Below are 141328 nucleotides of genomic sequence, written 5' to 3' on the forward strand. Positions count from 1 at the left end.
GCTCACAGTGGTCCAAGGGGCTGCTCAGGGAGTTTGTGTGTTCGCTCAGACACATGAAAAATTAGAGGGAACATTGCATGGGATATTATTTCAGTTGCCTAAAAATACACTCACGGTTGCTTTCTTAGGTTCAAATCAAATCAGCCAGTCACATGAGACAGCCCTTCAGTGCATTTGTTCACTGCAACTTTCAGCTACAAACCAGTTTCCAAAAATGTGAATCAAAATAAAACGTAAGAGTTTGTGTGAGTGTTGAACTAAAAAGATAAAACTTGATGTTTTAATGATTTTTAAGGGGAAAATGTGCTCAGTATGAATTTATTGACACGTCACACTTAAGAAAAGCCGGGAAATCGGGTCAGGTCGGGTCATCAACTGGTGTTTATCGCCTCCACTATAAAAATCCCAGTTCTCCCTCCAACAGTTACTCCCTGGCAATAACTTCAGCCTCTTCATTTCACTTCCTAGGGCTGCCTCACCCAGCCCTTCCCCTTTATTATCCTTTGGACTCACACAACCTCAATTCTCCCTTTCTTTCTGTAGCTGGGTTTTAACTAGTGTTTATGAATGCAGCGGGGAGCTGTGTTCAGTGACAAAGGTTTTCAGAATTAGTTGTGTATGGCCTTCTTTCCTCGCTGAAGAGATCGATACCAGGAGATTAAAATGGCCTCATATTACTAAAACAGAAAAGATAACCTACTTACCTTTTTATTTATGGACACATACACTTTGCTGTTTTGAATATGGACCTTCAAAAGAGAAAATAAAAACATTTAAACAACAGCAAATGTGCTCATAAGCTTTATCTCAGTCTGTCCTTCTGGTTCATACTTTGTGGCAAGGTAGACAGTCGATACCGGGGTATTCCTCCAGATCGCCTGTGTGGACATTGAAACAGGAGCCGTGCCACGGGCAGCGCACTCTGTTCCCTGAAATAAAACCTGAACACACAAAGATGCGCACAAGAAAAAATACAAGATGAAGACAAATTATTAAAACATAAGAAACACATATGACGCTCAGACCAGTCTGATACCTTACAGTGTGCACAGACAAGGTGAATTTCCTTTAATGACACATTTCTGCCCACACAAGTGCCCAGACTTGACTCAAGACTGAAATACATCTATGTGATGTCACAGAAATTCCTCTTCAGACTTCCTGTCTTCATACCTTTGCTAAGTGGAGCGCCGTAGTGTGTACACTGGTTCCCAATGGCGCTGTATTTACCCCCGCTGCGCGTCAGCAGCACACCGTGATGTCCGACTTCAACTTCCATCATCCTGAGATAACACACACACACACACACGCACGCACGCACGCACACGCACACACACACACACACACACACACAGGTTTTTAATTTTTAGAATAAGATAAATTTCGTTGTTTGTACATCTAAGCTTGTTTAACACTTCGACTTGGTCTTTTCCTCCAGCCGTGGAAGCATCATGTCTGCAGGGATGGCTTTATCTGGACTGAAAAAAATATTTTTTAAGTAAAATGCACCTGAAATGTATAAAATCAAAGGTTTATGTATTAAAATTATTCATCATTAATGGGTATAAACTGAATGCACACCTATCAAGTAAGTTAGTTGACCAGATTGGATTAAATGTAATGTTTTAGATTGAACTTATACAACAAAATTATGCACAAAAATTTACACGTAATCAAATTACACAAAGTTACCATTTTGGGCATAAATATTTTTTGAATACTTTTTTATTTAAAAAAAAAATAGTGCCTGATGAAAACTGTACTCTGTGGGCCATCAACCTTTTTCTGATTCTGAAGTGTGGTGTGCCAGAAAAAGTCTGAAAACCAGAGCTTCAGTTCAGCCAGAGGGCATGGACACAGAGACAAGGTGGTCGTGTTATCCTCCTTATAAACTGTAATCACTTTGTTGATGCCGTACCTCTCCCCGCTCCCAGCAGAGGCTGTATTTTTGATAAAACTGCAACCTTGGGGAGTTTTTGACAATCAATGACAAGGCCTCCTGGTAGTATTTTTACTAAAACTGATGTGAGGCTGGTATTCACTGTCTGATCTACAGTTTTGACCAGATGGCTCAGACATATATTGTATTCAAAATTCACTCCGGAGCTTTCATCTACTGGGACCCCCACTGTCATTTAGACCCCACAGAGTGTCTAAATAATCTAAATAAAGGGGTTTTTTGGTCAAAAGCGTTTTACACTGTGAGGTACATACAGCTCAGCCCCAAGGAAAATTCTCCTTTCTGTCAAAGAAAAGAAGGTTAACTACACATTAATCCCTGAGATGTCTTAATTTAAGAAAAAGAGAGGCCAAGAAATGTTGCTTTAGCAAAGAAAGAAATCTGTCAGCAAGACTCTTTGAGCTTAAATTGTAAGAAATAAATGTGGAAAATAACAGAAAAAAGTCTAATTTCTCAGACTGACCAGTAATAATAGAAAAAAGGGTTTATTCACAGAAATTAACCATTTTTGTGAGGACAAAAAACAACAACAAAAACGAAATAGATTGGACTCTTTGCCGGGCCGTTTCTGGTCCCTGTCCCTTTTGTTTGACATCCCTGCTATAAACCATTCAAGTGTTTTAGATGTCACACTGAGACCAGTTTAAAATTTATAGCAATAACTGTTTATGTGGTTAAAACACACAGGCGTATGTTTGCAGGTTCCCCATCCCCTCCTTACTGTCCATCCTGCAGTTCTGACTCCAGACAAACCACCTCTGTCAGCTCCTCTGATGGGTTCTCTGAATCAGAGTCCGTGAGCTCTCCGCGGGCTGCCCAAACACATTATAAATAAATAAATGAGTCATCAAATGAATGATCATCAGTTTACTTTCAGACACCACTCTGCTGAGGCTACTCACGCGGCTTGGTCGACATCTCTGTGATTCAGCTGTAAGAGCTCGCAGACACCCAGGCGAACCCCAGGGACATTAAAGGTTATTCAGACGCTCAGGTGGAAACTATTTGAGTCCCGCGTCACTTTGCTTTCCTCTCAGCAGCTGAACAATGGGAGTCCATTTCCAAGGGAACCAGTCCATCCCCAACCTGCATCCCAGTTGGTCCAGTGAAAAGTAGATGATTTGGCTCTAATCACCCTGGAAAGTGTCTTCGGTGAGGCAGTGAGCGGAGAGTTTGGGCACTGTGGCGGCTCATGTTCAGCCGCCGTATTGTCGCAGAGAAAGGAGACCCTGCTCTTTTGTTTTTTTACAACAGCAGCACAGAGAAAGGCTGACGAGGCTGAACGCTGAATGGAGGGGCGACAAAGCAACACTTACTCAACCACAGGTGGTTATAATTCACTCTAAAGCAGAAACACTGAAGTCAGGCACTGTGGTCACATTCACACACGAGGCTGCACATCTATCAGATTTTAGCCCATATGTGCCACAAGGAATTTCATTAAGAACATCCGGTGCAAACATCAAGTTTGTCATCAACTCGGCTTTCACAAAACGTTTCCTTTTTTAACATTGTTGGGATCACAGTTGTTGGAAAACTTTATAAAAGTAGCATTCATGGCAGTGCTGTTGGATTAGATTGATGCAGAAGCACAAAATAAATCATCACCCTACAAGATTTATAAACCACGTAGGGGTGTATAGTTAGGGTCACGTAATAATGAACCATCCATAACCTTTCTGCTATAGTCTCAGGCTGCTGGGAGACTTCCACTAAATCCCTCTAATCAGGTCTACAAGTGGCCTTTTTTGTGTGTGCGCAGTGATAACAAAAGACAACAGAAAGGCCAAGCATAGTTCATTAACTTAGGGTGAAGAGTGTGGAGCTGAGCTGTGTACGTGTGTGTACATATGTGTGTGGGGCTAGTAGAGCTGCTGAACTGTTCAGCAGACCTAACAGTACTGCTGAAAAGATGTCATACAGATGAAGCAAAAGTGAGTTATGAAAACCAGGGTTGTTTTCCTTGCGAGGCAATCGTACCATTATGTGTCCACGGCCCTTTACTATCAGCTATGAGTTTATCACTTGGTGTGCGTGGAGCAATGTGCGTTAGAGGGCAGAGACTATAAACAATCTATGATATATAACAGTGACCTCAGCGGCTTGTGTCTCATGCTCTCTTTTCATAAAGCGTGTTTCCACTGAGGTATGCACTGGACATGCGTGAGGTGAACTCCGCTCGACTATTGTTATGGATTTGAAATCAACACTTCTGCTCACTGGAGGCTCTGCCGGCTCTTTCAAACTGCTCAATGCAGTCATTAGAGTCCTGCCAACACCGCAGCCGGCACGGAGGAAAGCCTGGAAATGGAGGAATGTCAGCACGTCGTTAGCTCACAGCTGTCTGACAGGAGCGGGGGCTGTTTTATGGTTCGTAGAGGCGCGCAGCAGTCAGGGTAGTGTGGACGTTTGTTTTCTCCTCGTGTGATATTCACTCTTCCTGTGGGCTCTCTCGCCCTGCAGCTTTTACCGTCACCCTCAGATGATGGAGGACCTGATCTCCTTTTGCTCCCTGCACTCCCACAGCCTTGTAGCTGTATCCACAGGTGATGCCCACACGAACACACACACACACGCAAATGTGTATACATTGCATTTGAAAAAATAACTTGATAGCAGTTTAATACTTTAGCATTGTTTAAATACATGAGCCTGCACACATATTTCTACCTCTCCTCCAGGGTATTTTATCCACGACTTCCTAGACATGGCCTTGAACCAGCCCTTCAAACAGTCCTGGGATCTACTCCTCCACCACTCTTTGGTAATGACCTTTGTGTGTCTAATGCTTGGGTGTGTTTTTGCTGACATAGTGTGAAAACATGAACCAACATACACTTTTTGCAAAGGGAACACATCAGTTTATTTTACACAAAACCAGGGAATAATAGATCAATCTATCTCAGTTAATAAGATACTTCTCCCTTGTCCTTACAAATCTAAGTGAAAATTATGACCTCATAAGAGATCAGAATGAGCTGTTTTTTGTTTTGTTTTTTACATTTTTTAATTTGGAGGTAGAGTGGTACAGCTATTCACAGGATAGGATTTGATAGGATTTTGGACCGGACCCTGCGGAGTCGAGATGCTGGTGGTGGTGAAGATGAAAACTGAGTTCAGTGAAGTGAAGATGAGAGATGAGAGTCTGAAAAGAGATCACAGATTTAAACCACACAGAGTGGAGACTGATCGCCTCAAAGAAGCCAGGAATGTAATGATGTCAGTTTTGAGACTGACAGCGTGGGAAAGTGGTAGTAATGAAATGAACAGACTAGCAGCCGAAAAGCCAGGAAATCAGGCAGATGAGTGATTACAGATCTTCCTTATTGAACTTTCACATAAGCTTAATTTCTGTCATCCATTTAAAATATGGGATCTGAGTACTGTTTCATCTCCTGACTGTGTAATCTAAGAACACAAGCACATAGTTGAGTCAGTCTGGTGATAGCACTCATCCCATATCCGGGTGATAACGACAAGGTCAGAGAGTGAAACCTCAGTCGTGCTGCTCTATGCTGTGATTTTACTGTCAGCGCATACAGCAGACCTGCTTTCAGGCAGCACATGGTGTGTCATGGTGGGTTTGCTCCTGACTGTGCTGCTAAGTATCTCTATGCAGGTTCTATTTTATCCAAAGACACAATGAGGTATTTATGTTTACGTGGCGAACAGTTAATCCTGCACAACCCTTTCTGATCAAAGTTCAAGGTTCAAGTTTTATATGTTTGCGTCCAGTTTTCTCATAATGTGGGTCACCACATTCCTGAGGTTACCCAACAGTATATTCTCCTTCATCAAGTTTGGCTTGTTTTTAATTTATCCAGATACTTAGTTCATTAAATTCATGCAAAAAAATCTCACAGAATGTTTAGTTACATAACTCTTTTACCAAACTTTATTTATAGCAATTTATTAACATTTTAAACTCTCTTCTATTGCATTCTGTTATTTCCTGCAGTATTATTTTCAATAGTGGGAGGGCAGCAGCGTCGCCTCACAGCATACATCAATAACAGCCAATATAAAACTGATAATTATGAGATCAATCAGCAGAGCCATCAGCTGGTGTGTGCTGGCACAGATCAGCTGATCTCAGGGGACTGGTGGAGCTTGACAACCTGAAATTCATCCTCCAAATACTAATGATAGTGTGTAAAAATTCATTCATAAATATTCATAATTATTAAAGGCTATAAAGCCTTTAATAATTGTGGTCCAGCAGGTTTCTATATATCACTTACTGACATTCATTTCTGGGTGGTCTGAAATGAGCTAATTCACATTTTCCATGATTAAAACTTGTGATTTTTGCATGATTAACGTGTTAAAGTGTTGTATTGCTGTCTCTTTGCATGTGCTGTTTGAACTTTTCTCTCAGGTGATCTCATGCTTCGGTTTGGCTGTGACGTCCCGCCTCTATCTGGGTTTTGCAGTGGTGTCTCTGCTGGTAGAGATCAACTCTGTTTTCCTTCATCTCAGACAGCTCCTCCTCCTCTCAGGACGGAGGAACAAGCCAGGCACTGAACTCACCGCCCCTCAGCCCTCTCTCGCCTACAGCATCACCAGCTGGCTCAACCTGGGAACGTAGGTGGTTCAGGAATTCTTTTTAGCAGGAAGAAATTATCTTTTATATGCGAGGTGGGAAAAGATCATAAAGCACCTTTTTAAAAGCATTTTGAAGCATTTTTGAATATGTTACATCAAATAAATGTTAATATTATACAAACATAGCCTGAGTAAAGCTTCATTCATTTTTTTTAATGATGGCTTCATTTATTAAGGAGGGGAAAAAGCTGTCCAAACTGCCGTGGCCCTGTGTGAAAAACTAATTCTCCCCAAAACCTAATAATTGGTTGTGTAACCAGAATTTTTGAACTTAAAGTTGTGAGGCCTCCAGGAAACCATCTGCGCTCTACTTTTGTTTATCTGCCTGAGACTGTTGTCCAATAATCACAGATGTGCCAGTTTTATCCCAGCTGCTCCCCCATCAATATCTCAGATACTGAGCAAGATACTGAATACTAAGCTTTCACTGTCTGGGCCTTGCATGGTGACTTTAGTGTAGACTTTGATAACTTGATTTTTGGTATCTGTCAGCTTGTTTCTTCTGTTTCATCTGCAGGTTTCTGGTGTTTCGTGGCTGCACGCTGGGCTGGATGAGCCGCTGGCTGGCCCGTCACAGTGAACACATTCCTCGTTATGTCCTGATGATGGGGGTCGCCGGCCTGAGTCTCATCTCCACCATGAACGTGGCGATGTTTTATAAAATGTTTAAAGCGGATATCCTCAAAAAAATGCGCAATACCACTGAGAACCACTAGGGGGAAGCAGAGCTGTGTTACTCCTGCACAAGTGACTTGAATCCGTTTTCTACCTCATCACGTGGTTAACGCTGCACTTGCAGTTCATTTTCTATGCAACGGACTAAGCAAATATGTTTTGTTTACAGGCGTAACACAAAATAAAATAAAATGTGGATGCATAAAATAAAGTGTTTGGTGATACTATTTAGTCATGAAATCCCTCTCATTTCAGTTTATAACCATTTGCAAAGCATCTGTAAATGAAAAAGAAACGTGTGAATAAAAACAGCAGATAACTGTAGCTTGATTTCTTTATTTATAATTAAAATTAACTTCAGTGCTCTTCTGACATCATTTTTAAATATATGTAACTTCTAAGATTCAGTTCAACATGTGACTCCAAAACTTATCTCTTTAAGCTTTAATTTTATATTTATTGTGATTTTCCTCCTGTAATTTTAAAGTGAACTGCAGTGGCAGGAGTTATAGGAATAGAAGGAGGGGGAAAAGAGGTTAACATGCAATAAAACCCCAAACCAGACCAGTTTACAGTGAACTACATCATGATTCTCTTCTGCTGGAACATGGTAACCAGAGTGGGAGGTTTGCAGCTTGTGTTGGGCTGGATTTCTTCTCGCATGCGTGGCAGGTAAATCTTCTCCGTCCTGGACTCCCTCTCATAATAACGACACACCTTTAGATGCTCTGAGATGGGTGGCACATCCTGGAAGCACCACGTATCCACCGGAGAGAACAAGGTACTGAACTGCCAGACCTGCAGTGATAAACAGCGATGGAGATGCAACTGAATATAAGGTCCTGATTGCAAAGGGGGAGAGATACAGTATCTCACATTTTTTTCACATTAAATCTTTCAGTGCTTTGATTGTCCAGAATGGTTACTATTACAGTAGTTTAAAAAAAATGAGGTCATTTGCAGGCCTCTGCTTTTTCAAACTGGGAAACCATTCAATCTGTCATTTTTATTTATTCTGAAGTTGCTTCAATTATATTTAGATAAGGGTGTTCTTTAGGGTGAAGTCAATATTTCTAATATATCCTGCTCCAAGTGGTCAGAGCATGAATTATGTGATTCATAATAAGGAAAAAAAGACTCATGATTACAAAGATGTTAAATTGCATTCATTCAGTGACATGATGACATTCAGCTACATGATGACAACAAGATCAATAATCATCTGATTTCTTGTGCCTCCCACCCAAAGCCAAACTTGCACTCTTATTTCATATCTTCCTTCTTTTATGCTGTATTCTTGCCTTTATTTCTAATATTTACTTCTAATCTTAATTGCCCCTTGGGGATAAATAAAGTCTTTCTGATTCTGATAAACATGAAATATCTCGCATCATGTCTACTGTGAGTCCTGTTAGCATGGCTCCAAGCTTACCCTCTGCTTCACCCTCCACTTGGCTCCTCCATGCGAGTAGGTCTTCCTCTCCCAGCGGAGGGTGACCATCCCTCTCTCCTGCAGCTGAGAGGAGCACACCTGCCTCATGAGGTGGGACACCATAGCCAGCTGGGACAGGGAAAAGCTGTCCAGGAAACTGGCCACGTGGCACAGCACTTCGTAGGGAAGCGAGCTCAGCGAGTCATCCGCTCCTCCCGCTCGACTGCCTCTCTTCCTCCAAGCAAAGCTGGTGGAGGCATCTGTGCTCCTGGATGTCTGGGAAGTGTCACCCAGGCAAACAGAGGTGGTGGGAATCAGGCTGAAGCAGCCTAGATCCTCGCTGAAAGTACAGACGAAAAAGAGTCGTCTTTGAAAGAGTATTGGATTTTTATTTGCAGAGGATTAAAATGCTTTGACTCTGATCTGAGTTATAGATTGTTAAAATAAAAGTTATGGTAGCTTTAAGGTTAATTTATGCATCATATTTGTTATTTTCATGACAGTGTGATGTTAAAAGTGTGACTTGTGATGAAATACAAAATTGACTGAAGTTATGAAGCGTTGTACAGTTTGATGCTTTCAATTTTACAGCCCAAAACCAAAATCAGGGACACCTTGCAAGCAATGAAATATCAGAGTGAAGCATTAAGAGCTAAACTCACAGTTAGTGTATTTGTGTGCTTGTACAAGCTACAAACATCCAAAAGGAGAAAATTTTACTCAAAGAGGCCAAAACATGACAGCTGTGCTCTGTATCTGCAGGATACGTGAACAGGTAACTATGTGCAAAATGTTTAACTTGTCAGTTTGATAGTGTGTTTCTGCTGCCCTCAAGTGGTTACAAACAGTTGTTGCAGATTTACACGAATCACTTTGACATAAAGAACCATGTAAAAAAAAAAAAAACTACACGCGCCACGATTCAGCGGCTCGTAGAAGCACCTTTAGCAGCAATAACATAAAGTAATCATTTTCTGTAAGACTTTATCAGACTTTGACATCACTGTGCAGGAATCTTTGCCCACTCTTGTTTACAATGTTGTGTCATGGAGGTTTGTGGGCACTCGGTTATGCACAGCTCTCTGAAGTTCCCACCACAGCATTTGAAACAGTTTCTGGATGGGGTCATTGCAATAGTACTTTCTTTCCCCCATCCTGTTGTAGATCTGCTGCTGTGCTTGAGATCATTGCCCTGTTGCATGACCCAGGCTCACATTTGACTCTTGAATACTTTGGTATGGTTTTGTTTGTTCAAGTCAGTGGCTGCAGTGTACTCAGGTCATTTGGCTGCAAAATAAGCACAAACCATCACTCCTCCACCACCGTGCTTTAAAGTTAGTTTGAGGTGTTTGTGCTCACATGTTGCTTGGTTTCTGCCAAACCTCCATTGTGGTCTCATCTGTACAAAGGACGTTGTATTTAGTAAATGTACTTCAGATTATTGCAGTTACTCTCTGCCCAGCACGAAAGTTTACACAGGAGTCTATGCACTCCTGTGTAAACTTTCTTTATCACATGACTGTATAAAGAGCTTTTTTCTTTCCTACACAACTCTGAATTGATTTTTTAATTGTTTATAAAGCTCAAAAAGTGAATTAGAAATTTAACTGGGACACAGTGCAGTTAAAATGTGTCGTGTGTGCGGAAAAAGTGTACCCTGTACCCCTCTAACACGCTTCAGCACACAGTTAAATTTGTTTACATTTAGATGAACTGTGTGATTTCTCTCACTTGTAGTTGATGGTGGCTTCGTGGGTGGAGGGCTGAAATCTCTTCTGGCTGTAGCTGCATCCCAAGTAAGCGAGCGGGCATCTCTGCTCGAACCATCCGTTTACACACATCTGGATATCACTGTGGACGTTCCTGCACATGACAGAACATTTTTTATTAGAAATAGATCACTTTGATCTCACAGTAATGCCAGACAGATGGGGTTTAGAGCATCATTCTGAGTCAGTGACTGCTTTGTATATTTCTTGTTCAGGTCTTAATCTCTTTAAACGATGCAAAACCTAAATATTTAAGAAAAAACAACTCACTTATAATGTTTGCCATATTCTCTGCGCTGGAAGGTGTGTCCACAGAGGAAGGTGAAGGCGGAGCTGGCCTTGTGATGTCGGCTGGTGACGCTCTCCACCTGCAGCTGAAGGTGCAGCTCAAGCGGTTTGACAGCCGTCAGGTCGGCCAGAGAAGTGTTTCTCCGGAAAGGAGCCGACAGAAAGCTGTAGGTCTGCGTGCCTTCGTCTGTTAACAGACCGTCTGTGCACACGCTTTCTGCAATGAGGTGACCCCTCTGCTCCTCCTCCAAGGAGCACAGCAGAGAGGCCTGAGCAGCCAATCAAACAACAGAACGATATTTCATCGGTGAGCTGCGTAGCTATGACTGGTGTTCATTAAACAACAATGAAAGCAAAAATGACTCTCATTTATTAAATATAAGACAAATATGACATAAAACATCATCAGTAAACAGTAACACTTGTTTATTTACTCCGTGCTTTGAGAAAACATGAATATCTTTTCTCTGCACATTTTGTTCCATTGGCTTGTGATGCTCCAGGATTTAAAATACAGTCTAAGAAGGTACAAGAAAGATATATTCCTACTCAAGTACATGAAAGAAGTTTTTTCACTCACGCTGTCGGCTAATAAAATGTAAAAAGAAAACAAAAACCCTAAAAAAAAAACAACAACAACAACAAAAACAGTTCTTTCTGATATTGTCCTGCAGCAAAGCCACACGCTCCTCTTAGATAACCAACTTAAGTGGTTTATTTTATAATTTTTGCATGTGTCCCAGCACTAAAACCTACTGAAGAAAGTAAAAATGAAAATAGACATGCATTTTTGTAAATGACCTGAAAGAACTTCAGTAAAATCCAAGCCCATCTATCTATCTCTTTCAGACGTCCTTCATGCGTACACCCCATCGACTGGCCTACACTCAGCTTCAGCTGCTCTGCTGACTTCTTCTCGCTTCAGACTTATTACCATTCACCTTCATCAGCTAGACTTGGTTTTCGTCAGGGTGTCAGCTATAACCATCATGCTTTATATGTTTTACAGTCATATTATTCCTGGCTTTTAAATCTCTTTTAATATCATTCTTGTTGCATTTTGTTGTAAGGTGACCTTACAATTCAGGACAATGATTCAGCACTATGAGGTTGCTGAATCATTTATAAAGTTTAATTACTCTGACATACATGTCTTTGGACTGTGGATGGGAGCCCAGAAAGAACTAATGCACATGGAAAGTCTTAAAATCATTATGAGTAATGCAAAAGGAGGTATTGAGTCTGTGGAAATCCTTTACTGGACTTGTCTACAGAGCATTTCAGCCATTCTGAATTCATGGGTCACCTCTCTAACAAAACTACAAAATGCACAGTATTAGCGCGAAACAGAATGCAACATATATTCCTCTGGGGTCAATAGAGACTGAAAACTAAAACTAAAAGCAAGTAAGCAATCAAGCAAAACATATCATTTGTCATTTCATTTATTATATCATAATCATTTAAAAATGTATATTTCTCATAATTAAGGCATTTAATACCACTGAATTGCAACATCGCTACATGAACAATAAGCAGCTGTCTGCTGATAGGTCTGAATGAATGAATGAATCAGTGCTGTGTTCACTGCTTGTTTCTGCTGTACCTTAATTACTTTTTCAAAGCCTTTGCAAATCTAAAATGACATTTTTACAAAAAGTCTACAAGGAGGTTCAATTTCTTTGCCTCACCTGAACTTCCTCCCACACTGGCATCGCCTCTAGCGCCACCCCCAGGTCACTGGTATCCACAGCTTTGCTCTCTCTTTTGTAGAAACCTGGGTTGCGGATGCGGCTCTGCTTGGCAGAAAAGCTGGTCGGGACTTTGAAAGTGCGCACAATGATGATCTTCATTGGCTCCAGGCGTTCATATGTAAACTTCTCCTTCTTGTTCAGAGTGCTGGTCAGCAGTTTGCAGGTGTTTGATGATGTTGCACCTCCACAGGTATCTGCTGTAGCTTCCTCCGTAACGGTCCTCAAGCCTTTCCCCCTCCCTTTAGCCAGTCCCCGTCCCCTTCCTGCCACAGCCGTCCCCTCGGCTTCCCTGCATCCACCCATCTCCATGCTGAACATTCGCTCCCAGGCGCTGTAATTTTCAAGATGATCAGCCTCTATTCCTGATGCCCTTGCAAGAGCCTCTCTCTCTTCCTGTGTAAGCCCCTGCTCATATTCGACCTGAACCTCTTCCTCCTCTTCATCCTCATCTTCTTCTTCTTCTTCTTCTTCTTCTTTGTCATCAGGGGTATTATCATTCAAATTGTACATGTTAAAAGAGGCCCAGGCGAGCTCACTGGCTAGTTTTGCAGCTGCCCTTTCTGCTGCCTCCTTCTCCAACATTGCCTTTTTCTTCCTCTCCTTTTCCTTCCTCCTCTCCTCCTCCATCCTCCTTTCCTCCCTCTCCTCCTCCTCCACACACTGGATCAGCTCTGGGAACAGTTTCTTCATCTTCATGGAGTGAAAGAGGCGGTCCTGGTCTTTCAGAGCCAAGGCCAGGTCCAGACACCTTCCCTGCGCTCTTTCTCTGAGCAGGTTTTCATGCAGCTCCATGTTTGGGAAGGAGTGGGCGTCATTGGCTGGCCAGCGGTTCCACTCCATGGAGCAGCACACCACACTGGCCGGGCACACCTGGAGGTGAGCTGCCCGTGAGGAGCGAGCCAATTGGATCGGGCAGCCGTACTCAGCGTTAATGCAGGGCACCCTCACATTAGGGCAGAGCAGCATGTGATCCTCTTCTTTGCACAGGTGGAAGAGAGCGCCACAGAGCAGACGGCAGGGGATGACCGCGCAGCACACAGAGGCCTCCACCCGAGCCCTGCAGCGCCGACTGTAGCAGGAATCACAGTGGATGTGGTGGCGCACCTTGGAGGCCCGAGAACGGTGACTCTGATTTGAATGAGAAAATAAACAGGAGGAGCCAGCCGTGCAAGAATGATGACTTACTCAAAAAGCAACACAAGACGGCTCGTTAAAGCTGAAATATGTAGAAGAATTAGGTGAAGAAGGAGTCAATGTCGCACGTTCTGTTTCTAACCTGACTTTCTTTCTGCACATCATGTTGGCTGCTACATTGACTGACTATCCCATCTTGAGCTACGAAGTGATATCATAGAAAAAATCTGCGTTGTTGCACAATCATACTTGACATGTTGGATGCCCAAGAACCATCACTCTGATTTGGAAAAATTAAGAGAAGACCAGATTGATATTTCAGGAGGTCTTACTAAACCAGCTTCTTTTGTCAATTTTTAAAAGTAGAAACAATAGATGTATAACAAGACAGCTTTAAAAGGGATTTTGGATTTCTGCAAACAACATATATGTTCAATGAAGAGATGACAAACATTACACACCTCATGTGACAAATGTAAAGCTGCTGAAGGAAAAACAACCAACAGCGTTTTGAAAATTTTTTTTGGATGTGACAGCTGCAAAAATGAAATCATACCATTTTTTCAGATCCTCTGGTGCCAGGTCTCTGAAGCTGCAGATCTGCCCTGCGAACAGAAAGGAAACTGTTAATCAGACTGAGCCCAGTGCATGTAAATGGACAATCAGAGGATATCAGCAGAATCCTGTGGCGTAAGATTCAAAGAGGGTTTGAGGTTTGAAAGGAGAGAAAGTCCTCGCACTCCTTCTGGTACTTTTAAAGACCAAGTGTTTCCATGTGTGTCTGTTATGTGTGTTATAAATAGAGCTGAGCACTGACTGAGAAATCTTATACGGATGGTCAGAGACATGGTTTGGGTTACTGGTCGTCTCAGACACTTACATCAGAAATCTGCCTACTTTCATTCTGCGCAGCAAAACGAGGCAGATGCTTGCTTAATATCCAAACGGTGTCCTCTAGTGGAGATTTAAGTGTTGTGAAAACACTGTCAAAGTGAATTTATTTTGCAGTTGTTGCAGCAGAGGCTGAGCTACTTGTTCTAATGTACTTGTACTAACAAACTTGTGCTCGGACACATAAACTCAGGGTGTGAATACGGAGATAGGAAGTTTGGCAGCTGTGGCTTGAATTTGCTGTTGCAATATTGAGAAGCTGAGTGGGGAGTTATTTCTCCTTGTGAACCTGCTTGTGCTGCTTGGCTAATTATAACCTACCAGTTCAAAGAGCACGGGGACAGAAAGCAACGTTATAAAACCAAAGAGAAAAAACAACTCGTCCGTGCTGTCCAACCGGTAAGATATTCGTTGAGAAGGTTTGACTCCATTGTGAATGTGCTGAAATTCTCTGAGATTACCTGGTTTCATCTCTAATTTGAAAGGATTCCAGTGAAACTCCTCGAACAAGTGATAAAAGTGAAATATTTCAGCTGGTCTAAGTTCTCGTCTGACTTGTACGTGTCGAGATTTACAGCCACACAGGCCATAGCTCATTCTGGGTGTCTTTAGAACTGCACCAGAGCCAAGTGACATTTGTTTTACGCTTAGTGCAAAAGCTGCTGCATCAGTGTAGAAATGCTGCCCAGAACTTCTTTGCCTCCTTGTTTTGCCTGTTCAGAGTCTACTTGTTACTGAACAGGAAAGCAAAAAAGTGGGAAACTGTTTTGACTTTCACGATATTTTTTTTTGCAGATGTTCCTTCAGTTTTTTAAAACCATGTCAGGTCAGGATGGCATGGTGGTGCAGTGGTTAGGACTGTTGCTTCACAGACAGTCGTTCTGGGTTTGAATCGAGAGGTTGCTCAAAGCCTCTCTGCTTTCTCTGTCTGTACCGATTTCTTGATAGATTCCAGTTACAACTTCCCCTCTGCAGCTCGGGATCGGACAAGAAGTTTAGAAAACATTTAGATTGTCAAATCGTGGCAAAGGGTAGTAATGTCTTTTGTTTGCACACCTCTGACACATCTTGGCAGCAACCAGACTGAGAAGCATGAACTCTCCAAAGGATTCTGTTGTGTGACTTTGGAGTTTTTCACCCTTTTATGCAGACAAATGCACAGAAACATATTTGTGGGTTTGGATGAGTGCGAGATGAACTAAGTAAAAAAAATTTAATGGCTTATGACAACATATGAGCTTCGGTTTTGTTCATTTTGCTTTGTTTACTTGTCTTTAACAATTTGGTATACTGTACGTGACCAGTGATGATGGATTGCATGTGGATTAAATGTGGCCTATATTATTCAGTGTTGGGATGATGTCACAGAAAGGTCATATCATGTCATATCATGCTTGACAGAAATGTCAATTATATACATTTTCTTTGTATTTTCTTCTTGCAGAGTTAGAAAACCAGCTGAAGTGCCGTTAATATGGTGAGTCAGACTTTTTCTGCTGTTGAATTAAAGATTGAAGCTCATAGAGCTTTAAAGGTCGAGTATGTAAGATTATTGGTTTTAAAGATTATTTAAACTTCACTCATTATTATAATGACTTATGTGTGGTATTAAGGACAGTGTTATTACTATTATACTATCAAGACTAGACAACCCCATTGCCTAGCTCTAATAAATCTATGTAATGTATTATTATGATATTATCATTGTTGTATCTTAAAGATAACGGAAATAATCATGCATGCATGTAATTTAAACTCCCCACCCTTCCAAGCTACCCCCTTTTGAATATAGTAACTATATAGTCTAACTGAGATAACCCCCATCACTCTTTTCATTGTTAAATTCTCTGATCCTCTGAGTTTAATATGATCAACAAACCACTTATACTGTAAGGAGGCTGCCCCCCGACTCCGATCAGGTCTGGGGGTGAATCAGAGCTCTGAAACTGGACTTGTAACAGTTGTAATTCCTGCATTATGCGCACCATAGAAAAGATTTTCACTTACAAACCATCACTCTTGACCTCAGTGACCTTTTGTGCCAGAGCTACCCTCTGGGTATAGTCTCTGACTGACTGTCTCTGTAGTAGTTTTACAATCGTTATTACTGTTATATTCCCTTTTTTCCCATCCTTACTGCATTTTTTTTGGACTGAAGAGAAATGAGGACCCTCACACTCAACACACACTCTCACATTCACACCACACCTATTCTCTTTACCTGCTCTGTCTTGTCTTGTTGGTTGTCACATATCTTTCTCTAAGTATCCTAATCCATGTGATGTCCTACTCCTTTTGTGGTATTCTTCAAAATAAGGTTTATTTTAAAAAAAAATTCAAATATTATTAAATTAACAGCAGATTATGAAACAACATTCATTCTGGGTTTTTTCCTCATCCAAATCAGAGTCGGCGTTCTCGGGCCTCCAGGATGCAGCAGCACATCCACTGTGATTCCTGCTACAGCCGGCGCTGCAGGGCTCGGGTGGAGGCCTCTGTGTGCTGTGTGGTCACCCCCTGCCGTCTGCACTGTGGCGCTCTCTTCCACCTGTGCAAAGAAGAGGATCACCTGCTGCTCTGCCCTAATGTCAGGGTGCCCTGCATCAATGCTGCGTACGGATGCCCTGTTCAGCTGCCTCGCTCCTCACGGGCATCCCACCTCCAGGTGTGCCCAGCCAGCGTGGTGTGCTGCACCATGGAGTGGCTCCGTTGGCCGACTGATGACACAAATCCACACAGCCACAAAGCCCTGCAGGACAACTTGGTGAAAGAAAGTGAGGGACAGGAGGAGGCTCTGGACCTTGCCATGGCCATAATCGATCAAAAAGATCTTTACAGCCGCCTAAAAATGAAGCCGCTCTATCCAGAGCTGACAGAGGAGGAAGAGGAGGAAATAAATGATGAGATGAAAGAGGAAACCGCAGTTGGTGGAGTAGTCAATGGTGTCGTAATTGAAGATACCAGTGAAGGTGGGTAATAGTGGTGCTTTTCAAAAGATGCTTTCCCTAACAAAATCTGCCTAAGAGTTACTGAAAACCTAAAACCCGTGAGAGATTAAAAATAAATTGAATTTTGTGAGATTAAAATCATGTTTCAGGTACTCTAAAATAGATTTATGATAAATAAATCCTCAACACTTCCATCAGCACAGGATATTTCTGGATTAAACTAAAACATCTTCAAATAAATTAAAACTGATATGTTTTTGAAACTCAGTAAAGTTCAGTTTCTCTCTTTGAAAAGTTTATTTCATTTATTTTTTCTCTCCAGGTCTTCCTAAAAACACCTCCTGTGAGCATAGTGGTGTTGAACAGACTGTACCAAACAGTGCTGTGCAAGGTTCAGGCATCAACAAAGATAAATATGACCTGTTCGAGATGATGTTCAGCATGGACAGAGGCGGCTGTGAAGCCGCTCAGGAAAATCTGAACAACCCCAAACAAAACCCAAACATTGGTGACAAGGGAAAAACTCAGAGTGGCAGAAATCCAAAAGGGACTGAGAGGCAGGACCACACAGACGCAGAGAAAGACAGCTCTGCAGCCAAAAACTGTCCCCCAGCGGACACCAGCAAGACCGGGATGGCCCCGTGGCAGGAGGGAGTGCTGGAACGTTTGGGGCAGGAACTCACACCACAGGAGTACAACATGTACGTGGTGCATCATGGTCGCATGCTGCTAGCCTTTGGACAAATCGAGGCCTGTACTCCGAGGGAGAAAGACTTTGTGTACGGCAGCTTGGAGCCTATTCCAGTCCAGACACTGCGCTCATTCAAGGTGATGAAACTACTTTTTTTTTTTTTTGTGAAACAGAAATTGGACAGAACAGGATGTTTAAGTGCCACTGTTGCCTTACTTTTAAAAAAAAAGAAAGAAATGCTACTACGTCTCTCATTTTTCATGTGCAAAATTCAAGGTTTTGAGGACCGATTTGCAGTTATAGCCACTAGGATGTCATTTCCATCCGTGTATGACCATTCAGACCAGTTATAAACAGTCCGAAATCTAAACTGGACTTTAAGAGCTCCTTTTACATCTGATTTTGGGTTTTAACTAAGAACAGGAAGTGGAAAATGAAAACGTTAAGAGTGAAGCACAAATAACAGCAGCTAAAAGCTCCAACCAAAGACAAATTGCACTCAACAATGTTAAAGTCCAAACAGACTTTGAAATCCAAACTTTATTACCAAGTATCCAACACTCAAAGCTGAGGTTTGCAGGAAAAAAGAAATATATATTATTTACTGAGGTTTCTTATTGCTATGGAAGCTTCTTTGTCCCACAAAAAATTGCGTTCAAAATTTCAAAAACTTCTAAATTTCAACTTACTCGCTTAAACTTCTGAGAAAAGAGGTCAAAATCAACAAAAGAACTTTAAATTACAGTCTCCATTTCTGATTTGTGTCATACTTTTTAAAGTGAGTAGCTGGACGGTGTTTGCAGACAACTCCATCCCTTCAATTCAAACTAATACCATAATAATACATTAGCGACCAAAGCAATTACAAATTTTTGCCAACTGGCTGGTAATTCACCAGTGATTGCCAGATGGTTGCAGACCAGTCTTCATTTTGATTGTGACAATTGTCACATGTTCAAATTGGCAGACATGCTAATGGTATATAATATATAATATAGTTAGTGGTTACATGTGTCCAAAACCCCACTAACAAAGTGAATCTTTCAAAACTTGGCTAATTGATTTTATATAATATTTGTGGGTGTGGCTTCAAAGCTAAGCATAGACTGGGGAGATAAATAAAACCCTTCTATTGGGCTGCAGCAACATAAGTTACTGTTTAACAAACTGATAATTGTTAACTGACTGAAACTGACAGAGTCAGTTTGATTTGGGAGTACTCACTATTAATTAATCGATAAGTAGCTGTAGCTAAAAGGTCCCATAAAACTACTGTTAAAATCATTAAACTAGAGCCTAAGATTTAACACTAAGTGACAAACTGCCTTATAAATACATGTTTTAGACCAGTGATATGACTCAATTTGCTTTAAAAAAAAGTTTCACTCTCCTGGTTTATTATACCTACAATGATCATATTTATGCTAGTATTAACTTTGATAATCGTTTGAGGGATACTTTTTATGTTTTTTACTTTAAATTAGTTTTATGGACAGGATCACATTATCCCCACTACTGCTGGGGTGGAAGCTAATGGGGCAACACATAAATAAGAAAAAAATATCATGTCAGTGTCCTGTAAATTGACTTAATAGCATTACCTGCCCTCTGTGATGTATTGTATCCTGTGACAGCCCTCCAGGGTTGACAGCATCACAGGGTTTTCTCTGCACCACAGTGAAAGATCCTGGTGTGTAGAAGAAACAGATGTTACTGATGTTGCTCAATTATAGCACAAACTTCATACTTCTAAAGTGCTTTATTTTAACTTACAGAAACACAAAATGAATATTGGATATTTGACATGTCTCTATGTGTTACATCTTTTAGTATCCCAAAGTTTCCCTCTTCTTCGTACTGAGGCGTCACACGTTTTGTCTCACTGAATATATGCTGAGCAGCTTATAAATGCAGCATTATGGTCCTTTAACCTGCTGGAAGCTTTAGTTTTTAGATAGAACGGACTGTAGAGGCACTGTCGCATAATATAAAGTAAGCAGAGATACAGCCATGAGTTGTTGACCCCCTCCAGTGTAGTGTGAGTCTAATAACTGAACTTTTTTATCAACAAACTAAAGTGGCTTACTGCATTTGATTCAAGTGCTCATAATTGGTGTTCAGTAGAAATTAATTCCACCCACTTCAAACTAGTCAGACTCTCACAACTGAAGCAGTAATCTGTGTCTATATGTGCAATCCTACCAATGAGATTAAAGCTGACATTTGAACTTTTAGTAGCCTTTTAAACAGAAAGAAAACAGTTATTCAGCCTCTGCTGTTGACCATTCTGGCTTTAAAATATCCACCAGCATCAGAAAGCACAAAAGGTTCTCTGTTCACTGTACTCACATGACATTTGTCTTCCTCACAGGTCCCTGACAGCTATCACTACAGGCGACGTGTTCATCTATACGACACGGCCACACGGGTTCAAAGTGAACCTCGCGGTGTGGACACATCGGACCTGGGAGTCAAAGAAGATGAGTGGTTCACTGATGAAGCGGCAGCCACCCTGCTGGGCTATGCAGAGGAAGAGGTCATGGGTCACAAGGTATAACATGCTCAAGCACACAAGCAGTTCAGGAAAAAAAGTGGAAGATCTGGAAACTTTTATATGGTTTATAATTAATCGGGTATTGCGGCTGACTGGTTACCCTCCCTGCAGATCAGCGAGTCGAAAGCATACGACGGGCTCTACATTGACGTGGGAACGCAGACATATTCGTTTCGCTCAGCCCCTTTCAAAGGGAAGACCACCCTGGCTGAGGTGATGGTGGACAGACCGCTGAAGCTTCACCTGCAGCTGCAAGCGGAGAGTGTGAACAGCAGACACAACAGAGCCAGCTGTGTCTTCACCTTTCTCTGCGGTCACACCTTCCACCGGCGAGAGTTCGCCACACATGTCAGGTGTCTGTGCAAAATCTGCCCTCAGCATTAAAGTAATAAGTGTTAAGCTCTCACTGGAAGCAACTGTGGATGAGTGCATTGTTGTCTTTTTTTTCTAGACACCACCTGCAAAAACAAAAAAATGTGTATGAATGGCCCTGGTTGTGTGTTATGAATGTATAAACTGCCATGTTCTTTTTCCAGGAATGTGCACTGTGACATCCACACATGTCTGAGCGGTTGGTTCAAGCAGCGGTGTCCACTCGCGTATCTGGGGTGCACCTACAGTCAGAGGAGGTTTCATCCCTCCACACATAAAGCTACCGTCACCTACAAGTGAGCACAACTCATATGAATCCACACAGATTCATTTTGTAATGAAAATAGTCTCTTAATGTCTTAAACATTGAGTACAGTGAGTGAAGCAAAGGGAAGATTTTATTGCATATGCTCCTCCTGTGTTCTAGTCTTTATTTTAGTTTTAACTCCACCCACTCTCCTTTTCCCCTCCCATACAGTAAGGAGCTGAGGAGTTTTAACTTGCGTCCAACATTCGAAGGATTAGTAGGTGACAATTCACCCACGAGCTCAGAAGGAAGAGGGGACTCTTTGATCTCTCTTCCCTACGAGGTGCTGTGCCACATGGCCAGTTTCCTGGACAGCCTGTCCCTCTTCCAGCTGGCTCTGGTGTCCCGCCTCATGAGGCAGGTGTGCTCCACTCTGCTGAAGGAGAGAGGGATGGTCACCCTCCGCTGGGAGAAGAAAACCTACTCACACGGGAGAACCAAGTGGAGAGCCAAGCCTGTGAGATATAGAAACAAAGCCAGCTAGTTCATCACATACTATGGCAATTATTCCGCCTTTGGTCTTCTCCTGACTCTGTTTTGGTTTCTCTTCAGGTGTGGGAGTTCAGTCATCTCTTCTCCTCAGTGGATTCGTGGCATATGGCTGACATCCCTCCTATATCTGCTCACCTGAAAGTCTGTCCCTACTACGAGGTCTCCCTGCACAGTAAGCCGGTTTCCCTCCCCAGCATGGACGAGAAACAGAGGTGCAGCCAGAAGAGTTCGAGCCTTGTCAACCATTTCACAGGAAACAGATGACAACAATTCCCCTGGTGCACCTGCCCCCAAAAAATGTATTTATGGCCAAGTTATTCTGCACAGATATCACGAGTGCCTTCTATAAACATTATGTTGCAAAACTCTACAGGAAAAAAATTTGCCTAAACTTAACAGAGGCTTTTGGCTTACTGGAAAATAATGTGTTCTAAGTATTATCATTAATCAAACTTTTAGCTGATGATATTTGTATTGTGTGGGATTCAGATGATTATAACAGAATAAAAACTGTTGGTGTTAAATAGAAAATAAGTTCATACTTTCATTTATAAATATACTATATGTGTATTAGAAGTGTTGATCAATCATATTTTAGTCGTTTTAAGCAAAACAGCTGAACTGGTTCAAGGCTTTTATGTTTTTATTCGTCAGAAAAGATATTAAAATGAACACCTTTGTGGTTTTTTACAAAGATTATATGCAGAACCGTAGGACCTAAAGATGGATAAACATGATGAGGTATACCACTGAGATATAAGAAAGAGTTGTTGAAGCTTGGTTAAGAGGAGAGACTGAGCAGCCAAAAGAAGAAGAGCATTGTGGTTCATCTTGGTCTGTGAAAATGAAAACGCACATAATAAATGCTTTCTTTGCAAAACTTCTTTAAATGTGTGACTGATTGTGTACTTAAATTTTATTTCAGTTTTTGTATAAGTAATATTCATATAACTGCTACCTCCTTTTAATTTCAGAGGCAAACACTGACTTAGCTAAAGCAACAATTACTGGTTACTTCTCTTTGTCAGACAAAACATCAACTGCCAAAGCAAATGCTGTTTTTCTATTTTAGATCATTTTGGCAGATTCAGAGTTACACAAAAGGAAAGTATTCTGAATCTGCACGAATGAGAAACTTTCCAGTAATTTTAAACACAATATATATATTTTCCATCTTTTTTTGGTCCAAGCTTTTAAAAGAGATAGAATTATTTTCATTCAGTTCGGGAAGTTGTCCACATCAAAGGAACAGATCAGAAAATAGGGACTTTTTAGGTTCTTTAGTTTCTTTCTTTACCAACACTCCACAAAACATATTACAAATTTTAATTTTAATTTCCTTGTCATTGAAAAAATAAGGTCTTACAAAAAACAAAAGTAAACCAGCCCATTCGGTATCTTGTAGAAGCTCCATACCAGCAATAACTTGAAGTAATCTTTTCCTGTATGACTTCATCCGTCTCTCAAATCATTTTTGAAGGAATGTTGACATCTGCTTTTACAGAGGTCCTCCCACCTGCTGATGATCAGTTAATCAGTTGCATTTGATTAGCACCTTTTTTGCTGTTCATATGATATTGTATTTACCTAATGTATCTAATTTTAAGGTAAATGCTAAGAACCATATTTATTTTCCAAAAAAGAATAAAAAGGGCATACTTTCTTTTTACCATAACTGTAAATTAAATAAGGTAAATTCATTAAATGAGTAAAATAAATATATTTTACTGGATATGTAAGACAATAAAAACAGAACATAGAAGAAAAAGCACAAATCTTTTACTTATATATAATCTAATACTGAAAATGCTGCTGATTTGAATTTTTTGTGAAACAGTTTTTTCCTATCCTTGTATGAAGCACGGGTTGCTGTCATATAAGCAAAATACACTTCTGACTGTTGTTCGTGTTACAGTAAAGATGAACTGTTGTGGGCTTATTGGTGAATTTTGAGGCATTTAGAGCGGGTTAGATTTCAGGAAGCTCCTCCTCCTCCTGGTGCTGCTCCGTGGCACCGATAACTTCACACTCCGTGGTGCTTTTGTTGTGAATACATCACCGCGCTGCACGTAGCCAATAACCAGAAGGTTACGAGGAGGTTGTTTCGACTCGGCCTGCAGTAGGATTCATTCATTCCCGGAGAGCGAATCGTGTCGTCCCGGAGCAGAAAACAAGCGAGCGCTTTTGCAGACTGATCGCTTTGCACGGGCCTTTTGTTTTCTGCGTTTCTGCTCCATCAAGGACGGGAAATAAAGAGCCAAATCTATACCGATATCCATGACAGACGCTTTGGAGAGGATATCGCTTCAGTATCACGGTAGGCCACAGCCAGCGATGGAGATAAATGAGAGACTGAGTAAACATGCAGAAATGAGAAAGCTCATAAAACTGATAATATTAAATAAGAGCAGGCTACTGTCAAATGACCCAAGAAGCAGATGCATAGAAATGCATTAAAAACCCTTAAATGATGTAGAAAAGCATTGTAGTATAACACCAGTTATGCTATATTGCATGAAGACAAATGCATAATTACTAATGGATATCATTGAGTGATATAATCTTATTTTAAGTGTTCGCTTGCAAGTATTACTCAGTGCCAGCATTGAAACTGCGACACTAATATAAACAGCTGTGGTAATAAATCTTGCAGCCAATCCAAAGACAAACCAGCCATCAACATCTGTGCACAGGTTCTGCAGGGGTTCAGCCATGGATGCCGGGAGGCTCGAGCAGCAGGTGGCCAGTGTGGAGAGAGGCATCACCTTCCTGAAGCAGGAGCACCTGGTCATGCTGACTGGCCTGCAGCTGGAGATCACACACCTGAAGAGGCGCTGTCATGGTCAGTGTACAGGTGAACTGCTCTTGCCATCTCATTATGTGCTTCCTTGTCTTATATTTGTCTGTCTGCCAGCCTGTTGTACTACTGCCTTTCTTGCCTGCAGAGCTGAGCTGTGAGCTGGACTCCAGGTTTCCCGACAGAAACACAGCAGGTGAGAAATTACAAACCCTTGCTGAGCAAGGGAAAAATGATATATGAGAGACGCTGAAACTTTATATCATAGCTGTAGAGATCTAAAAAAGAAAAGATGGGCAGAGGACAACTGAGAATTAACAGGGTTACACTGACAGGGCAATCTTGCTAATATTTATAAAATCTATATTCATTGTAAATTGTTACAAAGCAGAGCTACAAGTCGATAATAGATTTTAAATACCGTGATTAAAATCTTGTTTTTCAGTTATCAGCTGGATTAGCTGCTGTCATAGTTAAAAATGAGCCTAGGGAAATAAAAAGTTATGTCTTTAGATCCCAGTGTTGACTTATTTGTAGCAGTACATGATGATATTGGTTTGTTATTAGCACTTTGAGCTGCATATTTAAAATATATCACATAAAGTTAGCAAAATGACGTGAGATTATCAAGTTTTGCGACTCTTCTAAAAAAAAAATTAAAGATCCTAGCTCACTGAAATTTGGCCCCTTACTCTGTAGATATACCTCTTAGGTAGCACTCTGCTTCCAGTGTGTCTGCTACTATGTAGTACTGTATCATAATACTGACAAATTAGACTCATGTCTCTCTTGATTTGATTCTCAATTTGGTCAAAACAGCTACCCTTAATCTTTAATTTCATTTGGGAGAGGGAGACAAAGTAAAAAGTTTTCGAACTTGGTGAGTGGGGTGGGTGATAAGTGGTAGTTCTGCTGATGTAGCATGTTTTTAATGCATGGTGTTCCCCAGTCATGATTCTGACCTGATGTGTCGCCTTTGACAATGTAGACATTCCCACTGAAAACCCCAGTTTGGTTTTCAAATCATAGTCAAGACATCCAGCCTCATAATTCTGGCTGGATGTTTGACCACGCTTCTTGGCAGAATTGGTTTCCTGGCACAGACCCAGCTTTTCAGTGTAGTCCACAAATTTTCAATAGTGTTGAGGCTGGGACTTCAGAAGCTTAATGTTAGCCTGCTTTTCCAGATATCCAAATTCAGATTTGATGTGTTTGTAATCATCATCCTGTGGGAACACTCAATCATTCCATTATTCCATTCTAATGTACCGGTATCACAGCAAACAGCACCAGAGCATGATGCTACCACCACCATGCTTCACAGTTGCTCCACTGTTCTTAGGTTTGAAAGCCTCACCTTTACTCCTGCGAACACACCTCTAATCATTGTGGCGAAACAGCTCAATCTTTGTCTCGTCTGACCATAACAGTTTCCCCAGAAGGCTTTTGGCTCGTCTCTGTGGGCAGCTGCCAGTTTCACTCGACCTTGAAGATGTCGATTTTGGAGCAAGTGCTTCTTTCTTGGTTGAAATCCTCCCAGTCCTTGGTGATATAAAACTCACTTCACTGTGGACAGTGACGCTGGTATTCCAGCAGTTTCCAGTTCATGGGAGGCTTGAGCCTTGCTGGTTCCTGATTATTCTTGAACATCCTAACCAGTTTCCACTAAGTGTGGGTTCTCTGAAAAAGGTGTACTCACAGTTGGTTGAACTGATCTTGGAATGTGCAGATGTGTAGAACTGGCTCCAAGAGGCATTCCCGATGTGTAAATCTGTAGATCGATCTTAATCGAGTCCTTGGACTCAACTGAGGTGCTGAGTGCTGTCAAACAAATCCTTTTTATGTTGGCAAAGAGAAACTAAGAGTTACAGCTACTACACAGTGCTGGAAATGGTCCAGAATGCACAATAATGCATGCAGGTGGAGATCTGCCAAACTGAAGGTTTTGGAACTTTGTGATTGTACCCTGTACAGTAAGCTCTGATGCAAAATGTGATCTAAATAATAGAAGAGTAAAATGCTTAAATTTTTTAAAAATTTAATTATTGGGCCAGGTTTCATTGACTGATAAGCAAAAGTAGACAGAAAGCCACAGTGAAAAGAGAAATTCATGCAGAATAAGATAAGAATGAATGATTAAGCAGATGAAGCAACAGATATTAAGCACAGAAAAACAGACCAAAGTCTGGCACTAGAAGGTAAACAGTGAACCCCTCATAATTTGTAGTGTATCTCATAGCTTTAGTATCCACTGAACCTGCATTTCTGTGTGTTTGTGTTTTCATATACGCTTCACAGAGGAGGAGGCAGAGCTGGCGGCGCGTTGTGACGCTGCGGAGCGACTTCTACAGGACCAGCACTGCATGATGGTCGCTGCACGGGGGGAGCTGCGGGCCAGCCGGGCACGGGCATCGGCACTCGGGAGGAGCCTCAGAGAAGAAGAGCGACGTTTCTTAGAGGAGCTGAAACGTCGAAGCCACAAGATCACACTGCTGAGTCGTGAGCTTCAGCGGCAAAATGTCACGACCACGACCCTCTGTCACGAGCTGCACACTGCACGGTTAAAACTGTTCCAGCAGCAGCAGAGCAGTGGGTCTGCTCCTGAGGGAGAGGAGGAGGAGGCCAGAGGAAAGGAGCAGGAGGAGGAGGAAGAGGAGGAAGAGGAGGATGAAGATGATGAAAATGGTGAAGGGGAGAGCTCAGACTGGCTCCTGTCTCCACCTCCTCCTGTCTCTCCCAGCCAATCAGAGGTGAGGCAGAGGATGCGCATCAGCGTAAGAGAGGAGAGGGTCAGGGCTTGCGTCCCACAGGAGAGAGTGACATCACCACAGCAGCCACACCCCATGCCTGACCCCGCCCTCTTCCTGGTGCCACTTAGGTACCGCCTCCTCCGCATGCACCAGCCAGTCAGATCACAGGATGGAGAAGGGCTGGAGGACGAATGGGAGGATATTGATGACAGCAGGGTGCCCAGGAGGGTGGACATGGGAGCAGGGGAGGGAGAAACTGCTCTGTGATGAAGACAGGGAGGTGGAGTTGTCTTCCAACAGGTCTCAGCTAACGTCTGATGCAGTTATACTAGAAAAAGATCCAGATGAGAGCGATGTAACCTTGTGATTGTGTGTAGATTTTGGGAGGTTAGAGTTTAGTTGTGCAGGAGTGCGTGATCCAACCTACACATAGACGTTATTAGGTGAATTTGTCACATTGATGGTGCAGTATGTAGTCTAAAAGTGTGAAGAAACAGGGCAAAAAAAGCAAAGAAGATTAATGGCTTCATATGGATGCCTTTTGATTTAAACACTGTTGATCACAGCTTTTTTCCTATAATTAGTAGCCTTGCCTCTGGGTTCATGAACGCCGACACCGTGCCGATAAAGTGGCTGTCTGCTTTCTCACTGCACAAGCTGTACTGCAGGTTTGGAGAGTCACTCTGAAAGGCTTAGGGACATTTTGTAATCATTCGCACTTTATTAAATCCATGCAATGTGCCTGTTAATGGCCGAAAATTATGTGGTCATGTTTTTTGTTCTATAGTTGACTTCTTAGGCTGCCTCTAATAACATTAGCGAGTTCTCTGCCCTAGTCAAGTCTCCCACTAAGCTGTAATAATTTATTTTATATTCATTACATGTTTCCTTAGAAGATTCTTTAAGGACACAAAGGTAGGGGGAAAGTGCATCATCCAAATCTTTATTCCAGGTTTAGGTCATACATAAGTAGGCACAAGCAAGGCTGATAAAATAGATAGAAAGGTCAAACGCAAAGACAGAAAACACAAGGATCTTAAAATTGAGGTGAATAGCTCAATCTATTGTAATGATGACCTGGCATTAATCACTCTAGTGAAAGTGATTAAGTTATTGGATGTAGAAACAGCAAAAAATTGGCAAATGGGTTGGTCTTCAAATAGCACCCTTCTTCTCAGTTGAACATTCAAAACACTTCCTAGTACTACGTCTCATTCACCCAATCACACACACATTCATACAGTGTATGGTGCATTCATATTATGTATGCATAGGTACTTTGTGACATTCCAGTAGATGCATCAGAAGCAACTTGGAGGTCTAGTATCTTCCCTAAGGATTCTTTGGCATGGAGGAGTCAAGAATCGATCCAACAACCTTTTGAGTAGTAGATGACTCACCCCATATCCTCACAGATGTCCAAAATGGAAGCAAAACTAACCCGGGTGTAAAAATAAATTATAAAACAGTAACCCCACCCCACCCCCATATTTCATATTCATATTTGGGGCATATTTGGGCAACACGGTCGTTAGCATTGTTGCCGCACAGCAAGAAGGTCCTGAGTTCAATTCCACCATCAGGCTGGAGTCTCTCTGTGTGGAGTTTGCATGTTCTCCTCGTGTTTGCGTGAGTTCTCTCTGGGTACTCTGGCTTTCTCTCACAGTCCAAAGACATGCAGTTAGTGGGGATAGGTTAATTGGTCAATCTAAATTGCCCATAGGCGTGAATGCGGGAGTGAATGTGAGTGCGAATGGTCTTCTGTCTCTGTGGGGTTAGCCCTGCAACCTGTCCAGGGTGTACCCCGCCTCTCGACCTATGACAGCTGGGATAGGCTCCAGCGCCCTCCACAACCCTGAAAACGATAAACGGAAACGAATGGATGGATGGGAGAAATATTCAAACAGTTAATAGTTAATACACTATAATTTAGCAGGTATAAGGGTATTTTACGTTTTTATTAGTCAACAGTTAACTTCTCCTGCTGCACTGCTGTAATTGTGTTCTTTATAATTTGATTATAAGTGAAGTTATAAATAGTGGAATTTAAACTGAAGTAAGCTTTTATTTCAAATTACAGCACTGGGTGGCAGTACAGCCCAGTCTTCAGTGGGATTATTATAAGGGTAAGTCTTTGAGCCCTGCTATAGGTGTCATAGGGATATAATCTTACACATGAAGAGTCGCATCCGCATGTCCGCTGTAAAGACATTATCGTATTAGCTACCTTATTAGGTAGGAAGAACATAGGAAATGGTATTGTAGCTAGTAGCATTTTAAAAAATGTGCTCTATCATACACACAAACACCTACATAGTTGGATTTTCTGGGCTTGAAAAATTAAAGCAGAGAGAGCATTCAGAGTTCAGACAAGTCTGAGGAGGAAAACTGTTTAGACTCATAGTCCAGTTTTCAGAAATTAGTCCTTCATCTGATTCCGGAAAACTGGGACTCTACACCTTCATATACGCAAATTTTAACCTGCTAAAAGAAGGTGAAGGACACATAAGAGACCAAGACCGCTGAACCATGAACCATTACTTTCTAGTGAAGCTGGCACTTTAAATAAAATTAAATTTTGACACGAGTAATATACACATAAATATACACAGATATATATATAATGTATTAAAAAGAAAACAAAATATAAATAAGCTATAGCGAGAAATTAGGTTTACAAAAATCACTCATTAAAACCCAAACATGGTTCTGTCAGTTTGTCAGGCGCCACTTGTCTCCTAGCAAACGTCCCATTCTAGAACGTTCCCACAGTTGTCTTGGTGACTGTGCTCAGAATGCAAATGTACCGCTGCAGCGCTTCCATGGCAACCAGAGAGCTGCTTTCAGACTGATGCCTGAGTTTTCAGCGCACCTACTGGAGCCTCATTTCCAGCACTGAGTGTCTAAGGAGGTGTGTGCTGTGTCATGTTTACATCTCACACAATGTGAAAAGGCGCCAGCCCTCGTCCTAGTCCTCCCCCTCTTCCTCCTCCTTCTCCTGCTGATGCTATTTATACACATTGCACGTGCTCACACGTTCAAGATTGATAGAGAAACCATGGGCCGATCTGAATACAGGAAGTTGCATCATGAGCGGCAGAAAGGTTGCCCTCTTCTGGACTTGGACGGGTACTGTGTGTTTAAGCAGAGGGCCTGCCACAGCTCCTCTCCTCCCCTTGAAGGGCAGACACACACATAGTTTGTGTAATGTGGTTTCGCTGTAAGGACTGGGGAGCCTCCTGCTCTGGAGGAAAGCCTGAGGAAACTTACGTTTCTGATTCCATGAGCAGGAGAATCTGGAGAAGATGAAACAGACTGACAGACTCTCAGTCTTTCTACACTGGATGGTAGGGTTGTAGATTTGCTACACTAATCTGTAATGAACTGATGTGATTTTCTCTGTTTTGAGACATGTGCGCTCATTTTCTGCTGTGCTTGTGTTCTCATGAGGTCAGAATAAGGTATGCTACATGTTACATATAAAATCATAACTGTCCATTTCAGATCTTCTGCTGTTTTACTTTGGCGCTTTTGAAGCTTTTTAGAGGATATTTTTCTCCTTCTCATCTGTTCTCCTCCTCATTCCAGGATTTTTACACATCCAACATCACTGCTGAGTTCGTCTGATCAGAATTTGTCTCTGAGGTTTTCCAGGCCCTTCCACTGTAAGGTGACACCTCTGCAGGAACACTTCATGATTGTCCTGTCATCAGCTGTCGTCTAAGGCTCTAAGCTGCTTGCATTTACACATGACACACACACACACGCACGCTTGTGGCAGTGTCAAAACTTAGACTCAGTTACGGCTTAGCTGCTCACACCAGACTGAAAGTGTGTGCTTCTGAGTTTTGAGTAAGTAAATGGGTTTGCACCTGTAGCCATACCTCGCAGTGACGTCTACTAACCTCGGCCAGAAGTACGACTGTACATCACAGCTGCAAGCTGAGAAGTTAAAACATGATATTAAAATATAATTAGTTTGTTTGTGTGTTTGCTTTGGGTAACATAAGACAGCGTTATCAAATGTGCAGTCAGGAATTCGTACAGTGGGGGGAAACAGTTACCTGATCCAATCCTAAATTTGTAAGTTTGCTCCCTTGTAATGAAATCAACAGACTCTAGTTTTATGGTAGTTTCAATCTAATAGAGAGAGACAGAATATCAACCAAAAATCCAGAAGAAGGACATTATAAAAAAGTTGTAAATTGTTTTACATGTCATTGATCGAAATAGGTTTTTCATTCCCAAGCAAAACATGACTTTGTACTTGTGCTTGTTAGCAAGCACAGGCAAAAGACGTTTCTTGTAGGTGGTCACTAGGTTTGCACACATCCTAGAAGGGAATTTGACCCACTCCTCTTTACAGAAACTGTGAAAATTTTCAGGCTGCCCCCCTCAGATTTTCTACAGGGTGAGGTCTAGAAGTCTGGAGATCAGCTATGCTACTCCTTTACCTTGAAGCGCTTCTTCTTTAGCCCCTCCTTTGTTGCCATGGTGGCATGTTTTGGGTAGCTGTCATGGTGAAAGAGCCATTCTATGAGACACCTTCAGTGCTCTGGCTGAAAGAAGGAGGTTCTCATCCAAGATTTTACAGTACATGACCCTGTCCGATAGTGCCTCAATGCGGTGGAGTCTTCCTGCACTGTAGCTGAAAACAGACCGAAAGCATGATGTTTCCACCTCCATGCTTGACTGTGGGGTTTGGTGATCTTTGGGCATTTCTCATCCTTCAAACATGGTGGCTCAAGTTTAGTTTCATTTGGCCACAGCACTTTTTTCCCTAAGCCTTCTCTGAATCATTTACATGTTTTCTGTAAATGATAAAGAGGAGTGGGCAAACTAAAGATGGGTCTTCTTCAACAGAGGGACCTTGCAGGTGCTGCAATGTTTCAATCTATTGCAGTGTAGTGTTACCACCAGTTTTCTTGGTGGCTGCCTTGAGATCATTAACATGCTCCTCCCATGTAGTTGTGGGCTAATCTGCCACCTTTCTTATGACCATCCCAACCCCATGAGGTAAGCTCTTGCATGGGGCTCCATGTTGAGGAACTGGTGAGAAACTGGTTTTGTGGACAGGTGTGCTTTATACATATAATGGGCTGAGATCAGCCAGAGATTAAATAATTCATTCCACCAATGTAAAGATAGAAAACATAGCCCCAAGCATGTCAGGCTTATATAGAAAAGAAAACAATGTCTAATGTTTGTGTATGATTGTGTTGTTTTCTGATGAAATGAGGAATAATTAGGACCATTCATTATCTCTAAATAAAGTTCTTACTTTGTCAAAACTGTAGGGTCTTGTTGCTTGTGATTTCCTAGTTTGAATTATTTGTTTCCCTTTTATTGTTGTAACTGAACACAACACTGGCTCAAGTATGAAAGTATAAGTGGACTCTACTGGGGTTTGACACTAACATAGTTTTGTTTTTTTTTGGTCCTCTCTAGGTCACCTTCACAGTTTTTACTTCTTTTTAGCGCATAAAGGCACCATGGGAAACATCTTCCAGTGCTGCCAGACCCTCTCAAACTACTTTAAGTGTCAGGATACACCAGGCCCGGGTGAGGCAGAAAGATCTCCTCTGCTGTCCAGCGAAGAGAGTGAATGTGAGTCACCGAGTTTGATGGACAACTCGGAGGACGACGCGTTAACCGTCTCAACAAACAGTATAACAAACCTGGCCCTCGAACCAGAGAACTTTCTGTTTCCTGACATCATCCTAAGCAGCAGCATGGGAGGAGATGTGACTCTGGTGGAGCCAATGGTGTGTCTGCTCGTGTCTGAGGAGGATGAAGGAGGAGGCGAGGGGATGGGCGAGCAAAGAAGCGAAGAACGAGGGAGGAGCAATGAGATGCGAGGCAGAGGATACTCTGAGGTTGAGACTCAGACTGAAATAGAGACCCAGATTGGTATGGGGGTGCAGACTCAGACTGAGTCGCAAACAGAAGTTCAAACACAAACAGAAACACTCGAGTTCGGTAATAAGAGGGTGGTTAGGGGAGGAAGTATGATCATTAATAGTGAGACTAGAAAAGAGATGCATGATTGGGATCAACATGAAGGTGTGGAACAGCTGCTTTTGGAGGCACAAACATCGGAGAAGAAAAGCAGTGACATTTGGTGTGACGTTGAAGTTTCTGCTGACTTGAAGCTGCCAGGAAAGGTAGGAAGGCAGACAGCCAAAGACAAACTCGAAGTGACGGCCAACTTAACAAAGCTAACTTGGCAGACAGAAAGAAACACTGACCCAATCGAAGAGGAACATGCAGATTCTGCCCTGAGAGAGCCGACAACCTTACAGTGCAACAAAAAGCCAGACGAGCAAAAGACTGAATCCAAACACACCTCAGTGATGCAGGCTGGCCACAAGGTCAGCGGCACAAATGAAAACATTGCTGCAGTGGAGTCAGAGAAGATGACAAAATGCAGCAATAATGACACAGAAAATGTGGAGAACTTTGACCCCACTGAGGGTTGCGTGAACCTGAAACAACAGAGCAATCAGGACAATGGACAGGTGGAAGAGTTAGAGCAGACTGCAAATGAAAAGCAACATAATAATATCCACATAGAAACAAACAACCATGTGGTTCAGACAGCAGGTCATATTCAGAGTCAGGACAAGAAGTTAGAGGAAGCCATCAAGACTGATGAGCGACAGGCAGAAGGAGAAGAAGAAGGAGAGACTGAGATTGATCGAATGACCCTTTTTTTAGTTGACAGACTGTTTCTGGGAGCACCACATGTCCAAAGTGAGTGGAGTTTTTTTTTTTGTAGTCAGTATTACAGCTGGTTAAGCTAAGACTGTTTTAGAACTCATTTATTTAGTCTGAAATCTATCACAGTGAAAAACTTTGGACGATAACACCATATCTTCATTCATCTTCCTTTTCATTTTTTAGATTTTTTTCACTTCCTCGGACACATAATGTAATTACTTCTGCCAAGGAGGGTATATTTTTGGTAGCTCTTGTGTTCGTGTCATTGCTTCTGTCTGTAAAAACAATAACTTAAAAAGTTTTGAAAGATTTCTGGTCAAATTTTGTAGGGGTGTAGATCCTGCTCTTCAAGGACTTCAAGGTCAATTCACTAGCTGGGCCCACGTCCTCATTTTAGGTTTGACAGCGTTTTAGTAGGTAAAGGTGAATGCTTGGACATGAATTGAGCTGCGGTTTGGGGAAGGAGTGAAGAAGTTAAAGAATTGAGAACAAGGAGGGAGGGAGGGTGGGGCACGTAAACGAGAATGAACAGCTTGCAGAACTGGGGGAACCTATATAGATGACAACCAGAAGGAGCGTGTTTGGAGGCGTGGTCCTGCTCCTGAAATTCCGAGATATAATCTCCAAAAATTGACAAAAAGCTTTATAACTTAAAAACTCTGATTCTGATAAGTGTAGTGTTTGTTGGAATGTGGAAAAGCTGAAATATACTGTAATATAAAATTATATAATAAGCTCAACTTGTTCATGTCCAGTTATTCGCAAATCAGCATCTATTATCCATTACCCACTCCAACATAATGTTTGGGTAATCAGAGTAAACATCTGCCAGCTACCCTTATCTGATTTTTACTCCACTACAAACTTCTTAAAGTATGGATGCAATCCTCTGCCCTTAGAAGTAAATACTGCTCAGAGACTGAGCAGAGTGCTTCCTGTATGATCGAATTTCCTTGTTTTTTTTTTTCTTTTTGAATTTGTATTTTCCACCTGATTAACTCACATTAAAGTGTAACAGCGATTTGTTTTTCAGCCAGTTTCATCTCAATGGTCTATTTTTGTCTTTTCTCTTCTGTTTAACAGCACATCCAAATCCAGCTACAGCACCCACTGAAGATGATCTCCCAGAGCAGTCTGATGATGATAAAAGGAAAAAACTTAGTATCCAAGACATAGTTGATCTCCAAGAGACAAGTTTTACTGTCAGAATCCAGCCTCCAGGAACAGAAAGTTTTGAGCTGCAGGTTCTGTTGTTAGTCCCTGTTTTCTCAAAGATTCACTTCACTGTGTCTTCATTTCGCTTCAGCTCTCATGTTTCTCCTCCACCATCAGGTGTCAGGCCAGATGTTGGTTGTGGAGCTCCACCAGGTGCTTATGGATCATGAGATCACCTGCCACCGCACGTGCTTCTCCCTCCAGCTGGGTGGTGTCACGCTCGACAGCCTTAATGAGCTGCACTCTGTCCCGGGCATCCGTGATGGAGCGGTGATCAAGGTGGTGGAGGGTAACTGCCTCTTCCTGTTCTTACTGCATTAGTTTTGTCTTCATGTGATGATTCACCATTTGAGTCATTTCTCAAAATAGTATTAGAGTGAAAGAAAAACATGAGTACAAAGCATCCATACCTTCTTATACTGATGTTAAATTATTTAGCATTGCTATTTCTGCATTTCCACTTGATAATCTTATTTCATGAGCATCTTCATATGGAAAATGCTTCCATTTAATCCTGCACTCGTGCAAGATTGATTTGAATCCTTTGTGAGCATTGTTGCTCCTGTTGCAGAATCTTACTCGGTGCGTGATGCTCGTCTTCATCTCAGACATGTACGTTATCTTCTGAGGAGCCTCGACCCCACCGATGCGTACAACGGCGTGAACGGCAGCTCACTGTCTTACCTCAACTTCTACACCAGAGGAAACAATGGTAATGCCCCTCTGTCATACATTAGGATCAGCTTCCCTGTAACAAAGCGCCCAAACCTTTCACCTTCACGTTCAACCCTGCAGATGGTCAGAGCATGGGGAAGAGGCGAGCTTCTGAAAGGGAGTCTCTTGACTGTCGCCCTCCAGAATACGTCCTCCCCGGCTCTAAGGAGCGACCGCTGTGTCCACTTCAGCCAGTCAGAGAGGACTGGAAGGTGAGCTGTCAGTTTTTCTACAAGCAGTTAAGGCTGGTTAAATGTGCATTTAGTCGTGGTTAAACAACAGTGAAATGACAGCCTTTGCAGTGCCTGCGGGTCTTGACCCTCAGCAGTTGGAACCCACCTCCAGGAAACAGGAAGATGCACGGCGACTTAATATACCTGAATGTCCTGACTATGGAGGATAGAGAACTCAATATTACATCCTCTACACGGGGTTTCTTCCTCAACCAGTGAGTTTTACATGCTATGAAAAGGTTTTATCCATCCTGGCAAGATATTTTGTTCAGATGTTTCCAGTAGGTTTAATAGTTATAATTATAATAATAATTAAACTTTAGTCTTTTTCTCTTGAGTACTGTAGTTACTCAAGGGTATAAACTTGCCTTGACTTGGCGTGTGCTCTTCACTGACTTTTCCAGGTCGACTGCCTTCATCTTTAACCCCAAACCTGCAGTTCCCAAAACCCTTTGCCATTCTCTAGTGGAGCTGCTGAGTCAAGTCAGCCCTGCTTTCAGGAAAAACTTCACCACCCTGCAGAAGAAGAGGTGAGCCAACTGTTTGGAATTGATTTAGAACTTGTTTTAGCATGAAGCTTGACAGTAAAAATATTTTCCATCTGATGTGATCCAGAGTTCAGCAGCACCCTTATGAGCGCATTGCAGCACCTTTCCAGGTGTTCACCTGGACTGCGCCACACGGAGACCACACCCTTGACTGCGTGAGAGCGGAGGAGACGCACGCCAGCTACATGGGCCAGGATGAGCATACGGTAGTGGACGCAAGATCGAGGAGGCAACCTAAATGTGGAAATGCAGGACACGTAAAAATATAGGTTTGATTTTACATTTTAACTGATGGCGATGATGATGCTGATATTTAGGTTGTGTGTCATGATCTCAGAGTCGGGACTGGAACGAGGAGCTTCAGGGATGCAGGGAGCTCCCCGGGAGCTCCCTGCAGGAACGACTGCACAGAGAGAGGAGCATTTTCAAGGTGAGGATTCCCAACATCATCTTTCCAAGTCTGTCCTTCATTACTAATGAAGCAAACCTGTGATAATCAATTTAAAGCCCAGAAGCCATGACCTCTTATAACAGTCCTCTTATGTTTCCTCTATTCTTCTTCCTCCTCTGGGACCAAATTGTTTTATTGAAACATAAACTCATTAACCAGTATTTGAATCCCTCCTCGCAGACCAACAGTGACTTTGTGGCCGCTGCGACACGAGGTGCTACGGCTGTCATTGATGGCAACATCATGCCGATAAACCCAGGGGAGTCGCCTCATTTGCAAATTTTCATGTGGAACAACCTCTTCTTCAGCCAGGGGTTTGATGTGTCTGAGCACTACCGACCACTAGGGGGAAACACTGCTGCTCACGCTGCTGCCATCTGTGACCTAAGAGGAGCTCAGGTAAGAGATCCTGATGGTATGACTGGGGAGGTGTTTGGGAGGAAATTATCATTTCAACTTTCTAGTTTAAAAGTCTTTTTTATGTGTGTGACATTCAGAAATCTTTAAGGGTGTAGTTATAAGGATATTAATGGTCAAACTGGTCAAAAAATAATCTCCACGGCTGCAGGCATATGCATCAGTGGACATAGAGGGGCTACACACAATCGGCACAGCTGTGGTGGATTATCGCGGTGTCCGAGTTATTGCTCAGACGATCGTTCCTGGGATACTTGAGAAAAATCAGGAGGAGAGTATAGTGTACGGCTCCAATGACAATGGAAAGACAGTGTTTACTCATCCGAGGTAACATTCCTACATACTCATGCCAAAACAGTGAAATCTTATATTGTAGATCTTGATCGAAAAGCCGGACGTGCCCTTTTATTTTTTCACTATTACTGCAGCTGAGCAGGAGTGTGTTTTATGGCAGGTTTCTGGAGCTGCTGGATAAAACCAGTAAGCAGCTGAGAATCCAGCGTCACCAGGTTTTAGACCACAACAACAGACCGGTGGAGCTTTGCTCTGGCATCGAGACCATAGGCATCCTGGGTAATGATGGACGACCTTACATCTTGGACCTCCTGCGAACCTTCCCCCCAGATCTTAACTTCCAGTTCTCAGAGACAGAGGAGAGGAGGGAGGAGGTGCCAAAGGAGTGCCAGAGCTTTGGTTACCCATGTCTCCATTGTCACAGTCTGGCCAGCCTGAGACCTGAGCTGATTGAGGCCTTCATCCAGCACAGGTGAGGAAGACTTTCAGAGCTACTAGACCAGCAGGATGAGCCAATGTTAGAAAATGAGCTTTCTCATCTTCTTATCTTTTATTTTATGATGTAGGTATGAGCTTTTCATGAAGATGGTATCGCATGAGCTGAGCCAGCTGACTGAACAGGATGAAGTTACAGAGTGGAGTGAGAAGCCCGTCTGTGATTCAGATACTGGGGAGAGACCTGCAGCCAGTGCTGACATGGGTGAATAAGACCTTATACAGTAAATAAAGTGAATATGACATATGTACGGAGGTGTCATGCTGAGAAAGAGCATTGCAGATGTGATGTTTGATTTTAAACTGTTGATGGAGAAATCTACAGAAGGTCAGAAGAAGCTGGAATACATGCAATAATCTGCACACACTAAGGAATTTTTATCATAGGCCTGAATCACAGATGATAGAGCCACAAAATGAAAATGCAAATATTAAATGTTAACTGATGTGTGAGGGCAAAGAAAGCTGATTGTCTTCACGTTGGCTGATAATACTTTCATATTTGATTTTTGTAGAAATAAGGAGAAGAACTGCGATCCTGAAAGCTTGTAGAGCCGTCGGCTCAGTGAGTGACTCCTGCTTTGACATCCGCTTCAATCCTGATGTTTGCTCTCCAGGTACTGAACACCCTCGTGCTCACAAACAAATACTCAGAGTAATATATATATGTATATATATATATATATGTATATGTTGTCAGATTAAAGGTGAACTGTGTGTCTTTCCTGCAGGTGCTCGATTCCCTGCTGAGTGTTTAGAGGAGGTTCAGAGGCAAAGATGCCTGCTGTGGGAGGCAGCTGCTTTTCTCCTGTCTCATCAGATCCCAGCAATGGTCAGCTGTGTGTGGAGTGATAATGTTTAAGTTTATCATATGCATAAAGTGTAAGATGATGTGTGTGTCATTTCTGTTATAGTTGATGGACTGTCTTGACCACACGGCAGTGCCAATGGACGGCGCAAGTCTGACCTCAGCGCTTCATCAGCGGGGTGTGAACGTGCGATATCTGGGCACCATACTGAGGGAGCTCGGCAGGGTGGAGGAGAGAAGACGACTCGACCATATACAGGCATTTAATACAGCTATTAATAACCATACCACATAAATGATATTATTCAGCATATATGCATAAGGCGGGTCTGTTAGGCTGGTGCAGCGTGCATTTTATTCCACTGAATATACCGCATTGTATAAGAAACCTGTTACTAATCATTATTGTTGTTATTATTATAAGCTATGTTTATTTTGCAAGAAAATAGAGAAGCGTTAATCACATCAAGAAATCAAGAAACATCTCTAAAATCAAAAGTTTGAACCTTCATCAAGCCTTTAAATGTCTGTTCATATAGTGTGAATCAGCAGGAGCAGTCTTCTCAATATTAGCCTTCACGCGTGGATTGTGAAGACTGAGCTAGTCCTGCAGTTTGATCTCATGAAGGAGAACTTTTTCTCAAAGTCTTCTCTCCTCTTCCCTTACAGAGAATTTGTGTGAGTGAAATCATCCTCAGAAGTGCCAAACACATCTTCAGGACCTACCTGCAGGTGCTCAGATTAAGAAAACACATGTACTAATCACTACGCAACCTATCATTGTTTTTGATTTATCAGCAATTACCTTATTTTCTCCCAGGATGTGGAACCTGCAGCTTTCTCTGCAGCTGTCAGTCACTTCCTAAACTGCCTCCTGACCTCCTCCTCCTGCTTCCCCAACTCCTGCTCAGACGAGCTGCTCTCCCGTCGCAGGAGCCGCCGACGCCGGAGTCACGGGAGTCGAGCCGCATTGTTGAGTGACAGCGTGTGGGCTAGGCTGACGTCCGGCGAGCTGTGGGGCAGGATCAGGGCTGAGGCTCGAGATTATTACCACTACACATTTGACAGGTGTTTGCGTGCGTGTGTGTGTGTGTGCCTATGTGTTCCTGGATATGTGCAGCAAGACTTTTACACTGTCATCCTCTCTGTGTTCAGTGAAAGTATAGATGAAGTAATAGAAAAGCACAACCTTCAGAGGATCTCCCTGCTGAGAGAGATTGCCATCAAGACAGGCATCCAGGTCAGACATCTCTTCATAATACAGCAACCTATGAGCTTAAATTAAGTCTCCATCCCATAAATCTCCATACCGGCAATGCTACATGAAATCACAACATCTGTATCATAGAATACTCAACACACTGCTTTATTTGGTCAAGACATAACAGACGGGACAAAAATATGGAGAAAAAATACATAAAAATGCTGATCACTGACCATGAGTCAAGATTTCTACCCCTTTGCAGAAGCCGACGTGACATTATTGCTGGAGGTAATCTATTTTTTTTGCCACACTTCTGTTCTTTCAAGGTCAAAAACTTGAAAATAAACTGAGGCTGGAAAAAAGATAAGCTTATATTTCATTTTTACTGTCACACAGATCTGGATTCAATGTTATCCAAGAATATTTTTTTTTAAATTAGAGAATAGATTTTTTAATATCTGAAACATTGAAATTTCAATAACAATTAAATGACAAATACATTTAGATTGTATTAATAGCAATAAGTCGACAGATGATTCTTAGCCAACAAGGTTGATCAACAAAATGATCAGCCTTAGAAAAAAAGAGATAACATACTACCAAAGATTTAAATTCAAATAATGACCTAAATTATCACTGGACACTTTGCCAGGTACATCCTCAGCTTTCAGCGCTACCTTAATTTTTTGTGGCATACATTCAACAAGGTGTTGGAAACACTGCTCAGAGATTTTAATTTTGGGTGCACTGTGGACATAAAGGGATGGACATGGTCAGCAACAGTACTCAGGTAACCTGTGGTATTTAAATGATACTTAGTCGGTAGTAATGAGCTCAAAGTGCGCCAGGAAAATATCCCCAACAGCATTTCACCACCATCAGCCTGAACTGGTGTTAAAAGGCTAGATGGAGCCATGCTTTCATGTTGTTTACTTTAAATTCTGACCCTACCATCAAAATGTTGCAGCGGAAAACGAGATTCATGAGATCAGGCAACATGTTTGAATTATAGCATCCATATCCTATTCTATCCTTTTCCTATTAGCCTGAAGCAGTCTAGCCATTCTCCTCCGACCTCTGTCATCAGCAAAGCATTTTCACCAACTGAACTGCCGCTCACTGGATATTTTCTCTTTCTCGGACCAAGATCTGTAAACTCTAGAGTTGGTTGTGTAGGAAAATCCCAGCAGATCAGCACTTTCTGAAATACAACATTAACTATGTCATGTTAAAGGTCACTAAAATAACATTTTGCCCCCATTATGATGATCTTGCCCACGTCACAGGTTGCTGCCATGTGACTGGCTGATTAGATATTTGTCTTAACGAGCAGCTGAACAGGCATACCTAATGAAGTGGCCAGTGAATGTATTAATGAACAGTGTGGCAGTCTAGGATCTAAAGTTAAGCGACTTAAGAGGCCTATAGAGCTGTTTTTGCATTTATTACATTTATTTAACATTTATTAAATAGTTTTAATCATAACATTCATGGGTGAAAAGTGAATTTTTTTTTTACTTTAGTTTTTCTCTTAAATCCATAATTCTATTTCTTGTGGTTTTACACAAGAAATAGAATATTTGACATCAAGCTTCAGAGTTTTTGGTGGCTGAAGTTCACAATTTACTGTGCTTAGAGCAGAAAATCAGACCAAAAACTACAAAGTTATTAAGTCCAACTTTTAAAGTGTGTCTGCTTTCCTCCTCCATTCCCTTTCTCTGTGTTCAGGTGCAGCTGAGGGAATATGTGTTTGAGTCTCGACACAGGCCGGCATTTGGTGAGGAGGACATCGTCAACATGTTTCCCGTGGTCCGGCACCTCAAGCCTACGTCATCGCATGCCACGCGGCTTGTTCAGCAAGCCCAGCTGGCAGTGCAGCAGGGTGAGACATAAGCACAAATATAGACGTAAACAGCATAATATACAGTGTTCTTCTTCTTTTTCTTTTTCTTACAGTAAAATTAAATGTGGCCCTTGATGTAAAAGGAGTTTGAGATCCCTGCATTTATACATCCTGCAGCAGCAGGAGCTGCTTCCCTCCAAACATCAACACAAACTCTAAATGTCACTTACTAAAAATATCACACATCTGATAGGGGCACATGTTTGGCGTGGGAAGAAGCGTTAACGGTATGCTCGCACAATCAACAGGAAGTTTTAACGCTTTATTTGTTATTTGTTTGCATTTGCATTGCAAGAAAGAAAAATCACTGTTTTAAAAGTAACTTCCTAATATGCTCTGTGTGTGAGGAAGTTCTCACATGCAAATTGAAAGAGTATTTGTTCTTTGTTCCTGTTCATAGTGGCGACACTGACGCTATTTTAATGCCAGTGATACAAGACAAGATCCACACTTCTCATTCTGTAATAAAATACATTCTTAATCTAATATGGAGCTTCAGCAGCCAGTCAGTCACAAAAACCAAGCAAATGTCTTTTAATGTTGCACTCACCATAAGTTACCATGGTGATATAGCCAGGTAAAGAGACAGCCACTTTCATACGCCAACTTTAAGCTCTACATGGCTTGCGAAGCCCATCTGGCTTTATAGTGCAGGCCACAGAGCAAGGTAGGTGGATGCTGGACCTCATCACCTATATTGAAATCATCTCAAGAAGGCTAAGTCTTTCCAGCTTATATAAGAAGAGTAAGCAATCAATAACCTGTACAGTCATCTCATCAGTCTACATGTAGACATGTGTGGATGATTTTATGACACACTTAAAAATGTGCGTTTATACCAAGCATGTGCACATATTGAACATGACCGCATTTATGCTATATGTGCTGTATTGTGCCGCTCAGTTCCTTGTATTTAACACGATGTATGATGCACATTGTCAATACAGATCCTGATAATGGTTCTGCTCGAGGGCCAGTCCTCATATGAGGAGCAGATATTCATTTCTGTTTATTTGCTGTGCATTAATAGTATTTTGTGTTTGATTTTAGGGCTTCTCAAGGAATGCTACGACTTGATTAGTCAGGCCTTGACTCTATTCAGCAGTGTGTGTGGGGTCCTGCATGAGGACGTGTGCATGTGCCTGCGCCTCCTCGGACGGCTCAGCTACATCTTGGGAGAAAACGCAGATGTAAATATTCATTATGTTAATTTATACAATGAACCTGTACTTAACTTTCTGAATCAAGCAGACCATAGTAATGTACAGCAATGTTTCCTATAACGTGTCCATGCATTGCAGGCCCTCAGCCACCAGGAAAAGGCCGTAATGAGTTCTGAGAGACTCCATGGTATAGACCATCCACAGACCATACAAGATTATGTGAGTTTCGTCACTTTTTCATTGATTTACAGACAGTCTTGTTATGTTATTTGTGTTGTCTTCCACCCTAACGATCTCCAGTCCACACATCTTATTAAAATATATATAGTGATATTTTTCAGTGGCACAATCCCTGATTAGGATACCAAACATCACTATGACTAGAATGAATATAGCAGTTGTGGTGCTCTATTTACAGATCTGCAGTTAAAAAAAAAAAAAGGAATATAGTTTCATTAACATCAGCATCATCTTTGTTTTTGTTTTTCAAGTCTTGACCCTGTGATGTGGATAAAGACACTTATCATGTTTTTTAAAATCCATCTATAGAACCCAAGTTTGCTCAGATTGGCCTCACAGTTCTGCAGCTGTTACCAACTGGATCTGGGAATTATTTTTTCGATGTAGAATTAAAACAAAAACTAGCCAAGCGCTTAACCATATTTATTAAAATGTGTCTTTGATATATTATCATTTTATGCTTCAGACTTTTTTGACCCTCTACTGCTTTGCTGGAGGCCGCCACTTGACCTCTCTACAGCTGCTGTATCGCGCTCGGTACCTCACCCTGCTTGTTAGTGGAGATGATCATCCACAAGTAGCATTACTGGATGTAAGTGAGATCCCACTGGATTGATTTATTTATTGAACAGGTGACCACATACTTTAAAAGCAAAAAGGCCCAAAAAATAATCTTTAAAAAAAAGTATATTAGCGTGTTTGGTTTGGCAAAAATTTTATGTTGGATATCTTTCCTGATACCACTCTCCCCATGTATCCGGGCTTGTGACCGCCACTAGGAGCACACGGGCTTTGGTCCCCCTGTGGTTAGGTTAAGAAGAGAGGTGACGACCAAGAAAGAACACTACAGATGTGACATTTGTTTTGTGAGTGATGATGGAGAAGTATAGAGAAGGCCAGAATTAGCTTCACTGTGTCTGTGGCTCTAGAGAAAGCATATTATAGGGTGACAAGAGAGGAAGTGTGGTACTGCATGAGGAAGTCAAAAGTCACAGAGAAGTATGTGAGGGATGGGAAATCAAGACAGTGGTGAGGTGTACAGTAGAAGTGACACATGGGTTCAAAGTGGAGGCTACGTCGGGGATCGGCTCTGAGCTCCTTCTTGTTGACAGTAGTGATGGACAGACTGACAGATGACATCAGGCAGGAGTCTCAATGGACTATAATGTTTGCAGATGATATTGCAGATGATCTGTAGTGAGATTAGAGAGCAGGTGGAGGAAAGCCTGGAGAGGTGGAGGTATTTCCTGAAGAGATGAATGATGAAAGTTAATAGAAGCAAGACAGAATACATGTGTGTGAATGAGGGGAGGCAAAAAGGAAGGTAAAGACAGTGAAGGTAGATAAGTTTAAATACCTGAGGTCAACTTTCCAAAGGTAGGGACAGTACAGACTGAAGGGGAAGGTTTACAAAATGGTAGTGAGACCTGCTATGATGTACGGTATAGAGACGGCAAAAAGACGAGGTGGAGCTGGAGGTGGCAGAGATAAGGATGCTCAGGTTTCATTGGACGTAATCAGAAGCGACAGTATTAGATATGAGTACATCAGAGGGACAGCTGCGGTTGAGCAGTTTTTCTAATGTAAAAAAACCCCTCTTACCATCAAGATTTTTTTATTTGGACATTCAAAACAGTTGAGGAAGATAAGAACTTCGAAAAGCAGAAAACCTGTTGGTGTCTCAGTGTTCCCAGGCCAGCCAAGAGATGTAAACCCCACGTCTACCTCAGGGCCTCCTTTCAGTAGGACATGCTTGCCCAGGAGGCATCCTAATCAGATACCCGAACCACCTCAACTGACTCCTTTTGATATTTTAATGAGTGAAATATAAAGTAAAAGTCTGAGAATATGTAACACGTTATATAAGAACCACAATATTATGTGACACAGTGGTAGTCTATGTGATATTGCACTACATGATAATGTTTACTCTAAGTTCAACTTGATATACCTTTAAAGTTTTCAACGATCACTGCTGTGCCGTGTTGTCCTTGGCATAAATGAGGTGTAAACATAAACAAACAGACTAATTCATTCATAATTCGTGAACAACGATGACACTTTTCGAACATGTGAAACTGGTCAAAAGGTCAAAGTGGGTCATATCCATGAAATACTCAAGAATAAGAGCTCATTTGTGCGTTTGTGCCCCTGTTTTGCTCCTCTGTGTTAGAGCATGCTAGGTCTGGTACTTCATGGACTGATGGAGTATGAGCTGTCCCTGAAGTTCCTGCAGAATGCCTTAACTTTAACCTCAAAATACCACGATGTCACATCCCTGAAACACGCACACAGGTACGTGGCACACTTTGTCCTCACGCTCCTTTTTCTTGCATAAAAAACATAGATTCAGTTACAGAAAGTTTGAGAGACAACTGCTGTGATCTTCCTGTTCACATTTGAATTTTCTTTGCAAAAAAAATAGCCTTTCCATGTCTTTCTTCTGCACAGTCATCACCTGCTGGCCACTGTGTATGAGAGTAAAGGAGAGTTTCGATCAGCTCTGCACCACGAGAAAGAAGCTTATTCAATATATAAGAGCCAGGTGTGTTTTAGAATAAAGTGTTTTCTGGTGTTATGTCCATGCTTTCTGCTCTGAATTTTAACTGTTGCTGAACATGTGTAGGTTGGTGAGAACCATAACAACACTAAGGAAAGCTCGGAATACCTGAAGAGCCTCACTCAGCAGGCTGTGATCCTTCAGAAAGCCATCAACCAAATATACAGCAACACACCTGGTGCCTGTATTCCACCACCAAAGGTTTGCACAGTTTGGATGTTATGTGAACATACACAGATATGCAGTGCATGCATTTCTGGTTGTGACTGTCTGTTTTTCTCTAGTTTTCCACACCGAGCCTTCCCACAATACTCCAGCAGCTCAACCTGACATGTGGAATCATTCTCATCCCCCTCAGGTGATTACTGAAACAGACACAGGATCAAAAGTAGCCACTAATGTCCCAGTTTAACACTCCCTGATTAAAATTGTTCATGTAATTGTTCTTTTCCCTCTCATACTGTATATATGTTTTGCCTTTTCCTTTCTAGTGGAAAAGAAATTGACGAACTCCGGGCTGAGTTTAAAGGAAAAGTAAAAGTGAAAACGGAAGAGCTTGAAAATCAGTTGTTAAGTTCTGTGGAGTACAAACAACAATACTGACTTATGAACTAAAAACACAACCACAATGGGACACCTGCATGATCTGTGAAAGTGACCGTGGACAATGAGCAGCAATGGCGGATGAAAGCGAGGCAAAACAATGCCGTTATTAAGCAGGTCACCCAGGTGCACCTGTCTCCTGTTAAAAGAGGACTTTGCTCTGCTGTTGTCAGTAGACATAGATTATCAGTGCCATAATAAAGCTCTTGCCGAACTGTACGGCACTGTATGTGATGGCAAACACGTTCAACTCACTTCCTTTTTGTCGTGAAAGTAGATAAATAAAACCAAGAATTGTGCTGCTAGATGAATGGAAAAGCACAGTAAGTTTTACACTGTGTATACAGAGAAAAAAATATATAGCCACAGTGTTTAATATCTCAGATTGTGAAATGGCATGTCGTCTTCTTGCACTACCCTGAGTGTCCACTGGGTTTCACACTTGTGCCATGAGCATTTCTCAGAACAAAGTAGAGTAGATGAGTTCCCATTATGCAGAAGAAATAGATTTTTTTTAAGTAACTATTTTATAGGCTTATATTAAGTGTGTGTTTTGTATTGTGCGATAGGCCACAGCCCTGAAAGTCCAACATAAATGTAAAAAATATGTGTGAATCAAGTAACATTCGAGTGAGAACAGGTAGAAAGGCACTTTAATGAATACATTTTATTGTGTGAGACTGATTTACATGTGTACCACAATTTAGTTGTCATTAATATCATCTTATTTTTTTTATTCTTCTATTATATAATAACAGAAAGCTTAAAAATGAGAGGATTAGGCTTTGAAATTGCATTTCTACTTCATAAAAACAGCGACAGTTTTATATATTTTATATATTATTCCATCTGAAAACTATCCGAGTATTTCTGATATAGCTTCCTGTGAGTTGTTTAGTATAAATCAACATCTGTAGAGCCGAAGCATGGCGGTGTAATTTCATCTATTCAAATCAAAACATGGATGCAGCTGACAATAAAAATGACTTATAACGCCATGGTGAATATGGTTTTTTTTTTTCCTTTAATTTAGAAAAAAAATTAAAGCGTGATATTTAGAGCGTGATATCTGTACGCTGCGCGCCACCATTCATGTGAACGTGCGCGCTCCCGATATCCAACCGCGACCGTTAGCTGGGCCGGGCGAATGCGGTGGTACCAAGAGGAGAAAAATCTGACCGTCCGTGCCGGGTGATGCGAAAAGTCCCATTATCACATCAAAACCAGGGTATTCCGTCGCATGCTCGGGCCAGGAAAGAAGATATGAGAATGAGATTTGCCTAATGGTAAGTTATTAGTTGTAACAAATGTGTATTTTTGTTTTGGCACTTAGTGAGACTTGTTATTTTGACGACGAATTGCCTGCAGTGTCTGCGCTTTCCCGTTCCAACCTCAAAATGGCGGAGAGGCCGAGAGCTAAGCTAAGTGGCAAAAGTTCGCCCGCATAAGATCATCGACTCGGAGGTTGAACGTTGAGACAGTCTCACGGTGAGGTTATTCAACGCCCCCGAGTGTGACTGGGATTTTTAAAAGCAAGTGTCGCGACTCTCGGGCTATGCATGACTTGCATCGGTGCGCTTGTTGTGAACCCTCCCTGTAGATCGAGCTAACGTTAGCTACGCCTATTTATGGAAGTTCGGATAAGCTAACGTGGTGTGCTAGCCGGCTGAGCTAACCTGGGTGCTGTCATATTTCTCACGGTCAGCTGCAAAGGATCCGATGCGGCTGGAAAACGCCTAAATTAAGGTTCTTAATTTTAAAGTTGAAGCCTTTTGTGTTGTCTCGTATTGGGAATATTGGCAATAACATCCCAAACTTGGGGCTCATACCCTCTCCGCCTTCACATATATCGGGTAGCAGTTATTTTTTGTCAAACAAGCGGCTGGATGTTTTAGCTGTTCGTTGGTGTGGACAGACGCCCTTTGTATATTTTGTTATGTTGACGGTGTGGTGATCCAGGAATCCAGCGTGTGGTTATTAGCGGACTTGGTGCACTTGTCGTGCTAAGCTAACGCTAGCTGGAAAGGGCGTTGCTGAGGCTGTACTGCAACTTTGCCCTTGTGGCCACAGAGGCTTAGAAAGACGTCACCCTATCCAGATTTTAAAACTCGTCTATGATCTGTAATACATGAAGCAGTCTTGGGGCATTTGGTAGTTTTCCTCCATATTTAAACCTGCATTTTAGGAATTACATTCAGAGTGGAGTCTGATGGAAAAATACTATGCAGATTTAAATTGCTGTGCACAAAACTGTCTTCTAAGCCCAATTTTGCTAATTGAATCACTATTGATTTGTCTACCAGTTGCTATTGCATAACATGGAACGCGAAGGCCAGTGCTTGTTCAATAGACTGTCCATCTTTAAGCGTGAAATGATATTTTATATACTAAGGTAAAGGTTCAATTCAGTGCTACATTTATACATGCATTTCTGATTTGTTTATAATATGTTTGAGATGCCTGCATCTATTAATATGCAGTTTTTTTGTTTTTGTTGTTGTAGTTGTTTGGGTATTTTTTGGTACCATTTTTAAGATTGTTAAGTAGTTTGGGTTTTTTATGTCATGGGCTGTCACTGTTGGCAGCACTTTGGTCGTGAGAATAACTTTTAAGCTGAAGTTCTAGACTAATAGAATAAACTTAAAACTTAAATGACATAATTAAGAAAATCTTAAGTATCAGGGCTTGCAAGTGGAATAAAACGGATTGCTTTGTCATGATGTTTGGTTGGTAAGCAAACATTGCTATATGCTTTAGTCTGTGCAAGAAGGGACTTGTTTGGCCTGAAGGTCATCCATAAGGATGGGCATTGCTCAGCAGTTTGACACAAACAGAGCAAATACTAATGGGTTTGGTTGATTTTTGTCACCTTTTTGTTTCATTGGGTCTGCATGTAAACATTGTGAAATTATGTCTTATCTAAATAACAAAACAACATATGCCCCTCTGTCTAGTCATAAACTCAGTCGGGACACGTGTACCCACAGGCTGTAAATTTTTATCAAGGAGTTAAAAAGACATGATTAGTTCTGTTTCTAATCTCTGCCTGTAGGCTCTGTTATCATGGTGTATAACTAATAGCTTAAGTGAAGAACCCAAACCTTTCTGAAAGTCTTTGTTTGTTTGAAATTTGTTTAAAATAAAAAAAATGTGATGGTTTAAATTGGTTATAAACCATGCCAAGTCAGTTTTTAGGATCATGCTTTTGATTCAGCTTCTCTAGTGTATTTATTTTATTTTCCTGTTTTATAACGTGCAGAGTTTTTTTTGTTTTTGTTTTTTGTTTTTTTTCCCTGTCTATAATTTGAAGTTGGAAAAAAAGAGGCTTTGGTTGTCTTCCAAAGGAAAATTACCCAGGACAGAGAATTTAAAGTTTTATTATTCATTGTTATTATTTTTTGTAAATGGTGATTAATATACTTGGTTGTAAAATAGAATAGATTTTGGTGTGTGAAGTGACGAGAAATAACATAGAAATGCATAGACTTCTTTTAAGTAGGGTAGCTGAGACGTTGGCCTTAACTGTATGTGGACTAGTCTTGCTCACGTATGTAGTCTCCTTCTGCAAAGTCCCATTTTGAGCCCGGGTAAAATCTTGCCTTATCATTGTAAAGTAGTTTGGTTGATAAGAACATAGTGAATGTAGGAGTGCCTAGCAGGTTCAGTGAAATTATTCTCATGATTGCATCATTACAATTAGTAATGAATTTCTACACCGCTTAGATAGCAGTGCGTTTATACAGTGTTCATTTGACAAGTGGGGTAAGGTCTGGGTCACCTGTGCATGTTGCTTGTTAAACTAAACATAACGCGTATTTGAGTCAGGAAGAGCTGAGGCGTAGCTGACGTCACTGCCTGTTATTGTAGTCTTAATGGGGGCTTAGTCATCTTTCACCTTCACGGTTTGAGAGTATTTCATGGGTACATTTGTAGCTCTTGGTGAGAGGCGTGAAGAGGTTTGTGGATGATGATGAGCGGCGGGAGCAAGATGGGAGGACATCTCTGTCCTTTTCACTGACTGCTAAATTGAAAGTGTTCGGTATGCTGTGTACAGTCTACTGATCGCCTCATGGATAATGTGCCGATGACACCACGTTGGCTTGTTTGTCCATCTAAAGACGTTGGCATTGGTTTAATAATAAAGGTTTAGAGCAATTAAATCACATAGGGCAATATCATAGTATGATTATATTCTTTTTATGTAAATGCACAATCAATTGCTTGCAGAAATCACCAAGTATCATAGAAGTGTCATTTCTCAGATATTCTTTAAATCTTCCACAGTCAGTTGCTGGCTGCTGTGACCCATGGCTGCACACCTATGGACAGTCACAAGGTTGTTTAATTTGACTTTTCTTGTCAAAGGTTCCTTCTTTCTATAATTGTAAAAAAAATGAATCCTGCACTGTAGGAACTGTGTGTTTTGAAGACAGAAGAAAAGGGATGCTGTCTTTTCCCTTTGTTATTGTAAGCTCAGCCATGAAAAATCAAAATCTTAAATCAGAGTCCTGTGATTATAGGATTGCATAAATGCACTTAACTAATTATTGGGCTGGTTCTTTGAACGCAGACTTATTTGTTTAACCGTCTCACTGAAACAGTTTCAGTTTCATATCTAATCTGAATTGTTCTCTAGCTACTTCTGTGTATCAGACAGTATGAAAAATGGACCCGCTACCATGAAGTTACCCATTGGTCATTCTGTTGTACCTCGAACCAGATCTTGGGAAAAGTGAGGGAGAATAATAGATGGTATAAAAGATGGTCGTATCCACCCACTGTTTGGACTACACATTTTGAAGCTTCAGTGTTGGTGCTTTTTCAGCCACCTTATTGGGTTTCTTCAAGCCATAAGTTGGCATATTTGAATGAGACTATGAAGTTATTATCCAGTGCTACTGAAGTTGGTTAGCAAGCTGCATTCATAAACTTCATAAATTCACATGTAGAGGCTAGTTAGTGGTAGAAATAGAGGTGTGTCTTAAATAAATGTTGCATAAACATGTTTCTAATAGCTTAATGATTATGTGAATGTTTACAGATGATACAACACCCGGTTTCTAACTAGAAAATAAGCAGTTATGTTCATACACTAATAAGTGCGTATGGTTTTCCTTTTTTATTTGTTTATATCTTTGTGTAGAAAACTCATTAAAAGAATTTTTGTATTTTATTTAATTTTTTTTTTTTTTTCCATTTAGGAGAAGGGAAGGTTGCAAACAAATTGCCCCCGCATGAGTTCCTTTTGTCCTAACCTTGTAACTAAACACATTTGCCTCTCAGTGTAATAACTTAGAAGATTTAAAAAGGTGTTTGTGAATTTTAAACCGTTCTTCAATTTTTATTTATTTATTTGCAATAACTTTTGCCTGTGTGTTCTTTTAAAATATTTTCTCCTTAATGGTGATGTTTAGGAGTGTCGGGCAGGTGCAGAAGTAATTGTCTTGGTTCTGTAATAGATGGAGCATGGTATGTTTGGTCAAATCGCTGTTTTTACACCATGGTGAGAGATGAGATCAGCTAAAATCATTTGCTCTGTCCTGTCATCTCAGTCAGTCATCATGTTTGCAGGCAGGAGAGAGGAGCTCCTTCTAGGATATTACAGGCTAAATGTTTGCAGTGGTTGACTGCTTCCGTTTTAAGCAGATGCTCATCTGTAAAATATAAATATTATTATGAACAGTTTCCAGTGAGGCACCTTGCAGTTTTCATTTATCTTAAGGCAGTCTAAAGGGTGAGGTGGACGAGAACAATGCAGCAGACTGTGACATAAACAAGGGCAACGTGCTCTTATGGTCCTCTGTCGGTGTCTGGGGTTAATCCTTTTAGCGACCGTCCAGTCTCTTCTTTACATTGCACTGTCAGCTGTATGAAGGACTTGTGGTCTGTGTCACGACTTGAAGTCGTCTGGTCTAGGCCACTAAGGAGCTTAGTGCTATCGTGGCCCCAGGTGCCAGCAGCATTGAAGCTCACTAAGTATGTGTTCATGTTAACTTCAAAATCACAGAATAGTGAGGGGTTTTTTTGTTTTGTTTTTTTGTTTTTAAACACAAGATGCTGACTTACTCTTTTTTTCAGTGTGGTTATGTGGTTCCAAAATCCAGAGTAATGTTGTAAGCAAGAACAAAGAGAGATGGTGTACATGGTAAAGGCCAGTGTTAACCTGACACAGTAAACATGGCGGTTGGTCTAAAGTGATGCCGGTAAGATCAACAGAATCAGCTGCTAATTGTTTTAAAAATTAAACATGGAGTAGTTTACAGAAAGGCCTAAACTTCAATGGTCTTATATTTCTTGTGAATTTAAAGGCATTAAAAGAAAACGACAAGGGTCTGTTAGAGTCACTAGAGTCATGTTTTTGTTTTGTGGCTATTTATATATAGTCAGGGGTGCACATAAGTGGTCCGCAGGTGCGCATGCGCTGTCAAAATAAAAGACACGCACCAGATAAGAAGTTGCAACGTGTGTTTGCGTACATATAAAAGGCACTGTTTTTGTCTGCTAGAGTGGGATTTTCACGGCATATTCTGCACCACATCTCTGTGTGTTCATCATTTGTTTGAAGCCAGCTCACCTCCTGCAACCACTTTTCCGAGAATACGCGCTTCTTTTGCGGTTCGGACTCTTTCTGACATTTCTTTGGAGGTGGAGGAACACCAAAGTAATTGCTTAAAGGAGCTTGCTTCTTCGACAGCTTTAAGAGTTCTAAGCAAATGTCTGTCCTCTTCCAGAAAATCTTGTGTATGCAAACGCGCATTGCAACTTCTTATCTGGTGCGTCTTTTGACATCACATGCGCACCTGCGGACCACTTATGTGCACCCCTGTGTATATAGTATATCCTATACTGTGTCTCGCATTTTACATTATATTTGATTTTATTGTATTTTGAGTTTGTATGGCTGTTACCTTGGTCACGTCAAAGAGATTTGATTTCAGTGGGACTTCCATGTAAAATAAAGATAAATGAATACCAAAAATCATTTCTGTGGTTATCGGGACATAAAAACTGCATGTATTGAACCAGTTGTTTAAAAGACTAGTAAATCAAGTGGTCCAAAAGGAAAAAAAGTTATACAGTGGAACCCTGACTTACGAATACCCCGTTTCACGAAAAATTCAAGTTACGAAGGCACTGAACGGCAATATTTCTGCCCATGTTACGGCAAAATGCCCGAGTAATGAAATCTGCTGGCTCTGATTGGCTGAGCCTACAATGCCCACAATGCCTTCCAAATCATGTGACAACCCCTTGGCTTCCGTACTTGCGCTTCGCTGTTCCACTTGAACGACGTATTGTTGTTCTAGTTAGCAATTAGCCTATAGCCTATCGTTCAGCATCGCCTCACTCAAAACGCGCAATGGGTGCTTCGACTTACGAAAATTTTAGAGTTACGAAAGATCCTCGGGAACGGATTAATTTCGTAAGTCGGGGTTCCACTGTACTAAATTGCGCCTTTAAGATTAGCATTCTGCAAAAGTCAAATTGCATTTGTTACTGTGTGTGCGTTCCTCCTTTGTAGGTTAACGTCCACACGCCTGTGCAGAACACATTGCTTTGTATAATCAATCAGTCATGTTCTACATCAGACTACTGCAGAACAGCACTCATTCACACAGTTATCATCTATAATCGATCTTTTTTGTTGTTGTTGTTTTCAACTCCCCATCACAAAGAGGGAACAGTGCCATCGGAACATCTTAATAACAGGAAAAATTCGATTAATTTGATTAACAAACCAGTAGTGGTGCAACGGATCACGGTTGATCCGTAATCCGAACCGATCCCACTCCACGGTTCAGCACGCACGTGATTCGACGATTCGAAAAAGAAGAAAAAAGTATGTGTATGGTGATCAGTCTGTCAAGCGATAGCTATGGTCAGCGCTAGCGGTCCAAGTGGAGGAGCAGAGGAGTGTGCGGTATTTAAGCAGCCCTTTGCTGCCCAATCCGACCGGGCTAAAGCTATTACAAAAGCTATTGGGGTGTTTAGCTGCAGACGGGAGGCCATATTCTGTTGTGCAAAACAAGGGGTTTAAACTAGTCAACGCGTTAGTTGATGCATTGACGCCGTGCAGCCCCACACACGGGGCGATCCGCGGTAACTAGTTAACGGAGATTTGCCGTGTTAATGCAGTTATGGCATTAACGTAATTTTAACGAGATTTACGCTGACAGCACTAGTTTAAACTATGATGAACGTGCTTGAGCCACGCTATGATATCCCGTCGCGCATCCACTTCAGTGACAAGATCGCTCCAAGCATGTATGAGCAGGAAAAGTTTAAAGTTATGGCTGAGCTGTCCCAGGCATCTTCTGTTGCCCTAACTACAAATGGGTGGACCTCCAGGACAACGGAAAGCTACGTGACCGTGACCGCTCATTAAATCACAGCATGGAATGAGTCTTGAGTTGAATGTTTTTAATAGGCAAAAAGTACTTAAATAAGTAAATGGCGAGTTAAATTTTTGTCGTCTTTTTTTTTTTTCCGCTGATCCGAAAATTGATCCGATCCGTGATGAAAAAAATGTGATCCAATCCGAACCGTGAGACTTTTGATCCGTTGCACCACTACAAATCAGTAACGGCAGCAGGATTTAAACATTTATCTGCTCACATTCCTATTCTGGAATCACAAATAAAATCTGATTAAAAAAAAATAAATACTGGAAAGTTTGTTGGCTCCAAAATATGGTGTTGAAAAGTTTCATATTCTTTTACCACTGACTTTACTGTTGGAGAATTCTTCTAGATTGTAATTCATGTGTCCCATGTTTCTGTATGTCTGAATACTGCATATATGTATGTTTAATCCACTGCTCTTCTCCCTCTCCTCTCTTCATCAGGTGATGGGCTCATCTGTTCAGTGAGACAGATTTGGACCTTTGTGAGAACTTGTGGAACCTGATCCTGACATTTGGGTGACGGCAGTATCTCCAGATCATCTTGCTCTGCCCGGCACCTTTACTTTCCCCACCTTTGCACCTCTGGAGGAGAAACTTCTCTGAGGGATCGGGCACCTCACCACCACACACTTACGAGCCAGACTTCCCCCTCCCCTCCCACATCACCTCATCCTCACCTCCCTGAGAGGGAGTGAACAGCAGCCACCATGGTGCTGTCACAGAGACAAAGAGATGAACTGTGAGTGCCCTGATGTAAATATGTGGGAATGCAGCCTTCTTAAACATACAAACAAGAATGGACATGTAAACTGACAGGACTTGAGGCGGGGGAGGGGGGCACTTTCTATAAATGAGCCTTTTTTTGTAAATTTTGTATTTTCTAGTCCTGATACAAAACACTGCCTTACAAGAACGTATTATAGAAAGTGTAAAGAGATGTGAGCTTTATGGTGCTTCACTTGTTAGCTGCTTGGTGAATATTTCATAACCCGCATGACAGGAGCAAATAAATGAGAGTGGGGTGTGCCAGGAGGAGGAACTTAACAAAGTGATGGCTGTTTAATGTGGGCAGCCTTGTTCCGTGGTAAAGGCCTGGCTGATCTCACAGTCCAGACAGTACAAAAAATATATTTTTATATGTTTTAGGAGTTTAACTCTCCATTGGACTTCAAAACGTAGAACATTAAAAAAATAAATAAACAGGTTTGATCATGGCTAGTTTAGCTCATGAAAAACCCCTGTGCTTATTAAGTGGGCGACACATATACCATAACACCAACACAGAGGCTCAGGTTTGAATCTGGCCCAAGAGTACTTACTGTGCAGGGGGGTTTTTTTTTTCCTTTCTCCCAGCTTTTCTGTCTTCTCTTTACTGTCTTGTTGCAATAAAGGTTTAAACCCCCCCTCCCAACAAAGAAATCAGTGGAAATCCTGTTGAAAGGCAATAGCAGACAGGATTTATCAGACATTCGAAGTACCCCCGAAGCTGCAGCCTAAATTTAGCTCAGTTACTCATGAAATATTCACCCCTCATCTTATAAAAGAGCCCTTACAATCATTTATATAACTCTGAATGTGTGTATTTGCATGCTCGGTATGCGTTTCCATTTGCTTGCGGGTTGTGGGCTTCGTGTCGTCCACACTCGGTGTTCAGGACTCTTTCTGTGGCAAGTCTTTGGTTTCCATAGCAGCACAAAACACAGTTTCCCAGTGATCGGGTCCTTACGTTTTGTTTTCTTCAATGAAGGGTTAGAATTTCCTCTGGCACTTGCTCAAACTACCCGACTTTTAAGGGGAGGGGAACTGTGAAACTTGAATCCCGAAGCCCCCATCATAAGACGGGGTGCAGTCCCTCTTTCAAGAACCAGCATTTCGGTTGGGGTTGACTTGCTACTTAATAAATATCGACATCACCTTGACTTTATCGACATGTGTTTGATTTGGCACAACTTGGCTCAGGTCATGTTTGTCACGTAAGATTAGAAATGTTAGAGTGATATATGATACAATATACTTTATTTTCCTCTCGCAGAAATTTGCTTTGGACTCTAGTGGTGTCACAGAAACTGCATTTCCAAAGAGTTGGTTAAATCTTGAGATGAAACCTTTAAACAAAAAAAAAAAATGACTGTGGTGTTGTAATTTTTTTTTCTTCAGAAACCGGGCCATAGCTGACTATCTTCGTTCCAATGGCTACGAGGAGGCGTATTCCACTTTCAAGAAAGAGGCAGAGTTAGATATGGTATGACGAGGTTGATGCACAAAAATGACCAAAAAGTTGCACATGTTATTTTAATGAGGGGGAACTTTTGTTGTCTTTTACTTGGTTCACAGAATGAAGAAGTAGATAAGAAGTATGCAGGGCTGTTGGAAAAGAAGTGGACCTCGGTTATCAGATTACAGAAGAAGGTAACAAATGAAAACGCGTTTGAGATTAGCTGTACATTTTTAATATGGCGGAATAAACTTGTAAGCACAATGCATTATGTAAAGTGATAACTGCGTTTAGCCATGGCCCCCTGTACAAAGAAGCTATAGGTAAAGCGAGTTTTATTTGCATAATGAATTTGAAAACTTTTTTTTTGTTTATTGGGATAAGTGTTGTCTCACTGGATTTCTTAACCTGTTGCTCTTCCTTGCTTTACTTCAGGTGATGGAATTGGAGTCAAAATTGAATGAGGCTAAAGAGGAGATGACACACGGAGGGTCTGTGGGCCAGAAGCGTGACCCCAAGGAGTGGATCCCTCGCCCCCCAGAGAGATACGCCTTGAGTGGGCACCGTGCTCCGGTCACGCGTGTTATATTCCACCCCGTGTTTTCGGTCATGGTCACAGCTTCTGAGGATGCTACCATTAAGGTTTGCATCTGCATTGCCAGACAACGTTTACTTACTGTTAAAATATTAGTAAATACAGTCAATTGCATTTGAACCTTGCTTACAAATCCTGCATGCAGTTCATTCATTTTATGGTTAGTTAAATCCTTACATTTCTATCACAGTTTAAGAAAACAAGTTTAGAGCAGGGCTTTTACATTGTATTAGACAGATATGGGCAGTGTGAAGGTGTAGTTTCCATACTGAAAAATAGAACGTCTCCTTTTTCACCATATCAAAGTGGAGAATTAACAGCTGTATCGCCCATTCACACATTTGTCCATCTTCTTCTGCTTATTTAATTCAAGGTCACTGAGGGGCTGGAACCTGTCCTACCTGTCACTCTGATAAATTATGCATTCATTTGTCTGTCATAAGTTGCTGCTGTCTTTTTTTTTTTTCTTTTTTTTTTCTTTTTTTTTTTTTTCTTCTTGTTCACATCACATTTTGTTCACATCTTTGAAATGCCTTATCTGAAGTCAGTCATACTGCTTTGAAAATGTCTCTCTGAGGAATTTCAAATCAGTGGTGTCTGTGTCGAGCAGCATTTCATAAGCAAAATCAGGGAGACTGTTGCAGCACAGCGAATCCTCTGCAGCTCTGACCCTTTAGATCAAAGCCGTACTGCAGATCTGAGGCTGCTCTCCCTTTTTATCCTCTGCGTTTCGGCTTCAGCACACTTCCCCCTCCAACCTCCTCCCTTCGTCCTCCTCCCTTCTTCGCTGTTTTATTTTTTTCTGCTTTGTCACTGCTCATCTATGTGGAGATGGGCTGATGCTTGTGTTGTCAGAGGGAGCACTCCCAGAGCACAGCACTATGGGAAATGTGCAAGTCTTTTTCTTTCCAACGTCAAAGTTCATTCTTGTTTTAATGAATTTAACTGACACTGTGGTAGTAAATTGTATACTTTTTAATTAGGCTGAAATGTTTTCTGTTTTTAGTATTTTTGTTACATTTTGTAACCCAACCCTGTGTCATGATTCTGTCCAATAATGACCAATTTAATCACTTTTGATTAAAAACACATGCACTTTTGTGTGCATGTGTTTTTTAGGTTCGATATTTAGTTCTTTTTGACCATTATGGACTGGCGTTCCTCACTGCCTGCATCTGTAATTTTAGGTGTGGGACTATGAAGCAGGGGACTTTGAGCGAACCCTCAAAGGCCACACAGACTCTGTGCAGGACATCTCCTTTGACCAGTCAGGAAAACTTCTGGCTTCATGTTCAGCTGATATGAGCATCAAACTTTGGGATTTTCAGGGCTTTGAGTGCATTCGAACAATGCATGGTAAGAAATATTTACAAAACACCACCTGCAAAGGCTTTGTAAGTTACACCATCGTAACTTGTGTTACACACAGTATTTTATTAATCTTACTGTAATTATATTTAAATATGTGAGTATTTCTGAGAGAGAATTCTGTTAACACAACAGACAACACAAAGTTTCTGGTTTAATCTGGGCCTTGTGGCCTGAGGCTTGCCATTCATTTTGGGAGAAAATTCTAACAAGTGTGTATGACTGATTGAGATGTTTGGTTTACAGTCTCACTAAGGGTTCACTTCTGATTTTCTTTTTCTTTTTCTTCCTAGTGAAGTTTTAGTCTTATTTTAGAAATCTTACACATTGACGGTCTTATTTGGGAAGTATCTGCCTTATTAAGAGCAGACCAACTAATCTTTTGACTTTGTCCTACAGGCCACGATCACAATGTGTCATCTGTAGCTATTATGCCAAATGGTGACCATATAGTATCTGCCTCCAGAGATAAGACTATCAAGATGTGGGAGGTGGCCACTGGGTAAGTGAGACAGAGGCATGTTTTAAGGTTCTTAAACTAGGTTTAAAGTAAACTTTAAACATTTCATTCTTTATTCCAACAATGCTGTTTTAGCCCTCTGTAGTAATGCATTTAGTTGAACATGCTCTCTGTAGATCACCTTGTACTTTCTTCTGTAGGTACTGTGTGAAGACATTTACAGGCCATAGGGAGTGGGTGAGGATGGTGCGTCCCAATCAGGACGGCTCGTTGATTGCCAGCTGCTCCAATGACCAGACGGTGCGCGTCTGGGTGGTTGCCTCAAAAGAGTGCAAAGCTGAGTTGCGGGAACACGAACATGTGGTAGAGTGCATCGCTTGGGCCCCCGACAGCGCTCATCCCACCATCCTAGAAGCTACAGGCTCAGAGGTGAATATGGCAGCTGCAGGACCCAGGAGGATGTTTATGTACATTGGGTTCTATGAAATTGTCTGCCTCAGTAGCAGCGCAATTACTGTAATAAATCACTTTACTTTGGTGTGGTATAGCAGGTTTTTGTAGATAAGAAGGATCTGATGATGTTAATGATTCAGACAACCTCTCTTATGAGTTACTACATAATTATTCTAGTGAATAGTGTATAATTATTGCCCTCATTTACAATTTGAGCACTCTGCAAAAACATTCAGTAGACTGGACTGGACTGTTGTGCAGGCTCAGACCGACTCACAGAGCAGCGTAATCCTGCCTTAAATCCTGTTGTCATAGCTGAAAAATGATCTCTTCATATCTTAGAAGGAATCTTTACACATACCAAACTTCACTGTCATCTTTGCTGCAACCAAACACCGTTTCTCATGGCCTCGTCCTATCTCTGTCTGTGTGATAGAATAAGAAGAGTGGAAAACCTGGGCCTTTCCTGCTCTCTGGCTCCAGAGATAAAACGATCAAGATGTGGGATGTGAGCATCGGGATCTGCCTCATGACTCTGGTGAGTAACGGAAGTGTCAGTCCCAGTGTCGCTGCACAGTGGGTGAATAGTGAGGAGTGTGGTAGGTAATCGGTCTTGTGTCTGCAGGTGGGACATGACAACTGGGTGCGTGGGATATTGTTTCACCCTGGAGGAAGATTCATAGTGAGCTGTGCTGATGACAAGACCATTAGGATCTGGGACTACAAGAACAAACGCTGCATGAAGACCTTGAGTGCCCACGAACACTTTGTTACCTCTCTTGGTGAGACGCACTTTTTAAAAATAAATAACATCTGACAAAAGATGAAGCTGTCTGTATACGAAGCTCTGTAACCTGAGCTGGAGCTGATGCTCACTCTGTGATGTGTGAACTTGTTGAATGTGTCTGAGCAGATGTTTCCCTCTCTTGCAGATTTCCACAAGACTGCTCCCTACGTGGTGACGGGCAGTGTCGATCAGACAGTCAAAGTGTGGGAGTGCCGCTGAGATTGCCTCAATCACCCCCAACCTCCACCCCTAAAGCCCAACCCTGTCCTGCACCCTCTTCCTTGTGCCCACCCCCAACCCTCTGCACTTCAAACCATAGTAGACCAACGCCGCTTTCCCCTCTCCTCGCTGCCCTCTCCCCCCCTCCTCCCCTACATCGGTCCAGCCCTATTAAGATGACTATTGTCCTTTTGTGTAAATTATTCTGGATGTAGGGTACGCTTAATAAATGTCACGCAATCTCTGACACATGAACACACTCAAAAAAAAAAAAAAAACCAATAAGAAGTATCCTTGCATGGTTAATTCAACAAAAAAAAAAATTTCTCTACTGTTAAATTTGCATACCGTTCTCACGACTTCCCGTCGGGTCAAAGGGTAAATATCTGTGTGCTGGCTTAGGTGGGTTCTGGTTAACAGTGCACGAATACCAATAGCACCTCTTTGTTGGAGGGGTTTAGTTTAATTTTATTTTACTCCATGCCTCCATTGTTGTGGTCTGTCACTGTGTGGTTGGTGATGGAGAAAGTGTGAGGGAGGTGGGGAAAAGTGGAGCCTGTCCAGGAGACGACACTGACAATGAAGATGAAAAACTGAAGCAGGCTGCGGCTCCCTAGTTGAATCTCATGAGTTTTGTTTTGTTTTTTGTGCAAGTGCACATGTACGTGTGTGTTTACGTCGTGTGAGTGCGCGTGTGTGTTTGTATGTCACGACAGGAGAATCTCTCCAGCGTCTCTGCTCTGATGGTCAGAGGAGAGAGAGGAGGCAAAGCTTCTCACCCGCTGTGTTCATTCATGCCGCTTTCATCTCTTTTAACAAACTTGCTTTCTAGTAGACACTCACAGGACCTTAATGATCCATAAGCTGCTGAGAGCACAGGCACACAGCCCATAGCGAGAAGTGTGTTTAACAGAGGAAAATAAGCCGGCTCACCTTTTTCTTCCTGAGGTTTGTGCGTGTGTGTACGTCGCCCTGGAGAAATTGCCCAGTGCCCTCTTTTTTGCTCGCTATCTCTGCCTTGTTAACCCACTGAGGGCTCCCTCACACGGGATTTTCATTCTGCTTTCTGTGGTCTCACTGCTCTCTTTACACACACACACACACACACACAAACACACTCACAAATGCACATACACGCACAGTAAAAGTTGTGTATCAATATATCTGGATGTCATTGTTTGCAACATAATAAAATTCTGTAAATATAACTTGCCCGTGTGTATGTGCTTTCTTTGAGGAGGAGGAACAAGAACTCAAGGAGCAAGTTTGGATGCTTCAGCACATTGTTCAGTCCGTTTGATATTAAAGGCATCTGATTGGATGCTGCAACTGCTGCACTTGTTGCTTTTAATAGTCAAAAAAAGCGGGCTAGTCTGCCTGTCAAAGTAAGAGAGCTTTGTAGTCTGTGTGCCGAAGAGGCGTTTAAGTGCTTTCTTGATAGGATTTTAATTGATTTAACACAACCAATTGTGTAGAGACTTGTTTGTGCTATTGGTTTTATTTGTAACATACGCGTTGTTTAATCCGAAAAGTATTTTGGTTCTTGGAGAGCAGTTGGTGCTTGTAAATCGGCAAGCACTAAACATTTTAGTGATTTTAAAGCCTGTCTGCTAACTTTAGATCGCCAGACTAAAATCTTAAGAAAGAAATGGGTCAGTCGAGGAAAAACTGCAGCTGTAGACAGCCAGTATTATTTATGTATAACTATCAGGCTCAGGAGCACTGCTGTTAGTCTGGCGCTGCAGTGGAGCCTTTTCAGGGCGACTTCCATCCAGTGAGGAGGTCATATAGTCACTGTTGCTGATGCAAATAGAAGGAATAGATCAATCTCGAGTATGTTCTTTAATGAAAGATAAGATGAGAGACACAAGATGTGATTTAAAAAAAAAAAAAAGAGATGTTTGGGTGCTGTGTGTGTGTAAAGGAGAGTTTAAAGTCCAGTTCCTTACACTGAAGAGTTCAGGGCCTTTTTTTTTTCTTTTCTTTTTTTTAAATCAATTATGTACGGCACCTCAGCCTACTTCTGTGCTCTCTCACACACACCTGCTCACTCACCCACACAGCAATTACTCTTCCTCTGCGCCTCCTGGTATCCTAGCAACAGTTGCCTGGATGGAAAGAGCAAACCACCACACCTTGCTCTGTCCTGCATACCTGTGAGGGTACTCAAATACTGCTAGCTATAGGGGACTGCAGAGGGTAGGTGCAAATGCCAAAATGGGGATTGATCACTGCACGAGTTCGTGCAGTGATTGTGTCTTCTTGGGATTTAATGAAAGAATAATGAAACCTGTCTCAGTCTGAAACTGGCGTTTCTCAAAAGAGGCACTGGAGTAGAAACACTGGCCTTCATCCGCCCCACCACCTCTCTCTCATATATGGCTTTTGCACGCTTTCTCCCTCGTGCAAGCTGAATACTTCATGAGATGGTTAGAAGAAGGGAGACGGGGGAAGGCTCACTTTCTCGTTTATATTGCTTCTAGGTCACCCATTTCTACATCGTTCTGTGACGAGACTGTTGATATGGATTCATGGCACAGAGAGAGAGACAGTGAGCTGCAGGGAGCTGTGAGCCAGCATCGATTTAAATAAGCTGGCATGATAAGAAAGTGCGGAGAGGTTTCAAGGTCAGTGTACAACACAGACACGTCAGATGCTGCAGTATTGATTCAACCACGGAGAAGTAAACTGTTTCATGCATTTGTCTGCATTTGAAGATCTCCGCACTGTCCACTTGCACATGCGGCTGCCGGATCGTGTAATTTATAGGTTTCTGTGTCAGCTCAGTGTAGCTTAGATGAATCCCATTTTAGTTTACGTGACCGGTGTTATAATCCCTGCAATGCCCGGTGAGAGCGATCGGGACCAGCTTCAGAAATGGATATGTTACAGGATGTGGCGCCCTCTGGTGGTAGCATACATGAGGAGGCGAAAGCTGCTGCCTCCCAGCACTTTGCAGCAGCAAGTAATCAGGGGACACATAAATGTAATGGAAAACGGAAATAGAATAACTTTTAAAGGTTGTTTTTGTCTTCACAATGACAACAACAACAAAAAGCTATAAATATGGATTTTTAAACGATCTTTACTCAAATAAATCCAAGATTTGGTTGTTTAAATACTGAAGTTTCAGATTAAACTTAACGCTTCAGGTGATCAGCATTAACTGACGGCATAATGTAATTTTCTAAGATGCTTGCCAGATAGAAGTTTAAATTTCTATCATATGAGTAATTTTTCTTCTCCTATGCTGCTTCCTTTGGTCTCCAGCCTGTAGATCCAGGAATGATGCAACACTTCTAACTGGGTCAGCCTGTGCCTTCCTCGCATCCCTCCCGCCTTCCCCACCATCGCTTCAAGTCACCCCTCCTCTTCTTCCTCCTCCTTTCCTCCCACCCCTCTATATGCAAACACCCCTATAGTTTTTTCACCATGCAGCTCATGTGCTGCGGCCTCTCGTCTCACTCTCGCCCCCAGCCCCCTCCTTTTTCTTTCTGCCTGATTCATTTCTCCCGTCCATGCATGCTGTCATAGTGTCTCAGCCTGTTGCTAAATGACTCCCATCCCCTCGCGCGCGCGCGCGCGCGCGCGCGCGCACACACACACACACACACACACACACACACACACACACACACACACACAGTCACTTTACGCTGGCTAGTTGTTATTGTGGTTTTCCCACACAAACCTGACTCTTAACCGTGTGGATCGTAATGGTGTCAGTAGGTTTGTATGTACAGGAAGGGCACATTGCGTGGCAATGTGAGCTCTAAATGTATTTCTGAGCTGCTCTTCAGATTGGCTGATACTCTCAGACCTCGCTGCGGTAGAAAATATATATGACTGAGCAGTGTCCAATCAAAGATTGTTACCATTCAGCCACATACTCTACATATGTGCATCCATACACAGCATACATTCATAAATATCGCTGTAACTGTAATATATTTCAAGCACTATAACACTATTAATCGGTCCCCTGAGGGAAAAACACTGCATGAACCTTAAAGCACACATTACAGAACAAAAGACATGGACATAAATCTATTATAGCAAAGGGCAGGAGCATGTAGCTACAGAGAGGGAACATCCCCTTTCTTTATTCCAGTGTGTGGCACAGAAACAGCGTGGATGAGACTTTAAAAAAAAGTGAGGTAAATGGCAGAAAGGAAATATAATCTACTGTAAAAGAGGTTTTATGAAAAAATAATTGCAACTACTTGTATGTTTTTTTTTAATAATAATAAAGTAACATTTTTTACATCACAGTACATTGTGGTCAGCTGCTTCTCCTCGGATAAGTCCCGCCCCCTGGTGATTTGACTGACAGCTCTGATCCGGAGACAACAGGGTGGCCAGTCACGCTCTCGCCATGCAAATGAGCTGCGCTCGGGCCGGGCGGGTGCCCATGTGGACCAGCACCATGCCTTGTTGTTCTGAGTGCTGATTGGCTGGCTGGCGCCTGATCGGGCTTCATGCGCTGCGGGCCAGCGGCGGAAAGAAAAACATGGAGGGACGTTTACGGCTACGGGGGTTGCCTTTCTCGAACCCCGCGGGGATAACGCCACTACACGAGGAGCCCCTTTGTTCGCGGAGCTTGTAATTCAACTTCATGCCATTAGGAATGTTAATAAATGAACAATGGAAGGTGCTAACAAGCTGGTAAGTTAGAGAGCGGAGGAATGGGGAGTGGTTCGGTCGCCGGATTTTGTGGGTGGCCATAGTAACAGGGCGGGGCAGTAATCCGGGAGGGGCGGGCCCTAACGAGAACACGACTCGCCTTGTTGTGTGTATTCCCGTGCTCGCATCGCCATCTTGTTGCCATCCTATTTTTTACGTATGCGAGGATCTACTTTCCGTTCGGCCGGATTAAAAATCGCCCGTGTGCTTTCAGGAGAAACCCAAGGGACGAAAGGTTTGGGAGGGCTGGTGTGAACCGTGCATACGACGCTTACTACTGGGACGCTACTTACCTCCCCCCCCTCCCTCGGTCTTTTTCCTCCTTCCGTCCCGGGCTACCGGGTCTCCTGCCGTGAGGTTTTACGCGCAATGAGCATCGATACGCTTCTGGAGGCGGCCAGGTATCTGGAATGGCAAGCCCAGCAGCAACAACAGACCACACGTGGTGAGTTGAACAGCAGACCAGGGGGTTCGTGCTCAACGTGCAGGGCAGTGTACAGTGTGTGTGTTTAATACCATACTCCCTTTTGAGGAACCGACACCCGTTACTACCAGCGGGTTGCATTTGTAATCGATCCGCCTATGAGGCGTTTGTTTGGGTTCCTGTCAAAAAAATAAAAATAAAATAAATAAGAAGGACTCACAGAAAACTACCACCAAACCCCAGGTGCTTACTTATTGCACAGCCTCCCCCGCATTAATGCGGAAACGACTAAAGTTGTTTTTTCGAACAACTTTGCGCGCTCTCGGGAGTGTGTGTGTGTGTGTCAGTCATAGTTTCACCACTCCAGTGACTCACCGTACGCGCGCGCGTGTGTGGGTGAGAGGCAGGAACAGGAGACTTTGTGTGACTAACCGTGGTCCATTTATAAATTGTGTGATTGTCATACGAGTCCCCAATGTGTGTGTTCAGCTCATACACGCGCTGTAACTGTGTAATACCCACGTGCGCTTTTGTAAATCTGTAAAATCGGCAGTGAAACGGTTTATTATAATTTTATTTTTTCATATTTTTCCAATGAAAAAATTTCCCTGGATCAGTTTGCCCCAGTTTTTGTCCGTCGAGCGCCGGCAGGGCGGTGGCGAGCTGAGGCTGCTCTTTACATAATACCCTGACATTGCTCAGCTATCTTATGACACTCACTTGGGCGGGCCCTCGCGCGCTAACCCCGGCCCTCATTTGTATATCAGTGCTCGAACTTATGAATATTGGCTCGTGCGCCTCCGATTAGTTGTCAATCGACGTAAAGATCACTCACTGAACTGGATGAAGGGGGTTGGGGGTGTAGAGGGTGGGGGAGGCTGCCTTTTTGTGTTTCTCCCATCAGATGACGTGTCAGGCAAACCAGCCCCCCGCTCCCCTTCCCCCTCTCGGCGTGCTTCACCCTACCGCGTGCTAGGGCCCGCCCACAGCTACCACGTGCACACCCCCTCCTATCCCCCCCAATATACAAACTTACGCGCATGCACACACACCCTCCTCGTCCCCGCCCTTCCCATTCAGTCTGCTGACAGTGGCGGGTCAAAGAGACAGAAAAGGGGGGTAAGTAGGGCAGCTCACCGCCCTTCTCCTCGGCCCAGCCTCAATGCAGAAGTTATGTAATTTACGTTTGCGTGCGACGGGCAATCTGGAGCATGGTGTATATCTGTGTGTGTGTGTTTGGGGAATGTACTACAAGAGAGAATTCATCCGAGATACACCCTTAAAAAGCATTCAACTCATACCATTTTAAAAGCTACCTCAGCTATTTTGATCTATTTGTGGAGTTTACCTATTGTATGGGTCCCAAAAATGGATGATTGAGCATACATCAAGACATTGTATGGGTCACGTGTGTCATTTAAATTAGGGATGATGTTTCCTACCTACTTGTTGATAATAATAATAATAATACTATTATTATTATTATTATTATTATTATTATTATTAATAATAATAATAATAATAATAATAATGAATAATGTAATTAAGTGTTTTTTACACTGTTTTGTATTAGTATTATTATGCCTGTAACAGAGGGATTTCCATTTTCTGAGTTACAGTGTGACTTATCTTAACGTAGAAAAAAAGTCTCTCTTTCACTTTCAGTCTTTGTCATCACATAGCAGCTGTGTGAAAGCAATCATGATGATAAACACCATCTCTATGTTATATAGAGTATACTGTACTGAAAAACATTTTGTTACTTTTTAGTTTTAATTATTATATTATTGGTATATTATTTTTTAATGCAAAATTTGGCTTTTTTGTTTCAGAAGCTGTCTAAAAACTTGAGAATGTTCAAACTGCGACTATGCATGTTCATTTCCATGTGATATGTTGAGGGGCTGGAGCCTAAATAAGCTTACACTGGATTAGAAGCAATATGTAGTAGGTACTTTATTAAATCCATAAGTTAGGAGATCCCTATTATTTTATCCAGAATTCTAACAAGTTAGCTGAAATAAAGCTCAATAAGATGCACTAAATAAATGAGCTATTTATATATATAATGAGTAAAGTGACTAAAGAGGCAAATAAACATTTAAATACAAATTTTTCTGTGTTCACATGTGACACCACTATGCAATATGTTTGAATATTTTTATGTTAAAAATATTACAAATTTGCTACAGTTAAATTTTTTAGCATTGACTAATCAACAGTTGATTTAGTGATTATTACATCAAAGGAAGGACTTAACGTCTGCCTGTGCTGTTCAGAAGGAGTCGGAGGATGATTTCTCAGTATATAGATAACTTGATTATAACTATGTAGGAGCTCTCTCAACATTGTTGTTATCAAATCCCATTGTTCAAAGGAATATATTCTTCCAGAAGTGATTAGAAATATGTCTGTGGTCGTGATCGTATCATTGACTACGCAGGCGTCATCAGGAGTTTTTATTCTCACGCAGAGAGGAAACGAAAGTGTTACTTAACGCGCAGCTAGGCATCTTGGCATGTGCTGTTTCTGTTTTGTTGGAGGTGGCTGGGATGTGTGTTGGCGTTGTGCAGGTTTGAGGAATCCCTGGGATCTTCTAATGTTGCTGTTTCCATGGTGACTGAGGGCTTTCCACATTACTTTCTAGTCTGCCTGCTACAGTGTGCAGTAACTACTCACTCATATCATCACTCACTGTGTGTATGTGTGTGTGTGTTTCTTTGCCTCCGCATAATGATGTCTTTGCCTTTGTTTGCAACACAACAGTGCTTCATTTGTATGTTGTCACGCTGCCAGCTCTAGTTATCCCAGCCGAATGGCTCCTTCACAACAGTCCTCAACTCTTGGTCAGACGCCCTGACGCAGCCCAGGGCGAGAGGCTCTCTCAGTGCTGGACCGGTCCAATCACAGGGCAGACTGAGGGGTGTTCTCTCCAGTCAGGCAACAGATTCAGAGACAGTTAATGTGGTTATTTGCCCCTCCTCACTGTCTCATTCTCTGATGACATCATTCTTTGTACGTGTTTGTGTGCAGGAAGTGTTGGTGTGCATGATACAGACAAAGTGAAATCCATCATGACAGATTCGGTAGCGTAGCAGTGAAGCTGCTAAGAGGACCTGTAGGGAACATAGGTCATATGTTGGCTGATAAATTACAAGTGATTAATGAAATCAGAATTTATGAAGAGTGCTTTCTGCATTTAGCACAGATCACTTTTTTTTTCCAGAGTTTGGGAATAAAATTGGCTTTTTCAAATGGCCAGAAATGAGAGGAAAATTCAATACCTCCTTTTCTGTCAGACACCCCAGACTCAACATCTTAATTGTATGTGAACCAGTAGTGATAAGGAGCATACCCCTCCCACCCCACAGAGGTCCATTGTGTGCTAGGAGACCACTGCAGATGTGTGTATATCCATGCACCTGCATTCTCAGTATATACATTTTCACACATGGGCTGAAGCCCTAAACATTTGTATGCATCACCCTGTAGAGTTTCAGATATGATAAATGTCTGACATAGCTGAACATTAAACAGATTTTGTCCTGCCAGATCCTTGCTACACAGTCACTGTGACGTCTGATTGTGTTGCAATCCACAGTGAGCGAGTGGGCGTAGTGTGTCCTGCCTCCTGCATGCTCTATTCAGACAGCACCCTCGCCTAAACCAAACGAAGTATTTCCAGTAGTGAGAACCAATCTGATGTGGACTATTTTGTGTTGTGTGCTACGTTTGGACAATGGCGCAGCCTGTTAATGAGCAAAATGTGCAGAAATACCATGTGAAAACTAGTTTTAACTACCGAAAGGCCAGTCTTGCCAGATTATCATATACATCACATTCCTGCTTGTCTATTTACATACAAGCTTGGCTCATAGTCGGCACCGATGGCTGCATTTTATTCTGTTTGATTGTTTTATTTTTATAGTTAATTACTCTTCTTTTGTGCCAGAGAATCTTTATTATATCAAGTAACTGAAAGTCTTTTCAGCTCTTTATCACACTGTCTTTGAACAGAGAACAGATGCATTTCAGTTGCTGACATCAGTAATTGTAGATGACAGTCAACAAGACTGTTATCAGCCAATAGTGATAGTCATCCATCCTTGTTCTTCTTACTTGTTTGATGTCATTCGTTATTTAACTTTAACTTACTTCTTTTCCTCCTTTAGAAGAAGAGCAGCTTGAAGGCAAGGAGCTCATCAGAAGGGAGGCGGAGTCAAAGCATGTGGAACTTGTGGCCTCACCATCTCAGCCAGTAGGAGCCAACCATGTCACCTGGGGTGATGAAACTCACCGTCAACAGCCGCATCACCTTCCTACCCCACCGCCCCCGTCTCTACCTACTCGTCAGCTCCCCATTGCCGTCATCCCAATGGTGCCGGTTGTCACCGCAACGCCTTCAGTCCCGCCCCTTCCGCTCAAAACGCCAATTGCTGCTGCAGCAGCGACGTTCAACAGCTCCCCGCCAGTCAAGAACTCTTCCTCCCCTCCACCTCAGCCGGCGACTCGTCAACTGTTGTGCTCCCCTCAGATCAAAGTGGAACCCAGTGAGCAGCTGATAGATGTAAAGCCTGGAGCATCACAGCTTCAGGTTCAGATCAAGTACCCGGCCCCCATCAGCACTAATGGCTCCCAACACGCACTGGTTCCTCATCAGGCCCCACCCACACCTCAGCCACGGCCTAACGGGGTGACCATGGAGGAAATGAAGGGAATGGAAGGGAAGAGGAGACCAGGAGGGTGAGTTTGTTTGTGTGTGTGTGTGTGTTAAATAAGATATAAAGAGTGATCGGCTTATGGTTGATTATTTATTTTGCATTTCCAGGGCGGGGACCAGAGAGGTGCACAATAAACTGGAGAAGAACAGGTTAGTCAGAATGATGGTAACCCCTCTCATGTTGAAAGAAATTGAGGAAAACTTGCCCTCCACATACACACATTTTCTGGGTGTTTTTCATGAAAGCATTTAACGAGGGCAAAGGTCACGGCAGTTCCTGAACTAATATAAATCCATGAAATCCTTCATCAAAAATGCAAAATTGGAGGTTTGAAATTTGTTGGTAAAAATCCCACGCAAAGAATCGACCTTCTTAAAAATGGTGAATATTCACAGTTGAGCAAAGACTACCATATGAAGTTCGACTCTTACATTTCTGCCTCTTCAGGCGAGCGCACCTGAAGGAGTGTTTTGAGACACTGAAGAAAAATGTTCCGAACATTGATGAGAAGAAAACGTCCAACCTCAGTGTTCTCCGCAGCGCTTTGCGTTACATACAGGTAAGGACAGTTTCAGCTTTCCCCAGCAAGCTCTTCATGTTACTTTGTCAGGACTTCAGTTAACTGGTTGAGCTCTGGGGACCTCATAGGTCATAGGTCCAGTGTTATTGGTGTGGTTAGTCTCTTGTGACGGTGATACAGTGTCTGCTACATGCTTGTGAATCAGTCAATATAATGTAATACTTGGAGGCTTCTTTGTTTCCAAGACCTTGGTCTATACAGTGGTAACCAGTTGTTCCAACACTGCCCTGTAGTCATGTAGGGATAGAAAAGAAACAGGCTGAACTAAATTGGTGGTTTTTTAAAGTTTTTGTTCCAAGTCACATCAGAGGGTAAACTAAAAGTTCAAGGCACACCTTTATCCATGAATGTCTTCTTTAGATTGTCTTGTTAGATGAAGGGACTTCATCTAAAGCTCATTTGTGGCAACTGGACCTCGATTGATGCCTGCAGTTTTTTATGTAACAGTGTTACAACTTTATTAACATATTTCTTGCCTCAATCACCTTTGCAGACACTTTGGTTCAGCTCAAGCACTCTTCTACTGTAGGCCAAGTTTCTCTCAGAAAGCATGTTTCTGAGAGAAACATGCTTTCCTCCATTAGCCCTTTTCCACTAGTACCTTCTCAGCTTGCCTCAACACAGCTCGACTCGACTCTGTTTCAGTCGGTTTCCATTACAACTGAGTACCACCTAATGTGCGTGGAGTCGTTATAGCAACATGGCCGAAAGTCCCGTGCTGTCATTTGTATGCCACAGGAACGCCACAACAAAGGAGGACGTCGAGGCGATGATATAACTGCTGCTCAGTGTGTGGCTTTTTGTCAAACCCAGTGGCCACGGTGTTGTTTTTTTCTGTAGCCATTTCTGTCGCTCCGAGGTTTTACAAAAAATGGGGGTTTTGATTTTCGTGAAGGAGACGCTCTTGTCACTCATCGAGTGATGCCACTGTCTAGCCAGTCAGTGACGTGCAGTCTGTTAATGTCATATTTTCGGATTACCTCAGATTGCTTGGCTCCTCGACTGAGTAGGGACTAAAAAGTACCTGGTACCAGCTAAAGGACACAAGCCTAAAAACCGAGTCGAGCTGTGCCAAGCTGACCCAAGTAGGTACTAATGGAAAAGAGCTACAAGTGTCTTTTTAGCCTGGTTTGGCACAGTGTTAACACCCGGCACTTTCTATGACAGATGGCGTTCTTGGGCTCAGGTTTTTGCCTTTTCCAGTTCAGCTGAAGTAACACGGTCTCCACAGTCTCCAGACTGTTCACTGACAGTTAGTTTTTTTCTCATTTGCAGTGGCCAATTTGCACTGTTTGTTAGTTACACAAGAACATCACACTTATTACTCTCCTCCTCTCAGTCAGGGCCTTTGGTGTGTCTTCTTCTAATTCCCTTCATTCAGCAACTGAATGAACTTATTTTTATGCTTTAAACTAAAAACTACTGGTACAACAACTCAACATTTCACTCTTAACTTTTCGTGTATATTGCAGTAATAATGTATGGCTGTCACAAAGTCCCACAGCACACCTGGACTTGCATCACGTCACACCGGTGTGCCTCAGCAAATCTTGTGGGAACCACTGAACTACATAACATGAAAGGATAAAATGGCAACTTTTTTTTGTTTGAAGATCTAACATTGCACATCGAGGCAGGGGGCTGATGGTACTTGGGTGGAGGGACGACTGTATAGCCCCAAGAGGGAAGTTTTCAGTCTGCAAAAGTAGACGAATGAGGACTTCTGTACTTTTTTTTTTTTTAGCAGAAATAGATGTCAGGCTGGAGCTACTGTCTATGTAGGGGGTTACTTTATTGCAGTGTAAGCTTTAAGATTTTGAGTCCAATGAAATACGCAGCGGAAAGTCAGTGGAAGGAGCTAAATTAGGCCGTGAGATGAGGGAATTGATTCAAAACAAGATGACTGCAAGTTCATGGGCTGCTCTCCAGGGAGCAGAGCGCAGAGGGATTTCAGGCCATCTTTAAGATGATGATGGTTGTTAGGCAGAGCCAAGCTGCGGTTGAGGAAACACAAACAGCACATATTAGATACACGTTTCTTGCTTTAGAGGTAATGTACAGTGAAAAGTGGGTTGTTAGTATGGGTGAAAGGTGAGTCAGTATGTCTGTAGTGTAACCTTTCATGTTTGCCCTGTTTGTACAGCAGTGTTTAACCTCACTCCACACACAGTTTGCAACCTTTCACCTCCAATTTAACTTGTCTCGATATTCTGGCAGTAGTTATACTGGTGGGAAGAAGAAGTTGCATAAACTTTGTTGTTTTTTTTGTTTTGTTTTTTTAATTGCAGAACTATTTGAAAGACCATCCCTCTAGGTGATCGTGTAACATCCAGTGATTTTAAAATCATTCAGCCATATCAGTATATTCGAGGGGGTGTGCACAAACAGAAAAACATTAAGTATCGGCTGCTTTTTATCCGTTTTGCAGGATTATAAATGAGATATTTTAGGATTTGGGACTATTTGTCAGACACAGCAAGACATTTGAAGTTTCGTGGAGCAGTAGAGTAATCATTAGCTTAACAGACACACGGCTAGTGTATGTCAGCGTTGCTTGCAGTATTTTCCCCAGCCCACACTGTACTGCGGAGCTGGTTGGGTAATATCTTAGTGTGATAAAGGAAAAGCATCCCTCTATGTTGAGGCTGATGAATTGCTTCACTTTTCCTCTGTTTTCCTTTGATGGTTTCATTGTGGCACACTCTCCTCTGATTTATAATATTTGCTGGCTTTATTGTAGGTCAATGACTGCGTTTAGATGCGTACAAACACCCAGTCTTCTCTTTTTTTTCCTTTCTCCATGAAGCATAAAAAGCCTGATTATTCATATCCCTGCGTGCACGCTCATAACAGTTTTCAATTTTCTGATCGTCTGCCTGCAGGCGAGTCGTGATTTCATCTCAGCTTCGATGGTCTGAGCCAAAAACAGAAACTGGAGATGGTGTTTTAGTACTCCGGGTAGCACATCCAGGTTTCTCAAATGATTGATGATGGTGTTTCCATGCACAGCAATCATAATCAGGACCTTAATGCACATTCGTCCTTTTCTCTTCTCACCTCTCCCCATGTGAACCTGTAAACCTCTTCCCCCTCCTTCTCGCGGAGCCATGTGAGACCTGAGCACATGGCTAGCGCAAGGCTGATGATGTCACCACAGCTTACCCACTCCAGTAGCTTTGCATCCCTAGATTGCAGAGAGAAGGAGATGGGCAGTGATGGGTTCAGTGTTTACGCTAATGGAGCAGCGCATGCACTTATATCAGCTCTTCTTTGTCCCAGCCTTTTCTTATCCACATCTGTGTCCGTCTTGTCCTGTGTCACCCTGCTGTCTCTTGCCTTTAGAGCACTTGGTAACTATGGCAACAGGCGGCAGGTGGCCGGGGCACTGTAGTGAGTCCGTTCCTCCGTGTTTGTCTGCATGAGGGAGTGTGCCGGATGCAAGACTAAACGAGTCAAATTCTCGTCATATTGGTCTTTCTGTCAGCAGTTATGGATGATGGAGCACTCATGGGTGCTTTCAAGACATGGATAGTCCTGCTGCCTTGTCCTCATATCAGATTACAGATGCATATGATTAAGAAAAGACCTTCCAGGGCAAATTTCATCTCACCTGAGTCATTTTCACCTTTTTTTTTTTTTTTTATTATAGGGAACTTTCTGAAATGAGGACGGATAAAAGAGCGATAGATGAAGCACAGGAGGATAAGGGGGGAAGGGTCTTGAGGGAGTGGCGGATATGGGGAGGAGGAGAGGGGAGTGTGGAAGAAAGGAGGAGGAGGGGGGTTGGGAGGGATCCAAGAGCACCCGACTGGCAAACATCCAGTCGCATCACTCCTTATATGTAATTGCCCCTGCGCTTCACCCAATTAGAGGGCTCCTTATGTTTTTTACAAACTGCTGCTCAAGCAGCCAAATCCTCACAAATGGGGTTGCCAAGGAAACAGCTATGGGTGGCAGCTGCTTCCTTGGTGATTTAGTGCAGGACTAATGATGTCTGGGTTGATGCGAGAAGACCTTGAAATGATGTTCATGGATGCACATTCGCACTTCGGACACACTTGCAGTTCTTCGGAAGTCCTTGTGTTTCAAAGAGTCTGCTGTGTCACCTGGAGCTCTGCAGATCTATGGTTACATGTCGTATGTGTGTAGTAACACTTTGCAGAAGTGTCAAAAATACTGTTAAAACGGACGCATTTGATTAAAGTGGGTTACTCGTGCTTTTGTTTGTCTTTTAGTTTAGTGCATGTAGTGGAGAAGACAGGCGCATTAAAAATGTCCACTACAGCTATTGATTGTTTCTCATCCCGGCATCTTTTGAGCTCCATGTTGGTGAACTCCATGCCGATTCATTTTCCTTCTCATTCAACATCTGACCTACTATGCGTATTGCACACAGATGATATGCTGCTGGGTCAGGGGAAGACCGCCTGCAAGTGCATCTGCTTTGGTTGGCTTCTGTAACGTTTCTCGCTACACAGCCAGAGATGCTGATCCATCCAAAATCTGTGTTAAAACAAGCTTCAAATTTGTGACGACAACATGCATTTTTATCAGAACAGAAAGCTGCCCTTAAATATGCTCTACTCAGAGTTTTTTTATGTATCAAATGCTTTTATGTTTCTTTGGATACTAATTTTAGCTAAAGGAGTTCACTAATGACTAATGTCAATAAACAACTGGCTCCAACAGACTCCTCGTGAAGATAAAAAAAGAAAGACTAATGTAAATGCAGTGACGAAGTTAGCTAAAGACAGTCGAGCGAAGCCCTTCTGGCCAAATGTTAACAAAGTCGGGTTAAAATGGGAACAGCGTTATGATTCATGGAGGGACTTTTGTTTAGTTTTGTGGATCAAAACTGAGCCTGAGTAGTCTTTCTCCTGGTTCATTTTAGCTACCACAGAACAACAGAAGGTGTCAAACATAGCAGGTAGTTTCTCCAGTGGAGTACTTGCTATGTGACAATGGTCATCTAATTGTTCTGAGCTGCTGGAGCTGGTAACCTTTTTCAAATAACTTTATTAGCTAGATGCATACTTGTAGCTTAGCAAAGAAGCATATTTATGGAGGGGATAGCTTCAGTACGTCCAAGTTTGTTGTAAGTACACTGATAATGGGTATGCAGTATTTATACTGGTCTCACCGCTGCTCTACAGCATGACGTGTAGTATTTACAGTAATCCCTGGTTACACTGCATGCATATAAAACATTATGTCATGTAATGTTTCCACTGTGTAATCACCATTTATGTTTTGGTTAGTGGGGTTTAAAATATCAATAAAAAGATGAAGCTCCACTTTTGCTTCTCAAATGGCTAAAAACACAGAAATCCACAGACTTCTATGAAGTTTGTTAAGGCAATGAGTCTGTACCATCTGTGGACCGTTTGTGCTTACGTGTGTAGTTATGCCTTCACCTTAGAAGTCGGATGTCGTAGCTGACTTCACATTCCAGTAGTAGTTTGAAAATCATGGAAAAACAGGTTTTGGTTTGCTCTGTAGTACAGTGAAACTATTACTGCGTCACTCGTGATACGGTGAGAAGAATATATATGGCACCTTTTTGGGGGAGGAGGGGGGGGGGGGGGGGGGGGGGGGGTGAGGGGTGGGGTGGGGTGGGGGGTGAGGGGTCAGAGGTCAGGGGAGGGGTGGGGGTTTTTGCCTGGGGGGATTGCCCCCCACACCCCCTTTGCCGAGCTTAAAAACTGGCATCTTGTGCACGTACGAGCACGCGCGCATGCACTCTCATGTACGCGCTTTCACTCTTCCGAAATGGGGCACTTCCTGTGGCCGTGCGGTCCCACTGCGCATGCTCTGTTTCCTCCTAGCAGGGTGTTTTTTAATTAAGGTTCATCAGCCGCTGTAGGCATTTTGTTTTTCATGGTAAATTTATACAAACAGGAATTTCTTTGTCTTTTTATTCTATAGAAAGACTTTTGTTGTCAGATAATCGAACTGAAACAGCAGTGTGCTTTATAAGCAGATTTTCTACGGTTAGTTAAGCGACTCCCCAACCTTGTTGCATTGTTTCTAACAACTCATTGCTGGCTGTTTTAGACTTTAAGACGCCGTTTATCTCAAGAAATGGTGAATAAGGATGTGGAGAGAGACCAAGCTTTTATCCCTTTCATTAAATAACTGCACCCCCCCCCCCCCCCCCCCCCCCCAAAAGAAACTTTCACCTAAGAACAGCGCCGTTAGTTCGCATTAATTTTCAGTTAAAATTTAAAATAATTAAAACAAAAATACGCGAGGGCTTTCCCAGACATTCTTTAAAACACAGATGTGCAACGCATTATTTAATTAGTGTTTATCAGCCGATGCGTTTTAGTTTTCAGTGTGAATATATACAAACAGGAGTTACTTTTGCAATAGTGTTTTTACACACTCTAACCGAAATGGTAGATTTTGTGTGTTTTTAACAACTGCACTTTGGGGAGGGGGGTAGTTAAGGTGAATTTGAGGTCTGTGCTTTGGGGTGGGGGAAGAGGCATAAAGGTTTATAAAAGCCAGCAAACTCTATCCTTGAGCCTGACACCTGCACGTTAGTTTGTGTATTCGACCGTAAATTTTTAGAGAAAATACGCATTGAATTTTGATGCCATTTTTAAAACATAGATGTGCAATACATTATTTTAATGTTGTTTATCAAACGCTGTGTGCGTTTTGGTTTTCACTGTGAATGAGTTACTTTTGTAAATGCAGGATCACATTTTTTTAATGGTGCTTTTTAGACACTGATCTGAAAGATAAATGCTTTTGGTAGAAGCAGCTTTGCTGGATTTGTTTTTTAACTTGGTGAAACATAGTGCAAAACTCTTAATTCAGTATTTTACAGGTTTTAACTGTGTGGTCTTTCTGGAAAACGTAGGTCCACTTGTGAAATGAGAGCATGCACCGTGCTCTTCAGAATTGTCAGCTTTGCTCGTTTCATGGGTCCTCTGTTGATAAAACTGATTTTTAATGGATCTTAATGTTTAGAGACAATAGCGAAGGTACTGACCTGTGCGTCTCTTTAAACTCTAGATGTTAAATTTTAAGGCTACATATTATTTATCTTGCACTAAGTCTGCTTGGCATATGCTCTGTATAAAGGCTCTGGACCTTTCCAAAAAGGCGTAGAGGCAACTTTAGCATGATTAATTTATTACAATGTCAGTTTCTGGGAAGTTTTCCCTCCTGTGTCTATGGCTGGTGCAAGTTTTTTGTTTATTTGTGAAACTGAGCGTGGTTGTGGACAATTCCGACTGTGCTGTTTGAATTGAGTTTCGTGTTGGATCACTTTCTTTAATTGTTAATTCTCTGCGAGCAGTGAAGAACCAAACTAGTACTTCAAAGTTTTAAATCCATTTTGCCCCAGTGGCCAGTGCGAAGTTGTGCTGCAGATCCCAGCATGAAAGCTGAGGGTCCAGCCAGCCGGCAGAAAGGCCAGTTGATGCCTCGACATGCGTTGGAACCGGTTTTGCCCGCACAGAGCGTTTCTGACATGCTGGCGTTGCTTATGCATAAGAGAAAAGCAACAATACAGCGTTGCTCCAAGACATCCTTTCACACGGTATGTATGTATGTCTGTCTGTCAGCGCTAATTATTCAAACCCTGTTTAAAAGGCGACTCATTTGTTGGCCAAAAACATTTCCTCTAAATTTGCAAAGTTACTGATTTAAAAATATATATTTTCGTCACACTCTAGACTCTTGAGCATATTTATATAGCAAAATTCACAGTGGTATAACCATGTTAAATAAAAGATGCCCAAGTGTGCACCAATGCACTCTAATGCATGCCTTTAAACTGTATGCTGATAAGTCTGTATCCATAATTTGTGGATCTGCTGATTTGTTTTTTTTTAATGTGGTACTTTTTTTTTTCACGAACTGCAGATGATGAAATCCTCTTTATTTGAGAAAGTGTCCCTAAGCTATTGTTGTTCATACTTACTGAGTTCCCTAACCACTTCTTTACTATGTCAGCAAACTTTCTGAACAAGAATGGTATCGTAGATTTAAAGACACATCTTCATTGAAGCAAAGGCAAAACATTGAATTTTATGTTCATATTAAAGAGTGAAAATCCAAAAGCTGCTGCAATCTTTTGTATTAATGATCTCTCTCTCTCTGTGCATGTGTGTGTGAGAGAGTGAGTGTAATGCTATGTGTGTGTGTGTGTGTACAGGAGAAAGGTGATGGCAGGAGCTTTTTTTTAATGCATTTCGAATCAACTTTTTTTTGTTTTACAAGAAGTGTATTTCATACATTGGAACAAATGTAATCTTTTCTATACTTTATAAGTATGAAACTAAAGATTTTAAGTTCATGCACATTGTGAAACAAGAATCTAAATCTTTCTGTCACAATGATTTCTATAAACGCATGTTGTTTATGGGATAATGTGAAAAATCTTTTGTGGGCTCTAATAATGATCAGTGGTGATTGAAGAGGAAGCTTGAACCCTGGCTCTGGAGATTTTCATGACAAGTGACAGTGCAGACATTTGTTAATGAGAGAACATGTTTTATCATCATAACGACTGCGAATTTAAGCGTCGTTAAAGTGTTGACTCGTGTTTTTTAATAGAAGACTTAAAACACTAAACTCTAATTTCAGGGGTTTATTTTAAGTTTACAGAATATAACATCTGGTATGACAATGAGTTTTACTTCTCACTGTCTGTGTTATGTGTATCTATTTATCATGTATGCTACTCTGCTCTGTGGACTAAAATGTTTCATTGTATTCATGAAATAAACCAGAATTTCAATGTCCGAATCTTTTACTGTTTTTCTGCTTTTGTTCACTCCAAGTTTGACAAAACCCACAGCTCACTAACAATGTGGAGCAATCTCAATGTATTTAGCTGCTTTTTCCCTAAACACAATCAGTTGACTGAGAGAAATGCCTGTAGTCCTCACTTTGGTCATTTTGAATGTTGAAGGAGATTTGCTCCATAGACACCTTATACTAGTGTTTCCTACACTTAATCCACCACTACTATGTTCTATTTAAACCCAGATTCCTTTTATAGTTTGCAGTGAAAAACCATTGCTTAATGGGACAGAAGTACAAGTCACTCTTTACTAACACATTGTAGATAAGTTTATTGCTGGACAACACAGCTAGCAGTCTCACACACTCTTTAGGTTTTTGAAGTTTTGTGTGTAATGGTTTAGTGTATCAAACCTTACCCTTTTCTCCCAGTATCACAACAGTATGACTCCCAAAGTACGGCTCAGTAAACAAACAAGGACTCTGAAGTCAGAACAGAAAGATACAGTTGGAAGATGAATGATTGTGTTTTTTATGATGCGTAGTAAACTACCCCCTCTTCTTTTTCTCTGTGTTGTTGTTCTTGTGTGTATGCTTTAGAAGTCAAAGTATACATTAGCCACACTTACAAAAAACATTTTGAATTTCATTTAGAACTGAGATTCTACGTTGTAAGCAGAAATCTTATGCTCAGCCATAAGTGTGTTTCCCCACTTTCACAATGCTAAGGTGGCAAATCCACAACCCCCAACAGATGGTTTGTCACACACTGGGTTCAAACACTCAAAAAGCAACACAACAGCAGGTTCAAGAAGGACAAGGCCCCCTTTATTTGCACAGCCTCACACACCATAGATTTTTAAAGTTGTGGTGTACAATGGTTTAGCCACAGATGTGACTTCTACTTTTGATAAAGATCACTCCACATGCATATTTCTTAAGAAATGAAGCGTCTTTATTAAGCTCTTATTTATACATGTCTACACAATAATAGACACCGTGTGCTCTGTGACATTATAGTCTTCTACTTCAGCTTCCATTGGTTTGCATTTTCAACTCCCAACCTTTCAGGTTGTTATGAACGACTTATATTTCTAACACTTTGTGATGTAAAAGTGAACCACGCAGCTTTTTTATTTTCTGTCTGATGGAAGGACTTAAGACACGAGTTATTTAAACAATTCTAAATGACAGTGTGACGGCCATAGTACTTTATGCGGGTCAAATATGTTAAGGATAATGTTTCTCAATGTAACATGGCAAAGAACTTTTGGTTAGGATACAACATTTTGTAAACAGTTACCTCAGAAGCTGTACTGTCAGATCTATGTATGTAAGGTTAAACTTGCCACAGTACATCCACTTAAGTAAGTAACCAAACACATAAAGTCACCCTCACCAATAATCGACTGTTCCTTGAAAAACGTAGCACAAACAGACAACTGACTCAGCAATGATAAGTAGAGCTACCCGAGGCCGATACTCAAGCAGAAGAAAATTAAAAGTTGTTTTGTTTTTTTTATGGCTCGAAAGATTGAAGAAAAATATGTTTAATAATTCAACAAGAGCCGCACCTTCAACACATGTACATTCAAATTTTGGAACAGGCTCAACATTGCTGTTGTTCAATAGTTTTTATCCACTCTCAAAAGTCATTTTATGACTTTAATATTTCCAGCTGATAAGGAGACTTACAGCATTTCAAATGTGCGTCCAAATGCTTTAAACATCCGCTTTGTCTGTAACGACAGTCTCAAACTGCAGAGCATTGTTTTTACTCAAATTCAGCATTTTCTGATGAAAATTTAGCTGCTTTTTTTTTCACTGTAACACCCCCCTCAATGCCATTTTTTAGGATGATATTCTTGGAGATTCATTTTTTAAATATATATTTGTGCTTTTGGAGTGAGGGTATCTAATACGCACGTTGTCACTGTGTTTTGTACTACCAACTGCGAGGGCTCTGCTTTTACTTTGAGCAGTCTGGTTTTATTTTGTCTCGTCAGTGTGTGTGTTTTTCAAAGGAGATCTTCATCAGTTTGATTTTGTTACCACAAACTTTGTGTAAAGTTCACAACAGAGGTAAAGAGATTTAAACACACCAGTTTAAGGAGGCATGCAGGGGTTGGACCAGTTGCACAGGAGAGGTGAAGAAGAGAGTGTCGGCGGAGATGTGCAACAGAAGCAGAGGGAACATTTTACAAGATGATAAATGGCAGATTTAGATGATTACGGATTTTTGTTGACAAGATTAAAAGACACGTCCATCACAGTTTAGCAGCATTTCAGTTTGATTAAATTAAAGTTGTTGTTTTTTAAAACTACACAGGGTTTATTTTCTCCTTTGATAGTAATCATATTGAACATGTCAGTGATGGAAACAAGAATATAAAGAAAAATGCTAAACGTGTGTCTAATTAAACTGTTCCTGTGAACCATAAATCATCCTTTAGCATGTTCGGTGTTACAAACTTGAAGAAGCACAGAAAAGATCATCAGACATTAATCAGTTTTCAGCCTTCATTCATATTGAAATGTTGAAATCTTTCCTGCTAGACCGAAGTGTAGCGTTTGATACCGTTGGCCATAACATTTTATTACATCTATTATTAAATGGAGAGTCCTCTTCACACACTGAAGTCAATTATGAAGCTCCACGGCTTCTGTGCAAAGACTAGTTCTGTTTACATTATACTTGCTTTAGAAGGCATAGCATACATTTTTACTGCTATGCAGATGATACCCACTTTTATTGGTTAAACTGCTTGTATGTCTTAGACACATAATGAGCTTTAATTTTCTGCTTCTAAGTTCAGATAAAACTGAGGTTATTGTAATATGGCATAAAAATCTTAGAAACACTGTTGCTAACAAGATCCTTACTCTGGGCGGCATCGTCTGTTGTAGTGATTTGACACATTATAAGTAAAATTGAAGCACACAATCCCGTCGCACAACATCAACATTTATTTATATACAAAAATAAAAATGCTTTTTTTTTTTTACATAAAAGAATTGTAACTTTACAATTCATCACCGATTACGTGGGTACATAGTCCTCATCCTTAGCCCATAGTGGTTCGGGTAATTCCTCAGGGCCTTGGAAGGGCGGCCATGCCCAGTCTATCTCATCAATGTCGGGAGAGTCGCCAAAATACAAAAAATCTTCCTCATCGTCGGTGTCCATAGTCCACACTTGTGGCTGTGAAGGGGGTGCGCTCCACTCTGACACTCGTGAATACGGTGCGTCTTCACTCCAATCTTCAAATGTAGGGTTTGTGGATGGATCTTCAGAGAGTAAAGATTGCACAGCATCCCTGATAGTACCAAGTACCAAGTATGTACCAAGTTCTGCCACACTGATGGTTGATTGAGCAGAAGGGCTGCAAGATGTCATTTTTTCATGGAGATATTCAACCCCAAAAGATAAGAAAGGACATTATCGTTCTTTTCTAAAGTTGACGGCCAGCTCTCTGGTTTTAAAAATCGCTGCCACTCCTACCCGCTCCTCTAAGAACATCCCACTTCCAGACCACGCCCGCCTTCTTTTACTTTAAAAAGAAGACCGCCGTCTCATTCCTTCAAAAGCCTTTTTTTTAGCTCAAAAACAGAAAGAAAGATGGACTCTGCACCCCTGCGTCGCGCTGAGGAGGACAGTTCCTCGGACGAGAGCACAATAGTACCCGACACGCCCGGTTACTCTCGCCCCTTGGAGAAACTGCAGCAAGCCGACGAGCTTGACGGTTGGGCACCTTCTTTATTCATCGATACCGTGAAAACAGCGGTGTATCATCTAGTCAACCTTGTAATCAACAAGTACCGCACCGAAGAATGCAACGGCTGTAAGTTCGATCAACCCAGCCAGAGACAGCACGAGTGTCTGCAAGTGTTGGAGGAGGACTTTTACGCTGAAAATTATTACAGCATCAGAAAAAGACTCCTCACCCCTCGTTTCATTCCTTCCATTCAACGCCTGCTGATTGCCCGGAACATCAAAACGGACGATGTCAAAGTCGGCACAGTCGCGGAGACTCTCTTGCATGAGCTCAAATCAGTGAGGAAAGTCTTTGACGCCATTACCGAGGCCTACGACAATCTAGTGGGGGAGGATGTGGTGAAAATCGGACAGCTGTGGATGGTCACAGAATGTTACAAAGGAGGCCGCTAATGCTTTCTCTGAAAGACTGATTCTTTCCAAAAAAAAACACGTATGGTACCGTATCTTTAAACAGTTACCCTTTTTTTCTTTCTTAAAACGTGTAATCTGCATTTTGCCACATCTTTTAAAAGCATGTACGCTTTTTCAAGCATGTATCTTACATTTTAGCGCATTCAAAAACAAACAAACAAACAAACAAACAAAAAAAAACATGTATCCTGTTTTCAACCACGTATCCTGATATGGCCCTGAGGAATTACCCGAACCACTATGGGCTAAGGATGAGGACTATGTACCCACGTAATCGGTGATGAATTGTAAAGTTACAATTCTTTTATGTAAAAAAAAAAGCATTTTTATTTTTGTATATAAATAAATGTTGATGTTGTGCGACGGGATTGTGTGCTTCAATTTTACTTATAATGTGTCAAATCACTACAACAGACGATGCCGCCCAGAGTAAGGATCTTGTTAGCAACAGTGTTTCTAAGATTTTTATGCCATATTACAATAACCTCAGTTTTATCTGAACTTAGAAGCAGAAAATTAAAGCTCATTATGTGTCTAAGACATACAAGCAGTTTAACCAATAAAAGTGGGTATCATCTGCATAGCAGTAAAAATGTATGCTATGCCTTCTAAAGCAAGTATAATGTAAACAGAACTAGTCTTTGCACAGAAGCCGTGGAGCTTCATAATTGACTTCAGTGTGTGAAGAGGACTCTCCATTTAATAATAGATGTAATAAAATGTTATGGCCAACGGTATCAAACGCTACACTTCGGTCTAGCAGGAAAGATTTCAACATTTCAATATGAATGAAGGCTGAAAACTGATTAATGTCTGATGATCTTTTCTGTGCTTCTTCAAGTTTGTAACACCGAACATGCTAAAGGATGATTTATGGTTCACAGGAACAGTTTAATTAGACACACGTTTAGCATTTTTCTTTATATTCTTGTTTCCATCACTGACATGTTCAATATGATTACTATCAAAGGAGAAAATAAACCCTGTGTAGTTTTAAAAAACAACAACTTTAATTTAATCAAACTGAAATGCTGCTAAACTGTGATGGACGTGTCTTTTAATCTTGTCAACAAAAATCCGTAATCATCTAAATCTGCCATTTATCATCTTGTAAAATGTTCCCTCTGCTTCTGTTGCACATCTCCGCCGACACTCTCTTCTTCACCTCTCCTGTGCAACTGGTCCAACCCCTGCATGCCTCCTTAAACTGGTGTGTTTAAATCTCTTTACCTCTGTTGTGAACTTTACACAAAGTTTGTGGTAACAAAATCAAACTGATGAAGATCTCCTTTGAAAAACACACACACTGACGAGACAAAATAAAACCAGACTGCTCAAAGTAAAAGCAGAGCCCTCGCAGTTGGTAGTACAAAACACAGTGACAACGTGCGTATTAGATACCCTCACTCCAAAAGCACAAATATATATTTAAAAAATGAATCTCCAAGAATATCATCCTAAAAAATGGCATTGAGGGGGGTGTTACAGTGAAAAAAAAAGCAGCTAAATTTTCATCAGAAAATGCTGAATTTGAGTAAAAACAATGCTCTGCAGTTTGAGACTGTCGTTACAGACAAAGCGGATGTTTAAAGCATTTGGACGCACATTTGAAATGCTGTAAGTCTCCTTATCAGCTGGAAATATTAAAGTCATAAAATGACTTTTGAGAGTGGATAAAAACTATTGAACAACAGCAATGTTGAGCCTGTTCCAAAATTTGAATGTACATGTGTTGAAGGTGCGGCTCTTGTTGAATTATTAAACATATTTTTCTTCAATCTTTCGAGCCATAAAAAAACAAAACAACTTTTAATTTTCTTCTGCTTGAGTATCGGCCTCGGGTAGCTCTACTTATCATTGCTGAGTCAGTTGTCTGTTTGTGCTACGTTTTTCAAGGAACAGTCGATTATTGGTGAGGGTGACTTTATGTGTTTGGTTACTTACTTAAGTGGATGTACTGTGGCAAGTTTAACCTTACATACATAGATCTGACAGTACAGCTTCTGAGGTAACTGTTTACAAAATGTTGTATCCTAACCAAAAGTTCTTTGCCATGTTACATTGAGAAACATTATCCTTAACATATTTGACCCGCATAAAGTACTATGGCCGTCACACTGTCATTTAGAATTGTTTAAATAACTCGTGTCTTAAGTCCTTCCATCAGACAGAAAATAAAAAAGCTGCGTGGTTCACTTTTACATCACAAAGTGTTAGAAATATAAGTCGTTCATAACAACCTGAAAGGTTGGGAGTTGAAAATGCAAACCAATGGAAGCTGAAGTAGAAGACTATAATGTCACAGAGCACACGGTGTCTATTATTGTGTAGACATGTATAAATAAGAGCTTAATAAAGACGCTTCATTTCTTAAGAAATATGCATGTGGAGTGATCTTTATCAAAAGTAGAAGTCACATCTGTGGCTAAACCATTGTACACCACAACTTTAAAAATCTATGGTGTGTGAGGCTGTGCAAATAAAGGGGGCCTTGTCCTTCTTGAACCTGCTGTTGTGTTGCTTTTTGAGTGTTTGAACCCAGTGTGTGACAAACCATCTGTTGGGGGTTGTGGATTTGCCACCTTAGCATTGTGAAAGTGGGGAAACACACTTATGGCTGAGCATAAGATTTCTGCTTACAACGTAGAATCTCAGTTCTAAATGAAATTCAAAATGTTTTTTGTAAGTGTGGCTAATGTATACTTTGACTTCTAAAGCATACACACAAGAACAACAACACAGAGAAAAAGAAGAGGGGGTAGTTTACTACGCATCATAAAAAACACAATCATTCATCTTCCAACTGTATCTTTCTGTTCTGACTTCAGAGTCCTTGTTTGTTTACTGAGCCGTACTTTGGGAGTCATACTGTTGTGATACTGGGAGAAAAGGGTAAGGTTTGATACACTAAACCATTACACACAAAACTTCAAAAACCTAAAGAGTGTGTGAGACTGCTAGCTGTGTTGTCCAGCAATAAACTTATCTACAATGTGTTAGTAAAGAGTGACTTGTACTTCTGTCCCATTAAGCAATGGTTTTTCACTGCAAACTATAAAAGGAATCTGGGTTTAAATAGAACATAGTAGTGGTGGATTAAGTGTAGGAAACACTAGTATAAGGTGTCTATGGAGCAAATCTCCTTCAACATTCAAAATGACCAAAGTGAGGACTACAGGCATTTCTCTCAGTCAACTGATTGTGTTTAGGGAAAAAGCAGCTAAATACATTGAGATTGCTCCACATTGTTAGTGAGCTGTGGGTTTTGTCAAACTTGGAGTGAACAAAAGCAGAAAAACAGTAAAAGATTCGGACATTGAAATTCTGGTTTATTTCATGAATACAATGAAACATTTTAGTCCACAGAGCAGAGTAGCATACATGATAAATAGATACACATAACACAGACAGTGAGAAGTAAAACTCATTGTCATACCAGATGTTATATTCTGTAAACTTAAAATAAACCCCTGAAATTAGAGTTTAGTGTTTTAAGTCTTCTATTAAAAAACACGAGTCAACACTTTAACGACGCTTAAATTCGCAGTCGTTATGATGATAAAACATGTTCTCTCATTAACAAATGTCTGCACTGTCACTTGTCATGAAAATCTCCAGAGCCAGGGTTCAAGCTTCCTCTTCAATCACCACTGATCATTATTAGAGCCCACAAAAGATTTTTCACATTATCCCATAAACAACATGCGTTTATAGAAATCATTGTGACAGAAAGATTTAGATTCTTGTTTCACAATGTGCATGAACTTAAAATCTTTAGTTTCATACTTATAAAGTATAGAAAAGATTACATTTGTTCCAATGTATGAAATACACTTCTTGTAAAACAAAAAAAAGTTGATTCGAAATGCATTAAAAAAAAGCTCCTGCCATCACCTTTCTCCTGTACACACACACACACACATAGCATTACACTCACTCACTCACACACACATGCACAGAGAGAGAGAGATCATTAATACAAAAGATTGCAGCAGCTTTTGGATTTTCACTCTTTAATATGAACATAAAATTCAATGTTTTGCCTTTGCTTCAATGAAGATGTGTCTTTAAATCTACGATACCATTCTTGTTCAGAAAGTTTGCTGACATAGTAAAGAAGTGGTTAGGGAACTCAGTAAGTATGAACAACAATAGCTTAGGGACACTTTCTCAAATAAAGAGGATTTCATCATCTGCAGTTCGTGAAAAAAAAAAGTACCACATTAAAAAAAAACAAATCAGCAGATCCACAAATTATGGATACAGACTTATCAGCATACAGTTTAAAGGCATGCATTAGAGTGCATTGGTGCACACTTGGGCATCTTTTATTTAACATGGTTATACCACTGTGAATTTTGCTATATAAATATGCTCAAGAGTCTAGAGTGTGACGAAAATATATATTTTTAAATCAGTAACTTTGCAAATTTAGAGGAAATGTTTTTGGCCAACAAATGAGTCGCCTTTTAAACAGGGTTTGAATAATTAGCGCTGACAGACAGACATACATACATACCGTGTGAAAGGATGTCTTGGAGCAACGCTGTATTGTTGCTTTTCTCTTATGCATAAGCAACGCCAGCATGTCAGAAACGCTCTGTGCGGGCAAAACCGGTTCCAACGCATGTCGAGGCATCAACTGGCCTTTCTGCCGGCTGGCTGGACCCTCAGCTTTCATGCTGGGATCTGCAGCACAACTTCGCACTGGCCACTGGGGCAAAATGGATTTAAAACTTTGAAGTACTAGTTTGGTTCTTCACTGCTCGCAGAGAATTAACAATTAAAGAAAGTGATCCAACACGAAACTCAATTCAAACAGCACAGTCGGAATTGTCCACAACCACGCTCAGTTTCACAAATAAACAAAAAACTTGCACCAGCCATAGACACAGGAGGGAAAACTTCCCAGAAACTGACATTGTAATAAATTAATCATGCTAAAGTTGCCTCTACGCCTTTTTGGAAAGGTCCAGAGCCTTTATACAGAGCATATGCCAAGCAGACTTAGTGCAAGATAAATAATATGTAGCCTTAAAATTTAACATCTAGAGTTTAAAGAGACGCACAGGTCAGTACCTTCGCTATTGTCTCTAAACATTAAGATCCATTAAAAATCAGTTTTATCAACAGAGGACCCATGAAACGAGCAAAGCTGACAATTCTGAAGAGCACGGTGCATGCTCTCATTTCACAAGTGGACCTACGTTTTCCAGAAAGACCACACAGTTAAAACCTGTAAAATACTGAATTAAGAGTTTTGCACTATGTTTCACCAAGTTAAAAAACAAATCCAGCAAAGCTGCTTCTACCAAAAGCATTTATCTTTCAGATCAGTGTCTAAAAAGCACCATTAAAAAAATGTGATCCTGCATTTACAAAAGTAACTCATTCACAGTGAAAACCAAAACGCACACAGCGTTTGATAAACAACATTAAAATAATGTATTGCACATCTATGTTTTAAAAATGGCATCAAAATTCAATGCGTATTTTCTCTAAAAATTTACGGTCGAATACACAAACTAACGTGCAGGTGTCAGGCTCAAGGATAGAGTTTGCTGGCTTTTATAAACCTTTATGCCTCTTCCCCCACCCCAAAGCACAGACCTCAAATTCACCTTAACTACCCCCCTCCCCAAAGTGCAGTTGTTAAAAACACACAAAATCTACCATTTCGGTTAGAGTGTGTAAAAACACTATTGCAAAAGTAACTCCTGTTTGTATATATTCACACTGAAAACTAAAACGCATCGGCTGATAAACACTAATTAAATAATGCGTTGCACATCTGTGTTTTAAAGAATGTCTGGGAAAGCCCTCGCGTATTTTTGTTTTAATTATTTTAAATTTTAACTGAAAATTAATGCGAACTAACGGCGCTGTTCTTAGGTGAAAGTTTCTTTTGGGGGGGGGGGGGGTGCAGTTATTTAATGAAAGGGATAAAAGCTTGGTCTCTCTCCACATCCTTATTCACCATTTCTTGAGATAAACGGCGTCTTAAAGTCTAAAACAGCCAGCAATGAGTTGTTAGAAACAATGCAACAAGGTTGGGGAGTCGCTTAACTAACCGTAGAAAATCTGCTTATAAAGCACACTGCTGTTTCAGTTCGATTATCTGACAACAAAAGTCTTTCTATAGAATAAAAAGACAAAGAAATTCCTGTTTGTATAAATTTACCATGAAAAACAAAATGCCTACAGCGGCTGATGAACCTTAATTAAAAAACACCCTGCTAGGAGGAAACAGAGCATGCGCAGTGGGACCGCACGGCCACAGGAAGTGCCCCATTTCGGAAGAGTGAAAGCGCGTACATGAGAGTGCATGCGCGCGTGCTCGTACGTGCACAAGATGCCAGTTTTTAAGCTCGGCAAAGGGGGTGTGGGGGGCAATCCCCCCAGGCAAAAACCCCCACCCCTCCCCTGACCTCTGACCCCTCACCCCCCACCCCACCCCACCCCTCACCCCCCCCCCCCCCCCCCCCTCCTCCCCCAAAAAGGTGCCATATATATTCTTCTACGGTGCTTGGTTTTTGTTTGTTTGTTTTTGCACTTAAAAGCACCACTGGAGCACATTCACAGACAAACTGGTCAGTGCTCTGCATATGGTTTATTTAGCCACAGCATTGGTAGTACAGATAAGTTTTACTGTTTTGCTAATGTTTACTTTAACAGTCAATCTTGGATTGCTGAGTTGGGTTCGGTAGGGTTGCGCTGAACTGACTTCAGTTCAAAATTGGAGCTGGAAACTCATAAATCCTTACCTCAACATCAAATGAAATTCACCAGTACCTCCCAAAGGCCTGCTTTGAAGCCCAGATCAATGTTTTGATCGATGCCAGCTCGTTCATGTTAACATCATTAATAATAATTTTACACTGCGTACACAGAGAACCTCTAGTGCAAAAGCACCAGTGTTGTTTAACTGTGTGGTTACATGTGATTTGTAAATGTAACCTGGCCCTATGCTGACAAATCACTGGAACTGATTTGCTGTAATTTCCAGCACTGCCTCCTCGTCACTTATGACCTCTAAAACCGCTCGCACTATCAGGCTTCACACAACTGCGTGCGTGGACGCACAAAGACGGGAGGGCGTTGGTGTGAGCGGTGTTGAGCTGTTAAGTGATTTGAGTGCTACTAACCTGCACCTTGTGAACTGTTCAAAGAGGGCTGTGGGGAAGGTGGGTTCGCGTGTGAGGCCATCACGTGCCTGCAGAGAGTAAACAGCTTTTCCTGCAGTAAGATCATGTGTCCCCATATGCTCATTTTGTGTAATCTCGCTTGTATTTCCAGCCTTACCTCAGTTCCCTTTTGTTTATTATCCTTTCGGCGGTTTGCTTCGTGTTTGCGGTAATTGTCAGATAAACACAGCCACAACAAAAAAGACAGCGCAATTACACCCGTGATATACATTTATCAGCAATGTCCTCCATAACAGCGGCACAATTACCAGCAATCAGACCACCACAAACAAGCCTATGCTGGCTCAAAATGGGCCTCAGGGGGTGAATGCACACATAATCATGACAGGTCTGCATACATTTACCTTACTTAGCAGAAGTCTGTGTTATTTCAAGCCATTTGATTAGCTGTAGTATTGTAATTTAAAACCCAACTTAAGATTTGATTTGTCTTACAATCCTTGTGATTTTCCTTCTGTTTTCAAAGTTAAAACCCTCGTGGTGGGTGCCAGAATAAAGTGCAAGTGGCATGCACCTAATACCTCCTGGATTTGTTCAGCAGTTATACTGGAAGAGGTGGCGCTCTGAGACAGTCTGATACATCACTGAGGATCATTTGCACCCTCATTAGGACAGGAAGCCATTTTCTGCCAAGCCTTTTTTTCCCCTCCAAGTTTTCATGCTGGCTATTCAACATCTCAACCAGATATTTAGTTTCCAGAATTAATCAGCTGCATGCAACATACTATTCTATTTTTCTCCTCCCATTCCCCGCCCGTACCTTCCCCTCTACCTCCTCCCATGCGTCATTCCTCACCAGTAATCTGCCTTAATGTCCTTAGCCTGTCATAGTGTTTGGAGTTCATGCGTCAGCTGACCTACACAGAAACTGGGTCACGACGATGGTGTGGCGGGGCTGGGAAAGCTCTGCTCTTTCTTCCTAAATCTTTCCATGAAGCTTCCGTTCTTCTTGCGTTTCCTGCCATGTTTATAATCATTTCATTTTCCTCCACAAACACACATTCAGCTCACTCTTGCTGCATGGCGGTGCTCTAGAAATTAATGCATTTATTATTAACAGATTTCAGTAATCCAGTGACAGAACTGTAGCAGTAATTAGGAACTATTATCAACCCCAAAGTGATTTGGGGCTATTTGTCAGACAGGAGGGTGTTTTCTCTCACTCTGGCCTCACTCCACTGAAAAAAAAAAAACAACTAGTGTGATATCCAAGAAATGGGAGGAGCTTAGGTAAATGACTAAATGCCACTAAAGCAGTGTCGACATCCTTGAATTTGCAGGCATGGCTTCCCGCTGGTGTATGAATCTGGGATAGCATGGATAATGTTTGTTTAGAAGTACAGGGAGAAGAAAAGTTGTGTTGTAATCCTGTTTATTTACAGTGTGGGTATTTAAAATGAATTCTAACCTGAAACAGTATTGGTCTATTCTGAAAAAGCCACACGGGTTATTAGTTAAAAGAGGCAAAAATGAGGGAGTTTCCCTTTTCTCTGACCTTTCTTTGCTGTTAGCTGTTGATTAAAAGTCCCCCGTCTGTTTCATATTAACACACTTCCACTGTTTCACAGAGCCAAATCCCCCCACGCTTCCCTCAAAGGGACAAACTTGAAACAGCTGCTTAAAACCAGGCAGCATCAGTCAGAGCTAACGAAGTAAGGACCGGTTTTTCTTAAAAAGAAACTCGGCAATAGGATTACTCGTCGTCATATTGATGTAAATGATTTTTTTAGATAGCCTCACTTGAGACTGCGCTACTCGCCGGTTAGCCTTAACATTAAAAGCACCTGCCTGATGCTATGTAGCAAATCTGACCCAGTGCATCCTTTAGGTTCTTTGGGTTGCAGGATGAGGCCTCCTGGTCTTACATCACCTGTTGTTGGTAATTGGTTAAGACATTTTTCATTTTTCTTTTTTTGTATCATAAATGCAGATATGACGACATATTATATTTTTATAACAGTCCACACCTGTTGTCTTTGTCATCCTTTAAGACTCTGAAGCGCAAGGAGAAGGAGTACGAGCACGAGATGGAGCGTCTGGCTCGAGAGAAGATTGCAACGCAGCAGCGGCTGGCCGAGCTGAAGAACGAGCTCAGCCAGAACATGGACGCCATAGAAATCGACAGAGTCCTCAGACAGACCATCCAGCCAGAGGACGACCAGGCCTCCACGTCCACGGCCTCAGGTAAGGGAACAGACTGCAGCAGATGTATGTTTGTGTTTTCAAACTGAATCGCAGGAGAGAAGGGTGATCAGAGAAGTTTGCTTTTTGATGTAGCAGTCTTTAAATGTGGTTTGAATTTCACTTTTACGTAAACATGCATATCATGATCACTGTTTCTGCTCTAATCTGCAGAAGGAGAAGATAATTATGAGCAGGACATGGACGAGGACGTTCCCGCCCCTCCTGCTCCCACGCCCCTCCCCAAACCGGCTCCTCCCATTTTACAAGCTCAGCCGCTCATCACCCCTCACCTGGCGATCCAGCACGCCACACTGCCTATCCTCACCAGCGCCTCCCCCGTGGGTCCCCCTCCACCTCAAGCCATTGCCCCTGCTCCAGCCCCGGGTCAACCGCCACCTCCTCATCCTATCCAGCCCCCAGCCATGCAGGTCCAGCCCACCGTCATCGCTCACGCCACTGTCTCACATGCTTCAGTCATCCAGGCTGTCAATAATGCCCTACCCGCCAATCATAAACACCTAACGCATATCGCCCCATCACCTGGCCCCAACTCCACCCCTCAGCCGATCACAGCGGCTCCGGCTGCCCCTGCCACCGCCACTCACCAGCCAATAACTGCCCAGCCCATCGGACACATCACCGTCCATCCGGTGGCCCACCTGGGCTCTCCTTTGGCATCCCACCTCCCGACTCTCTACCCCCAGGGCATGTCTGTGTCCCAGCCCACCATGGTGGGCCACATCGCCCACACCTTCGCCCACCACACTCTGCCTCACGTCCAGGCCAGTCCTCAAGCTAACACTAACGGCGCCCAGGTGAACAGCGCGACTGTGGTGAGCCAGGGAAGCCCGTCACTAGGGAAACCCACAGCAGTGCTGGCCCCCCACCCACAGCTGGTTGGACAGGCTACTGTCCTGAACCCTGTCACCATGGTTACAGTCCCAACCTTTCCTGTCAGCACGCTCAAACTGGCCTGAAACAGACAATAACAGACAGGACGGAGCGATGGATGTGAGACAGGAGAACGAGTTTTCATCTCCTGTCAGTCGCAGAGAGTCTCTGACAGACACGTGAACATTTGAGCATCAACTGTTTCTGGACTTTGTGTGATGAATATCTTCTGAGATATTTCAGTCACAGCTCTGTTAGTTTGTGAACAATTACATTAAAGCTGAGTCAGCAGGTCGGGCCATTGTTTGTGAAAATGCGACTGTGACGTTTGTCTCCCCCGCAAACACAGGAACTCTGTTTTACCTTTTTATCTTCCTTCCTTCCTTCCTTTTCTCTTTATTTTACTGCCAGAGGCACTAACACAATAAGCTCAGTTTGCACTCAGGCATCAAGGATTTACCTTAACTGGCCATTCAGTCATTTAGGGGAAATGATTACAGCGAGACAGAGAGAGGACTTTGGCCTGTTCCTACAGTGTGCCAGTTGTTTTGTAGACATATTCATGAGCTCGTGTGGGACGTGTAATGTCACTCCTGTGTTTAAGGGGTGGAGCTGGAGTTGGATTCAGTGGTCTCATCCAGATAAATCACATGCAGGGCCGTTTATCAGTTAATTACATCACATAACATTACATAGTTAATTAGGGCTAAAACATTGTCACGTACTGATGCAGTTATTTAGTTTTTTCTACTAGGAACACAACAGGAAAGTTTTTTGTTCTTCCCCTTTCGCTTTTGCCATGATCTAAGTTCGACACGTGGCAGACGAAGTCATTCTTTAAACATCTTGCAAATAGTTTAAGGAAAAGAATTTGAGGATGGTAGTGCAATAAAAAAATCCTGACACGCTGCAGTTCAGAATACAAAAAAAGGAGACAGCACATCTTTTTAAAGGCAAATTCTGCAGTGGACTTAATTTTTTCATTTTCTTTTTATCCACTACCTCAGAAGGCTTTTATTTTGGAGGGCGACTCCAAAACAGCGGATTTGCTCCAGAGAATTGGGGCAGTGATTGCTCGGTTTGGTCAGCGTACAGTAGTGTCTGTTATTGATGGCCCTGTGGAGAAGTTGTGTCATGTTAACCACAAATAAAAGTAGGGCAGTAAGTTTGAAGCGAGCAGGAGCTGAGTCAGAAAAGCAGCTGAGGATAGAAGCTGGCAACTGGGATTTTCCAGCTATTTGTTGAAAAAAATAGTTAAAAGTGGGAAGAGCGTGCAGTGCAGTCAGCTTTGATCTGGTTACCTACACCCACAGTGAAAAGCTTGCCTTCTGCTGGGGTTTTTTAAAGAAAGATGTTAAAGGCTCTTGGCTATCTTTCACTGCCAGATTCAAAACCCGAGAAGATCAAAGTTGCCCAGTTACCCACAGGTCATTTGAGTGCATCAACTCCCGTCAAGTCTGCACACACTGGTGGTTATTGAGGCTTAAAGCGGCTTAACGAGCCCTCAGGAAACCTGCTAGGACTGCTCCGAAGATCGGCGGTGTTTGTGCGTTTTAATAGGATTGTTTATTAGCTAAGACATTTTGAAACCAACCAAGGCTGAGCGAGACTGTACGCAGAAAATTGTCTGCATACCTGCTCTCAAACAGTCAGGCAGGTTTCCTTTTGTCCCTTTGATGAGTGATGTTCCCTCAGCACACTGTGGGGAAAACAGGTTTCCAGCCTCTTTAGTGTAAGGCAACAGCTCCCTCTGCTGTCGTTACCCAGACACACACAGCACACAAGTTTCCGATGAGGCTTTTAAAAAATGTGAAAATGCTTTTTTTTTTTTTTTAACTTAACAGAACAAAAAAAAATTATGACTGTATGGAAGCTTGGTTATGCCACTGAAGTAAAAAAAACAAACCAAAAAAAAAAACGCAATGTTGCCGTTCAGACTTCTCAGAACAACTTTAAATGGTTAGTATTTTGAAATTTCAGCTTTCTCAGAACTTTCGCTCAGCAAGATGACATTTTGAAGAAATAAAAAAAATTACATTCTTCCAGTGGCAGAAACAACCTTCCATAGATGAACTTTATCACTTTATCTACTTGTTTTGGAGGGCGATGCAAGGCCAAAAATACAGCTTTTCATTCCAAGAGAAATTTGGAATAGATGTCCGACAAACGCTGAACACCAAATCTTCAGCCCCAGTCCAGAAAATTTGTTAAAAAAAATCAAATTTATTTAAATTAAAAAAAGCCGAAAGTGTGTTCGTGTGTGAGCGCATTCTCACAGCCTTCTCGCCAGCCTTTTCATCAGATTTCTCTTCGGTATAACGTCGTCAGTCTTGCGTGGCTCTGCTCCTCACCTCCTCTGCTGGTTTCCGTGTGTTACGTATGTATATGTGACTGTATTCAGTATGTTTTATATTCTGTACTATAGCTAATCCTATTGTACCTGTAGCATGGCTCTGTTTTTTGTTTAGGTTTTTTTGGGAGGGGGTGTTTACCCTTTGCCCTGTGCATGATTGAATGTGTGTGTGAGCGTGTAGCTAGCAGGTTATTTTTTTACACAGAGGTGATTTATGGTATGAGCCTGTTTGGGTGCTATCGTGTGTGCCTCTACTCAGTTTTCCTGAACACTGTGACAGCTCTGGCAAAACACGTACACATCGAGCGAATGGAAGAGACAAAGATTTACTGTCACACTCGTTGTTTTCTTTTTCTTTATTCTCCTTTTTTTTAACATTTAAGGTTTCCATATTTGTGAGTTGGACTGAGACATGAAATGTAGGGGGGGGGGGGCAAAAAAAAGCTGTTGATCCTTTCTTGATACCCTAATAATGTCTAATATTTGAGTTTTTGTAATATTTGTATGTATGTATGAAAGTTTTGTAAATTTGTGATTGTATGCACGTTTTGGCAAATGAGTGTATGTATCTTCAAAATTTTAAAAATGCTTGTTTCTTTTTTTTGGTTTTGTTTTGCATGTAGATTCTGTTTAGTTTCTTTTGATTAGAAGTTTTGTTTTAATGTTTTATTTCTGGGACCATGTACAATACTATATAACGTGGGCAGAATCTTGGACCTCATGCTACATTGATATTATATATGAATATAAAAACATCTTTTCCCTATGGAGAAAGTTTTAAGTTATATATCGCCTGTACACTTTGGGCTGCCTTTTAGATCTAACTGTCCACTGTTTAAGATAACCATGATAATAATGGATTAAAAAAAACATATTAATGAAGAATTATGCTGATGAAATAATAAAGATTCTTAATAAATCTTATTACATTTACAACACATTTTGCTTCTGTGTGAGTGGTTTTCAGAAGAAAAATTTAAACGGGCTTAAGACAGTTTTTTTTTTTTAAACAGATTTTTTTTACTTTCTTTACAAAACAGCAAAATTGGATATTAAAAATACAAAAGTCAACTCACAAGAAATAAAAGCATGAAAAACTGTTTAAGTTGAAACATTAAAAAAAACTTACTGTGCTACAGTGAACACTAGATGGCAGTATGATATGGAGGCCTAAAACTACCATGATCAAAATTAAATAAACAAATAACTTGTTAAATAAAAACACCATAAAATTAAAAAAAAAAAAAAAATCTTTTTTTTTTGGTAATGTGTTTCTGCTTCATTATGCAAATTAGAAAGGTTGTCGATCGAAGTGGAGCAACTTTTCACCTACTGCACATGTCAGAGTGATCGTGTGTTAGATGCAGGGGTTGAACCTTTTTGCTTTCAGTAATTTAGAAGTGCGAGGGCTCATTACAAACTTAAATACGGAAGAAAAGTAAAATAAATATCAACATTTGTTAATACCTGCACTTATTTTTAATAATTTCTTTACCGAATGAATGATGTATTTATTTTGTTTGTGGCAGCTTTGGTCCATTAACGAGGTTGCCGATAAAGGGATCATGTTCACATGGTAATGAAACAAATCTACCAGTCATTAAAAAGAAATGCAAGTGTTATATGGTGAAATGTTTTCAATCTTTGCTTTGCAACAGATGTCTGAAGACGAGGTGCTCCAAGCTGTGCTTGAGGCAGCGGTGCCTCCTGCTGTTCAGGAGGACAATGTCAGGGCAGAGCTGGTCTTTCTGGATCAGGATCGTATCCACACACGTCCTTATCATTTAGCACCAATATGTTTCCTATCAAACATGTCTGGGACATTCTGGGTCAGCGTGTTCATCAGTGTGCCTTTTGCATGATGAACACTGTCTTTCACCCCTCACCCCCAACCAGTCAAACCAGCCCCTCCCTGAGCGTGGTTCGCCAAAAGCTTGCTAATAGGGGGTTTTCTGATTGTTGGAGTTTTCTCTGTATTACTGTAAGGTCTTTACCTTATAATAAAAAGCATCTTGAGGCGACTGCTATTGAGATTTGGTGCTATATAAATAAACTTGAACAGCAACAATCGATTATCATTGTACAGCTGCAGGCTGCTCATCCAGGAATGGAGAGCAATTCTTCCACACATCCAGGAGTTGGGTGACTGCTTGCATTGGATCACATCTTATATTTACATATGCCATAGTGTTGGTCTATAAACACTATTTAAAACACTGACTTGTGTTCCTTTTTTTAGCTAGCATGTGACTAAAACAGTTGGAGCACTCTGGTTTTTCGAATGGGTGACTCATTCCACAAAATCCAAATCAGTTATCCTGCTGAGATGCTCCCAAACAGCAATACTGAGCTTTTGACTTGCATGTCCTTGCAGCATCCTTAATAGTTATAGAATGTTTTAAGATAAAGTTCATGATTTTTCTTTTCTAAAGGCGTTTAGGATTAGGAGGTTAGATTGGGAGTTAGATCTGGAAGAAACAGTGAAATCTTTTCTAGTATCTTTGGAAAGTCGTGATTCCAGCCATGATTCTCACTGCAAGTTATCCTAAGTAAAAACAATTAGAAATAGGCCCAGTTTCAAGCTTGCCAGTTGCCAAGGCCTCCTCTGTGACTCTGGGTGCTCCTCGTCTGGCTCCTGTTTCAGGGATGTATGGTGAGAATCAGCAGCCACCTCTATGGCTGTGCTGCATCTGCTCCTGAATCCGCTCCAGCACCTCCTGCATCTTTCTCAGCTTAAAAACAAAATAAGAGAGTAAATACAGGAGGTCTGATTACTCATAAGCTAAGTTGATGAATGAATGAATGAATGAATGAATGAATGAATGAGCAAAGAGAAACACACCTCTTCATCCTTTTCATAGATCAGTCTTTCCTTCTCAGTGTCAGCGACGGCCAGAGGCAGAGGAAAGTCTGCCTCACTACCGTCCCGATATTTCTCACGCAAACTAAGACCAAACCCACACACACAAAGATATTACAAAAATATCTGACCTCACTGTGCTTAACAGGTTTTTTTAAATATTGGTTTGTGGTGTTGTGCATCCTGTCTCCACCCACCTGCGTTTCCTCTCCAGCACCACCATGCGTGTCATGTTCTGGATGCACTGAGCTCTGTAGTTCTCATAGTGAATTTCCCGCGTCACGTCCTTCAGATCCTGCATGTGCGTCCTCACCAGCATGTTCCTCAGCAGCAGGAAGTCGGAGTGAGCCGGGTTCTCCACTGACCATGCAACAGCAACATTGTTACCGCATCATACTGGATTCTTTGTTATCAAATGGAACAACAGCCAGGTGCGCAACTGATAAACAAAAAACATTTTTAAAAAAAAAACTAAAGTAAAATTAAAATTAAAAGGCTTGGGGTAATACCTTCTACCACGCCCCAGGGATAGACGCGACCCCTGAACTTTCGACCTTTACTCTCCACCTGTACGTTACTCCCAATCACAGCAAATGGGATGCTGTTCTGCAAGAAAACAACAACAACAAAGAAAAAAACCCAAACCAAAATAAACCGTCAGCCTTAAAATAGACCGGACAACACATTTCAACCATGACAACTTATGAATAAAATGAGGAACCTTAAGTATCTGTTCCTGTGTCTTGAAGTCTTCGTCCTCATCTGAATCACATTCAGGAAACTGGTAGATGTTTATCCCAAACTGCTTGATCTCCTCCCTGATCTGGAGCACATGAACACACATTAGGAGAAGATGTGTAACAGAAATAGATAAAATATATAACAGAGATTGGAGATCAATTATAGAACAGAACTGGGTTGGCCAGAGGGTCAAATCGGCCCTGCTGGATAGCTTTGCATAGTTTGAAATTAAAGGAGTCATGAATAATTCCAACTTTGTGCACTGCAATTCCTGCTGTGTTGTGATACAAGGCAGGATGGATCCATGCGTACACCAAACTCTGACCCTAACTGCAGAAATCAAGACTGCTTCAATCTGATCAGACCAGGTAATGTTTTTCCAGTCTTCCAGTCTTTTTGTGTCTGGTTTTAGGACCCTGTGCAAATTGTAGCTTCAGTTTCCTGTTCACAGCTGACTGGAGTGCCACCTGGTGTGATATCCTGACATTGTGCTTCAAAGTTCCACATGTTGTGTGTTCAGAGATGCTCTTCTGAATACCTTCACTGTAATGAACGGCTATGTGGGTTAATGTTGCCTTCATTTTAGCTCCAAACAGTCTGACCATTATCCTCTGACATCAACAAAGATTTTTCACCCAGAGAAATGCTGCGGGCTGGATATTTTCTCTTTCTCAGACCATTCTCTGTAAACCCTAGAGATGGTTCTGTGGGAAAATCCCATTTAGATCAGCAGTTTCTTAAGTACTCAGACCAGTCCTTCTGGCCCCCCAAAACTATGTCACATTCAAAGTCTCCTAAATAATCTTTCGTTCCCATTTTGATGCTCACTTTGAACTTCAGCAGGTCCTCTTGACCATATCTACATGCCTAAATGCATTGAGCTGCTCCTGTGTGATTGGCTGATTAAATATTTGTGTTAACAGAGAGTTGAACAACACCCAGTGAAGCAGCCGTTTGTATATATTGGTATAACTGAGCTGTTACCTTCATCTTCTTTCTGCAGACCTCTGCTGGTGTCAGGCTGTCAGCTTTGGCCAACACAGGAATTATGTTGACTTTTTCATGAAGCGCCCTCATACAGTCCACATCCAGAGGTCGAAGGCTGATAAGAGAAAATAGTCACATACAGAAATATGCAAAAATAAGCAAAAGTTTAGCTGATGCTGTTGGAACAGTGTTATCGCCGTTTCATCAGTGTACCCATGTCCGAACGGTGAGATGAAGTAGAGGCAGCAGTGGACTCTGTTGTCCTGAATGTTTCTTCTGTTCAGCCCGCTCTCGTCTCTGAAGTACTGTTCAAACTGCTGGTCGATGTAGTCTTCTATGTGCCTCCAGCTGATGCAGAAACAGAAAATGAATGAGTGAAACCTGGAGGCACACTTTCAATGTGAGCGATGAAATCAAGGGCTTCTGAAATGTGCTTCTGAAACCACGAGTTCAATTCAAATGCCACCAAAATACCAAAGTCTTGCTCGAGTTAAGCTGGTTTGACTGTGAGGAGGAGTTCATGACCTCACCTTTCTGTGTTGTTGACGGCATCTCCGAACCCTGGCGTGTCTATGATGGTGAGCCTCAGTTTGACTCCTTTCTCCTCAATGCCCACGGTGTGTTTGATGATGGCGACTGTTCGACTGATCCGCTCTGTAAGCGCACGCAGTTTGTTCAAAGACACATGAGATCACACACGTGACATCAGATTGTGTGTCTACCCCCCCCAAATACAGAAAGTGAAAAACTAATGCTTACCTTCAGCATTGGGAACTTTTCTGTCCTTGTAAAGATCCGTGAGGAACAAACTGTTGATTAGTGTGGATTTACCGAGACCGGACTCCCCTACAGAGAAGTTTGAGAAAGGTAATAAATCATCTGTCTTCCTCGGAAGAATTTGTGTCAACAGATAAAGTTACAGGGATTTATGGATGCCACGCTCCCACTAATCAGTGGCGTGTTTTAATAATCGCTGGCAGAGCAGTGATGTCCGTTATCTCCACTTAAGAAGATATTTTTTTTAACTTTGTTTTACTCTTTTATCATCACTTAAGTTTTTTGATATTTGATATTTTGGACTTGTTGTGCCTTTTGTAAAATCCTTCCTCCTCAGGAGAGAAATCAGACTCACCTGCGACTATAAGTGTGAATGTGAAGCCTTTCTTCACAGTTTTTCTGTGGACCTGGTTTGGTAATGTGGCAAAACCTACGTACTCCTTGTCCTGATCCTAAAGAAGGAAAATACAAAGATAACATACACATATAGCATCGGGATATTTACTGCTTCAATTAGAAATTATCTCTACATCCTCGAGCTGCAGTACTAGTTAATAAAGCAGTCAGATATGGGCCTGAAATGCCCAAACTGGTTATCAGTAGCCCTGTCATTCTCCTCATGGATACTGTAGCACTTATTATCTTGGATAAATAAACATATATTGTGTCACAATAACAGCCATGACTCTTGCGTCCCAGGCTGATCCCTATTGGGCCACAAGCTGGACTGCAAAGGATCACGAAACCTAATTTCACTTTGCCTTTGCCCCAGAAGCTTCGGTGCACAGACAGGGTGAGCAGACGAGAAAGGAAACCATAGACGCGTCTTAGCTTTAGAGCTTAATATGCTCTTTAAGGGCCAGACAGATGTGATAACCAAACTGGCTTGGCGCTTTTTTTTTTCCTGTGTGAAAGTTGATGTCGTAAACTGTGTTTCTTTGAAAACTGCATGAAGGAGTTGCAAACTGTTGAATGGGTACTGAAAGTGGGTGTAAGGTTTTAAAGATGCACTACGAAGTAAAGTAACACAGAGGTTCAGGCAACAAACATTTAGAGACATAAACAGCCAGACATTATATAAAATAGTAAAAACACACCTCAGGAGAGTCGTAGGGGTCAAAGCGTCCCCAGGGGCTACGTGGGCGCATGGAAGGGCTGAGTGGCGAGTCCAGAGACACCTGAGAAACAATCTGCCTCCTCAGCGGTAGCTGCTGAAATTCTGGATCCAGTCCCATGTGATTATGTCTGGGAGAGACTGCTGGAGAGCCCCTGGGGTGGAAGGGGATGGTGCGGACCAGAGAGGGAGTCCCAGGAAGGCTGAGGTGTCTCCCATTGATGGGGCTCCCAATGCCTTCTGCTCCATAGTGGCCTGGTCTCTGGTGCTGTTCACCAGAGTGAGACATGAGAGGCAAATCCCTCATGGCATAAGGATACTGCATGTCCTCCTGGTCCCTTATGGACAGACTGGACAACTAGAACAGAGAGCAGCATGATTTTTCCTCTGTCTGATATTAGTTTTTTTTAAATTAGGCGCAGCAGACGAATATACCTCAGCTGACAGGACTCTTGTGAAAGCCCCTCTCTAATTATGAGTGTGTGGAGATATGTGGCTGATAACCGTGCTCTCCTGAAGGTACCGCAGTGATGCTGGGCTGAGGCTGATTTTGGTCATCTGATAGGGGGAACCAGCTCACTTATCTGCCCCTTTTTCTCATTGTGGCTTTGTGTATGTGTCCACAGTCTATGTATGTGTCCACAACATAGACTGGCTATCACCACACTCACTCAAGATTGTTGTCTAAGCCTCGTGTTTGCAGTCAAACAAAAAGATGGGTAAGCTGGAGAAACATCAAATCCTAAAACCTGAAGAAAAGTCACATCATGATTAAAATACTCGTCATTTGTGTATCAATCATTGGTCATGGCTGTATCTCTACTGTCTGTCTGACCACAGCGAATCAATGGTAATGCTGGTATTTTGGCTTTAACAGCTATAACTGGAGGTGTTTTTCCTCTAAGATAAGCACTAACTAGGCTTCCTGTTAATCTCATAACATTACACACTCCAGACTGCCTGTTGTGAGAAGACAGAGGGTTTCTCACAACAGACCAATAAGATTGTCTTTGTCCTCAGAGGAATTAACTTAATAACTTAAATTTCCAGGGTAGCCACCTGTTCCAGGAGCTCTGTGTCACAAGGCTTTGACGAGAAGATATAAATAACTTAACAACAAATAGAATCTGGAATTTATTAAAATGGTAATTGAAGGAGGCCATGAGGGGGTGATCTGTATTCTGGTCATGCAGTAAGTGAATCAGTAAAACCGTGATTTTTTGGTGTTCCACTGTAATTTTCCTCCCGCCCTTTAGATATCTTTAACACTACTAAAATTAAAATAACCAGGAAACTAAAAAGTGTGATTGTTTGTTGCTCTCTGAATACATGGCATAATGACGTATCTTTTCTTGCAGTGTTGGACTAAACCCTTCACTGATTAGGTGTGACCTGTGATCTCATTATACCGTTACAAATGCCCTCGTCCATCTGTCCAGGCAGGATGTAAAGACAGTTTGAAGCTGGAGGTTAGTAAACAATAGGGTCAAACCGGATATACCCACAAGGCTGTGAGTGCCGGTTTCTCAGGTTCTTTCAGCGTGAAATCTATTGCTAATTAAAAATAACCTGAATTGTATGTTTTTGTGCTGATTTTGTAGTTTTCCAAAACTTCACTACACACCTGCTTCCACACAAAATGACTGTTCCCTATGATGAGGAGCTAGGTAGGGAATTTCCACCTGCTTTATCCAAGATAAACACACTGGGCTCTTAAAGTGGTTAAAGGAATGCAGAAAAGCGCCGGCCACGGTGCTGCTGGATTGACCAGGGTTCATCTGGCATTCCTCTACCTGTCAGCTCTCATTACCCACAGAACTTTGCAGTAGGCTTAATCCAGCTTCTAACGCTCTGACGGGGTGGGGGTTTGGAGATTTAACTCTTAAACACACACATAAGCTCAAACAAACATTACATCTATAGGCTACTCTACAAAATTGTCCTACCTCCTTGCCCGAGAAAGTTGAAGCTTTGTTTTGAGGGGAGCAAATTGGAAAAAATATATATTAAAAAAATATTTATTCAAGTTTGCTGCATCCATCCTGTACAATGCTACTAAAAAAAACACGTAATCAATTTAATTTTACTACACACCCTGATATCTAAAAAGGAAATCTGCAATAAAATGCAGAACTGAAATGGAAAAAATAGCAGAAAAATACTAAATGACCCATAAATCCCCCATTGTTTATACAAACAGATAAACTGATGAAATTACAGTAAATAAGATGAGAAAACATTAGCTTAAGAATACAATAACCTACAGAGATATAAATCCTTGCAGGATTGTCACAGGCTGCAGCTTCAATGAGCTTTAAATTGGCTGAGCAAATTTTATCTGCTGAAAGTACCAGTGTAGGCCAATTCCAGTTGATTTCTGAAGGAGCCTTGTTCTGTAGACTTGTATTTTAACTTGATTATAGACTTACCTTTTTTATTGCTGCGAAATCTGACGGGAGAGGACATGTGCTCCATGCTGCCGGTATTCAAGCTGTCCCTGGATCAGAGGAGGGCAGCGCATGGCTGCAGCACAATGCTGCAGATGCTCTGTGGGCGTGTGCGTCCCTGAATTATACTACTCAGCTCCGGGTGCACCCTGCTCCATGTCTGCTCAGTGTTACCGCTTTTCTGTGGTTACACAACAGCTTAATACAGCTCAGCGATCATCATCATCATCATCATAATTATAATAATGTTAATGGAAAGATTACGAATCTTTAATATATTTAAAAAACACGAATTTTGTGCAAAAGTTTGAGTATGTTTTGCATTTTCTCTAATCCACAGAGGGTCAAAAGCATACATACAGTCAAACGTAATATTTGGTTAAATATCCCTTAGCAAGCTGCACCTCAACCAGATGCTTTTAGTAGCTATAAACAAGCTTCAAGGACAATTCTGGCTGGAAATTTGATCAGTTTTGGTAGAGTTCATTTAAATTAGTTGGTTTCCTGGCACAGACACAGATTTTAAACTTAGTTCACAAATTTTCATTAGGATTGAGGTTGGTACTTTGGAAAGGCTATCCCAGAAGCTGGATGTAAGCCTACTTTCCAAAACCAGTTTTGATGTGTGTTTGGGATCATTGTCCAGGTGAAACTCCCCAATATTTTAAAGTTTCATTCATCCAGCTGTTGATTTGAGGTAAAGTTGAAGAACTAGAAGGTACTCCTAATTCTTCCCAACTTGTGTAAATCTACAGTACAGCTTCATAGATCTTCACTGAGATCCTTGGACTTCCTCATTGTTCGCAGTATTGGTCAATCTGAGGCTCTATGTATAACTCTAAACCTGTGTGGATTATAGAAAATACTGTTTAAATTCTGAGTTGTGCCCCATTGTTTAAGTCATTAAAAATCTATGATGTACAATCTTTCCACACTGCAAATAGAAAGCTCAAAGAAACCACTAAAAGCTCAAAATTACCATGACATTTATGCTCATGATGAGTTGTTATAAACCTCTGACCACAATGAGTTAATTTTACACAAAAAATATGTTTGGAGTATTTAAGACTGGCAATCCAAGCTTGAGGCGGCACAAGATAGAAATAACTTCCTATTTATAGGAGAAACTTTAAAAAAAAAGAAAAAAAAAAAAAGGAAACATTATCTTAGCAGTAGATTATAATACCATAATTAAAGATCTGGCAAAAGTAGTGTAAAATTTCCAGCATTTCTATCGAGGGGCTCGAAGTGTGTTACAGTGAAGAAGAGTGGAGTCTATCAAAGCAGTGAGCGTTGTGGATTTTCTACTAGTTGTTTTGTAAGTATGCTCCCTGGAGTACCAAAGTCCACAATCACATGTGGGCCAGCCCAGTTTTAATACTAAAAGTCCATAAAATTCTCTTCGTTTAATCTTTGTGAAGCCAAAAAGGCATGACATGTATAGTACTGTAGACATAAGCAAGGTTAGCGCTTATATTGGAAAGCAATTCGGCTTACTTAGCTATCTATACTTATTGAGTTATATTTATGCAATAATTTTTAATTTTCTTGGCAACCATGAAAGCTTCAGTCTGAAAGTTGCTGCCATTTTTACGTTTTAATATTAATGTATTTAGGTACATTTAGTCAAGATTAGCCAGTTTAACTAAGCTAGCCTAACGGCTTTTTTGTATAAGAAAAGTATGTTAAATATTTTGGTAAGTGTGTACACATTCATGTCGTTATATAGTAAAGTAGTCACATTTAGACAATTAATCAATAAACAAGCAGGAAAATGATTGGATTTAAATTTATGCTAACACATGTGAGGCTAATCTTAAAGTGTTTGTTCATCTTTTTCTTCCAAATGGTTAAAAAGTCTTCACGATATATTTCTGAACTAAACTTCTTAATGTCAACTCTGAACATCATTGAGCTGCTTTATTTTTTAAATATTGCTGGTTAATTTACGGACTGACACCTTGTTGGCTACAGTAATGTTTTTGTTAAGAGACGGGAACCACTCAAGCCTACAGGTGGTGAGTTTATATTAGCTAGGTCATGGGATTAGATTATAATTTATTCAAATTTATTGATAAGAGATTTTATATGAAGAATTTGGAGGTAGTCCTGCTAAATTTCAAATCAATTTAAGATTAGAGAAGGAACAACTGTGATTCTGAACATGGCATGGTTGGTACTGACAGATGGGATGAGCTGAGTATTTCAGAAACTGATCATTTAAATGGGATTTTCCTATGCAACCATGTCTGGGGTTTACAAAGAATTGTCAGGGAAGAAAAGAAAATATCCAGTGAGCAGCAGATCTGTGAGAGAAAAGGCCTTGTTGATGCTAGAGGTCAGAGAATGGGCAGACTGGTTTAAGCAGATAGAAAGGCAATGGTAACTCAAATAGCCACTTGTTAAAACCATGGTATGTAGAAGAGCATCTCTGAATGCACACCATGTTGAACCTTTAATTGGAAGGCCACAGCTAAGAACAGGAAACAGACTACAGTTTGCACACGATCACCACATTTGAACAAAAAAAACCAACAACCAAAAACAGTGCCTGATTTCTGCTGCAACATTTGTATGGCGGGGTCATACTTTGACCCAAACAACATGAAAGCATGAATACATGCATCCTTGTATCAATGGTGATACAAGGATCCATGTATTCATGTTGCAGGGGATACTTCGGGCCCCAACTGAGCATCATTTAAATACCTCAGCCTACCTTAGTACAGCTGCTGACCATTTCTGTCCCTTTAGGGTTTTTATGTTGTAGATGTTTTAACCTACAATATAAAGTTCGTTGAGGTGACTGTGAAATATCTCTTTTAAAAAAAAAAAAAAAAAAAAAAAAAATGGGGGAGACTCATATTGAATTATGACCGCAGTGCACCACTTCCAGCAGAATGAGATCATTTGTCCCAAAGTTCAAATAATCTCAAACTGGTTTCTTGAACATGTCAGTGACTTCTTTGCACTCAAATGGCCTCCAGAGTCACCAGATCCCAATCTATTACAGCACCTTTGGGATGCGGTGGAATGAGAGATTCACATCATGGATATGCAGCTGACAAATCTGCAGCAACTGTGTGATGAGTGGATCTGAGAAATGTTTCCAGACTCCATGCCATGAAGAACTAAGGCAAAAGGGTGTAAACAAAAATGTGTGTGCAATCCTTTAAAAAGAACAGTGCTGATAATTCTGGCTAATTTGTCTTTAATAAGGGCAGCATTTTAAAATAATAAATAGTTTTATATTTAATTTTGTGTAATGTTTGGTAAATAAATCTTTGCTACATCATAGTTTAAAATTTTGACTTGCATCTCTTTATTTTCTTAATTATAGTTTAGTAGCAGAAGTAGTTTTAATGTCCTCAGATGGGTTAGATTCGGTTTGACACTTTTCCGCAGCAAATAGATAAGGCATTTTGTTAAATAAATGCAGTACAGCTTAAAGTATAAAGTGACATGTGTTCCACAGCTTCTTGGTAAAAGTGAAACTAGAGCCCAAATGGTAAACAACCAGATTTAGCTTATGTTGTTGGCCAATAAGTAAAGACCAGCTGCAGTACACAAAAAAAACAAAAACAAAAAAAATCCCCCCAAAAAACAGTTGAGGTAAATTATAAAAAAGGATTGTCTTTACTTAATCTGTCCTCTGACAATTTTTATGGAATTTAAATAAAATTTAGTTTTTTTGTGCGTTTCCATTAAGATCTCATGGAAAACAAATATGGAAACAGTTGATTTCAATTTGGATATTTGCTATTCTCATTGTCAGCTGGGCTCTAGCTGCAATCACATAAATACTGGTTCACAGTGGAGTATGAGACCAATGTGGGCAACATACAAATATTTACTGCTTCGCATGTTGAATATCTTTCATGATTCTGCATTTACATATTCCTCTCACAAATGCAGTTTCATGACTAAATTACTTGACTGAAAAGACACAAATGTCTCCACAAACTGTCTTATTCCTTTAACACTGGGCTTTGTAGATGTGTCCCATCTTGGTCATCAATCAAAGAAATGAGCCATCCTCTGTAGATGTGTCCCACAATGCTTTGTATATCCTCCTGGACCCGTTTAACTGCTCTGGTACTGGTCGTGACTGCTCACGCTGGGCTCCTAGTTGTTCTGCAGGGTTACTGTGTTCATAGGTTTCAGAGCCATTATTGCATGAGTCTGTGCTTATCGACCTGCAGCACGACTGGTTTCTACCCTCTGACCCAGTCCTCACAGTAAGGTCAGCCTGAGCGTTCTGCTCATGGTTTGTGTGGCTGTCAAGTCTGCCATTTTGGTCTTTGTTTTCAGTAAATTGATTCGGCTCAGCGTGGTTATTTGTGTTTTCAGAGCATTGGTGGTTATTATTCTGCCAAAAAACTTTGCAGAGCTGCTCTAACTCAGAGAGCAGAGGCAGACCAATATCCAGGTGCATCAGCAGGTTCTCCAGCCACTCCTCCAGCTTCAAAAAGGACGGACTGAAAGGCAAAAGTTGCATTAATGAGAAGTTTTAAGATGCTCTGCCACATATTGTCAGAGGTCATGAGCATAAATGTCATGGTAATTATCGGCTTTTAATCATTTCTTTTTGTTTCCAGGGTATAATAATTGTACAGCATGCATCTTTAATGACATTAAAAAAATATTTTTTTTAAATAAGTAGCCCAAACAGGGTCAAAAGTATACATACAGGCTCAAATATATCCATACCCCAAAACTAATGTTTAATTAAATATCCCTTAACAAATTGAACCTCAAGGGACCTTTTTTTTGTTACTCATCAACAAGCTTCTGGCATAATTCTGGCTGAATATATGACCACTCATCCTGGCAGAATTGGTAGAGTTGATTTAGATTGGTTTGGTTTTCTGGCACTGACCTGGTCTTTAAGCATAGTCCAAACATTTTCAATTGGGTTGAGGTTGGCAGCAAAACAGCCCCAGAGAATGATGCTACCACTGCGATGTTTGACAGCTGGTACAGGGTTCCCAGGTTTGAAAGCCTCACCTTTACTCATCCAAACATACCTCTTGGCGTTGTGGCCAGATAACTCAATCTTTGTCTCGTCAGACCATAAAACTTTTCTCCAGAAGGCATGGCTTGTTCATGTGGGCAAATTTCAGTTGAGCTTGAAGGTGTCTATTTTGGAGCAAGGGCTTCTTTCTTGGTGGGCATCATCTCAGTCCATGGTGGTGTAAAACTGGCTTCACTCTCCACAGTGATGGTGGTTTTCCAGCTGTTTCCAATTCATGCTTGAGGCTTGGTAGTTCCTGGGTTGTTCTTGAACATCGTTATCAAATGCCTGTCATCTGAGGGTGACAGTTTGGGTGTTCTTTGGCAAACTGGTGACACATGTGAATAACTTGTACTGATGTACAGCTGTTTGAGGATGAGGTTGAGGATTGTGGAATCTGCAGTTGTTGGCTTCAAGAGATCTTCCCAACTTCTGTGAATCTACAATTTTCCTTCTTAGAGCTTTGATCTTTTCCAATGTTTAGAGTATTGATCAAACCAATGAGTGCTGCCAAACCAATCGTTTTTATGCTGTTAAAGAGAAACTAACAGTTGTAGTTGATCATGTTTGCTCATGAGACGTTAATAGAGCTGGGCTTTGTCAAGTTAAAAGACACTGTAGAACGAAATGTTTCTCCCACTGAAAACACTACGTCCAGATGAACAGAATCAACCTTTTAGGATTTACTTACCTGGATGATTGAGCATGCATGAAGACACTGTAGAACCTTCTTAACACTTATTAAAATGCGAGTATGTATACATTTCAACTTGTATGTATACTTTTGACCTTGTGTGAATAGATTCTTGTTTTTTTAGAGACATTAAAGATGTGTGCTGTACGATCATTTCACCCTGGAAAAAGTTCAAAGAATTTAATAAAAGCCCCAAAATCATTATGACATTCACACCAATGATGAGTTGATGTAAACTTTTCGCCACTGGTAGGCTATTCAGCAGCTAAAATTATTTACTGAATTACTCAGTGAAGTATTCACTGTTTGGGTAGCAAAAAGAACACTGGAAAAGTATATATTGTTTCTGTATGTACTGGTGAAAAAAACCCCCAAAAAAACAGTAATACTTTGCCTATTAGCTTATAACTGTCAACAACAGACACAAAACAGACATACTTGATCTCCATCTAATTTACTTGTGGTGCAATCTTACCGTTTATCAGCGTCCATGTCACAGCAGAGAACAGCCAGTGGCATGAAGGCAGAGGGGCACTGTGGAGGGTGGTACTGCTGCAGGAAACCTGCCACATTCAGCCCAAAATCATTTCTTCTCGGAAGGTAGTCAGGATCTGCACTCACCCTCCCTATTATCTTAAGACAGAGACAGAGACATACTCAGCCTTAAAACTGTTAAAACTTTTAGAAACGTGACATTTTCAGAAATCTTTTTAGCAGTCCAGATTTTTTTTTACCTCGCATAACATGATGCCAAAGGAAAAGATGTCTACCCGTTCATCATAGGTTTTCCCTGGAAGGAAAATGTGAAGAAGAAATTCTTAGCCTGTCCTGGATATTCAGTGGTTCTGCATTCAGTATGTGGAGCTACTTATCCTCAGGCCATTATTTAAATATCTTCACTGTTTAATATTGAAGATAGCAGCTTTTATAAATCCTGAACGAATTTAGAAAATGTCCTGTGATTCTCATTTTCATTTTGTCATAATAAGAAATAATACACGCATGTATTTTTTTAAATCTGCACGCACCAATACCAAAAAGTTTATTGCAAACGGAGCTTGATTCAGAATCTGACCACCCCTCAACATAAGTAGTAGTGTCCTAGCTTGTGCACTCACCATGGATCATCTCAGGCGCCATCCAGTAGGGGTTTCCTACCACAGTATACCGCTTCCTGCGGTCATGCTTGCGGAGCTCTGACAGCGTCCCCTTTGTAGGACGTTCAAGCGAAGATGTTCTGCTCTGGTTTCTCTCCTCCATTACCAACCTGGCTAGTCCAAAATCTGCCACCACCACAGACTGGTTCTACACAACCAAAGAGGGGTAAAGGAAGTAATAACAATCGGCTGTGAAGTCTTTATTTATTTGAAAGTGGTATGTATAACGAATTAAGATTCAAGAACTGTTGATCTCCTTTCACCATTGGCAGAATAATAAGAACAAGTCTTGGAATTGGATTAGAAATGTATCTGGACCAAAGTTTTGCTTGTTTTGTTAATATAATTTTACATTTAAATATAGTAACACATTCAAGTAACAAAGCAATTTTTGAAGTGGAGCTATATAATGGAAGATACTGTAATTTTTGACATGTGTGCTATAAAACATCTGTTCACCTCTCTGACCAGGCAGTTGTATGAGTTTAGATCTCGGTGGATAACATTCATGGAGTGTAGATAAGCCTGTGAAGGAGAGATGATATATATATTTGACAAGTTTTTTTTAATAAAAACAGCTTAATAATTTTGCAATAAAAGTTTTTTTATTCTTAGAGTATTGGCTTGAAAGACTTGCCATCCCAGCTGCAATGTCTTTAGCATACCCAACTCTAATTTTCCAGGGAAAATCCTTGTCCTGCAACAGAAAGATTATGACCACCATGTTGTGTTTGTGTATGCTGATAGTTCTCATGAAGAAACATAAAAGCTTAGTTTAACCTACCATTTTTATGATAGTCTCTCGAAGAGTTCCTCCCTGGATGTATTCAGAGACAAAATGTATTCGCTTGTCCTTATAAAACAGCCCAATGAACTTGAGAACATTGGGATGGTCCAAACAGCGCATCACCTTTACCTGTACAAATTGAGAGGGATGCTGGTTAAACATGTCATGTTCTCTTTAGACACGTGGCCTTTTCTGCACTCACGACCACTTACCTCCTTTAAAAAAGTCTTCTGCGTCTCTTCATCGAAGCGTATCAACTCTTTCATCACCATGACCTCCCCAGTCTCCTGATGTGTTACCTTTAGAGAGAGATAAGTTCATAACAGTGCTGCTGATTAAAATCAGCGTTACAACTAAAAGGGAGTTGCAGTCAGGCAACAAAATGATGGAAACAGCAAGGCACCTTGACAGCCTGTCCAAAGCAGCCCTTGCCCAGCACTTCTCCGTGGATGAGGTCTGAAGGTCTGAAGATACGGTGCGTCCGGTCTCCTGGATCTACTCGAAGAGACTCTGAGCGAACCATTTCTTTCTTTTGAGATAAAAGCGACAGCATTCCAGGAGACAGGGGGCACTTATCTATACTGCAGCTGCGCCTGAGAAAGACACAAAGACTTAGAAAGGGGAGAGTATTGAGTTAAGGCAAGCTGTCAGCTGACATCACTTACGAAATGTTTCTGGACCGGATTCCTGGGGTCCCTTGGTGCTGAGATGGTGAGAGTCTCATCCTAATTTGTTCATTTTGCTCATCTGGTTCTTCTCTGGGACTTGGCTCTTCCTCCAGACTTGGGAGTTTCTGGGTTGAAGATAGTTTGTTGCGGACAGGGGGCTCAGGACAAGAGATGTTATCCGAGGGACTGTCCGAGTGAAAGAGGTCATGAGGTGCCTGTGGGTTGTGCTCAATGGTCAGCTGCAGTGGTCTGCTTGTGTTCTGGATTACACGGTTTATCTAGTGGAAAGGACATTTAACATTATGGTCACGTTGACATTTTTGTCTCTTCTCTCTTAAACTTGTGATGTTATAACTGAAGCAGTGGGTAGTTTGAGGCCTACCTCCTCTGGAGAAATATTGCGCACTGGGATGCCGTTAACCTCCAGTACTTGATCACCAGTGTGGACAGAGGATAGCAGGTCAGGGCTGAGGACTGATGAGTCCAGCCTGAACAGAATGACAGTGATTGAATAGGTGGGCGAGATGTGAGGGTCAGAGTTGTTAATGGCTAAATTCAGAGACTCACTCAGTCACAGTGACAAGAGGACTTTTGTCTTGGCTGAAATCTATGACTACACTCAGGCCTCGTTGTCCGACTGCATGTGGAGGGAAAGAGACCAGCGCCACCATATGTGGGCTCTTGGTAACTGGAGAAGTTGGCTCCACGTCCGATACAGCACCCTGACAATAGCAGTGACCACTGCAGAGGCAAATCAAAAGATGAATACTATAGTCACTTGAAAGAAAGAAAAAAGGTTTACACAGTGTACTGAGTTTCCTGTGAAAAACTAAGTACACCCTTATTGCTTCCAAAAGAATTAAAATGAAGCATCAATTAAAATGAAACATCAGGTCCTGCTAATCAAATGCACTTGATTAATCAATCATCAGCAAATGTAAGCACCACCATAAAAGCAGAAGTTTGGGCAGTTTGCACATCTAGAGCATTCACAATGCTACAATCTTCCCAAGAGTGCACATCCTAACAAATTCACCACAGGGTCAGACTGTGCAATGCTCAGTAAAATTGTAAAAATTTAAGAGCTACATCTCAGGATCCACAGGGCTCAGTATATTAAAGGTTAAAGTTCATAACAGTACAGTTAAAAAAAAAAAAGAAGAACAAGTATGGCTTGTTTGGAAGGGTTGACAGGGGGAAGAACATGGTAGGATAGCTTAGGCTGGCAAAGTGGCATTTCGACAGACCCAAAAAACTTCTGATTTAGCATCCTTTGGCCATAGTGCATATACAATGTTTGTAAAAAACCAAAAACAGAATATCAACACAAACGCCTCAAAACAGCTGTCAAGCACGGTGGTGGAGGGGCGATGATTTGGGCTTATTTAGCAGCCACAGGACCTGGTCACCTGACAGTCATTGAGTCGACTATAAACTTAGGCTTGGCCGAAACTGGGACAGGACAATGATCTCAAACACTGCGGAAAATCTACAACCGATTGGCTAAAAAGAAACGACTCAAGGTGTCCAGTAAAAGTCCAGATCTTACTCTGATAGAAATGTTGTGGTGGGACCTTAAGAGAACTGTGCATAAACAAATCCCTGCTAACCTCAATTAACTAAAGCAATTTTGGAAATAAAAATTTGCCAAAATAATGTGAGAGACCGATGAAGTCATACAGAGAACATTTACTTCAACTGCTGCTAAAAGTGGTTTTACAAGCTATTGAATCATGGGATGTACTTAGTATTTCCATAGGACTGCCCAGAGTCCCTAACCTTTAACATAACTGTAAATCTGTCAGAAAGAGGTTGTTTCCATTTCACTCATTCATCTCCAGCTTACACATTTGCTAACACAGAAGACTTCTTTACATTTTTCCTTTCAGAGTCTTACTTACCAGTAGAGCTTGGAGCGTTCAATAAGCGTGTAGGTGTCTCCATCTCCAATGACCATATCACAGCTCATGCAAGTGAAGCATTCAGGATGATACTTTTGCTCTCCAGCAACCTGTTTATATGCAGGGCAGTAGTGTATGAAAAACATAATACAGTTTTATCAGAACGCAATTATTTGGGCCACTCTGAACTGTGAAACACTCGAGCTGTTTCTGTTCATTCTTGCATAAAGGATGTTTTCAGAGGATATCCTCTAGCTTAGAGCCAAAAGAGAAAAATAAATGCTTTCATATCAGGAGGAAACCAAAAGTTGGGAAGGCTTTGAATTTATGAATAATTGGTGGGGCATGCTGAGCTTTGGTATTCCATATTCTGTTTTTGAATATTATATAAAACTCTTTTTTAACTTGTTAGTCTGAACAGCAGTAAGCTTTGAATGATCAATAAATGGGATATTTTTAAACTAGTCCAATTGATTTGTTGCTGACAGAGTTCAGACTGCTTTGGACTAAGTGAGTCAGACAACAGAGAGGGCAGCTAGTCAGGCTTTCATCTTTTTTTTTTTTTTTGGTTGTTGTTGTTGTTGTTGTTTTTTTTTTTGCCTGTCCCGTTTGGCTCTTTTGCCATCAGAATTATTGTCTAAAGGCGAAGAAAGATGCCCAACGGATTTACTTTACCAAATGGACCATCCCAGCCTTGCCGTAATGGTCTATTTGATTCACCTTTTATTGTTTATTTTATTTTTTATTTTCACTTGCTATATACGGGACAGACTTGAATGAGGAAAAGAAAAGGGAGAAAGAAAGAGGGGAAAAAAACAGCGGAGAAGAGGGACGGGGATAAAAGGCAAGGCTTTCATCTTGTGAGCTTAGAAGTGCGTGTATACTAAAGAGTTTAGTGAGGAACTTGTGAATTATTTGTGTTCCAGAGGGATAGTTTCATCAGATTAATTTTTGTTTTTTTGTTAAAATTTTGAGTGATTTCGATGTTACCATTATGAGTCCTGTTGCAATGGTCTCCTTGCAACCGTGGCAGTGTCCTCCATAACGGCACCAGTAGTGCTTTTTACAATACAGCTGCCCCTCTCTTTCATAGTACCAGTGAGACAGAATACAGCCACATTCACAACACCTGCAGAGACAAGAGGGAAATGGGAGAATATGGCGTAACAGAGTGAGAAAGTAGAACAAAACCTGAGCAAAAAACAAAAAAAAGATTTAGATACGCCGACAAAGTAAGACAAAGTAACATGAGCCTAATCACGGATGGAAGATGTGGGACTTGAAATCCTCACAAAGAGTATCACATTTCAAGGCCAGTGAGACAGATTATTGCCTTCTGTTTAGCTCCTTTTTATGAACGCAGTATATGATTCCACTCATACTCTACTCGCCTACTCTTCTCTTGTGTTGGTTAACAATATGATCTGGTCACAAAGAGGCATCACGCTGCGGCATACACCCAAAGGAAATACACTTATCTTTACTTTTATGCTGACATCACCATGACATTAATATTGGTTTTTACAAAAAAGGACTATTCATGCAAGGGGACTAGCAAGTCACATGTTTTCACAAAAACAGTGCAACTTAATGTTGGTTCCCCATAGAGACACACCCACTCAAGATTGCACAACACAGCTGTTTAAAAAAAAGAAAATAGCATGCATTCCTTAAATGCAGAGCACGATGTTCAGTTTCAGGCCTTTAAAGTTTGTAGATTACAGTGAGACTCTCACCGTTACCCTGCTAAAGCAGAATAATACTATAGTGTGTACGATAAAGGCCCTGCTTCCTTATCTCTCCAACACTGCAGCCGGAGTGGGAGGTGACTTCCTGGGCTGAGTACTGGCCCATGTTTCCTCTCCCCAAACCTCATGCGGTAAATGCTTTGAATCCCTTTTTGTAAGAACAGCAAAAGGTTGTGTCATATTGAGAATAAAGCATCATTCCTACAATAGTTTCTTTTAAAGATTTTCTTCATAAAATGTTAAAGTGATCTTAAATCTTGCAAAACAACTTAAAGCCACGATTCATTCTGCTGTTTTTGTTGTGGTTTTAGTATTTCGTCACAGAAAACTATAGGCAGCTCTTCCCCTTTGTGTTTTTGTTAACAACACCAAACAGCTAGTTTTGTTGTTGCTGATAGACACACATTGCTTCTTCAGTGCGCACACCCTCACATGTGTGATCTCTTTTTATTTTTTTTCTGACAGCACTGTAGGAAGTGCTGCTAGAGACCAAGATTCGCTTCTCCTTCATTGCTAAGGAAATAATTAAGCAATAAAGCCATCAGACCGCTGCAGGTTTATTTTCGACCTCCTGTCTTTGTTACTGTGCTGCAGGCCGCGGATGTGGAACCTTCCAGCTTCACATCTGCGATTCCGCTAAAGCATCTGGTTGCAAGAAAACCTGGAATCAGTTCAGCTGTTTCTACTCCCCGCCCCCTCACCCATCTCTCCACATTTCTCTTTGGTCACCTGAGTGTTTTCCTGTCATTAATAAAAATCCCCTTTTTCCTCGTGTCCCTAAAGAAGTTATGACGTCAGAACTGAACCTCGGTCAGATGTTAACAATCTCATGACGTTTTCTCCTACCACTGTTTCCTCTGCCTTCTGTATGTTGGTATGTCGGACTTCCTTTAAAAAAATAGCTCTTAAAAGGATTTTTTTAAACTGCTTGTGTCACGCTGGATGTTTCACATATTTCTTTATGCTAAATAAAAGACTTTAAATGCTAACGCTTAGTTTTTGGCCTGAGCAACAGGGATGGTTACAGAGTAAACAAATTATAATTTTTTTTTGTAACTTGCGCAATGTGCTCCAACATGCATTTTGTTATTGTGAACATTAGAGCAAAAACAACCTAAAACCCCCCCCAAAAAAACAAACCTCAAGTGTTATTTTGTTGGCAGACTTCTGTTTGAGGAAGTATACATGCAGATGTTTAGAAGTTTCCCTATTTATTTATTTATTTTCTCTTCCTTTGACTCACTCTTTCATATGCTTCCTCCCCTTTCTCTCACTCTTACGCGTATCTCACTGAATAAAGATTTCAGTTCTTACCGTCCTTTCGTGCCTCGCCGAAACCTCTGGTCCCGTCGTGACATTCCTCCTTGCCAGTTAACCGACAGACAGCTGTCAAACACAGTCCACCCAGTTCAGAAAGGAGATTGTTAGCGGCATGTGATTGTGAGCGGATCATATACACCTACTCTGCTGTGACTGATGGCAGGCGTTGCCTTTCTCTCTCCATGTGTTCAAAGGCTTCCTGTGTGAATATGAGTTCCCTTTCGAATGTGAAGAGTAGCTGTGTGAGAAAAGAGTCTGACCCACTGACACCAGCTGGCCAGTTTCCCCCTGCTGGCTGCTGAGAAACAAACCAATCCAATAAGAGACGCCCTCCCTCACCCTCCCCTCTCCTGTTACGTCCAGCATGTAGACCTCTGCAAGATATAGTTACACTCTTCTGCAGAGTTCAGCAAGTTTAGGAGAGTTAAACTCACAACCTAAATGAGTGCTTATGTGATAAGTGGTCTGAGACGTGTTTTGTGTGTGTGTGTTTTGAAATAAGCCCTGTTCCCATCAGCGCAGGCATAATCTCTTTATGAATGCCCCAATTACTGCACTGTCCAGATCCTGCAGTAAAGAACTCCATTCATCACACACAACGAACAAAGAGGGAGAAATTAGTTAAAGCATAACTGTGGGGAACAGCTCAGAAAAGACAAACAAATCCATTGATAGCGTTCAGTATCAACCTCTCAAACCAAAATTATGACCTAATGTACTTTAGATTTGTTTTGCTGTAGGTTTCCTGCAAACAGTCCTGTCAATTCAGTAACTTCAGACTAGCTGTGCTATATGTCTGCATATGCATGTTTTTAAATTGTCCAGGCAAATCTGCACTGCAGACAGAAAAGCAGAAACAGGTGTAGATATATGGAGGAGACCCTTCTGTCACAAAACTGATACTGTCATAGATTTATGCGACTTTCAGTTACCGTTTCTCTTTAATTTGCATCCTCGGTTGCTTTTCTCATGCCCGAGTTAGTCATTGCATCTCTGTAAGCTGCATAATGAACAAATTAATCTGCAAAACCTTGTGTGAGTATTGCTCATAATAAATATTTTTACCAGGCTTCAGTGTTGTAAACTTCCAGGCAGCATGACGCACAGCACTACAAAATTATATCCAGTTGTTCTTGTCCTCCTTTTTTTAGACCAAAGAAGCTAGTTTGTGTTAAATGTTGCTTCTTTTGTGATATTTCATGTAAAAGAATAATTAAAAAAATAAAAAAGGCAAATACTTACATGAGCTGGGAGTAGAATAATGTAACAACGCTATAGAAAGTGCTGTTAAGACTTTAGGGTTGCTTCTCGTCACTGGTAAGGAAATAGGTTAAGTATGATTATGCCATCCTAGGGTAGCACGGTACTGCGGTAGTTAACACTGTCACACAGGAAGAGGGTATCTGGTTTCAACATGCTCGTCATCAGGGACCCTCTTCTATGGAGTTTACACGCTCTCCCTGCGTCAGCATGGATTCTTTCCAGGTATTCCGGTTTCCTTCTACAGTTCAAAGTCACGCATGTTTGGTTAGGTTGTGATTCCAAATTGGCTGAATGTGAATGTGTAGCTCAGCTGTAGAGGGGAGAGGTGGAGCTGGTTCAGGGAGCAGTGCCAAGCGAGGTGAGTGACACACCTGTTGCGCATGAGCTAATCACTGCTGGGAGACGCTGTGCAGTAATTGGCAAAGGTACTGTGTGGACTGTTTGGGAGAAACTGGAGAAGAACACTATAAAGAAGAACGTCCACTGAGCCTGGCTCGACAGCAGGGCGCTGGAAAATAAATTGGTGTGTTTGAACTGAAGAAGCTGTGTTGACTTTCTATGATGAGGGAGACTCACAAGCGACTGAGCCTCGTGTCACAGAATATGAGCTTTGCAATAGACCGGTAACTTGGATGGTCAATGCTTACTCCTGTCCTAAGACACCAATAGATGTTCCCTAATTCTAGTCACATTTTGAACTGTACTTAGGATACCCATTACTATGTAAACTAAACTGATGTAGTTGCCCCATTGGCTGAAACAACAGTTTCATTTTAAGGTTTTACTAGTAATTGAAAAGCAGCCTAATACACCTTTAAAGTGTCCTTGAATCCATTTCTAACCCAAACAAAGAGCAGAAACTTGGCTTTGTATGCACATTATTCCTACTTAGGTTAGAGTGCAGTGGGATGCCAAAATGGCTTCAAAGCCCCCCTTCATTTGACTTTAAGGCCCAATCAGTTATGTAACCAACATCACTCAAAACCCTGCTCTATAGCCCACAACAATGACTGTCTGCACTGACAATTACTAACTGTTCTGAGTTGTGACGCTTGACCTGCATTACCAAATTAAGGAGCGCAGACTTTTAAAATAACTTGTCAAGTCTGCAGAGTTGTCACACTGGCACTTTATCACTAACTGATGTTGACTCAGCAGTACCCAATCTCAATCAGCGCCCAAACATGCACTGCAGCTCTTCATAATAGTTGTCTTTTTTTTAAAGTTTGTACAGCATCAACAACTAATTGTTCACTCTTCGTATGAGTCACCACGTACACAAAGCTGCTGTTCTGCATTTTTTTTATACTCCCCTAAGCCACAGTTGTCTGTTTCCTTTCTCAATACAGCATACCTTGTGGTTGAACCCACCACAGTTCAATATGCTAAAAAACCAACATCTACTTCTAGATGTTGAGCTTCCTCCTCTTGCCAAGTGGTTAAACCCCTCCTTGTTGTTTCATTATAGGGTTTTTTTTGTACGTGCTAAATTACTCCAGTAGCAATAAAATAATCACACAAAGAAGTCGTCGTTGGTCATCTCTTTACTTTGGAGAGCATTGTCAGAGAGTTTACAAAAGTGCATCATTTTCTTCATAGGCCACATAAAAAAAAAGAAACACAGATGTTAAAAATCACACTGAGCTCGAGATGCACATGAGCTCAAATGCAAGACGAGATTCACTCACCCCACTTTTGACCCACTGACAACACAGACTGCACTGTGATTCAGCACACATTCAAGGACAATGTAGAAAACAAAGCACTTATACTCATCATAGTAGTACACGGGTTTAAAAACTGTAAAAACACACACACACAGAATGACTAACTCAAATATTTTAGTACTGTAATAATGCACTTGACTTTGTAAAATGAGGCTAAATAGAGTTCTCAACATAATTTAAAAAGTCTAGTAAACGTGAGCAGTTTCCCCAACAGTGTTAAAGGAGGTTCATGAACAGAAGGAAAACGCAGTAATCAGTACTCCTCGGATGTCATGTACTCTAGTCATATTACCTCACATTTAGCTTGAATGCTTACCTCAACAGCAAATGTAAAAGCTAAAACTAAGCCCATTCAGAAAGTCAGGACAAATACACCCTCCTAACAATCAAAATATATGCACGCTAACCAATATTTTACATTTATACCATTGAGTGTGATGTGGCTATAAAACAGTGCCATTAAGTTGTGAAATGAGTGGAAGAATCTCACAGGTGGGCCTCAAGTGGTATCTGTGAGAATCCTCAGGCTCCATTACTGATACTACTGAGGCCTGAGTACAGCTCACATGGCCAGAGACTGCTTTTCAAGGATCAAAAGACTACCACTACTGCATAAAATACTGCCTTCATCTTCTCCTGTGACAGCAGCTGTTTGTCTCTGTGTCTGTACACACTACTTGTTTGTCCACTGATGTAAAAGATGCTAACAGTGAATTATCTGCTCAGCCATTCACTCTGCAGACATATCCCAGTTTAACTGGGTAAAAGTGTTGCCCTATATTTCTTTACACATTGCGTCAGCATGCAGACAGGTCTGAAGGAGCTGCCCTGAGGGAGTCCTTGGTGTCAGTCTTAAACCAGAGGATTTGTGGCAATACTTGCATAAGAACACAAATGATAATCAACGCAGCAAAGATAGACAAAAAGTGATGAAAAGAAATGCTGATTCCTCACTGTAGTGGTTCTCAACCCGATCATCAGGAATTTCAGGGGTATTCTACCCACGTTATTTTTTTTTTAAACTTTCTTGAGAAATTGACATTTACTAATTTGACCAAAATAAAATGACTTAATTATCCAAAAAAGGAAAAAAAGTATTTAACAAAGGGAAACAGAAATCTTCACCTGGCGGTGAATCCGATCAGGTTGAGAACCACTGCAACCTTTTATAAAACCCAAGCAAATGAAAATGTAAAAAGCGGGATGTGCTGAAGCTTTAGCTTCTGTGGCAGGTAAGACATTTACAGTGTGGGATCATGCAATAGCACCACTGTTGTTTTAATGAGGTCACTTCCTGTCTTTTGGTCTTTCTCACTTCCTCCTACGGCCAGCTCCTAAAAAGCGGAACAAAGACAGCATTATTCTTCACTTTACATGCAGTATGCAGATTGTTTAAATAAGACTTCCACTGTTCATCCAGACCAACATAAAATGACAACTGTTAAATCCCACTTTATACTAACAAGACGGTTTGGTTCAGAATAGCTTCCAGGACATATTTCCTCAGTTTGTAGGGTCAAATGTTTATTTCCTACACAGACACAGAGTTCCTGTATTTGTGGGTGTTACACCTTGTTGCCAATTTTGAGCATGTCACTTCTGTAGAAACCATTTTTGGACCAGAGTAAACTCACAGAGGAGTCTGGCAATTTACTCTAGAAGCTACTCCTGGTTTTTTATTAATTGAAAGTGCATGCAAGTTATTTTTAAAAGAAATAGTATTTTTTTCATACTTCTTTTGGCTTAAGTAATTAAGTGTTTGGGCTGCCTGCACATATCTGGGTGAGCCTATCCCATCCCACAAAGATTACAGCCACACACAAAAAACATGACATGACTTTTCTTAAACCCTTAAAACGTATTACTAGAGGGTGAGTTTGATCTCCCAGTTGGTTGAATCTTTAGCTAGTTTGTAGTCCAGAGCTGGTTTGTAGTTATGTTTGTATTTAGGTTACAAAGTTGCTTGTTTGTAGCAACATCAACATGAACTCTTATCATGCCTACAATAATGTAGTCTCAATATAGCTTCTGGAGAGACCAAGTTGTAAACTACAACTTGATTGGTTCGCAGAAGCTTACACCTGCGAAGCAAAAATGTTTTTTTGGTTTTTTTCCTGCCTGTCCTATTTGGTTCTTTTGCCATCAGAATTATTGTCTAAAGGTCCAAGAAAGATGCCCAACGGATTTACTTTACCAAATGGACCATCCCGGCCTTGCCGTATTGGTCCATTTGATTGACCTTTGTTTTTATTGTTTATTTTATTTTATTTTCACTCGCTACACACAGGACAGACATGACTGGGGGAAAGAAAAGGGAGAAAGAAAGAGAGGTAAGGGAAGAAAAACTGCGGGGAAGAGGAATGGAAGAGGAAAAACAAAAACAAACGAAACAAACAGACAAAAAATATATAAAATGTTATTTTTAACTAAAAAGAATAATTCTGGTCAGAGTTCAGTGTCGGGTGAGGCAGGTGAGGACGTTTTCCTTGTCCTTCCACGCATGTAGCACATGGCAGGAGGTCGTCAGCTTCAGATTGCTTTCAAATAATTTGCTGGAAAATGTTCAGTTTGCTTTAGATTAGGTTGCTGCCTGGACAGAGCATGTATGAGCAACGCACAAGCTAACCACTTAGCTATGGATTCAGTGGACCTGTGCTATTCTCACATCAACACAAATTGTTGCATTTGGATATCACAGGACTTTGTACTGGGGAGCTGGCAGGCTAAAGACCATTTAATATCCGGTCTAGTATGCGTGTGAAAATAATTACAGTGTATATTGGGAGGTGCGGTAATCTTTACTTATGTTTTTTTTTTTTTTTTTTCAATTTTTCTTTCAAATTGCAACACATGAAGAAGAACATATCATCGTAATGAGTCCTAAAATGAATGTAAATCACATCTTCTTATTATATGATAGAAAATCTGTCTGTCCGTATGTTTAATTCTTTGTCCGCAAAATCCTGCTAGATAATCAGGAGTTGAACAATTAAACATGACACATAGATACATCTCAGGCTCACGAAGGTCTTTATCTATATCGGATATTACAATGTCATCATGTTGCCTTGCAACCACCTAGCAAAGGGCTAAGATGATCCTTTTTAGCCCTTTTGCACCTTATAAAACCTTATAAAAACTTTGTATTATTATTATTTGTCAACATTATTATCTAATCGACAGAAGTGAGGCTAAATATTGTATTGCATAGGAAATGCGGTGATCAGGACTGTTATGATATGTCTATGACTTTTACCTCTGTAGCCCCTGGGTCCAAGTAAACCCTGCATGGCTGCATATTTGGCTGCCTTCTGCGCTTTAGCTGAAGGTCATGATAGTAAAACAAACAAACAAACAAAAACAAGAAAACAATTTTAGATACTTAGTTGTCAGTAGATACTAAAAAAGCATGCATGTTACAATCAGAATGATTCTTTATATATTATATTTCACTAACAAGATAAGCAAAAGTAATATGTTCATCCGATCTGTGTATCTTTGTGTTAATGCTAGACTAGTGTTGTTAATTTGGACATGCTTATTCCAGAGGATACAGTGAGTTTTCTTACATTTTTGTCCAGCCCCTGCATACCCTAGAGAACAATAACAGGAAAGATAAAGTCATAACAAACAACTGATACCTTACAATGGACTTTTTAAAAAATCTCAGAATAGCACTGCTTTCTGTTTCCTGTTATTCTCAGATTTTTTTTTGTATGATTTTACTAAAATGTGTATGCTGAGTATTAAAAAGAAGACATATGTGATCAAATCTGTCTCACCTGGATAACTTCCTATACCCAGCCCACCATATCCAGGACCAGCAGCACTTCCTGGAAGAATAAAAACATTACAGCTTTCAAAGCACTTCTTATCTGTGCCATGTTTACACTGCAGTGCTATGAATTTTGTTGATTTTGATGTTTTGAAATATATTAAAAGCACATTGTTATAATCCTAATGACTATATTTTCATATAAACTGACCTGGTCCCCCACCAGGTAGTCCTCCAACTCCTTGGCCAGTTCCTCCAGGACCTCCTAGCCCTCCTGTGCCTCCTGCTACGCTACCTAAACAGATAAATGGGTATGAATGAGAGACAAGTTAACTTTTTAATTAACATGGGCATATGAAACAAAGGCCCAAATGAACACTGTTGTACTCAGTGGATTAGAGGCACTTGGGAGAATTTTTAATGTAAAATAAACCGTCTTATTTTTATTACCAGTATTATTACCAGAGACGATCTTTAGAGAGAACTGACACACCTCAAGTTAGTCACTAGTAAAGTTTTATCTCAGTCAAATTTTCATATGTCTGTTGTCTCTTTATTATAATGTGCTGTGTGCTAAACTTTTACTTGACTTTATAAACTGGAACCTCACCTTGGCCACCACCAGTGACGCCTCCTGTCCCAGTACCAGGAAGAACTCCGACTCCACCTCCTAATGAACAGTGATGTGATTAAATTACATAAATGACAAATAGTACAACAATACATATGTTTCCATAGAGCAACGTGAAACAACAAGTTAAACAGAGAAGCAGACTGAGCTGTAGTCCACGTTTATTAAAGGAATAGGATATTTGGTCTTTCAAATAATCATAATGGTCCGTCATACATTACAGTTTTTAACTGTAAAGAGAGCTCCTATGTCTAAGGTTACTTTATGACAAGACTTTAATGCAACGACAAACAAAGTGTGAGATACTCCCTCCATAGAATCCCACCACATAGCAAATCAAACCATATGATTCAGTTCCTGTTGCTTTTTGCTGCTGTTTACTCCTATGCATGATTTAATGTGGTGTTGATCCAGTCAAAAAGTCAACTTCATGCTTTCAGTTGGTTAAATTGGATTAGTTTAAGTGTCTCTCTGAATTAATTTACATTAAGTTTGTGCAAATGGTAGTGCTTTGAATGTAGAGGGTCAGAAAATATATGAGTTACTATCAAAAGCTTCTAAGTATATCTCAGAATTTTACCTGGTCCGTAGCCAGCTCCACCCAGCGACGAGCCGTAACCTGATTTAGATGGCTTTCTTGTTCCAAGTGTTTGGCCAGAAGGTCCAAAACCACCAGTCCCAGCACCTCCAGGGCCAAAACCAGTCCCAGCTCCTCCTGGGCCAAAGCCCCCAGTCCCAGCACCTCCAGGGCCAAAACCAGTCCCAGCACCTCCTGGGCCAAAGCCCCCAGTCCCAGCACCTCCAGGTCCAAAACCAGTCCCAGCACCTCCTGGGCCAAAACCACCAGTCCCAGCACCTCCAGGACCAAAACCAGTCCCAGCACCTCCAGGGCCAAAACCAGTCCCAGCACCTCCAGGGCCAAAACCACCAGTCCCAGCACCTCCAGGACCAAAACCAGTCCCAGCACCTCCAGGGCCAAAACCAGTCCCAGCACCTCCAGGGCCAAAACCACCAGTCCCAGCACCTCCAGGACCAAAACCAGTCCCAGCACCTCCAGGGCCAAAACCACCAGTCGGAGCACCTCCAGGGCCAAACCCACCAGTCCCAGCACCTCCTGGTCCAAAACCTCCAGGACCTGTACCCCCAGCTCCACCAGGGCCATATCCTCCTCCTAATCCTCCTCCTGAAAGAAAAGTTAAAATATATTTACACGGTTATAAACCATATAAATATCTAAAACAACCATTAACCTCCCTACTCCAAACTAAACCCTTACCTGTTCCATAACCAGCTCCTCCATAACCTGGAAGAAACAATGAAAAAAACTTTGATAAAACGTCTGTTTGCTAGCTGGATTTCTTATATCATGAAACCTCCATTAGGTATCTCCATTAGTATGTGATCTAGCTTATGATCTTATTTATATAATTCTTGCTTACCAGATTTATAAGGTTTTCTTTTTCCTTGGCCTGCCTGTCCAAATCCTGTTCCTGTTCCAACACCTGATGGTCCAAACCCTCCTGTTCCAGTGCCAGCACCGCCTGGTCCGAACCCTCCAGTTCCAGTGCCAGCACCACCTGGTCCAAACCCTCCAGTTCCTGTGCCAGCCCCGCCTGGTCCAAACCCTCCAGTTCCAGTGCCAGCACCACCTGGTCCAAACCCTCCAGTTCCTGTGCCAACACCGCCTGGTCCAAACCCTCCAGTTCCTGTGCCAGCCCCGCCTGGTCCAAACCCTCCAGTTCCTGCGCCAATACCGCCTGGTCTAAACCCTCCAGGTCCTGTGCCAGCCCCACCTGGTCCAAACCCTCCAGTTCCTGTGCCAGCCCCGCCTGGTCCAAACCCTCCAGTTCCAGTGCCAGCACCACCTGGTCCAAACCCTCCAGTTCCTGTGCCAACACCGCCTGGTCCAAACCCTCCAGTTCCTGTGCCAGCCCCACCTGGTCCAAACCCTCCAGTTCCTGTGCCAACACCGCCAGGTCCAAACCCTCCAGTTCCAGTGCCAGCCCCGCCTGGTCCAAACCCTCCTGTACCTGAAATTCAGGCATAACTTAACTGGTAACCCTATCGCATTTTTAATGAAAGCAAAAATAGTTTTACCAGGCTGTGGTGTACTCTATCTGGAAGTTTTGTGTTTAAAAGTTCTTTTTAGTATATTTATACCTGCCTCAGAGAAGAAGCCTCTGAAATAAAAAGCATCATGTTGGTTTTAATTAGAAGTGCCGAGAGTATAAGAATTGGGTTATTGACATCAATCACAGCTATATGTTTTGCTAATAACAACCTACATTTAGATTTGTGTACTTCCTTTACTCTTAAGAACTTGAAAGAACTGGACTTCTTTAAGTTATTTAAAGAAGTTAATTCAGAACTGAAGAAGCCTCTTGGATGGGAGGTGAAACGTCTTTAAGTAGTTAACAAAGTCCAGTTGTCTTCTTTCGAGCTCTTAAAAATACCATGGTGACTGAGAACCTACACAGATGAAGTGCATATTTTATCATAACACACAACAGTGAAGGTATCACCACTTGTTATTTATTGCCTTTCAAACAACAGTATGTACATATATGTAATGACTAACAGATGGTGATTTCTTTTAATATATAGACAAAGAACTGACAAAAACACACTTCACAAGTGATTAAGTATAAATTCTCACCTTGTCCAAAGCCAGCTCCACCTAGTGAGGATGATCCATAGCCTGTCAACAGAAGTTAACAGCTTGAGTATAGCTTATAAAATATTTTCCTAATCATTTTTAATTTTGTGTCTTTACATCAGCATAATGAAAAGAAGAACTGCAGGATTTTAAATAGGAGACAAACATGCAGCAAATTGTCCCAGCTTGGATTTGGATCAGGGGTCTACTTTTTAGAGTTCTAGTCCTCTGACCACTCAGCTGTCGGGTTCATATATATAATACTTTATTGAATGTTGTTAGTCATAAATACTTGCTTATTATACCTGATTTAGGTGGTTTTACTACTCCACCAGGTCCATAGCCGCTTGGTCCTGTGCCAGCACCACCTGGTCCTATACCACCTGGCCTTGTTCCAGCACCACCCAGTCCGGTCCCAGCACCTCCGGTCCCAGCACCACCAGGACCAGTGCCACCAGGCACAAGGCCACCTTGTCCATAACCTATTCCACCTGGTCCAGTCCCATAGCCACCAGGTCCAAACCCAGTACCACCAGTTCCTGCTCCATAGCCTAAAAATCAAATATTTTAAATTTTTATTTTCAGTTTTCTCTATACTTCCTTTATGTAGGTTTACTCTGTGTGTTCACTTCATTATACTTTTAGGTGGTTTTCCAGTGCCGGTACCCAGTCCTGGACCTGTGCCATATCTAGAACCTGGTTAACAGAGCATTTAAAACTGTTAATACCAATAGTTATAAGCTATTTAAATTAGATATTTTTGATCAATGTAAACTCACCATCAGGTCTAACACCTCCCCCAGGGCCTACTCCTGTTCCTCCTGCTCCTACGCCACCATAGCGTCCAGGTCCAGTTCCATATCCACCAGGCCCAGTACCATATCCACCTGGACCAGTTCCATAACCTCCAGGCCCTGTGCCATAACCTCCTGGACCAGTGCCATATCCACCGGGGCCAACCCCACCTTGGCCCCCTGCTCCAAGAGTCCCATATGCTGATGGAAAGAATAAACACACTGAATGGACTGTGTAGCATCTCTCATAGCTAAAGATTAAACAAAAAGTCTTCATTTTAAAAAGGAGAACATAATTTCTCAGTTTATAAACCTTTGCCTGGTTTTGTTACTCCAGCTCCAGTTGGGTAACGAATGCCTGTGAGTGAAAAACAAAAATATTCTCAAATGTGGGTTGTTAAATTTGCTGGGATTTAGATGTTAAAGATAGTTTTAGGTAACACACCTCCCCCTGGTAAAACTCCAGCACCATAGCCTGTAACAGAAAAATGTGTGAAGTGCATAAACTGGGAATCATTATGTTATTGTATTATAGGAATTTAAGTTTAGCGTGGATACACAAACATTTGGGGACCAAAACATGAGTGCAGCTCACCTCCTGTTCCTACTGCACCAGGCCCACCAGCCCCAGGTACCAAACCACCTCCTCCAGGACCTCCACCCACTGCTCCAGGACCTCTTCCTGCAGATCCAGGACCACTTCCCACTCCTACTCCCACTCCTCCCTGTCCACCACTTGTGCCTCCTGCTATAGGTTTATATGCTATAGTTTAAAAATGTGAAGACATATTAGATGTTTTCCTTCAGTGTGTGGTGTTTTTTATATTTCATGACTGTTTGTTGTAATATTTGTTAGTCATGGCAAGTTGCACACACTGTCAAGAAGTTGGATAGTTAGTTAAAAGGCACAAGTGGCACCTTTAGGTGGTTTTGGTGTTGCTCCAACTGCACCTCCTGAACCAACACCTGTTCCAGTAGCAGGGCTGCCTCCTCTTCCTGTTGATACACCACCTGAAACACTTCCTGCAACTCCTGCACTGGTGGGACCCCTTCCTACTCCTCCCTGTCCACCTGTGCCCGCTGTACCACCCCTGTATCCATCAGGGCCTCCTTCTCCATCACCTTCACCTGGTGTGTCACCTCTGGGGACACCTGCAGACAGAACATAGATGGTGTGCAGATGAGTGTTCACCACCACTGCAGCTGATATGACCTTTCTCTTTACAGTCTTTATTCAAAATGGTAGCTATTTTTCCTTTTAGTCTCACTTCTAGTCTTTTCCTATTGCTAATCTTATGATTTGAATCTGTGATCAGTATAAGTAAGTAATCCCTAAACTTAATTTGTAATTGATTATTTTTATCCTGTTTTAATCACCTGGGGGTTTGAGGGGTTTGACTCCAGGCAGATCACCACCAGAACCTGTAAAAGGCCAGATTTGAGAAATAATATTAATTTGTGAATAACTTTGCAAGGAACACATCAAAGAAATGCTGTGCACTGCATCTTGCTTTCATACATCTCACCTGTAGGGGGAAGTCCTGTCCCACCTGAATTTTAAAAAGAAATGTTCAAGAGAGTTGCCAGTGTAAATATGACACAGCAGTGTTTGCTGATATCTTCGTGTCTTTCAGAAATCTGCGAGCCACATATAGGCCTACTTACCAACACCTGCACCAGCTGTTTGAAACCAGAAACACTGGTAAGTAAAATCCTGACAGCACTTATTTAAACTTTAGCCTGACAGTTTATGGAGGTTTACATACCACTTGGTTGTGCAGCTCCACCACCGACTGTAACAACAGCAGTACAGATTTATTTGTAAAAGCATAAATCAGAAAAAGTTAAGCAACATATTTTCAAACGCAGATGCTTTGAATTTGTTTCAATTTGCAGCTGTTAACTGGTGTCAGTCTGCCATGCAGTGTTCTCTGGTACTCTCAGGTAAACCAGTGACAGCCGTGACAGCATTTGAGTGGAGAAATAACGCGAGCCACATCAAAAAGGAGTCAGTGTGTCACTGCATGCTCAGTTTTATATTCAAATGCACATGCTTTTTCAATCTCTATAGTCAAGAACTGTTTAGAATGAGATCTGCTTTCCTTCAAATAAGATCTCAGTGTTAACTATTTATACTAACTTACCAGGGGTCACGCCTGTGGATCCTATAGAATGTAGGAAGAAAGCTATTAGCTTAACTGTTATAAATTCAAAGAAGAGAAGTGGACTTGCTGTTCCCTCACAGATGTTGCATGCTTTGCAGTTAGAATATGTTTCGATGTCCCCTAAAATGTCACCAGTGTTTTAACTCTAATCTTCGTGCCCCGCTCAGTAAATAAAGATCTCACATCAGGAAATTGTATTGGCACTTTACTGATCTGTAATCACACACCCCTAATGCTTTGTAACACTTAATAGGACACAAACATATTTATTGCTTGCTGTAATCAGTTCATTCAAGTTTTTGGATTTTGAGAGTTGTCATCTACTGCAGGTTTGGTAGGTGTAAAAATACTGCAGCCAGTTTACACTGAAGAATCTCAATAATAAAACATGAAATAAAGAAAAGAACTTAATTTGCTATTGCACACATACACTGGGTGTGTCACACAAGACCATCAACAAAGCAATGGTGTACAAATACAAAACAAAATGTGCACTAAAGTAAAGTAAGGGGCACGATTTTATATGTAGACAATATTATCTTAAGTATAAAGTACACTAATTACCACATCGCACTCAAATTACTATAGTATGAATATATTTATCTCTTCTATCTTTCTGTCCGTAAACATGATGGCTCAGTGTAGAGTGGGGTTATCTTAACCACCCATTAAAATTTGGCTTGCATCTACCAAGATCTTAAAAATCAACTCAGTGATTTATTGGTTGAAAAAAGCTGTATAACTTAAAAACTATAACTCTTAGAAGTGTGGTGTCTATTGTCAACATATAGAGTACCATATAAAGATTTAAAATATTATCTCACATTTGACCTCTGACCTCTCATTCAGTTTCAATAGGTTGATCACAAACTCAAAGTGACTGTAAAGCTATAAAGAACTATTTAAAACAGTGTTTCTTACTGCCATTGTTTGTACTGACAAAATATGAGCATGTAGGGATGATACATGGGGATTGTAAATGTCACGTTATTTTGGACCTCTGAGCTCTCTTTAAACTTCAATTACGGTTAATCTTTCATAAAATGTTTTTTATCTTTAAAACTATGCTTTCTACTGCCATTTGTTTGCATTGGCAACATTTAGGGCATGTTCCCAGTTTTATATTTCACATCTTCTTTTCTTTCAAGTTGACCCCAAACTGTTTTTTATCTTTCAAGAAAGTATTTTCAGAGTTTCTGCAATCAAAGTTAACATTGGATACCCTTACCTGATTTTTACTGCACTACAAACATCTTAAAGTACATTTAAAAGAATTTAAAAAGCAAAATAGATATAGATACAATGCAATTCCCTCAAAAGTAAATGCTGCGCTGCCTTGGTGGACATTTGCTCTCATGGAGTGCTGTAATGTAATTTATTTACTGATTAGTAACTGGATGAAATTTGTTGGAGAAAAGATTAAAAATGTTTTAGTAATGGTTGAATATGTTAGTCAAAATCTGAATTCGTGGCAACCATGTTGTATACTTCAAATGGCCACATGGTGGCACTGTCCACCCCCAAATCTAAGAAATCCCGCTCTTTTGATTCACAACAAATGTAGCTGAAATCTGTATAATGACTTGAACAGGAAAGCAGTGAAAGACAAAGACACAGCTACTGATGCACAGAAATGGATAAACATGCAGAATCTCTGACCTGGAAGTGTTGTCCCGTTGATTCCTGTTATATACAGATAGTTTAAATAACATAAATTGAAGTAATACTGCTTAGATGACAGAAAGTTTCAATTAATATACAACTTTTAAACTAATACTGGTATTTCTGAAACACGTGGTTCAACCAGTAACTAAGTAATTATGATATGCATATATCTATATCTCTGTAGCATGAATGGCCAAAAATACCTGGCTTGGGTCCAATGATGGGGATTCCTGTTCCACCTAGACGATCTCCGTCACTCCCTGTACCCGCTGGTCTGCCACCGACACCGGTACCTCCTGTTTTAATAATTATGTAGGAATCTTTTCACATCTGAAAACTTATTTTGAACAAATATTTACAAATTAAGGTTTCTTTTTGTTGTTGTTTGTTTTTTTGTGTTGCTTCTTTGTTTGTGCACCATCTTCAGCAACCATCAGAATTCCTGACCTGATTGATTGTGAGAATTGTCATATGCACAAAAGTCTGTGGATGATTTCAACATAAGAAAATGTTCTCAAGAATCCAGAGAGTTTCACACACCCTCTCCACCAGGACTTCCAGACCCCTCTATCACAGTGTAAATATCATCACCTGAAACAAGGACAGAATAATAAAAGGACTGAGATTAGAAACTAGCACTCCATGTAATGTCTGGAATGATTAGTAATATAAATTTAAATAGTCAAATAAAACGTGTTTGCATATTGATTGTGTGTGTTTACTCTAACACTGCACAGATACCTTCTGTTGCCGGAGTTGGTGTGCCTCTTGTGTCTTCAAGTCTTCCTCCTGATCCAGCAATAGACAATTGAACTCGTAAATTGTGAAAATGATAGTTAAGTGTAATATGATTTTTTTTTTATCCTTAGCACAGAGGCTCACCACTTGGTCTGGTTGTTGTCTGGTTGGTGCCAGTCGTGGTTCCATTTGCTAAAACGCCAGGGCCGGTCCCTGTTCCTGCTCCTGTAGTGCTGGTTCCAGTTCCTGTCCCAGGTACAACTCCACCAGGTTGCCCTACAGATTATAAAAGAGGTAAATTCAAAAGAGGTGCTTAAAAAGTTTATTCATTATTTTCCACTTGACACAGACTTGTCAGACTTACACCTTACCAAACTTTGCAGCTTTAGATCCAGCCGTGCCATAGCCTGAGGATCACAACAAATCAAATGTGGTTAAAAAAAAGTAAAAAACATAATTTAAAGTAAACATTAGAAACAACAGGAATAGTGAGTGTGTAGCTTGTTGTATATTACTTTTCCTGACTGGAATGATTTTGTTTGTACCTAATTTTCCTTGCTAACTTTGAAATAAACAAACAAAAAGAAATGAGTTTTGCAACTAATATTTTAGCTTTTAATAACCCACCCAGTACTCCACCTGTGCCGGCTCCAAATATCATATGAAGATATTTTCACCATTATTCACGAAGTAAGAAAATTCAGTAAGAAAAAAACAAAACATTCATACCATATTTAGCAGGTTTTGATCCAGTTCCATAACCTGCAAATACACATAAAAAGTTTCATTTTGAAGATTCTAAAGAGCTACAATCAGAATTGTCTAGCAAAGTTATCATTGCTTCCTAAACCTGGTCCAAATCCAGTCCCTGGTCCTAGACCATAACCTCCACCTGGTCCATAACCTGTGCCAACCCCAGGCCCATAACCACCAGGTCCATATCCTCTTCCAGTCCCTGGGCCTGTACCACCACCAGGAAGACCTAGGAAGATTCAAAGGTGCGTGAGTAATTTGTCTATAACAAAAGCTTAAAATATCTTTAAAAAGAAAAACAATTTCTAACCATGGAAATATTTTAAATATTGTTGCTGTTTAAAAATTTATATCAAAAATGATTTAATTCTAATTGACTGATTATAATTCCTACCAAAATCTGATGTAAGAAACTTAAAATTGTTGCCATCATTTAATTATAAAATTACATTATATTTCGAACTCTTCCTGTGTTAATGCTCATGTATATTACATGTGTTCATGTGATGTATTTTAGGTTAGTTTGCACCATATTTAGACTTGGGTCCCTCTGCATATCCTGTGAGATAAGCACGAGGGGACAAATCCTTTAAAGCTAAGTGTATCATATTTAGAACTATAAGAGAGGCGTTTCATGTCTGTACCTCCAGCACTGCCTGGTCCAAATCCGCCTGGTCCAACTCCTGTCACAACACCAGAACCCGGTATACCACCTGTCCCAAGTCCTAGCCCCGGTCCACCACCTGTTGACACTCCACCTCGTCCAGGAACCCCTACTCCAACTCCAAGCCCAGAACTAGGCCCGGTTCCTCCTCCAAGCCCTCCTGCACCAAGGGCACCTCCAGTACCTCCAGGAACACCTGCAGAGAGCAGGATTTTATGAGAAAACAAAAACCTGTCAGATCCACAGACTTGTCAGATGTCAAAACTAAAGGTGTGATTAGTGACATTCATTAGAAGTGCATAGTTGTATGAGTTCAGGTGGATATTCTGATATTCTCTATACATATATTTTATGAAATTGCAAATTTACTGTAAAGATCATCAGACATTTAGTAGGTTGTTTCTTACCATATTTGCGCGCTTTGGCTCCAGCATAACCTGCAAACGCATCAGCATTAGTTTTATATTAGCCAGTGGACCCATTTTAATTCTGACATGGCTCCTTATTTGTCTTCTATCATACCTCCAGGTCCATAGCCAGCACCACCGGGTCCAACTCCACCTGGGCCATAGCCAGTGCCAACTCCACCTGGCCCAACTCCACCTGGGCCATAGCCAGTGCCAGCACCACCTGGTCCAACTCCACCTGGGCCATAGCCAGTGCCAACTCCACCTGGTCCAACTCCACCTGGGCCATAGCCAGTGCCAACTCCACCTGGTCCAACTCCACCTGGGCCATAGCTAGTTCCAACTCCACCTGGTCCAACTCCACCTGGGCCATAGCCAGTGCCAACTCCACCTGGTCCAACTCCACCTGGGCCATAGCCAGTGCCAACTCCGCCTGGTCCAACGCCGCCTGGGCCAACACCGCCTGGGCCAACACCGCCTGGGCCATAACCAGTTCCAGCACCACCTGGCCTTAGTCCTCCAGTACCTGTTCCTGGACCTCCAAGAGCCCCACTTAACATGCCTTTCAGGAGAAAATGGTTAATTTTTAGCTGCTTTGATTTATTTTGATGAATAATCTATAATAAATAGAGAAATTATGTCTTACCATATTTACGAGCTTTGGCACTGGCATCATACCCTGAAATGCAAATATAGTATTTATGTATATTGTATGTCTTTGATATTGTCATAGATTTGGTTTCATAACTGCACATTCTCAAGTTAGTATTGATAGTAGTGTACAATATAGTTTATGTATATTTTAATATTTAATATGACATTTTAATGTAGTGATTCATAATTACCCCCGGGTCCCACTCCTACTGACCCAGTGCCAGTACCACCTGGACCATAGCCAAGACCACCTGGTCCAGTGCCTGTACCACCTGGACCATAGCCAAGACCACCTGGTCCAGTGCCAGTACCACCTGGACCATAGCCAAGACCACCTGGTCCAGTGCCTGTACCACCTGGACCATAGCCAAGACCACCTGGTCTGGTGCCAGTACCACTGGGACCAAAACCAACTCCAGAGCCAGGTCTCACACCTCCAAGGCCTCCAGATGTGCCAGTACCTGCACCACCTGGACCAAAACCATAGCCACCACCTGCCCCTCCTGTTCCAATTCCAGAACCAGGCCCTCCTGCAGTCCCGACACCTCCACCACCTGGAGAAATTTAAGGCACTTTGAGTGTTGCAAACAACACATCATGTAATTTGGGTATTTTACAGAAATGAAGAAACGTGTCTCACCATATTTGCGTGCTTTGGCTGAACCTGGGCCATAACCTGTGGCCATGTCAGAATACAAAGTTACCAAACCACAAAAGGACCCATTAAACCCCAATAAACATATTTAATTTCAAATCTTGTTTGTTGAAGAATTTTCTGAATTTATAAATAACATCTATGAATAGAAAATTTCTGAATGGATGCATGATGTAACTTTGACAGGAGTATGGAATTACCTAAGCCTGGTATGCCACCACCTACTCCAGGGACACCTCCAGTTCCAACTCCACCTCCAAATCCAGGGACACCTCCAGTACCAACTCCGCCTCCAAATCCAGGTCCAGTTCCTGTTCCAACTCCACCTCCAAATCCAGGTCCGCCTCCTGTCCCAACACCGCCTCCAAATCCAGGTCCCCCTCCTGTTCCAACTCCTCCTATTGTTCCAACACCGCCTCCAAATCCAGGTCCCCCTCCTGTTCCAACTCCACCTCCTGTTCCAACACCGCCACCTGTTCCAACTCCGCCTCCAAATCCAGGCCCGCCTCCTGTGCCAACTCCACCACCTAACCCAGGTGAGACTCCACCTCCAGGAACTCTTCCAACCCCACCTCCAAAAGTGCCTCCTTGACCAAGCGCGCCTCCAGCTCCACCTCCATAAATACAAATTTAAACAAAGTATTTTTCTATTAGATCACAATTATTCAGTTACTTTTGCATTACTGATGTTGAAAATGAGGCTTACACCTCAACCATGGTCTGTACCGTATTTAGCTGCAGCTTTGGCTGGATTCTTCTTGGATTTTCCCACTCCTGCAAATAAAAAAAAAAAGTTGAATTTTTCCTTTCCTTTTTGTCCTGCTGGCCTGTAGTGCTACATGCTGCATCTTTCTCATCTCTCTGCTTCTCTTACCTGTTTTTGGTGATATGAGGGGATAACCACGAAAAATCCCAGGCAATGGCTGTCCTCGCCCATCTAAGGTGAGAGATGGACTTTACACAGAAGCCCTTTAAGGATCTAACTTGCTGCCATTCACTAATATTTTTTTTAAGGTTTTAATATTTAAAAGCCAAGTAATGCACAACAGTTGTACTTGTAATATCACAAAGCTTTTAGGTTTAGGACTTTATGATGCTTACTGCCTGCACCTCCCGGTCCAGTGCCACCCTGACCAAGTACTCCTGCTCCTGCAGGGAACAAGGCAACATGGTTTTTTTTTTTTGAAGATGAGATTTTCCAGGATTCACAAAGTTCATTTACATACCACTCTGAGTTCCTAGTCCAGTTCCTGTAGCCACTCCAGGGAGAACACCACGGCCTCCAAACCCTGATCATAGAAGACGGGATAACACTTGCAACCTCTTCTGTAAACGAAATCTCTTATACTGATATATTGTTTATTTTACCGTACCATCGTGTATTTATTTATCATATGTTTGATATGTTTCAACATACCTTGGCCTGGGACAAATCCACCTTGATAGAGTCCAGGCACGCCAATGCCTGTGTGACATCATATTAACGCAATACCCCACCACCACCCAAAAAAATCAGTGTTTCTGGTTTAAACTTTAAACTGCAAAGCCTTTTGGATTCTTGTTTTAGTGTTGTGATAAGTTTACCTGGGACTTGCTTTGATGCTTTACCACCACTCTTTACCCCAGGTCCTCCTCCAGTGGTACCAGTCTGTGGCAATGTTGGAACTGAAAGAGGAAAAATGTTTTCTATAGACAAAAGTTTCATCAACTTTAAAAAGTAAGACACAAACTACTTGAAAATTCAGAATAGTATGTTTTACAAATAGCGGGAAATGCGGCATGCACTGTTTAAATGTTAATTTGTTATTACGATTTAATCACAAAAGCTTTCTTTTTATTGTTGAGGAAATGTATATATATTATATACCTCCACCAGGCCCAACTCCTGCACCACCAGGGCCAAATCCTGTTCCACCAGGCCCAACTCCTACACCACCGGGGCCAAATCCTGTTCCACCAGGCCCAACTCCTGCACCACCGGGGCCAAATCCTGTTCCACCAGGCCCAACTCCTGCACCACCAGGGCCAAGTCCTGTTCCACCAGGGCCAAATCCTGCACCACCAGGGCCAAATCCTGTTCCACCTGGCCCAACCCCTGCACCACCAGGGCCAAGTCCTGTTCCACCAGGGCCAAATCCTGCACCACCAGGGCCAAATCCTGTTCCACCCGGCCCAACCCCTGTTCCACCAGGGCCAAATCCTGCACCTCCTGGCCCAAATCCTGTTCCACCTGGCCCAACCCCTGCACCACCCGGCCCAATTCCTGCACCACCTGGTCCAAATACTGTTCCACCAGGCCTAACCCCTGCACCCCCAGGCCCAAATCCTGTTCCTCCAAGTGTTGTCCCAACTCCACCTAAGGTGACAAAAAAAGATATGTTATCATAGGTCAGTCATATAGTATCATCTAATATTAATTCATAAACATATAGTACCTACCTGTTTTAGGAGGTTTGGGACCAGTTCCACCAATTCCTGGGTATTGAACTCCTCCACCTGGTCCATAACCACCTCCATATCCACCTGTGTTAGAACAGAGTGTTATTTGCTACATATGCATCCTTCAAGGTAAGCAGTTTATACGCATTTATGATAAATGGAAACTTAAGAAGATTAAATAAATCATATTTCAGCCATTTCCAATTCTTTGTGTGGTATGTACAGTATGCCTATGGTATGTGGATCACAGAGATCCAGCATGTATGAAGGTAAGTATTTAGCTGATATACATGCAAGAGCCACGCTGATACAGCCATATGAAAACTGCTGACCTCCAGGTGTGTAACCTGTTCCAGCTCCAAGTCCTCCACCAGTCCCAGTACCTCCTGCTCCAAGGCCTCCAAACCCTGGTGAAAAAACGTAAAGAAGGAGCACTTAGTACTACCTAAATTTCCAAACACAAATTAAATCATACACTAACTAATTTTGTGCAACTTGATGCTTTTGTACTATTACATATTTATGTCTGCCCAAGACAAAACTACAGTTTTTAGAGTCATAAACTCTAAAACCTCTTAAACCTCTTGTAGGCTTTGCCAGTAACTGAATCAATTACAGCTGGTCAAAGAGAGGAATCAAAAGATTCTAA

General features: G+C 41.4%; 10 protein-coding genes across 15 annotated transcripts in view; 6 read left to right on the forward strand and 4 right to left on the reverse strand.

The window, feature by feature from the left end:
* Positions 1–2761, reverse strand: part of LOC134637204 (apoptosis-inducing factor 3-like) — an 11747-nt gene extending 8986 nt beyond the window's left edge. Inside the window, exons 1-4 of the mRNA XM_063487566.1 lie at positions 2682–2761; positions 1174–1283; positions 832–941; positions 705–749 (exon numbers count right to left, since the gene is read on the reverse strand). Coding sequence (XP_063343636.1) covers positions 705–749; positions 832–941; positions 1174–1282 — 264 coding nt within the window. The 5' untranslated portion in view covers position 1283; positions 2682–2761. The remainder of the gene's footprint in view (positions 1–704; positions 750–831; positions 942–1173; positions 1284–2681) is intronic.
* Positions 2762–4151: 1390 nt separating this feature from the next.
* On the forward strand, positions 4152–7281 carry LOC134635265 (TLC domain-containing protein 2-like). The gene is made up of 5 exons (XM_063484669.1): positions 4152–4330; positions 4424–4506; positions 4642–4724; positions 6339–6544; positions 7083–7281. Exons 1-5 carry the CDS (start codon positions 4152–4154, stop codon positions 7279–7281), a joined length of 750 nt encoding a protein of 249 aa, XP_063340739.1.
* A 538-nt stretch (positions 7282–7819) lies between these two features.
* On the reverse strand, positions 7820–13782 carry LOC134635266 (F-box only protein 40-like). Its single transcript, XM_063484670.1, has 6 exons — positions 13765–13782; positions 12421–13611; positions 10712–10998; positions 10404–10535; positions 8673–9012; positions 7820–8038 (listed from the first exon to the last, which is right to left on the reverse strand). Exons 1-6 carry the CDS (start codon positions 13780–13782, stop codon positions 7820–7822), a joined length of 2187 nt encoding a protein of 728 aa, XP_063340740.1.
* A 1545-nt stretch (positions 13783–15327) lies between these two features.
* On the forward strand, positions 15328–22136 carry LOC134635267 (F-box only protein 40-like). The gene is made up of 8 exons (XM_063484671.1): positions 15328–15393; positions 16916–17477; positions 17779–18284; positions 20519–20698; positions 20813–21054; positions 21238–21369; positions 21552–21837; positions 21933–22136. The coding sequence occupies exons 1-8, from the start codon at positions 15328–15330 to the stop codon at positions 22134–22136; spliced, it is 2178 nt and encodes a 725-aa protein (XP_063340741.1).
* Positions 22137–23877: 1741 nt separating this feature from the next.
* Positions 23878–28168, forward strand: ccdc92bb (coiled-coil domain containing 92Bb). Of its 3 annotated transcripts, none has more exons than XM_063487106.1 (4): positions 23878–24189; positions 24566–24726; positions 24818–24865; positions 26968–28168. In XM_063487106.1, exons 2-4 carry the CDS (start codon positions 24585–24587, stop codon positions 27684–27686), a joined length of 909 nt encoding a protein of 302 aa, XP_063343176.1. In that variant the 5' UTR covers positions 23878–24189; positions 24566–24584; the 3' UTR covers positions 27687–28168. The 3 variants fall into 3 exon arrangements, with proteins under 3 accessions (XP_063343176.1, XP_063343178.1, XP_063343179.1); XM_063487108.1 differs by having other exon boundaries at positions 24566–24714; XM_063487109.1 differs by lacking the exon at positions 24818–24865 and having other exon boundaries at positions 24566–24714.
* A 2391-nt stretch (positions 28169–30559) lies between these two features.
* Positions 30560–47979, forward strand: LOC134636849 (clustered mitochondria protein homolog). 2 transcript variants are annotated; one of them, XM_063487077.1, is made up of 30 exons: positions 30560–30766; positions 31008–31089; positions 32868–34172; positions 35223–35383; positions 35472–35643; positions 35926–36066; positions 36150–36280; positions 36362–36516; positions 36706–36831; positions 36917–37055; positions 37187–37279; positions 37481–37699; positions 37869–38044; positions 38172–38483; positions 38578–38711; positions 39022–39123; positions 39238–39338; positions 39421–39573; positions 39984–40046; positions 40135–40382; positions 40470–40554; positions 42247–42400; positions 43472–43611; positions 43723–43803; positions 44291–44416; positions 45998–46119; positions 46276–46369; positions 46451–46585; positions 46669–46742; positions 46876–47979. In XM_063487077.1, exons 3-30 carry the CDS (start codon positions 32912–32914, stop codon positions 46985–46987), a joined length of 5010 nt encoding a protein of 1669 aa, XP_063343147.1. In that variant the 5' UTR covers positions 30560–30766; positions 31008–31089; positions 32868–32911; the 3' UTR covers positions 46988–47979. The 2 variants fall into 2 exon arrangements, with proteins under 2 accessions (XP_063343147.1, XP_063343146.1); XM_063487076.1 differs by having other exon boundaries at positions 31008–31084.
* A 119-nt stretch (positions 47980–48098) lies between these two features.
* Positions 48099–62696, forward strand: LOC134636693 (lissencephaly-1 homolog B-like). Of its 2 annotated transcripts, none has more exons than XM_063486798.1 (11): positions 48099–48273; positions 55833–56130; positions 57549–57633; positions 57726–57800; positions 58042–58248; positions 59389–59557; positions 59969–60071; positions 60230–60458; positions 60919–61020; positions 61108–61264; positions 61415–62696. In XM_063486798.1, the coding sequence occupies exons 2-11, from the start codon at positions 56099–56101 to the stop codon at positions 61486–61488; spliced, it is 1233 nt and encodes a 410-aa protein (XP_063342868.1). In that variant the 5' UTR covers positions 48099–48273; positions 55833–56098; the 3' UTR covers positions 61489–62696. The 2 variants fall into 2 exon arrangements, with proteins under 2 accessions (XP_063342868.1, XP_063342869.1); XM_063486799.1 differs by lacking the exon at positions 48099–48273 and adding an exon at positions 48388–48475.
* A 3580-nt stretch (positions 62697–66276) lies between these two features.
* Positions 66277–97875, forward strand: mntb (MAX network transcriptional repressor b). Its single transcript, XM_063487813.1, has 6 exons — positions 66277–66616; positions 70768–71338; positions 71424–71465; positions 71764–71875; positions 94042–94234; positions 94406–97875. The coding sequence occupies exons 1-6, from the start codon at positions 66541–66543 to the stop codon at positions 95209–95211; spliced, it is 1800 nt and encodes a 599-aa protein (XP_063343883.1). The 5' UTR covers positions 66277–66540; the 3' UTR covers positions 95212–97875.
* A 102-nt stretch (positions 97876–97977) lies between these two features.
* septin4a (septin 4a) lies at positions 97978–106535 on the reverse strand. The gene is made up of 13 exons (XM_063487814.1): positions 106387–106535; positions 105904–105926; positions 103941–104315; positions 103199–103295; positions 102826–102912; positions 102597–102720; positions 102280–102414; positions 102064–102181; positions 101060–101161; positions 100848–100944; positions 100536–100698; positions 100321–100423; positions 97978–100210 (listed from the first exon to the last, which is right to left on the reverse strand). Exons 1-13 carry the CDS (start codon positions 106430–106432, stop codon positions 100139–100141), a joined length of 1542 nt encoding a protein of 513 aa, XP_063343884.1. The 5' UTR covers positions 106433–106535; the 3' UTR covers positions 97978–100138.
* A 2263-nt stretch (positions 106536–108798) lies between these two features.
* On the reverse strand, positions 108799–121137 carry LOC134636831 (LIM domain kinase 1-like). 2 transcript variants are annotated; one of them, XM_063487053.1, is made up of 16 exons: positions 120936–121137; positions 119688–119759; positions 117616–117754; positions 116626–116735; positions 115292–115465; positions 115107–115212; positions 114722–115002; positions 114460–114649; positions 114269–114355; positions 114054–114185; positions 113907–113966; positions 113729–113794; positions 113231–113417; positions 112847–112902; positions 112588–112745; positions 108799–110882 (listed from the first exon to the last, which is right to left on the reverse strand). In XM_063487053.1, exons 2-16 carry the CDS (start codon positions 119729–119731, stop codon positions 110423–110425), a joined length of 2250 nt encoding a protein of 749 aa, XP_063343123.1. In that variant the 5' UTR covers positions 119732–119759; positions 120936–121137; the 3' UTR covers positions 108799–110422. The 2 variants fall into 2 exon arrangements, with proteins under 2 accessions (XP_063343123.1, XP_063343122.1); XM_063487052.1 differs by lacking the exon at positions 120936–121137 and adding an exon at positions 119837–119983.
* Between the last annotated feature and the right edge of the window lie 20191 nt (positions 121138–141328).

This window comes from Pelmatolapia mariae, linkage group LG10_11, assembly GCF_036321145.2.
Source record: "Pelmatolapia mariae isolate MD_Pm_ZW linkage group LG10_11, Pm_UMD_F_2, whole genome shotgun sequence".
NCBI classification, from domain to species: domain Eukaryota; kingdom Metazoa; phylum Chordata; class Actinopteri; order Cichliformes; family Cichlidae; genus Pelmatolapia; species Pelmatolapia mariae.

What these genes read in the sequence shown, in the direction of transcription:
- LOC134635265 (XM_063484669.1), top strand. Translation starts at nt 4,152, where the DNA reads ATGGATTTGAAATCAACACTTCTGCTCACTGGAGGCTCTGCCGGCTCT. An exon ending in GGAGCGGGGGCTGTTTTATG is followed by an intron (nt 4,331 to 4,423) that starts GTTCGTAGAGGC and finishes CTCGCCCTGCAG; the next exon opens with CTTTTACCGTCACCCTCAGA. An exon ending in AGCTGGCTCAACCTGGGAAC is followed by an intron (nt 6,545 to 7,082) that starts GTAGGTGGTTCA and finishes TTTCATCTGCAG; the next exon opens with GTTTCTGGTGTTTCGTGGCT.
- LOC134635266 (XM_063484670.1), bottom strand. An exon ending in CAGTGTGGGAGGAAGTTCAG is followed by an intron (nt 10,999 to 12,420) that starts GTGAGGCAAAGA and finishes TTGGCTGCTCAG; the next exon opens with GCCTCTCTGCTGTGCTCCTT. An exon ending in AGTGGAGGGTGAAGCAGAGG is followed by an intron (nt 8,039 to 8,672) that starts GTAAGCTTGGAG and finishes TTATCACTGCAG; the next exon opens with GTCTGGCAGTTCAGTACCTT.
- LOC134635267 (XM_063484671.1), top strand. Translation starts at nt 15,328, where the DNA reads ATGTCAGGTCAGGATGGCATGGTGGTGCAGTGGTTAGGACTGTTGCTT. An exon ending in TTCACAGACAGTCGTTCTGG is followed by an intron (nt 15,394 to 16,915) that starts GTTTGAATCGAG and finishes CATCCAAATCAG; the next exon opens with AGTCGGCGTTCTCGGGCCTC. An exon ending in GAGTTCGCCACACATGTCAG is followed by an intron (nt 21,055 to 21,237) that starts GTGTCTGTGCAA and finishes TTCTTTTTCCAG; the next exon opens with GAATGTGCACTGTGACATCC.
- ccdc92bb (XM_063487106.1), top strand. Translation starts at nt 24,585, where the DNA reads ATGGATGCCGGGAGGCTCGAGCAGCAGGTGGCCAGTGTGGAGAGAGGC. An exon ending in CTGTCATGGTCAGTGTACAG is followed by an intron (nt 24,727 to 24,817) that starts GTGAACTGCTCT and finishes TCTTGCCTGCAG; the next exon opens with AGCTGAGCTGTGAGCTGGAC. An exon ending in TCCCGACAGAAACACAGCAG is followed by an intron (nt 24,866 to 26,967) that starts GTGAGAAATTAC and finishes TACGCTTCACAG; the next exon opens with AGGAGGAGGCAGAGCTGGCG.
- LOC134636849 (XM_063487077.1), top strand. Translation starts at nt 32,912, where the DNA reads ATGGGAAACATCTTCCAGTGCTGCCAGACCCTCTCAAACTACTTTAAG. An exon ending in TGCAGCCAGTGCTGACATGG is followed by an intron (nt 38,712 to 39,021) that starts GTGAATAAGACC and finishes TGATTTTTGTAG; the next exon opens with AAATAAGGAGAAGAACTGCG. An exon ending in TCCCTGAAACACGCACACAG is followed by an intron (nt 46,120 to 46,275) that starts GTACGTGGCACA and finishes TCTTCTGCACAG; the next exon opens with TCATCACCTGCTGGCCACTG.
- LOC134636693 (XM_063486798.1), top strand. Translation starts at nt 56,099, where the DNA reads ATGGTGCTGTCACAGAGACAAAGAGATGAACT. An exon ending in CTGAGGATGCTACCATTAAG is followed by an intron (nt 58,249 to 59,388) that starts GTTTGCATCTGC and finishes CTGTAATTTTAG; the next exon opens with GTGTGGGACTATGAAGCAGG. An exon ending in GTGCATTCGAACAATGCATG is followed by an intron (nt 59,558 to 59,968) that starts GTAAGAAATATT and finishes TTTGTCCTACAG; the next exon opens with GCCACGATCACAATGTGTCA.
- mntb (XM_063487813.1), top strand. Translation starts at nt 66,541, where the DNA reads ATGAGCATCGATACGCTTCTGGAGGCGGCCAGGTATCTGGAATGGCAA. An exon ending in GCAACAACAGACCACACGTG is followed by an intron (nt 66,617 to 70,767) that starts GTGAGTTGAACA and finishes TTCCTCCTTTAG; the next exon opens with AAGAAGAGCAGCTTGAAGGC. An exon ending in GGGAAGAGGAGACCAGGAGG is followed by an intron (nt 71,339 to 71,423) that starts GTGAGTTTGTTT and finishes TTGCATTTCCAG; the next exon opens with GGCGGGGACCAGAGAGGTGC.
- septin4a (XM_063487814.1), bottom strand. Translation starts at nt 106,432, where the DNA reads ATGGAGCACATGTCCTCTCCCGTCAGATTTCGCAGCAATAAAAAAG. An exon ending in GCCGTCAACAACACAGAAAG is followed by an intron (nt 102,415 to 102,596) that starts GTGAGGTCATGA and finishes TTTCTGCATCAG; the next exon opens with CTGGAGGCACATAGAAGACT. An exon ending in CACAGGAACAGATACTTAAG is followed by an intron (nt 100,945 to 101,059) that starts GTTCCTCATTTT and finishes GTTTTCTTGCAG; the next exon opens with AACAGCATCCCATTTGCTGT.
- LOC134636831 (XM_063487052.1), bottom strand. Translation starts at nt 119,877, where the DNA reads ATGGAGAGAGAAAGGCAACGCCTGCCATCAGTCACAGCAGA. An exon ending in CGGCGAGGCACGAAAGGACG is followed by an intron (nt 117,755 to 119,687) that starts GTAAGAACTGAA and finishes TTGTCTCTGCAG; the next exon opens with GTGTTGTGAATGTGGCTGTA. An exon ending in GCAATATTTCTCCAGAGGAG is followed by an intron (nt 115,003 to 115,106) that starts GTAGGCCTCAAA and finishes CCTTTCCACTAG; the next exon opens with ATAAACCGTGTAATCCAGAA.